Source organism: Helianthus annuus, chromosome 11 (assembly GCF_002127325.2).
Source record: "Helianthus annuus cultivar XRQ/B chromosome 11, HanXRQr2.0-SUNRISE, whole genome shotgun sequence".
NCBI classification, from domain to species: Eukaryota; Viridiplantae; Streptophyta; class Magnoliopsida; order Asterales; family Asteraceae; genus Helianthus; species Helianthus annuus.
The window spans coordinates 167,784,081-167,928,259 of record NC_035443.2 but is presented as its reverse complement, the minus strand read 5'-3'; the positions used below and the strand labels follow the sequence as shown (position 1 = coordinate 167,928,259).

Sequence of the window (144,179 nt, the reverse complement as noted above, 5' to 3'; positions counted from 1 at the left end):
TCAGACTATCCATTTACACACACATATGTGTTTTTTTTTGAAGTTGATCTTTCTGTGGCTTAAGATCTAGAGAGAGGGTTTTTGAATTCTGATTAATTTGAAGATAGAGGTTGGTTGTGGGAAAGAGTGAGTATGAAGGTTAAAGTTTAGTATAACTACTCAGGAGTTTCATCATGTTAGAAGGATCTGCTTAGGAGTTTCATAAATCAGGGAGGATGAAGCGGTGGAGGTGGATGGGAAGAACTGGTATGTGGAGAAAGAGGTGGTGAAAAGAAAAGGATGTGGCAGACCATATTTATATATAAAAATAAAATTGGGAAAGAAGAGGGGGAGTCAAGGTTTCGAACTCATGAGCTGTTGCTTAAATGTTGATGGGCAAACCACTGAAGCAGATAGAGGTTTTGATTTGATTTGTGCAAAACAATACTATATACAAATATAGAAATGGTGGCTGTGATGTCACAACAACTGTTCATTAGCTTTCTTTTTTAATATATATATAATTATATACATATGTAATATGTAGAAACTAGTAGAATTCACCCCCACTTTGTGCGAGGAGTTAAGTCGGTATTGATTATGTTAATTATCATAGAGTCACTCGCTACAGCAATCAAAACAAAGACCCCAAATACCTAAAATAGGCAAACATATATTTGGGATCAAAATATAAATAAGAGAAATAGAAAGAAAGGAAAAATATTTAATTTTAATAATAAGGGCATGTTTGGCTAAGCTTTTTAAACCAACTTATTGGCTTATTGACTTATCAAAAAGCCAATAAGCAGTTTTTAGTGTTTGGCAAATGGAAAAGTGCTTTTTAAAATGACTTTTTTATACAAATGAAAATGAGTTTTTGAAAAGTTAAGAGATTGTGACTTCTTGATCAGCTTATATCTTTTCAAACAACAAATTACCAATATACCCCTTATTTTTTAACATCGAATGCCCCTTTTAGTCATTTTACATCAATAAGCTAAGACAAACACTTTTTAAAAAAACAACTTATTGACTTATTGGCTTTTTTCACCCCATAAGCTAATCCAAACACTTTTTTTAAAAACTCATTTTCAAAAAGTTCTTTTCCCAAAAGTCCTTTTCTCAAAAGTTCTTTTTGACTTAAATAAGCTTAGCCAAACATGCCCTAAGTAGTTAAATAGGCACATAATATTTTTCGTTTGTTTTACAGTATCTAGGCATAAAGCATAACTATGGTTTCACAAATAAATTAACATGGCATGAGAAATATGGTTCAATAAAATGAAAATGCTCCCATGAGTAATCTGGAGAAATTGACAAGGTGAGCAGAGAGCCAGCGAAGCAAGGGCTTGTCTTTGTAGCGGTTCAAGAATAAATAATATTAGTTGCACTGTAGCAACACATGTTAGAATAATAACACTATTCCTAAGCAATACTCTAAATGTTATATAGAATGATACTTAGATATGACTGTAATATTAATAAATTACTCATATAATTTTGCATAGATTCTTAAAGACGTTTATTTAACAATGTTATTTCCTTTTTTTTTTAAATTACAGACCTAAGGGCATGTTTGGCTAAGCTTTGCATTTGCCCTATGAAGAAACACTGGATAAATGGTCGGAATCGAGATATCTAGGGGGTTTGAATCCACATAAAAAGGTAGTTCCCACTCGATTGATTTAGATCTTAACAGACCTTCTTCTCCGGTGATTCTGCAAAAAGAGCACCGTTAGCCTCGCCAAGGGGAGAAGAGGGTTCTCTCCTTGACCCGACTCCGGTGAGAGAATAAGTATTGGTAATGAAGAAGAAGATGTATTTGAGAAGTGTGAGTAACCTGAGTTTCATACCTGAATTGTTCTCATCTTTATAGCCGAGAGTTTTGAGCGGGAAACCCTGTTGGTGAAAGGTTAACGGAAGATGCCAACCCCGTAAGCGGTTACATTTCCTTCCGTTAAGTTTCTTGATCCGACGTGAGTGCACACGGATCGTGATTTAGATCTATGGCTAGGGGCTTGCCACTTGGAAAGTGATCAAGTGGAGGTTTTCTCTACAATTACATGCCATCAGTGTGACAACTGATATGGTGACACGTGTCCTGACGGTTGTAACCGTCTTGGTGGTGCACGATTGAATTATTTCTAGAAGATTACTGCTGTAATCTGGTGTGACACCTTATCGTGTGGAAACAGATGAATAAATCCCAAGTTTGGGCAAATAATATCCAAGTCTGAATATTAAGCGGAATTATTTAGCTCCGGATTCCTATCCTCTGCTTTGTGCAGGAAGGGCGCAAGGTTTTATGATTCCTTTTAGGCGCAGGAGTTGACTGTTATGAGCCTTTTTAACCTTTCTTTTGTGAGACCAGTGCGCGGCCGCGCAAGGTGTCAGGCTGAAAATTAAAGTTGTGGTATGGTCCCAAGCACTTTTTATAAGGTTTTTGGGACCTTACCCCTTCACTCTACAACACGTTCTTGTTCAACACAGCAAACAAACAGCCGCCACTGGAGAATTCACGCCGTTGCATTCAGGCTGCACAGCTCCAACTTCTCCACTGGTTCAACACGAGACGCCGCTGCAATTCCGGCTGCACAGGTCCGACTCCGCCACTGGTTCAACACAGACGCCGCAGATATGTTATTTTTGTTTTCTGCAATTCTGGTTTCTCTTCCGCTCGAACTGAATACTCTTCTTCTTTACATTATTTCCACTACTTTTACAACACTAATATTGACTGACGAGTATGTAATCTAATTATATGTTGAATATGACGATTTGATTGCAAGTTGCAGCTGGATTTAGGCAATTGAGTGAAAAGTGAAAACAATGTGATGATATTAAAAACGGAGTTTTTTTTGCTTAAATTTAACACTAGATTGAGTTTGTAATTTAACTATAAGTTGAATTTGGCGATCTGATTGCAAGTTGTAGTCGGATTTATGCAATTGAGTGAAAAATTTTGCAATGTCAGTGAACATATTGCAGTTTAGTTTGTATACTCTAACCAGTTTTCAAGCTCACTGGGCATCAAATTAGTTCACTGTTTCCACTACATCTAATTAGTTCTTGTTTAATTTGTTATTTGTTTGCACTGCATCAAATTTGTTCAATCTGTTTGTACCATTTATATGAATTTTTTATTTCATACTGATCTGATTTCTAAACATCATACATTTATTTTAAGCTAATTTTATTCATGTTTTAGGACGTGCATTGACTTTATTGGTCATGGAGTGGTATAATAATCGAGCATGGATGTATAAAATGACCAATAGTGATGGATTTACTAATACAGAATACTGTGAAAACTTGAAAAAGTGGTTAGACTTCGTCTATTCTAAAGATTCAGTTGTGGATCGAAGGGTGACTAAGCGTCGTAAGATAGTATATGACATCAGATGTCCTTGTTTAAGATGTCAAAATTTCATCTACTTAGATAGAGAAACTGTTCAATAACACTTGCTTAAAAAGGGTTTCATGCTTGATTACTACACATGGTATGAACATGGTGAAACTTCCACTCGTGAGGTAGGACAATCTTCTACTATGAGGGAAGTTGATGATGACGATGATGGTTGTAGCCGCATGGTGTTGGATAGCATGTGTTCGTTAGCCGATAATTCGACAATAAACTCAAATCTAGATTCAAGATGAGTGGAAATCCCAAATTTACTCTTGTTGGGAGAAGTGCATCAAAGGAAAGTTTCCTGATTTGTTGAAGAGAGCTCGGGAGAAAGCAAAGGCTCTTGCGTGCGAAGAGGGTATAGAAGTTGGAGATGATCTGATACGCATTATTCCGTTTAACCCGTTCATTCTGGATCAATCAAGAGTCTTGGGAGACACTAATTGCAGCTTGGAATACTGATTCGTGGAAGAGAAAGTCTAATCAAAATAGTGACAACAGGGGAAAAGCAGTTGGCGGTAGACATACACTAGGCTCGAAGAGCTATAACACAGTTAGAAAAAACATGGTAAGAAATGTTTTTTTTCATCTTTAACGTACACACACTGTGCAGATTCATATTTCCTGCAAATTCATACATTTAGGGGTGTAAACGAGTCGGGCCGAGCTCGGCTGGTTATGTTTTATGAAGCTCGAGCTCGGCTCGGTTCGAGCCTACTTTTATGAAGCTCGAGCTTGTCTCTAAAAAACATATTTCTCTAAATTGATTTGTAATAAACTAGAACGAATTCGAGTTAGAACCGGTACATCTAAAAATGGTCATTTTAGTTCGAATTACAACGACAAAATCATAAAACTTGACCAAATGAGCATTTATTTGAGCCGGTTTGGCAGTTCCAACGGCAAAAGTATCTATAACTGAACCTTTCCATTGCTTATTAGTTAAGAGATTCTCTTAATCGGTTCAGCAGCTATTTGGAGCGGTTTGACAGCAATAATCGATTATACAAACAAATTAATAAAATAATCGATTAACATCGAACGAGCCGATTTCGAGCTGAAGCTATAAAAAAGTAAGGATAAAAAATTAAACCAATGAAACCTAAAAAGTAAGGATACTGAAACAGTTATTTTAGATCCATTCAATAAAATAGAAATAGGTACTGTAAATTTATACTATCCACTAAGAAGTTGGGATTTCAAATACACCTACAGGTAGGTAAAAATGGCTTAATTGATAGTGTTATACCAAAAAAGACGATATGCTTTAAATTCTATGTATAACCTACTCAGTAGATTGCAGTTCTAAATTTCTAATATCCTTATAAAAGTTAAATTATGAAGTAAAGCAGTTTTACTTGAGCCAAACCAAAAAGCATAATATATTTAGATCTGGGAAACCGATTAATTCACTTACGTGAATAATACGAACTAAGATCTTGATATTTAAGTGAACAAAAAAGTGTATGATGCGCGCATTAAGTGTAGCGATGCGCTAAGACTCCCTGATGCGAGATTGATGCGGCGAAATCGCATCATGCGACACTTCGCATGATGCGCTATGTTGCTTGCAATATGTACTGGGTTGGTTTTTCGACTTGCAAGTAAGATTTTTGCTGTTTTGAAACATCAGGGAGTGATTTAGTTGCAGGTTTCATGGAGTATTTCGTTGAATGTAAGAAATAAAGAAAAAGAGAAGAAAGAGGGTGAGAGACCTAGATCTGTGTTAGAAGTAAATAGATTATAGAATGATGTGTCCCTCTTTAATTGGCTGATAATTAGTGTGTTGCAGTAAGTAAACTTTACTTTTTCTGCAGCAGTGAAACTGTGCACAGCAGTCAAAGAAGTTACTTTTTTTCTTTTTTATTTTCTTTGTTTCCCATCTCATCCTTTTTGCTGATTTTCATTTTGTTTTTTTTTATTTGTTTTCTTTGATTATAAAAAGCTTAATTGTTATATATGAAGTTTGTTTGGTATGTATTTAACTTTTTATGTTTAACTTTAAGTATTCTTTAAAAATGTGTTAGAAGGATGGTTTTATGTTTAAGCATCATCAATTTAAAAATTGTTAAGTACTTAAGTATAATTATTATTTAGTGATTTTTTAATAACAAACGCATCGCATACGTGATGCGCGCGCATCACGCATTGCGCATCACGCATCGGGTTTTGGAGCCAAAACGCATCGGAGCGCATCGCGTATTTTAAAACCAAGCTGCAGAATTAGAACCTGGATGTGAATAATACGAACTGAGATCTTGATATTTAATATGAATACTGCAGAATTCGAACCTGGATGTGAATAATCCGCCCCTGATAACAGCAGCCTGAATAAACAGCCCTTCAGCATTTTGGTCCAAACTATTAACTTTTGCTGGATTTTTAACATCGGCAGCCGCTTTTACCAATATACCCCTACAAACAGGAAGTAAATTCTGCAATAAAACACTTCCCCAGAAACAGGAAGTAAATTCTGCAATAAAACACTTCCCCAGCAAGTTACCAAACAAACCGCCCAATGAAACCAGCAATAAGTTTTACACAACAGCAGCCAAATAACACGAATACGGACCACACTAAGCACCACATTAGTTGTCCCTCTCATGACAGAAGAAAAAGATATTGTTTCTGTTCATTAAATGCTTATTTTGATGTATAGGATAAGAAATTGAAGCGGCGTGCTACATTTGGTGAGTTCTGGTTGCAAACACATGCAAAGAAAGGGTCGAGACCCCTAGATAAATTGGTTGGGAGTAGTAGGTCAATTGAGAATGGTTCGGGAGAAGACGATGAGGTGGAAGACACCATTCAGCAGCAAAATGTGACTTGGGTTGACACGAGGGCGAGTGAAGCTTATGTAAGTCTTATTCTTTTGTAAATATATGTTTTTAGCACTTACTAACATGGTTTTAAAAAACGGCCGAGGCGTACGCCTTGAGGCGGAACGACAAGAAAACGTACTTGATATTAGTTGTAGACTGTTTGTTGAATCATATGCTTAGTATTGAAATTAGAACCTGTTTGCTGCTGTTATGAAATCATATTGCTGCTGACCTGCTGTTAATTAGAATCGGATTAAAATTAAAATCAGTTAATGTGAATCTCTTTGTTGAATCAGATGCTTAGTTCATATTTTAATGTTGTATAGAATCTCTTTGCTGCTGTTAATGGCTCTATTAAGCTGAAATGTTATATAGAATCTGTTTGACTGTTTAATTTGTTTAATGACTGTTATTTAACCCGTTTAAACTGCCGTATTTTTTTATTATAATATATATATATATATATATATATATATATATATATATATATATATATATATATTTTGCTGTTGTTATGAAATCTATATTGCTGCTGACCTGCTGTTAATTAGAATCGGATTAAAATTTAAATCCGTTAATGAGAATCTCTTTGTTGAATCAGATGCTTAGTTAAGATTTTAATGCTTTATAGAATTTGTTTGCTGCTGTTAATGGCTCTATTAAGTTGTAATGTTATATAGAATCTGTTTGACTGTTTAAGTTGTTTAATGACTATTATTTAACCCGTTTAAACTGCTGTATTTTTTATTATAATATATATATGTATATAATTTATATATTTATTTATTAATACCGCCTCGGCCTTATGCCTAGTTTCGCCTCGAGGCTTACGCCTCGTGAGGCGAAGGAAAAACGCCTTGAAACTTGTTTCCGTCCTTTCAAACCTTGCTTACTAATACGATTATAAAATTTAAAGTAGTAATTATTCTATGTTTTTATCGCAGAGCACATATGATAAATATGTTGTTGATAAATATGGAGAGGATACTAGCTTACACCCTGAATTTGATATGGAATTGTGGTCACAAACGGTCGGTGGAAATAAAAAGGGTAGATTGTATGGCATTGGCAACATTGCTGACTCGCATAACGTGATTCCGGGAGCATCGTCAATGCCGATTACCCATAGTTCAAATCCGCAAGAGAGAAGTGACAGTGAAGAGGTTCGTAATACTTTAGTAAAAAAACTACATTTATATGTGATAAAAGACTAATAGTAGGTTATTTAAATGTATCAGCTTATATTGTGTTAAGTTTGTTTGTAATGTGCTATGACATCCCCTATTTAGATGTAATGAACTTCATATAATGTGTCACGTTATAAGGCGTGATAATGGATTTTCATGGGTCATTTTTGCTTTGGATGTTTTAGGTGCAACGTTTGAAGGAAAAAATTGCGGAGTTGGAACAAGATAAGATAGAGAAGCATGCGGTGATGGAGAAAATCGAAGAAAGTGTTAGGTTGTACGCCGAAATGAATGACAGAATTCAATTGCTGTCACAAAACCCGCCACCAACTTAGATATGTTGAACTTTCTTGTATTTCTTTTGGATCTTTATCGTTGCTTTGGGTTAATTTAGGTCTTTATTGTTGCGTTGGGATAACTTGGATCTTTATGATGTTACTTTTGTTATGTTTGAAACTTTGAGTTATTCTATTTGGTTTTGAGTTTTTAATCTTTGGTATAGTTTTTTATGTTTATGGAGATTTGATTATAATGTTTAGTGGCAAAAAGTAGTATACAATTGGAAAATTCAAGACCAAATGTGTAGCTAAATCAGCTTCAAAAACCTTGCAAAACCCATTGCTATACTCATAGAAAAATTGAAACAAAATTTGTAGCTAAATTCGGTAACAAAATGAGTAGCAAAAGATAGCAAATTTCCGTAGCCAATCGCTAGCATATATGTAGCAAATTTCATAGCTAAATTGCAACAAATCCGTGGCAAAAATAGTAGCAAAGTCGTAGCAAATTGTCAGCGCCAAAGCGTAGCTAGCATCCATAGCGAAAACAGCTCCGTAGCTAATAATCCGTAGCCAAGAAATGGTAGCAAAGTTCCGTAACTAAAAAACCGTAGCTAAAATCCATAGCAAAAAGACTCTGTAGCTAATAATCTGTAGCAAAAAATGGTAGCAAAGTTTCGTAGCTAAAAAACCATAGCAAACTTTTTCGTAGCGAATCTGTAGCTAAAATAGCGACGTCACTTTTTGTAGCTAAACCCGTAGCAAATATAATTTTTCGTAGCGAAAGTTCGTAGCAAATAAATTCGCGACGAGACTTGTAGCTACGGACCAAATCCGTAGCAAAATGGGTGTTAGCTACGGATTTGCTACGGATTTGACAGTAGAAAATACCTATTTTTGTAGTAGTGTTCATTGATAATGGTAGTGCATGAATATTTTTTTTACATTCTCTAACACTTTTGCAGGGAAAAAATGCATGTATTACTGGTTTCAGTTGGATACATCAATCCTCTTGGCTCTTGCTTGAGGCGTGTATAGATTTGTCTTGTGGCGTTGGCTTTTTCTATCCTTTTAGAACTAGATGGGTCAAAATAATTGGGTCAATTTTGGATTTAGAAAGTAAAGGGATTGACTTATAGTTAATTGAAGTGACAAAAATTCTCAAGTTTGTGATGATTAATGCTGAGGGTTTCCAGTTTGTTTGAAGTATGTTTCTAACATTAGTTTCAGAATTGATAATTAGTCATTTAAAATCTTAATTCTTCACTTTTATGATTGCTTTTACAATTTTCATATGTACAAGAAATTTAATTTACTAAGAAAGAAGCTATACACAAATGGAGAGAGTAATGGGAGGGTTCACTAGGAAACTTGTCAACTTAATGAAGAAGTTATACCCTAAGCTTCTGGATTTCACTATATGTATTATTAGGGTAAGGATAGTGTAAAAAGGGCCTAAAGTGTAAGAAGTGTATTATAACACTATATATAATACTATATAACACCATATAAACACCGTATAACAATATGTAACACCATATAACACCATATAACACTATGTAACACATATATCATTATATAACAAATATAACACTATAGGTTGTCTGATAGCATGTCTATGATAGATGTATAGTGTTATATTTGTTATATAATGATATATAGTGTTACATAGTGTTATATGGTATTATATGTTGTTACCTATTGTTATACGGTGTTTATATGGTGTTATATAGTATTATATATAGTGTTATAATACACTTCTCACACTTTGAGCACTTTTTACAGGATCCTATACCTGTATTATTAAACTTTTTATTAAATATTTTGGCATTTTAGTTAATATTGTTATGAAATGAGTCATATTTTGATGATTTGCAGATAAAGTGCATGATGGATGGTTGAGAGTATTTGCTCAGCAAGAAGATTTATATGATTTAGTTCTTTGTTTAAGTGTCCGTCAAAAGCTAGATTCTTGGTTTTATTGGTTCCATGTAATTGAATTCAACGATTGATATATCAATGGTTATTCTCAAGTCAATGGTTGGCCAACATCAAAAGTTAGAGCCGTTGCATCCCGAGAAGAAGATGATGTGGAAACGGGAGATGATGTGACAACTCAAACTTTAGACTTATCTTGTAACGTTACGTACAAGTTACGTGCCTATATGATACTTTGAGTTAATGTATGTTATGATGTTATGTGCATTATGTGTGTATGATAAGTTATACAAATGTTTAAGTATTACATAACCCGATCGCACAATACACAAGTTATGATGGATCGCACAAGCCTTTGGATTACACCCTTTTGCATTCGGACCAATAGGGCAGCCCAAGCAAGGGCCGGCCCACTTATCTATTACGTACAACATACACACACACACCTTAGGAAGTCATTCTCTCATTGTTACAATTCTCACAACACACACAAACCCTAGCTTCACACTCTCTCTCTCTACTCGACGGCAACAACACCTTCAACACCGAAGACCTTACCTTGAATCGGATCACCCTCTATCTTACGGTTAGAGTTTTGTTATTATTTTCTTGCTAAACGATTATATAATCCATGCTTAGATCAACCGATTAGGGTTGGATATATGCAGTTCTTGTAAATGGTGTTACATGATGATAAGCTAGAACCGAATTGATGTTATTAGGTTGCTATGTCTTGTTGTCGGATGATTGGTGTGTTGATTTAAGTTCTAAAGGAATGTAATCGGCTATGTGGTGTCGTGTTTGGCTTGCATGTGATGTTAAGAATTAATCATGTAATCGGCTGTGTATTCATGAAATCGGATCGAACAATAGGATTTGATAAGTTGTTGGCCGTGTTGTGACTATGAAACCGGTTAGGGTTCATAGGAAATTCATAATAAAACCTTGTTAGATCGAAATTATGATAATCGAATAATTGGATGTTATGTTGATTGATTGGTGTCTAATATGGAAACTGTTGTATTGATTGGAAAATAATGATTGTAACCGAATTGCTTGAATTACGGAACAATATAACTGTTTGGCATTAATCCGGATTCACAAGTCCAGTCGCACAAGGCATCTTGGTAGCACAAGATGTCCACTCACACAAGGCCCCTTAGTCGCACAAGAGGCCCATTCGTACAAGGGGGATCCATATCGCACAAGTTTACCCAGTCGCACAAAGGGCCTGATTGCACAAATCATATGTTTAGTTGAACTTTTCGGGCCGGGTGATATGTTGGGCTGGGTTAACAGGATCGTACAAGACCACAAGGAATCGCACAAGTGGTGATGTTGGGCCGGGTGTACCATTTGGGCTGGACTAGCTCGATCGCACAACCCAAAACGACCGCACAAGTCTGTCCAAATCGCACAAGACTTGTGTTGTCTCATATGGGCCGGGCAGCCCAACCTTTAATCGCACAAGGTTTAGTTTGGGCCGAGACCTTTATGTTTGACTTTTTATTTGGGCCGTATATGTTGAACTGTTTGTTTATATGTTGGGCCGATTACATTGGGCCAACAATTTAATCGCACATGTATGATTCCATTACACTCTTGACTTTTTACATGCTATGTGTTAACTTGTATGTCTTATACGTGTATTATCTTAGTCAAAACCTGACTCGTATGGTAACCCTGTTAGGACGTGGTTGACCACTGGTAGTACAAGAACCCTCTTCTTTAGTGTATCTGCCGAGCAAACCAAGGTGAGTTCACACAGCCAAGGCATGGGATTCCCGGGTGGGAATTGGGTTGGAATGATGTGATATGGAATGATTACTCGTACTTACGAAATCACTAGACTATAGACCATCGTCCTCAGGATAGTCAGGACACTTACGTAAATCCTGCGTAAACTAGTATCTACCATTGTCTCCCGGGTCGGGAGGACACTTACGTAAATCCTGCGTAACCTAATACCCACCACTGTCTTCCGGGTCGGAAGGACACTTACGTAAATCCTGCGTAAACCCCACACGTACCACTGCCCTCGGGGAAGGGTACTCACGTAAATCCTGCGTGACCTTGTACGTATTCCTGTTCTCGGATTAAGAAGAACACATGGTTGGAAATAGTCTAGTAAGTACCATAATGGGAAGCCCCGTTATAAAGGATAAACGTGAGAATCCCTCACCAATAGAATATACTTGCTTGGGAAGCCTTATTAGATGAACTTACGCATGATTAATACGAACTTACTTTCTGTGAACTCGCTCAACTAGTTGTTGATTACCTGCTGCATGCCTTGCAGGACCGTAGGAACATTATGGAGCTTGCACAGGGAGGAGCAGGTTGTTGTGGGCAAATGGATCGTGATTACCTATTAAACATTTATGACGTTTCAAACATTAATACTTATGATTGGGTTTTACATTAATGCTTCCGCTATACTTAACTATGTTGGTTTTGATGAACACCTTTCGTATTGATGGATATTTATTACTATTTATTACATGTTCAATATGATTGGTGGCTTGATCCTGGTCATGTCACGCCTCCAAGCGGTGGTACTCCGCGAGGTGGATTTTGGGGGTGTGACAGATTGGTATCAGAGCCATTGGTTATAGAGAACTTGGTTTTAATATGGGGAAAACGTTTTTATTAAAACCGGACTATAACCAGAACAGTGCTCTCAACGATCCACAACGACGCTTCGCTCCACGTGCAAGACTCGACATCCTAGGTAATAAGGTTTATGTTTATTGCCTGTATGCTAGAATTATGTAGAACTTTGCTCGCATTACGCTTAGATACACATGATACTATAGCATGAGAACCCCTACGTGCTTGCTCTTTTCTGTCATCGCCCTATTCGCGAACCATTCTTACTTACGCTACTTTTACAATGAAGATCATGTCTGGACGACTTAACATAACTCAAGCCCAGCTAGAGGCTCTCGTTCAAGCTCAAGTTGCTGCGGCAGTTGCAGCTGCTCAAGCAGGTAGTATATCCTGCAGTATAGGCACCCACTAGGATCTTTAGATCCTACATTAACTCTCGTATTTAACTTCGTCCTATTCATACACAATAGGTCAACACGCGCAACAGCCTGTCTGCACTTTCAAGAACTTCATGGACTGTCGTCCAAATTCTTTCAGTGGCACCGAGGGGGCAGTGGGACTCCTCCTTTGGTTCGAGAAGCTAGAGTCAGTATTCGAAATGTGTGAGTGCCCTGAGGCTCGCAAGGTTAAGTATGCCACTGGCACCTTGGAAGGAATAGCACTAACTTGGTGGAACGCCCAAGTTCAGATCTTAGGGTTGGCAGCTTCTAACGCCACACCCTGGAACGATTTTAAGGAACTTATCAAAAGGGAATATTGCACGCGTGAAGATATTCACAAGCTGGAAGACGAGCTGTATAATTTAAAAATGGTTGGGTCAGAGATTGAAGCGTACACTAAACGGTCGAATGAGTTGGCCGTGCTGTGCCCAACTATGGTGGACCCTCCAGTGAAACGTATCGAGATGTATCTCAAAGGGTTGGCACCGGAAATCCAGAGCCATGTCACCTCGGCTAATCTTGACAACATTCAGGCTATTCAGCGCCTCGCTCATCGCATCACCGACCAGGCAGTGGATCAGAATAAGCTGCCTAAGCGTGTCAGCGCTACTGCTACAGTCACTCCTTCAGCTACTCCCGCTACTACTAGTGACAGCAAAAGAAAGTGGGATGGGGATTCTAGTAAGGGTTCAGCATCCGTTCAGTCTCAAGCTCAGCAACAGAAGACTGACCACTACCAGAGTCCTAGCCAGCAATCCTCTGGTGGTCATAGACGGGGAAGATATCAGGGATTTCACCCCAAGTGTCACAACTGCAACAGGCACCATAGTTGCCCATGCAACAAGGGTCGTTGCCAAAGGTGTCTCAAGATGGGGCACGAGGCTAAAGACTGTGGGAGCCCACGTCCTGCAAATCAAAACCAGCAACCTCAACTACCAGCTCCGCAAAACCAGAACCAGCAACAGCAGCCACAGCGTGGAAACCGGGGATGTTTTCAGTGTGGGGCTGAAGGTCACTTCAAGCGTGATTGCCCTCAATTGAACCAGAATCAGAACCGCAACAACAACCAGGGCAACGGGAACAACAATGGGGGAAACAACAACAACGGCAATGAAGCTCGTGGTCGTATGTTCGTGCTGGGTCAAGGCGACGCAAGGAACGATCCCAATGTCGTTATGGGTAAGTTTCTCCTCGACAATATTTATGTTACTGTTTTATTTGATTCGGGTGCGGATACAAGCTATATGTCTGTGAAAATGAGTCAACTGTTAAAACGTGCACCAACACTTTTACCCACCAAACATGTAGTAGAGTTAGCTAACGGTAAAAGTCTAGAAGCCACGCACGTAGTTCAGGGTTGTAATCTTATCCTAGCTGGTCAAGCTTTCTCTATCGATCTCATTCCCATAGTTTTGGGTAGTTTCGACGTTGTGATTGGGATGGATTGGTTATCCCGACACCAGGCAGAAATCTTATGCAGTGAGAAGATAATTCGCATTCCTCGTAACCTCTCGAAGTACAAGGCGACAAGAGTGGTGCAGTGGCTGGCATCATCTCTTTCTTGAAGGCTCAGAAATGCTTACGTAAGGGTCACACAGCCATTTTGGCTCTTGTTTCGGATGCATCGATGAAAGAAAAGAGACTGGAGGATATACCAGTCGTACGTGATTTTCCTCAGGTATTTCCTGAAGACTTACCTGGATTACCGCCTCATCGTCAGGTCGAATTTCAGATCGAGCTCGCTCCAGGAGCAGCACCCATAGCTCGCGCACCATATCGTTTAGCTCCATCAGAATTGGAAGAACTGTCAAAACAGCTGCAAGAGCTCTTGGAAAAGGGCTTCATACGTCCAAGCTCTTCGCCTTGGGGAGCTCCAGTACTTTTCGTGAGAAAGAAAGACGGTACGTTCAGAATGTGCATCGACTACCGTGAACTCAACAAGGTGACGGTGAAGAACCGCTATCCTCTTCCGCGCATCGACGACTTATTCGACCAGTTGCAAGGGTCGAGTTACTATTCCAAGATAGATTTGAGGTCAGGGTACCATCAGCTGAGAGTTCGGGATGAGGACGTCTCCAAGACAGCCTTCAGAACTCGTTACGGTCACTACGAGTTTCTCGTCATGCCATTTGGATTAACGAACGCGCCTGCGGTATTTATGGACCTTATGAACAGGGTGTGCAAACCCTACCTAGACAAGTTCGTCATAGTATTCATCGACGATATTCTGATCTACTCCAAGAGTCAGGAGGAACACGAGCAGCATCTTCGCCTTATTTTGGAACTCCTTCGGAAGGAACAGCTGTACGCCAAGCTTTCTAAATGCGACTTCTGGCTTCGTGAAGTCCACTTCTTAGGCCATGTGGTGAACAGGGATGGGATCCATGTCGATCCATCCAAGGTAGATTCGATCAGAAACTGGCCTGCACCGCGTACACCGACAGAAATACGCCAATTCTTGGGTTTGGCAGGTTATTATCGGCGGTTCATCAAAGACTTCTCCAAGATTGCTCAGCCGCTTACATTACTGACACAGAAGGGTGTCGTTTATCGCTGGGGAGAGCCCCAGGAGACTGCTTTTCAGTACCTAAAGGATAGACTTTGCAGCGCACCTATTCTCTCATTGCCAGAGGGCACGGATGACTTCGTAGTATACTGTGACGCATCAATACAGGGTCTGGGTTGCGTATTGATGCAGCGGGATAAAGTTATTGCCTACGCCTCTCGTCAACTAAAGGTTCATGAACGGAACTACACGACGCACGATTTAGAGCTGGGAGCTGTTGTTTTCGCGCTTAAGATATGGCGACACTACCTGTACGGTACCAAGTGCACGATTTACACCGATCACAGGAGTCTCGAGCATATCTTCAAGCAGAAGGAATTGAATATGAGTCAACGAAGATGGGTCGAGCTGCTTAACGATTACGAATGCGCTATCAAGTACCATCCAGGCAAAGCCAATGTTGTGGCTGACGCACTTAGTCGGAAAGACACCTTACCGAAGCGCGTGCGAGCGCTACAGCTTACCATCCAGTCTAGTCTTCCCTCACAGATACGGAATGCTCAGATAGAAGCACTGAAACCCGAAAACATCAATGCTGAAGCCTTACGCGGCTCAAGGCAACGAATGGAACTAAAGGAAGACGGCGCCTACTATGTAACGGGGCGCATTTGGGTCCCACTTTATGGTGGTCTACGCGAACTTGTGATGGATGAAGCACACAAGTCTCGCTATTCGGTACATCCAGGGTCGGATAAAATGTACCACGATATCAAAACAACATACTGGTGGCCAAGTATGAAAGCTCTCATCGCGACCTACGTCGGCAAGTGCTTGACCTGTGCGAGGGTCAAGGTTGAATATCAGAAACCGGCGGGCCTACTTCAGCAGCCTAGAATACCTCAATGGAAATGGGAAGAAATTTCCATGGATTTCGTTACGGGCTTACCCAGATCTCAGCGTGGGAACGATACCATATGGGTGATCATGGATCGACTCACCAAGTCTGCACACTTCCTAGCGATAAAGGAAACGGATAAGTTCTCCACTCTCGCAGACATCTATCTTAAAGAAGTTGTTTCAAGACACGGGGTGCCCATCTCCATCATTTCGGATCGCGATGCACGATTCACGTCAGAACTATGGCAAGCAATGCATAAATCTTTCGGCTCCCGATTAGACATGAGCACAGCTTATCACCCTCAGACGGATGGGCAGTCTGAGCGAACGATCCAGACTCTTGAAGACATGCTTCGGGCATGTGTTATCGATTTCGGCAACGGCTGGGAAAAGCATCTCCCTTTGGTGGAGTTTTCTTACAACAACAGCTATCACACCAGCATTCAAGCCGCTCCATTCGAGGCATTGTACGGGCGTAAATGTCGGTCACCTCTCTGTTGGGCAGAGGTGGGAGATAGTCAGATTACGGGTCCAGAGATTGTAGTGGACGCCACAGAGAAAATTGCACAAACACGACAACGTATGGCGTCAGCACGCGACCGTCAGAAAGCCTACGCGGATAAGCGTAAAAAGCCTTTGGAATTTCAGGTCGGGGACCGGGTATTGTTGAAAGTTTCACCCTGGAAGGGTGTGGTACGTTTTGGCAAACGGGGTAAACTAAATCCGCGATATGTCGGACCATTTGAGATTATAGAAAGAATAGGCCCAGTAGCCTACAGATTGAACCTACCAGCTGAACTCGGGGCAGTTCACAATGTCTTTCATGTGTCGAACTTAAAGAAGTGCCTGTCAGACGAAACCCTCATCATTCCTTTTAAGGAACTCACTATCGACGAGCGGTTGCAGTTCGTCGAGGAGCCTGTAGAGATCACGGACCGGGATGTGAAGGTCCTCAAACACAAGAGAATCCCTCTTGTTCGAGTTCGTTGGAACTCCCGACGTGGCCCAGAGTACACCTGGGAACGTGAAGATCAGATGACAGAAAAGTACCCCCAGTTATTCGGAACCAATGCAACCACTACTGAGACTGAAGCTACTACTTCGGAATTTCGGGACGAAATTCCAGATCAACGGGGGGAGGATGTGACACCCCAGGAAAATCAGTGAACAATACAGTTTATCTAGCTTCCTCAGTGAGTGCATACAAAATTTCGGGACGAAATTTCCAATTAGTTGGGGATAATGTGACAACTCAAACTTTAGACTTATCTTGTAACGTTACGTACAAGTTACGTGCCTATATGATACTTTGAGTTAATGTATGTTATGATGTTATGTGCATTATGTGTGTATGATAAGTTATACAAATGTTTAAGTATTACATAACCCGATCGCATAATACACAAGTTATGATGGATCGCACAAGCCTTTGGATTACACCCTTTTGCATTCGGACCAATAGGGCAGCCCAAACAAGGGCCGGCCCACTTATCTATTACGTACAACATACACACACACACCTTAGGAAGTCATTCTCTCATTGTTACAATTCTCACAACACACACAAACCCTAGCTTCACACTCTCTCTCTCTACTCGACGGCAACAACACCTTCAACACCGAAGACCTTACCTTGAATCGGATCACCCTCTATCTTACGGTTAGAGTTTTGTTATTATTTTCTTGCTAAACGATTATATAATCCATGCTTAGATCAACCGATTAGGGTTGGATATATGCAGTTCTTGTAAATGGTGTTACATGATGATAAGCTAGAACCGAATTGATGTTATTAGGTTGCTATGTCTTGTTGTCGGATGATTGGTGTGTTGATTTAAGTTCTAAAGGAATGTAATCGGCTATGTGGTGTCGTGTTTGGCTTGCATGTGATGTTAAGAATTAATCATGTAATCGGCTGTGTATTCATGAAATCGGATCGAACAATAGGATTTGATAAGTTGTTGGCCGTGTTGTGACTATGAAACCGGTTAGGGTTCATAGGAAATTCATAATAAAACCTTGTTAGATCGAAATTATGATAATCGAATAATTGGATGTTATGTTGATTGATTGGTGTCTAATATGGAAACTGTTGTATTGATTGGAAAATAATGATTGTAACCGAATTGCTTGAATTACGGAACAATATAACTGTTTGGCATTAATCCGGATTCACAAGTCCAGTCGCACAAGGCATCTTGGTAGCACAAGATGTCCACTCACACAAGGCCCCTTAGTCGCACAAGAGGCCCATTCGTACAAGGGGGATCCATATCGCACAAGTTTACCCAGTCGCACAAAGGGCCTGATTGCACAAATCATATGTTTAGTTGAACTTTTCGGGCCGGGTGATATGTTGGGCTGGGTTAACAGGATCGTACAAGACCACAAGGAATCGCACAAGTGGTGATGTTGGGCCGGGTGTACCATTTGGGCTGGACTAGCTCGATCGCACAACCCAAAACGACCGCACAAGTCTGTCCAAATCGCACAAGACTTGTGTTGTCTCATATGGGCCGGGCAGCCCAACCTTTAATCGCACAAGGTTTAGTTTGGGCCGAGACCTTTATGTTTGACTTTTTATTTGGGCCGTATATGTTGAACTGTTTGTTTATATGTTGGGCCGATTACATTGGGCCAACAATTTAATCGCACATGTATGATTCCATTACACTCTTGACTTTTTACATGCTATGTGTTAACTTGTATGTCTTATACGTGTATTATCTTAGTCAAAACCTGACTCGTATGGTAACCCTGTTAGGACGTGGTTGACCACTGGTAGTACAAGAACCCTCTTCTTTAGTGTATCTGCCGAGCAAACCAAGGTGAGTTCACACAGCCAAGGCATGGGATTCCCGGGTGGGAATTGGGTTGGAATGATGTGATATGGAATGATTACTCGTACTTACGAAATCACTAGACTATAGACCATCGTCCTCAGGATAGTCAGGACACTTACGTAAATCCTGCGTAAACTAGTATCTACCATTGTCTCCCGGGTCGGGAGGACACTTACGTAAATCCTGCGTAACCTAATACCCACCACTGTCTTCCGGGTCGGAAGGACACTTACGTAAATCCTGCGTAAACCCCACACGTACCACTGCCCTCGGGGAAGGGTACTCACGTAAATCCTGCGTGACCTTGTACGTATTCCTGTTCTCGGATTAAGAAGAACACATGGTTGGAAATAGTCTAGTAAGTACCATAATGGGAAGCCCCGTTATAAAGGATAAACGTGAGAATCCCTCACCAATAGAATATACTTGCTTGGGAAGCCTTATTAGATGAACTTACGCATGATTAATACGAACTTACTTTCTGTGAACTCGCTCAACTAGTTGTTGATTATCTGCTGCATGCCTTGCAGGACCGTAGGAACATTATGGAGCTTGCACAGGGAGGAGCAGGTCGTTGTGGGCAAATGGATCGTGATTACCTATTAAACATTTATGACGTTTCAAACATTAATACTTATGATTGGGTTTTACATTAATGCTTCCGCTATACTTAACTATGTTGGTTTTGATGAACACCTTTCGTATTGATGGATATTTATTACTATTTATTACATGTTCAATATGATTGGTGGCTTGATCCTGGTCATGTCACGCCTCCAAGCGGTGGTACTCCGCGAGGTGGATTTTGGGGGTGTGACAGATGAACTGCTTACTCTCGGTTTATGATTACATCATTGAATTTATCCCAATGTCACATAGTTTATAGAACGGAAAAGCCATAGAGATGATGTCTAGCCGACCAAGGTCGGATATTTATATCAACCTTCCAGCGTTAAAGAAGCTCGACGCGTTCCTATTGGTAAGACCAAAACACCCTTTTCCTCTCATCAAGATATGATTCTCTTTAAATTTGTGATTGTTAACAAAATTCAGTTTTTTTCGTTTATTGCAGGAAATATTGGATAGTTTCAAAGAGACAGAATTTTGGTATGTGGAGCAAGGAAGCATGTCGTGGTACATTTACGGGTGAACCAGAAGTAAGCTGAAAAGAATGCAACCATGACAGCTTGGTCATCTTAGAAACTTTGTAAGCAATATCAACATAATGTGTTTTTTGATTGGCTGATTGTTACACATGTTACCAGAATTCGTGATAATAGCACATGTTTATGAAAAACGCAAACAAAAGGACCATACACGAATGAGAACGAAACCCAAATCGGATCGATTTTCTCAATTTAGCGGTTGTTTCCTTCAAGTTAGTGTTTTAAGTGATTCTAGAATATGCACGAAATGAACCTTTTATCTTTTTAGTGGTTCTTCCATCTCTATTAAGATCAATACGGGTCAATCGGACCAGTTAGCTAACAAACGGGTCACCTCTTAAACACTTCTTTTTGTCCAACTATTATTACCAGAATAGTTTTATTGTTTTCTTACAATAATAACTTCAATATTTTAGAAAAAAAAAAGATATGTAGTAGCTAATATGCATTAAAAAATTGGCGACTTTTAACTCATATGACCCATTCTCAATTTAGCTGACCTTTTGCTTTCATTGGACCCGTTTGAGATGAAACACAAACCCATGTATATTCATTTTTCTCTCTAATGTTGATGTATATTTGACGAGAGTACCCTTATGTTGGGCATGATCTATCTGACTCCGGCCCAGCCTGAGTCAGCATTCTACGAATTCATTCCATGCATATTTTTGCAAGCCAAGCTAGAGACCGTGAAAAAGGTTGGCTCTAAATGATGAAATTTCAGTTACCGACTTACCGGGCAATCAAAGTTTGTTTCACTCGACACACCAACTCCAAATTAATAAATGAATAAACTTTATGTTATAGTGTCACTATTATCTTGTTTGTTTATCTGTTTTTTTGTGAATCTTATTCGCAGGATGAGATTGTGAGTGCTTGAGGATGAGTTTGATATCGCTGTGGAATATGAGAGTGCCCATAGCATAGAAAATCGATCAAGATGCAGCCAATCTTTTTGAGACAATCTTATAAAATTATGATTATAACCATGTTGCCGAATATGAGGATACAAAAAATTAAGATCTAAGCTCTACTGGCAAATATTCTTGCTGTAACATAATGTTGTCAAGGTTGTTCTTTTTACCTCCATTTTTTCTTGATTTTTTTGGTTAAATTATGAATTCAATGCAAATGTGGTTGTAAGAATGATCGACTTATTAACTCTTTTTATTCTACTATTTGAATTTTGTATGTACAATTAGTATATTAAATTGGCATATTAGTTGTATTATCAAAGTTGTTAACCGCCTTGAACTCGGTTTCATGTCAATAATGAAAGAAATGGAAATGATATGTGCTGAGAGTAATATTTTTGGGACAAATTGTGTAGGATATATGCATGTAATTGTTTGGTATGAGTTGAATCATAATACTTGGAGTTTTACAGTTTATAGTCGCATCTAGGAAATTTTGTTGCCGAGTGGTAAATCAATTGTCAATAACACAACTCGAACATAGGCGCATAAATTGTAACCCCCTTTCCCGCAACGCGGCAGGGTAAAAATAATATTCGTTTTATTAACGGACCATTTCGGTACTACTATATAAACTCTATATTGATTCAATTATCTTGTGATCTAAGGGAGTGTCTTACGTGGTGGAGGTAGTGTTCCATCCATACAAGCAACCCTTGAGGCATGGGTCAACATGGTTAACGATTTCGAAAAGGGTTCTTTACCAACACGTTTAGGGATATTTTTAAATTTACGGGATTCATGTTGTTCATGGTCATAATAATGCTTAAAAGGCTACAGTCTTTCCTCAAAATGTTGGCCGTGGATTTATTGGTTAGAGTACACATAACCAATGCAAGAAAACAATATAAACTTATGTAGAGTACAACAATTTTATGCACCGCATTTGAACATAGATCCCGTATTAGTTAGGAAGATTGGGGCAGCTACAACACTTGAAGTTAGAGCAACTTGTATACCGTATACAATATGATTTTAATTATGTATTAATTATAAATTGTTTTTTAATATAAGTTAGACCCATTTCTTTGTTTTCTTGTCATTTAACAACTTTTGTGGGTTTCGCATAACAAAACCCTTACCGTCAAGTTTATGCGTTAACAAAAAATAGTAATAATATAAGTAACTTTCTCTAGCCCGGGAAGCAATCCCGGATGATAGCCTAGTTAAAGTATAAACAACAAACAAATTAATAAAGCTAACCTCAGATAGAAGAAATCGATCAAACAACTAGACAAGAACAAAAGCTCATTCATTTATGAGTCGTTTGATTTCCTATGAAGCAAGAAATCAAAGCCCTGGATTTACCCCGCCATTAACTTGGGACGGATTATTGTTGACAAAACTGGTAAATCTTGTCACATATTTTTTTTTAGTAAATTGCCAAGATCGACCATTAGGTTTGTGTATTTCCTCAATTTCATTTAAAATAATTTTTTTTGTACCATATGTCCTTTCATTTTTTAGATTTTTTATCACTTTCATCCAAATGTCTAATTTACGTTTTTTTTTTGTCAAACATTTGGATGAAAATGGCCAAAAATCTCAAATCTTAGAAACGATTTTGTCAAAAAAGTTAAACGTTTGGATGAAAATGATAAAAGATCTCAAAAAAGAAAGGCAGTATAGCAAAAAAAAATTGTTTTTGATGAAACTAATAAACATATCCATACCTCAAAGATGATTTTGACAATTTACTCAATTTTTTTTTCTTTTTCATATTTAAATTTTTTGTATTATTTTCAATTTATTTTTCACATGCTACCCGTTCAGATTTTAAAATCAGTTTTACGTAGAATAATTTAATCATATCTTGTTTATGAAATTTTGTTTTTAAGTTTAGTTCTCTTTTTCAATCTTCTACAATCTCCCACTAACATTAAATCCTTGAATTGGTTTTTATTTTCAATTTGTTTTGCCTTAAATTAAACAAATTATCTGTTTAGCAAACCGTTCTTCAACCCTTTATTTATTTAATAAACAAAAATAACTTAACAATTAATTTAATAATTCATCCAACACATGTCACATTCGTTAATCTAAGTAGAGGTATAAAGAAAACACTTTTAGAACCGAAACCAGAAAGAAAAAAGAACTAAAACCAGTTTTTTTTAAACCTATATTCAACACGAACCATACCCGTGTTTTATAGACTAGTTAGAGCATTCACATCCAATCCTTCAAATTATACATACAATCCACTAAAAAACAACCCCTATATCAATATATTTCCACTAAAAACAAATACTTTTTCTCTCTTTTCAATTAAATAATATTATCATTACATTTTTCTCTAACTTCCACTCACAACCATTTTCAAAATATATTAAAAAATTATAACGGATGAACAGTGTCCCCCCACTTTTTATATTATAAAGGGTATAAAAAACACCGGCGGTAGAAAGAGATAGACAGAGAGTGCACGGTGTTTTTTATACCCATTATAGACTACAGATGAACAGTAACATTTTCTCTCTCCTCTACTCACAACCACTTTTTATACCTTTTATAATATAAAAACCTCTCCTCACATAATTTGATGGTTAAAAACCAAAACCATTTTTTTAGCCCAAACCAATTGTACAAAAACCGGTTAAAAAACAAAAACCAAACCGGATGGGATTTTTAAAAACCAAACCGGTTTTCTTAAACGCTTCTATGATGGATAAAAGAACAAATTCAATAGGTTCAACAATTTAACACCAAATAAAACTACCAAACATCAATCCATTGCTTCCAAATTTCCAATACAACTCATCGAGATAGATGAAACATTAACAACTTAACAAACCTTAACCACTAAACAACCAACCAAACAACCTAAGAGCTAGTAAACTTAGTAACCGCCTTGGTCCCCTCCGAAACCGCATGTTTCGCCAGCTCACCAGGCAACACCAACCTCACAGCAGTCTGAATCTCCCTAGACGTAATCGTCGGCTTCTTATTATACCTCGCAAGCCTCGAACTCTCCTGAGCAAGCTTCTCAAAAATATCATTGATAAAACTGTTCATAATCCCCATCGCCTTGCTCGATATCCCAATATCCGGATGCACCTGCTTCAACACCTTGAATATGTATATCTTGTATGTCTCCACACTCTTCTTGCTCCTCTTCTTCTTCTTGTCAGCCGCTCCCGCACCGGCTTCCTTCGGGAGCTTCTTTCCGGCTTTCGGCTTCTTCTCCGCTGGGGCTTTTTCAGCTGCTGGCTTCTTCTCGGCTGGCTTCTTTTCTGCTGCCTTTGGCGCCATTTTTTGAATCTTTGAAAGTTTGTTTTTTTAGAGAGAGAGTGTTTGTGTGGTTGTAGGATGAGAAGACAAATGGTGGGGTTTGGTTTATATAGTGAGTGAGAGGAAGGATTTGATTGGTGGGTTTTAGGTGTGGTGGATTGTGAATAATGGCCGTTGATTTGGTGGGGGTTCTTTTAATGGTCAGGATTTGATTTATGGAAAAGAGAGGACTGGTGGGATGCTTGTGGGTTTTGACGCGGATCGATGACGTGGCTGATGATTGGTTTGGGCGGATGAGATCAGATTAACAAAAGGGTTTTTTTTTTTTCACTTTTTAAAATAAAGTGAATGTGTGTTTCTTTAATGTTTTGTATTCCATGATTACATGTAGGTGGGATAAACTTATGGGTGTGACACGTTTGAATATTAACTAGATTGTTGTAATAGTCGCGCATTGCGGCAGCGACATCTTAATTGTTTATAGATGACAACATGTTATGTGATGCATTAACCATATAAAGTTTTTCGATGTATCCGATCTAACTCAGTGTAACCTATATAAGCATTGCGGCTACGGTGTACGATGATGACATTAATGTGTGGTGTCTGCACGTGACGTTACGTGTTTTTGACTTTGTCACCCTTGTTACGTTTGTGACATTAACGTAATTAGACATAGATAAAAAGTGTATGTTTCGTTCGTTGCAGTGTAGAGTCGTGAAAGTAATTTAGATAGCAATGTAAAGTCTTAAAAGTAATTTAGGCATTAACGTGATAAGACTTGAATAAAAAAAAGATAATAATCCGTGGGACATTGCGATGTCAAGTTGAAGATGATGTAACTTACATAAAGAATAAAGGGTGTGGGTTTCAATTTAGAAAATGTAAAGACCAACCTTTGTTTTTATGATATATTAAATAAATAAATTTAAAATTATGTGTAATTAATTAGTTTTAGCAAGTCAACTATGAGTATCATTTCGAGAAAAAGCAATGTTTTTAAACCGGGACCGGAGGTCGACCCGGTCGCCTTACAGGGTCAAAGGTCGGACCGTTCGACCGGATTTAAGACCCGGATTACGTCATAAATTATATAAAAATATATATGTAATTTTTATATGTTTTTTTCTAAACTTGTATATATTTACATAAAAAAAATTTATGTAATTTTTTAAACTTGTATATATTTACATAAATATCATAAAATATATAAATGTTTTACGATTTCCCATTTTCATATTAAGTGTACTCGTACTTGAAAATTGATTAATCACATTTGACTTTTTTGTATTTATCATTTCCAATGCATGTATGAGCTGTCAAATTAGGTTGGTTAACGGCTATTGTTTTATAGTGATCTCTATATATTGTGATTCACTTAATCACTGTTCTCTCTAAATTCCTAATTGATACTTTGAATCTTTGAATTTTGATATTGTGCTTGCGACTGAGACGTAAGAAAAAAAGCAGAACCGATATTTTCTTTATACCCATTCAAAGGGCCTTGCCTCTGTAGTTTGGTTAGGGCCTCTAAAAACGTTGGAACGGCCCTGTTACCAACGATAGCCGTCACATATGACCCCTCTAGCAACAGCAGGGACCGAATTAGTGAGAACAATTGTGTTTCAACTTCCCATTATCACAACAATCAACAATTGACTCGCTATTTGATGTACGAAGCATTATCCTACAATTTCTGCAAGAAGTTGTTTCCCAAAGGTAGATCCCATGACCTTAATACCAAGAAGTAGCAACCTTGCTAGCTGCTCCAAGACCCGTTATCTTGCAATTAAAACGTAATGTGCAAACATAACATGCAAGCCATATCCTATCCTACCCGACCAGGCTTCGTATCTGTTACACCCCAACAAACGGCGGAAACCTCGAAGTGAGAAAAAAAAAGAGATTGCTCGAGACTTCATAACTTGCTAATTGCGATAATATTTAGATAATTCGAATTTCATTTCATGCTAAAAGGAATACATTGTTCAAATGGAAATTACAACTAGAACGTAATAATTTAAGCATAAAAACATAATTTTAAACTAAGTGCTTCTGTAGCTATCCTACTAGATTCTTTCAACGCATCATCATCATCATCATGCTCTGCAATATATATTAAAGTAACATGTCAACACAAAAGCATTGGTGATCATACAAGTTTAGTGTACTAGCGTATGTATAAACAAGTTTTAACGAAATCCACATGGCAAAAACTTATACTAAGGCATAACACGTCATGAACTAGCATGCATCACATACGTGTCAACCAAAAGATTCAACTAGCGTAATCTTGTCGGCGTAACGACAAGACCGTAAAGATTGATTACTTAACAATGACCCAACAAGGGTGGTCTGCTACTCCTGTAGCGCTATACATGTTAAGGGAGGCTTGTACGAAGTTAATGACAAAGTATAGTGCAATAATGGCTTTCTAGCATGCATGTATTTCTAGTGTATAAACGTATAAAGCATGTATATCAGATTCTTTTGTACGATCATGTTATTTGCATAAGTGTGTTTGTGTGAGTTTTTATACGAAAATGTATATGGACGCATAAGTGTAAAAACAAAAAGAGGGTCATGTATACTCACGGTTTGCAAAAGCTTCAAAAAACATGAGCGGAAAGTCTTGAGAGTTATGAATGCTGAGTTAAGCTTCAAGAGGAAACGGAGGCGTGTGAGTTTATTTGGATTATGGATTTAGGATTATGTTTAAAGAGACATGGAAGGGTGATTAATATGAATTTACATGAAAAGTTACCTCTGTTAAGGCACTCATTTTGGACACCATAATCGTGTGTGTTTCATGGGCACTAATTCGCCCATTGGAAGTCCAAGTATGAGGAACCTTTATCGAAAGAGAATAGTACTATAATACATCACTTTTAACCATTAGTTTGGTTAAAATGATGATTCGGTTCTGAGTTCATGCATTATAGTTAGTATAGTATTAGTAAGGAGCCATAAGAATGGTCATGGAATGAGGTATGATATAAACATCCATTTAAATCGTTATATGATTCACCAAAGCACAAATTCAACAACAAAGTTGATGATCTCGGTTGGTCATGAATGAATTAAATAATGTACAAATAACTAATCATCTAAATCACCAAGCAACCAGGTGAAACTCAAACTACACTAATGCATTCCAATCATGGCAAATGTTTGGAGACTTAGTGTAGTTTGGACCCTCTGTTACTAGTAAGTATACTTGATGCCTTAGGTTTACTATATTGGAGGTGTTTACACCTCAAACTTTATGGAATGATACCTTAACTTAAGTGTAACACCCCGTGTTTTCAAAAGTCAAAGTCAAAGTTAAGATTGACTTCTTTGACTATAATTAGTCTATTTTTATGTTTTTAGTTTAGTTGTATTATGTGGAGTAAGTGTTATTAATCAAAAGAATCGACGTAATCGAATGTTTAACCAACGCGAACCGCTTAACGACCTTGAATAGCAGGAAGTAACAATGTGATAAAGTCGACTAATAAATAATCAAGCTAATCGAATCATCGTCGAACTCGAAACTCGAATTACGCGAACTTTGGTGTTGTTATACGTGTGTGTGTGCCTTATGTGTTACCTGTGCGTGCTTACTTTATGTTATGTGTGGTGATCAATCGAATCGAAACTCGAAAATCAATCGAACTCAATCACCATCGAATCAAATCAAAGTCGGACATGAAATATAGATGCCTATATGTAGATATAGTGGTTGGGATTAAAAGTAATTTGAATAGGAAACTCTATCGTATCCGTATCGTCCTCAATCGAAATCGAAATATCAGAAATCGTCGCACCGGACGCTCAAAACAGGCTGTGGATCGATCAGGCCTCAGCCGATTGAACAGCCACACCGATCGGACAGATCGTCCGATCGAGCAGGCTGTCCAATCGGGATGCCTGGCCGATCGGCCAGCCCTTTCCTCTTTGGAAGCCTATAAATAGCCCTGTCATTGTCATTCTTTCCACTTTTGGAAACTCTCTGACCGACCAGCTCGTGTTCTTCATGTTTTCTTAGATTTCTCTCAATCCCGGTTAGATTTCATCCTAAATCTTGTACTTTCTTGATCAATGCACACCCCTACACCTTTCTATCTTTCAAATCTTACTTTTTAACCGTGAAATCATCAAGATCTAAGTGTTCTAGGGTGATGTCATCATGGTGTTCTTGAAGAACTTCACGTTTTGGCTTCAATCCACCAAGAATCACTTGGATATAGCCGATTTCCACATAAACAAACAAAGATCTATCTTAGATCTAAACATTTCACGGTGTGAATGATTGAAAGATGGATTTTCCAACTTTCTTTCAACTCTTTTACACTCAAATACCTTCAAACCGGTAGCAACGAAGCTTGAACCAACTCACTAATCATTTTAGTAGTTGCATGGTTCAAGATTCGGGTTCTATCCATGAGGTTCACTGATTTCGGGTTAAACGTTAAACTCCGTTCCGAACAGCTCATCGGCCGAATTTGGGTGATTCCTATCCGAGCAGGTGAAACAAATAAGAACGAAGGTTCTATGGTTCAGCTCGTTTTCAAAATACCTCGATATAACGATAAACAAATCAGAACAGCCACATGTTAGACTATCAGGCCGACCAGGTCAGGATGCTGACCGATCGGACAGGCTGTCCGAACGGACAGACCAGCCGATCGGACCTGGCAGCCGATCGACCAGGCCAGCCGATCGGCTAGCATAGAGACCCACACCTTAACAATTTCATGAATCCTAGTATTGAACGAAGTGTTGTTCGATCGAACTACTGTTTGGTTGAATTACTCTTCGGATCATGAGATACTATGCTTCAACACTTAATCGGTTTTCAACTCGATCGATGCATTGGAGTGCCACCCGATCGAACATACCGTCCGATCAGGTGACACCCTGTTGAGAACCTGTTTACTGAAGCACCTAACCGATCGGTTAAACCGGCCGATCGAACGGTCCGTTCGATCGATCGACCTGAAAGGTAAGGATACTTCAATGTTTTAAAATACTGCAACAAAAACCTCAAAAGTTCAAACCATCATACACAAACACATCCTACTCAAAGGAAGAAACAATCCACTCGAACAGCCCAGCCGATCGAGCCTACCGGCCGACGAAACAGGTTGTCCGAGCGGAATGTCCAACCGAACGAACAAGCCGTCCGATCGAACCTACCGTCCGATCGACCAGGCTGTTCGATCCATCAACACTTGCATTCGTTTTGCGCGTTACTCATCGTTATACTATCGAACTATTCAGGCTAACTCTACTCTCAAGCGCTCCCTTTAATCCATCAATCGCTGTGAGTATACTCGAACCCTTTTTGCTTTTGCATTTTTGGGTGTTACATACGTTACTTATCTAAATCACAATCGAACACACTACACAATTATTTAAACGCTAACTGTCCTGCATGTATTACGTGACTAAATGAATGCTTGTTGTTATGTTTACACGTGGAATGCTGTCTACCTGCCTTAACGGCGTAGTCGTATAGTTTGGACTCAGCACCCGTTCACACGGGGGTTGTTAAGGACAATTACTTGCATGGACTACGGTGGTAATCATGTATTGCGAACTGTCTCAGACAGTCAACCCGCAGTCATTGGTATCGATAGATCCATGTCGATAATTAACATGCTTCGTTTTCCTCTGTGTACGTGCTGGTTATGCGTAAACTATTTCTAACTCTATATGCTATATCAAACTTGTATGCTCACCTTTACATTATATGTATTGACTTTATTTTAACGTATGTGACAGGTGTTTAAGATGCTTACTTGCTAGGGAAGCGAGGCTAGAATAAAGCTCTAAAGACCCCCAACAAATAGTTGTCTGTAGCAGTCAAACTAGGGGTCTTAGAAGTAGAAAAACAATATTTATATTTTATTTTGAATCTGAGTTGTCGGAACAGAACATTTGACTAGACGTTTTTCTGTAATAACTTGTTTTATTATTTGGGATACGGTATGGGACGTGTAATTTAAACTAAATAGTAATGATAGTTGTTGTGGAAACTTCTGGACAATCTGTTTCGCTCAGTGTCATGCCCCGATGATTCCGCCATCGGTTGGGGTGTGACAGATTGGTATCAGAGCCATAACTATAGGGAATTAGGCTAGACACGACCTTGTCCGGGTCGCTGTCCTAGAGACCTAGACTATAGTTAGGAACCAACAGACCAAGCGTATGTGCTATATTCTGCTATTCTTCGCTATCACTGCACTCGAATTTTCAAATAAAGTCAAGCGGTTTTGTCGGGATTAGGTGTGAAAACCGCAAACTCTCGACCAAATTGCTTGGGCAATGCTGATTTTATCAATTTCCTCACTATTTTCAATAGCAAGCGATGAGAATTATATCAAATCAGGAGTGAAATCCATATTTTGATGAATAATCTCCTCTATTTTACTAAAAACAACGAAGAAGTTGCTAAGCTAGGGGTGAAACCCAAACCTTGACAACTTGTTCCGAGTTTTATTTATCTCACCAAAGCCTCGACGGACTCCAACGACCTGAACTCACGAGTATGACCTAGGGAAAACGTGTTGAATGCCCAAGAATCGAGGCAGAAACACAACCCCGAAAGTCGAAATGTGACGACAAGTCTAATGTGAATAGTCGAATCGCTTTGGGTAGTCGATGTCTAATAGCCGCAGATAATCTATCTCTTGGTTTTATGTGTTTCGATTCTGAGCCCGCAACTGCCGACTCTGATAATCTGTTGATTTTATATGTTTTATGTGTATTTATCTGCTTACGTGTTTAAATTTTTGGAGAATTATTCGTTTTTGCTATCACTTCGAACGACACACACGCCTCGCATTGCTCTTCTATCTCAAGACGATAACAAGTCGCTGCAAATCTAGACAATAATATGATATGATATACGCTTATACTATACCCGACATGCTATACGATTATACTATGCTACTCGACATGCTATTCGCGATCGCTATATTCGAATACTCGCAGAACTTAGAGGCAGTCAGGATACTGTATGTGCTACTGTGTGCCGATAGGAGGATTACGTGATATTATCTGCCTCTGTGCTTAAATGCGTATGTGCTTTGTGCTTCTGTGCTTCTATGCTTCTGTGCCCTACGTGCTATTGTGCTTCTGTGGTTATGTGAATCTGTGCTTTCGTGCCCATGTGTTTATATGATTCGTGCTTTATCGGGTTCCTGAGCTTTAGTTAGTCTAGAGGTGTGAGGTGAGATTCGGTTATGTTGTGTTGAGTCCTGTGACGATGTCTATTGCAGACAATGTCGTCTGGATCCCGACACCTACTTTCTCGCCAAGAAAAGAGAGACAAGCGTCTCGCTGCTATCATCGCCAAGCAAGTTGCAAAAGTTGTGAGCGAGGTGTATGAGAACGTCAGCAAATTGTCTGAGGAGTCGAGAACTGAAGCTCCTAAAGATGCCTCTAAGACTGTTTTCAGCTTCAAACAGTTTAAGGCATGCGGACCAAAAGAATTTACCGGGGAAGATGGCCCTACCGCTATGTTCCAATGGTTTGATTCGGTCGAAGTCACTCTGCGTCAAAGCGGCTGTCCAGAAAATCTCCGTACCCTAAATGCGACCGGTGTCTTCTAGTCCCGAGCTCTAGACTGGTGGACGGCCGAATGAAACAAACGCGGGAATGATGCAGCTTATGAGCTGACTTGGGAAGAGCTGAAAGCCATCATGATGGACGAATTCTGCCCTCCCCATGAACGCCAAAAGCTGGAGGACGAGTTTTGGCACATCAAGCAGAAGGACGGAGACAACGCTGCCTTGACTGCTCGCTTCAAGCAGCTCAGCATTATCTGTCTCGATCAAGTCAAGACGCCAGACATGGCAATAAAGAAGTACATTCGAGCTCTACCCGACTGTGTTACCGATTTTGTTCACGCCACAAAGACATCATCAATCGAGGAGACTTACTTCCTTGCCGCCGAGATCAATGACAAGCGGGTAAAATCTGGTTTCTGTGATAAGCCATCCAAGTCTCTGCATCAAGCTACTACTGCACCAATCGCCGACACCACCACTGCTCAACCATCCAAGTCATCACGCCGAAAGAAGAAGCACAACAACAGCAGCTCCAGCAACAAGAACTGTGCTGTCACAACCACTGCTGCTCCTCTGCAAGCCGTACCGGCTCAGCAGCAGATGCACCACCAACCAGCTCCAGTGACCAATGCACCGCCAGCAAAGCGTTCGTACACCGGTCCCCACCCGCTCTGCCCGACATGCTCGTATCATCATCCGGCGGGTCTCGCCTATCGTTTCTGCGCTCATTGCAATTTATATGGTCATTTCACTGCCAACTGCCGTTATAGTCCCCGAAACACCGCAGCTCCTACCACTGCTCATCAAGCTCTACTCCCAGCCCCGCAAGGCCAGCAAGCAGCTCAAGAACCCGCGGTCAATGCTCGAGTCTGCTTTGCATGTGGTGACCCTAACCACTTTGCAAACATGTGCCCGAACCGGGTTGTGAAGCAAGAGCCCCAACAGCAGCAGCAGCCTCAGCAGCAGCAACAAGCAGCCCGTGCCAGAACCTTCAACATCAATGCTCGTCAAGCCCAGGCTGACAACAACATGGTTAATGGTACATTCCTTGTGAATGGTATTTATGCATCGTGTTTGTTTGATACTGGAGCCGATAACTGCTTTGTGTCATTTGAATTCGAGAAGCTCCTTAGTCGTAAGCAATATTGTAGAAGGCGCTAGGCGCTAGTCGGGCGGTGAGGTACAGCCTAGGGATTAATCGGAATGGGATTTTTATATGTATTTTTTCAAAATTATATATATATACCCAATAATATAAAAATAATACTTCAAAATTCACATAAATACTTCAAGTTTCAGATAGTATGGTTCGATTTTGACCAATTTTGACCGCCTAGGACCTCCTAGAACTGACTAGGACCAATTTTTATCGATTTTGACCGACTAATATTGTCCGATTAATCCGATTTTTGACCGCCTAGGACCGATTTTGACCGATTTTTGACCATGACCGATTAATTGACCGCCTAGCTCAAAATTAGGCAGTAGATGACCGCCTAGCGCCTAGGCGCCGATTAATCGGCCGCCTAGGCCGATTTCTGCAACCATGGTCGTAAGCACTCTTATCTCCCCTCGTCATTTGAAGTCGAAGTCTCTACTGGAAGAACTGTCACCGTTAACTCTGTTCTCCGTGATTGTACTCTCGAGCTCAACAATCACATCTTCCCAATCGACCTTATCCCGATGCAACTTGGAAGCTTCGACGTCATAGTAGGCATGGACTTTCTTCGCGAAACCATGCTGAAGTTGTGTGCTTCGATAAAATGATTCGATTTTCACTCGCAAACAGTGACCTACTATGTGTATATGGTGAAACCGCTTCGAAAGGTCTCAAGCTCATATCATGTTTTCAAGCCAGCAAGTATCTCCACAAGGAATACAGAGTGTTCTTGGCCAACATTGTAGTAGCGGAGAAGGAAAAGAAAAAGAAGGCCGAAGTCAAAGACGTTCCAGTGGTCCGTTAATTTCCTCAGGTGTTCCCTGATGATCTTCCTGGACTACCGCCAAGTCGTGATATCGACTTTCGTATTGACCTCATTCATGGAGCTAACCCCATTGCCAAAGCTCCTTATCGACTTGCTCCATCAGAAATGCGGGAACTCTCGAACCAACTCCAGGAATTGCTTGAAAAAGGCTTTATTCGCCCGAGTACCTCTCCTTGGGGCGCGCTAGTCCTTTTCGTTAAAAAGAAGGATGGGTCGTTCAGGATGTGCATCGATTATCGGGATTTGAATAAGCTAACCATCAAGAACCGTTATCCTCTGCCTCGAATCGATGACTTATTTGATCAGCTACAAGGTGCTACGTGTTTCTCGAAGATCGATCTACGTTCAGGCTATCATCAATTCCGGATTCAGGAAGAAGACATCCCCAAAACCGCTTTTCGCACTCGATACGACCACTACGAGTTCGTTGTTATGCCTTTTGGTCTAACCAATGCACCCACGGTTTTCATGGATATGATGAATCGCGTGTGTAAGCCATTTCTAGACCGTTTCGTCATCGTGTTCATCGACGATGTCTTGATCTATTCCAAGTCGAAAACCGAACACGCGCAACATCTACGTTTGGTTCTCGAGTTACTTCAGGGGAATCAACTCTACGCCAAGTTCTCCAAGTGCGAATTCTGGTTAGAGGAGGTTCAGTTTTCTGGGTCACATCGTGAATAATCAAGGTATACATGTCGATCCTGCGAAGATTGAAGCAGCTAAAAGTTGGATTACGCCTAAGAACCCGTCCGAAGTTTGTTCTTTTCTTGGACTAGCGGGCTATTACCGACGATTTATCGAAGGATTCTCTAAGATCGCTGTGCCGCTTACCGCTCTTACTCATAAAGACAAGCCTTTTGTTTGGGGAACCGAACAAGAGTCTGCCTTTCAAACCCTCAAGCATATGCTTTGCAATGCTCCTGTTCTCACGTTGCCTGACGGAAACAATGATTTCATTGTCTATTGTGATGCTTCCAACCTTGGCCTTGGCTTTGTTCTTATGCAACGAGACAATGTGATAGCTTACGCATCTCGTCAGCTCAAAATCCACAAGAAGAACTATACAACCCATGACCTCGAGCTAGGCGCAGTTGTCTTTGCATTGAAGATTTGGCGACACTACCTGTGTGGTACCAAGTATACGATCTTCACCGATCACAGGAGTTTACAACACATCTTTAATCAGAGAGAACTTAACATGCGTCAACGCCAATGGGTAGAACTTCTTAACGATTACGACTGTGAGATTCGTTATCACCCAGGCAAAGCAAATGTTGTTGCCGACGCGCTTAGCAAACGAAGTTATATGCTCAGTATTCGCAATACCCAAGCCCAGCATGATCTTGAAACCCTCATCCGCGAAGCCCAACATGCTTGTTTTAATGAACGCACCTTGAAGAAAGAGAGGATCTGTCACGATGGAGCTCAGCTTGTAAGCAAATCGAATGGGATCTTCTATTATCTAGGCCGAATTTGGATCCCTAAGCGGACCGATTTGCGAAAGATTCTATAACAACCCTCGGTAAAACCGACACCCTCATAATAATTTTGACACCCTAATATATCTTAAAATGTCTCAACATATCTTTATATGCACCCCATATATGAAAACCGAGCCCAAAATAGATTATAATATATAAAATAAATTAAAAAAACAATAAATAATAAGTTGAGGCGGGCCGCGTAGGACCTCACCTCAATTTTACGCGGGCCGTATCAAAGCCCATAGTTGGTTTCGGTGAAACTTAAGTTCAGGCGGGCCGCGTATGATCCCGTCTAAGTTCATGCGGGCCGCGAGCGACCTAGAATGTGGCGCAGCCCTGAGCCGCCACCTGGCCCAACACCCGGCAAGCCTACATAGTGACCCAGCTAAGCTACGCATTGACCGGAGGTCAACGCGGGCCGCGTAGGCCCTGTGCTCATGTTACGCGGGCCGCGAGAAAGTCAGAATCAGGCCCTAAATAGAAGGCAACGGGCCTTCAATCCGATCGTTCATTTCTTTCTTTCAAATCTCAATTTCTGTAGTGGCGTTATTATACCCGGGCATTATACCCCCTAAAATAGCGAGGTTCTGCTACGATGTAAGTATTATAACCCCCGGAGACGTATTAGATACGCTGCCCGATTGATCTAGGGTTCCGTAACGGCTGTCGTGGTTCTGCCCGACGTAGTCGTTGGAATGTCGTCTCGGGGAGGGTATTACTAATGTTAAAATGGGTTATTATACTAACACACGTGCATTTGTGTAAATTATAGATTATTCCCAGGAAATCACTACTGAAAACCCTAAGATAGCAATGTGAGTAATCTCCTTTTTGTAAATTGTTTTTACAAAACCTTAACCTTTTTACAATGCAATTTAGCAGTGATTGAGTCTTTGTAATTCTACGATTACTGCCGGTATGTTGGGGTTTTGTATACAAAATGTGAGTAACTTTACCATTGGACGAAGAGTTAGCCAATGTGTAATATGACCCACAAGTCAGGATTGACAGTACTGAATGAGTAATTGGGTAGATATAAACATTGTAATCGCCCTCAATACTGTTTAAATTAAATTAATAATTCTTGATTAAACTGAGATTCACTCACCAGTATTTTCCACTGACAAAATGTTTTTAAAACGCGTTTCAGGTAACACAATGTGAAAGCCAATAAGAAGCCAGCTGGACAGCACTGAAGGCTTGGAAAAGTGGCTATAAAAGTTACCTAAATAAAAGAAAGCGTTTATTTCAATAAAGTGGGATTTATCCCTGTAAATCAGTTTGTAATGAAAACTTGGGTTTTACCCATGTGTTTAATATTATAAAATGTGGTGGTTTACTCTGATTTAATATGTCCTAACTACGGTCCTGATGAAAATTTCCGCTGCCAAATAAGTAAATGACGTGATACCACGAAACTGGTTCGCGGCCGCCCGTTCCTGAGAACTAGGGATCGGGGGTTGTGACAGATTCTAATGGATGAAGCCCACAAATCCCGATATTCTATTCATCCCGGTGCCAATAAAATGTACCAGGACCTTCGCTACAAGTACTGGTGGCCGGGCATGAAAAGGGATATCGCTCTCTATGTTGGAAGCTGTCTGACTTGTGCAAGAGTTAAGGCTGAACACCAAAGACCTTCTGGCTTACTCGAACAACCGCCGATTCCTATATGGAAGTGGGAGAGTATAGCTATGGATTTCATAACCAAACTTCCGCCCACGCCATCAGGTCACGACAGTATTTGGGTTATAGTCGATCGTCTGACCAAATCAGCCCACTTTTTGCCAATACGGGAAGACTACAAGGTAGAACGATTAGCCCGAATCTACATCGACGAGATCATTTGTAATCATGGTACGCCTCGCGACATCATCTCTGACCATGATGCTCGGTTTACCTCGCGATTGTGGGAAACGTTTCAAGCGGCTCTTGGTACGTCGCTTAACTTAAGTACCGCATTCCATCCTCAAACCGACGGACAGACTGAGAGAACGACCTGTACACTTGAAGACATGCTTCGTGCGTGTGTCATAGACTTTGGTGGTAATTGGAATAAATACTTGTCGTTAGTCGAATCTCGTACAACAACAGTTATCATGCCAGCATCCAAATGGCACCATTCGAGGCCTTATATGGAAGAAGATGTCGATCGCCAATTGTATGGCACGAGATCAGTCATTCGCAACTAACCGGTCCTGAGTTATTACAAGAAACGACTGACAAAATCCTCCAGATTCGAGACAACTTGTCGAAGGCCCGGGATAGACAGAAAAGTTACGCCGATAGAAGACGCAAGCCCCTTGAATTTGAAGTTGGCGACTACGTACTCCTAAAGGTATCACCTTGGAAGGGTGTGGTCAGATTCGGCAAGAAAGGGAAACTAGCGCCTTGATATGTTGGACCTTTTAAGATTCTGGAAAGGATCGGAAAAGTCGCCTACAGACTCGAACTACCGGAGGAACTTAGTAACGTCCGCCTGACTTTCCACGTGTCAAACCTCCGAAAATGCCTAGCTGATCATGATATAATTGTACCTCTCGATGACCTTCAAGTAAACGAGACGTTACACTTCGTGGAGAAGCCTGTCGAAATCATGGATCGCCAAACCAAGCAACTCAGACGCTCGCGTATTCCTATCGTGAAAGTCCGATGGGAAGGCAAACGTGGCGCAGAGTTCACTTGGGAACTCGAAAGCGACATGAAGGCGAAGTACCCGCAGTTGTTTAAATGAAGATTTGAAACGAGAAATTGGTAAGGTAATTCACGGTGTTGTGCAGCTTTCAGCCTAATTTTGGGACGAAATTCCCTAAACAAGGGGAGGCTGTAACACCCCGGGTTTTCAAAAGTCAAAGTCAAAGTCAAGATTGACTTCTTTGACTGTAATTAGTCTATTTTTATGTTTTTATTTTAGTTGTATTATGTGGAGTAAGTGTTATTAATCAAAGGAATCGACGTAATCGAATGTTTAACCAACGCGAACCGCATAACGACCTTGAATAGCAGGAAGTAACAATGTGATAAAGTCGACTAATAAATAATCAAGCTAATCGAATCATCGTCGAACTCGAAACTCGAATTATGCGAACTTTGGTGTTGTTATACGTGTGTGTGTGCCTTATGTGTTACCTGTGCGTGCTTACTTTATGTTATGTGTGGTGATCAATCGAATCGAAACTCGAAAATCAATCGAACTCAATCACCATCGAATCAAATCAAAGTCGGACATGAAATATAGATGCCTATATGTAGATATAGTGGTTGGGATTAAAAGTAATTTGAATAGGAAACTCTATCGTATCCGTATCGTCCTCAATCGAAATCGAAATATCAGAAATCGTCGCACCGAACGCTCAAAACAGGCTGTGGATCGATCAGGCCTCAGCCGATCGAACAGCTACACCGATCGGACAGACCGTCCGATCGAGCAGGCTGTCCAATCGGGATGCCTGGCCGATCGGCCAGCCCTTTCCTCTTTGGGAAGCCTATAAATAGCCCTGTCATTGTCATTCTTTCCACTTTTGGAAACTCTCTGACCGACCAGCTCGTGTTCTTCATGTTTTCTCAGATTTCTCTCAATCCCGGTAAGATTTCATCCTAAATCTTGTACTTTCTTGATCAATGCACACCCCTACACCTTTCTATCTTTCAAATCTTACTTTTTAACCGTGAAATCATCAAGATCTAAGTGTTCTAGGGTGATGTCATCATGGTGTTCTTGAAGAACTTCGCGTTTTGGCTTAAATCCACCAAGAATCACTTGGATATAGCTGATTTCCACATAAACAAACAAAGATCTATCTTAGATCTAAACATTTCACGGTGTGAATGATTGAAAGATGGATTTTCCAACTTTCTTTCAACTCTTTTACACTCAAATACCTTCAAACCGTTAGCAACGGAGCTTGAACCAACTCACTAATCATTTTAGTAGTTGCATGGTTCAAGATTCGGGTTCTATCCACGAGGTTCACTGATTTCGGGTTAAACGTTAAACTCCGTTCCGAACAGCTCATCGGCCGGATTTGGGTGATTCCTATCCGAGCAGGTGAAACAAGTAAGAACGAAGGTTCTATGGTTCAGCTCGTTGTCAAAATACCTCGATATAACGATAAACAAATCAGACCAGCCACATGTTAGACTATCAGGCCGACCAGGTCAGGATGCTGACCGATCGGACAGGCTGTCCGAACGGACAGACCAGCCGATCGGACCTGGCAGCCGATCGACCAGGCCAGCCGATCGGCTAGCATAGGGACCCACACCTTAACAATTTCATGAATCCTAGTATTGAACGAAGTGTTGTTCGATCAAACTACTGTTTGGTTGAATTACTCTTCGGATCATGAGATACTATGCTTCAACACTTAATCGATTTTCAACTCGATCGATGCATTGGAGTGCCACCCGATTGAACATACCGTCCGATCAGGTGACACCCTGTTGAGAACCTGTTTACTGAAGCACCTAACCGATCGGTTAAGCCGGCCGATCGAACGGTCCGTTCTATCGATCGACCTGAAAGGTAAGGATACTTCAATGTTTTAAAATACTGCAACAAAAATCTCAAAAGTTCAAATCATCATACACAAACACATCCTACTCAAAGGAAGAAACAATCCACTCGAACAGCCCAGCCGATCGAGCCTACCGGCCGACCGAACAGGCTGTCCGAGCGGAATGTCCAACCGAACGAACAAGCCGTCCTATCGAACCTACCGTCTGATCGATCAGGCTGTTCGACCCATCAACACTTGCATTCGTTTCGCGCGTTACTCATCGTTATACTATCGAACTATTCAGGCTAACTCTACTCTCAAGCGCTCCCTTCAATCCATCAATCGCTGTGAGTATACTCGAACCCTTTTTGCTTTAGTACTTTTGGGTGTTACATACTTTACTTATCTAAATCACAATCGAACACACTACACAATTATTTAAACGCTACCCGTCCTGCATGTATTACCTGACTAAATGAATGCTTGTTGTTATGTTTACACGTGGAATGCTGTCTACCTGCCTTAATGACGTAGTACTATAGTTTGGACTCAGCACCCGTTCACACGGGGTTGTTAAGGACAATTACTTGCATGGACTACGGTGGTAATCATGTATTGCGAACTGTCTCGGACAGTCAACCCGCAGTCATTGGTATCGATAGATCCATGTCGATAATTAACATGCTTTGTTTTCCTCTGTGTACGTGCTGGTTATGCGTAAACTATTTCGAACTCTATATGTTATATCAAACTTGTATGCTCACCTTTACATTATATGTATTGACTTTATTTTAACGTATGTGACAGGTGTTTAAGATGCTTACTTGCTAGGGAAGCGAGGCTAGAATAAAGCTCTAGAGCCCCCCCAACAAATAGTTGTCTGTAGCAGTCAAACTAGGGGTCTTAGAAGTAGAAAAACAATATTTATATTTTATTTTGAATCTGAGCTGCCCGAACAGAACATTTGACTAGACGTTTTTCTGTAATAACTTGTTTTATTATTTGGGATACGGTATGGGACGTGTTATTTAAACTAAATAGTAATGATAGTTGTTGTGGAAACTTCTGGACAATCTGTTTCGCTCAATGCCATGCCCCGATGATTCCGCCATCGGTTGAGGTGTGACATTAAGTCCCACAACATGTAAGTTAGTTAGGAACAAGTTTTGGTTTATGTTCATCCAAGAAATACAAGCAAAAGTTGTAAGAGTTGAAAGTTTTATAAAAACAAAATTTAAATCCAACTTTCGACCTCAAATGTGGTGATGTTCCAATTTAGTTTACCATGGTAAACTTGTGGTAACATTAATAGAGGTTACCTAAGTGGACTGGAAGAAGAAAACATGAAGAAGAAAGTGAGTTGAAATCTCACTTAAACACTTGCAAGTTTTTGCCCAAACTTAGAGGTTTCTTGATGTTTTTAGAGTGTTTGAGAGTAATTTTGGAGCTGTGGAAAGTGAAAATGTGATAGAGGCTTGGTTTTATAGAGAAGGATTAGGGTTTGGGTTTAAAGGAGGTTAGAAGGTGATTGGAGGAGAAAAGAGGTGGAAAAGGGTGAAGTACGGTTGGCTGAAAATATCTGCTAAAGAATTGGCATCTTAGCGCCACACGACAATGCAACAAGTTAGTGTCGTGTGGCATGAGGGGCCCTGTTTTTCCAACTTTTTCATTTTGTCCATATTTAGCCTCTGAACTTGGTTTTTAGGTTATTTTATGCCGTTTCTTATATTTTAGTTTATTTTTAGGTATTCAAGGTGTAACAAAGTATTATATGAGTGTGATTCATGTACAATTGATATTTCCAAGTTTTCGAGTATCAGTTTTGCATATAAACACGTACTTGAAGATTGATTGCGTATAACACAAGTATGTAACATGTATATGTATAAAAATGAATTCCGTTATGATCAACGTCTCGGATTACAATATTGGAAAAGAAATATGAATACAAGTTTCCAAACATGGAAAGTGCATAAACGCGAAGCGTTAAAGTATTTCCTTAAGAAAAATTAGGTCGAGGCATGCTTCCTAATATTTAACACTTAGTCCATTTTGCAACAAAATGGCGCAAGCCTTTGAAGCGCAAGCTTTTCTGCGTCAACTGAACAATCTTAGTTAGTTCAATTGGCTATTGTTTCAACGGCTCTTTTTTCAAATGGCTATGGGTTTTCAAACGTATTGATATTTAATTTTTCCAACGACTTTTTTTTAAACGACTAGTGTTGAAACAATCTTACTTAAACATATTGATATTTAATTTTTCTAACCGCATCAGCCGAACAATCTTACTTAAACATATTGATATTTAATTTTTCTAACGACTCCTTTTTCAAACGGCTACTGTTCTAACGACTCTTTTTTTCAAACGACTATGGTTTCAACGACTAGTTTCAAATGTCTATTTTTCTAGTCCTTATAGATACAATATTTCGTCTATTGACCCATATTTGCGCTTCTCAATTCACAATTCACTCCAAATAATATACTAATCTGAAGATATGGGTGGTGGTTATCCAAGTGAAGTAGCCTAACCTTTGAACCTTAAACGATCGTCTAGTCGACGTTCAAACCCTACTCCATCAAACCCTCCATCTAGAGCAAGACCTAGAGGATCGCCTCCTTTAAACCCTTCACATGTAGCAGTCTACCGTCCTTCACCTTCAAACTCTTTTCCTTGACTAGTTTACCCCCCCCCCCCCCCAAACCTTTCACATGCACACCCTTTTCCTCATGCAGATGATGATCCAAATCCTTTTACAGACGAGGAGTTGAACTTGGTGTATGACTACACCATGGTTCAACTACAATTTGATCGACTATGAATTGGAATGATTCAAATAAACATCAATACAAACCCGCTTGTCACAAACCTCCGTCTAGTGCTAGTTGGCCTAGCTGCGCTGAAAGGTACAACTGATCTGAATAACTGAATTGCCCTTCACGTTAACAGAAAAAATGGATGAAGTTAACCCAGTTAACTAAAATGACAACACAAAAAATAAAACCTTTGAACTAAACTAAAAAAAAATGGCTGAAACCACTTGGACTAAAATGATATTTAACTAAAATTTTTTTTGTTAGCATAAGACTATAAGGTATGGGGCAGGGATTGGGTACAAACGCCCAAGTCACCACCCTGGGTAGGCTTGGGTTTCAGCGTGGCTCGTTTGGCGTGGGAATCAGCCCGTGCGTTGGGTGGGGCTACCCACATGACATGGCGAAACCTCATTGACCAAGAGCACTAGCCATGGCGGAACCTAATTATGATATGGCTTGGCCACGCCACCCCAACCACACCCCACCATACCCATTTGAAATTAACTTTTGATCTTGAATGCCCTATACTCCATATTTCACACCATGAAACCGTCTAACGCGAGGAAAGGGGACTTCCCCTCCACGCACTTGACAACCCAATTCGAACATAATTCCAAAACTTTCAAACCAACCCCTATACTTTCCTTTCCCAAACAAAACACCCCTCTTATTATTTGTTCCCCAATAACAACACTCCGTACAAACCCCACGCTCCTCAACTCTCCATGACGGCACCCAATCGATCCCCTATGCGCGTCCTAATCCGACCACCATCATCATCACCCACCCCACCACCGTCAACCACCACTCTTCCGCCACCCTTACCCCCACCCCCACTCCCACCTCTCCCTCCACCCACACCATCCCGACAAAACGGCGTCGTTGTAGTCGGCTTCATTGGCCGCCGTAAATCAGACGTGAGTCAATTAATTAACCGGATTGTAGATGACAATGTGTTCGGGTCCGGGAACGCTGACGTGGCACTGGGGTTTGATAAAACAGGGGAGATAAGTGATGAGGTTAAGGATTGGTTAAAAGAAAGGGAAATTAGTTATTATTATGAAGATGCAAAAGGGGTTTTGTATTTGCAGTTGTGTTGTAGTAAGTGTCCGGTTTTCGACCGGTTTTCGGAGGAGGTTTCGAGTGGGTTTGATTCGGTTTTCGAGAAGATGGAGTTTGGGGATCTGAAAGGGATGCTGTTTATGTTCTCTGTGAGTTTGTTTGGATTCAATTTGATTGGTTATTTGCTCTGTTTTGATATGATTTGCATTCATTATTGTCAATTGTGTCTTGCTTTTGTAGTGGTTAAGTGGCTATGTTTGAGCTAAGTTTTAGGGTTTATTTGATCATAAGCAAGAATTTTCTAAAACTTGTTGATTTGTGTGAAAACGGTTGTTCTAGACGGCTAGGACGATAGTTGACAGTGGTTTAAAAAGACGCACGAGGCGTTGAGGAAAACTCGTCAGGGGCAAAAGGGCGCGTGTCATGTGGTTTTGGGTTAAAGTTGGCCAAAGTTAGGGTGCGTAGGAGCTTGGTTTTGAAAAGCGAGAGACGCATAAAAGCGATGAGGTCTAAAAATGAGGCGAGAAGCGCAAAGCGCAAAAGCGATGGGCTTTTCGTACCCGGGGTGCAAGAAGATTATATAAATTTTTGTATATATCCCATAGGTGTTTAGCATCCCTTATCCAAAATATGGTTATAAATAAGGTTTATATTTCATATTACCTACATGTACAAGACAAAAAACCTATTGTACAACACTTTCATGCATAAAAACAACACAAATACACCCAAAATACATAAGGCGCGCGCCTCAGACCTCAAAAAACCCAAAAAAATGCGCTTTTCTTGCGCTTTGTGGAAAAAGCGCGCCTCAAGTGCCCTGAGGCGCTGAAGCCTGCACCTTAGTGCGCCTCGCGCCTAGGCGCGCTTTTTAAAACCCATCGTAGGAGGTTTATATGTAAAAAATCTATGTTGTCAAAATCCAAGGCTCACTGCAGGCGCATAGGTCGAGCTTGGAGCCGGGAGTCTAGACGCTTAACGCGGTTTTTTTTAAGCTAGGCACATAGTATAAACTACCGTTTTTACGGGTTTTAGGCATGTTTTAGGCTGTTTTAGGTTGATTCCATGCTTATTTAGGGATTTTTTTATGTTCTCTGTGAGTTTGTTTGAGACCAATTTGATTGGTTGTTTCGTTTTTTTTGATGTGTTTTTGAGAGATTGAATTTGCATTATTGCATACGTTGTCATGAATTGTTGTGGTGGTTGAGCTATTAGATGTAGATGAATTAGGACATTTTTAGGGTTTTGTTTGCTTATAATCAAGAACTGTCAAGTTAGATGGATTCTAATTGGGCTGGATAAATTGTATAAAAGTTATTGATTTGTGTGAAAACTGTTATTCTAGACAACTAGGTACCCATTTGACCTTGGTTTTAAAAGGCGCGTGAGGTGTTGAGGAAAACGCATCGGTAAAAAGGGCGCGTCTCATGTAGTTTTGGGTTAAAGTTGGTCAAAGTTAGGGTGCGTAGGTGGTTTATATGTAAAAACCTATGTTGTCGAAATTCCAAGGCGCGCTCCAGGCGCATAGCCCGAGCCTAGTCACTTAAAACGCGAGGGCTTTATTAAGCTAGGCGCATAGTATAAAAAACCTTTTTTAGGGGTTTTAGACATGTTTTGGGCTTGTTTAGGGGTAATTTAGACTGTTTTAGGTTCCATGCTTATTTAGATTGATTTCAGTCTTATTTTTTTTCCATTTTGGCCAGAAAATGCCCTGAAGCAGCGCCTGAGAGCCTGAAAGCACGCCTTTCAGGGTGCACCGCATTTGGTGCGCTGGGCTGCGCCTGAGCGCACACCTAGGGGCTTTTGACAACGTAGGTAAAAACAACCTAATGGGAATAAGGAAATTGTGAAAGGTTTAGACTTTAGCATCTGACTTAAATTTCTGTTATACGAGGAACGAGGTTGTATGTTCTTTGAGTTAACTAGTTCGCTAAATTTACGGTAAGAATTATAAGAACAACTGTGGTTGTAGGCAAATTGCTAAATCACACAAATACTATTCTGTTTGTTTTTAACTTTTAAGAATCCTAACTATTTTATTTTATCTTGTGTATGATTGTTGATCGTCACAATTTTATTATGATTATGATTTTTTGAATATATCTGGATTTTGCCATGATTTTCTTGGTTAGTTCAAATTTTGATACAACTTGTAGTCTTGTACTATGCAGTTAATGCGGTAAAATATCGGATATCGGTCAAGGACCGATATTTGAAATATAGGTTATCTCGGTGAGATATCGGTAATTTTAATAAAATGAAGAATTTATATCTTTAGCAATTTAACACTAATAATTCAGTGATATATCGGTTATATCGGTCAATATCACCGATAATATCGGTACCGATATTTTGACCGATATTTGACACCGATATTTTACAAAGGGACCGATATAACCGATATATCACCGATATTAACTGCATAGAACTTGTAGAAAGTTTAGTAGTTCACATTGGATTTTGTTTGATTCTATTTATTTTGTTATTAATTCTTTGTCATTTTAAATGCAGGTCTGCCACGTGGTCATATACATACAAGAGGGCTCACACTTCGATATCCAGATTCTGCAAAAGTTTCGGGTCTTGCAAGGTGCCAAACGCGCAATGTTTCCATTCGTTAAACCACAAACACTTCATCCAACTTCTTCAAGATCCCACACATCACCTTCTTCAAGATCTTCGGGGTCCGGACCTCCTATAAACCGATCTCCCGGTAAAAACGGTCCACCCACATCAGGTTCCGGGTCATACACGTCTTTATTACCCGGACATTGTACTCCGGTTATACTTTTTGTTTTCATCGATGATATTTGCGAACCGGGTTGTAACCCGGATGAGTTAGGAGAGTCCACATCATCAAACCCGTCTTCAAATAGTGTAAAAGGGTCGGGTTCGATAGTCGTGTTATCACGTCCCGTCACGAAACCCGAAGGGGGTTTCAAGAAGAAACTGCAATCGTCTCTCGAGGGGCAGATCCGGTTTTCGATTAAAAAGTGTCGAGTACTTTCGGGTTCTGAAACGGGTCCTCCCGGGTCAAGAGGTGGGTCCGTTTCCATTTCAAATCACGCACCTTTGTTTTCACTTGATGCATCGAAGGCCGTTTCGATTGTTGACCGAAAGTCAAACCAGAAAGGCGAATCGTTGGACTTTGCTACGAGTATTGTCGAAAACGTTTTAAATGGTATATCGACTTCGGATTCTCTGTTACTCGAGAGTCATAGCCAAAGTTCGAATAAAGAGGATATTATTTACATTAAGGAGTTTATTTTCCGACAATGCGATATTTTACGAGGTCGGGGGAGTTCGGTTTCAAACGCGAACAACGTCTCGTCTGGCGGTGTCGGAATGGTGGCGGTTGCAGCTGCTGCGGCTGCCGCCAGTGTAGCTTCCGGAAAGCCTTCGACAACTCCCGAACTTCCTAATCTCGACGTATGGTTGACTTCCAGTCAAACTATTTTGCACCGACTTCTTTCCGCTAAACCCGGGTTGGTATCCGAACCCGAGCCCGATCAAAACAAAAGAAGACCCCGACAAAGAAATATTATTTTACCGACAGTTGACGGTAATCACGATCCGTTAGAACTTGCAGCGACGTATTTAGATAACAGCAGAGGACTCAACACTAAATTTTCGATTTCATGGTGTCAGCGGACCCTACCTGTCGCTAAAGACGTTTACTTAAATGGTTTACCGACATGTTACCCGACTTCGCTGCACGAAACCCACTTGGTCAAAGCGTTGACTTTTTTTAAGTCAATGGTCAAAGGACCAGCCGTGCAACATTATTTGAAAAAACTAGAGGACGAGTGTACATCGATTTGGATATCGGGTCGACAGCTATGTGATGCGGTTAGTTTGACTGGTAAATCGTGCGTTCATCAGCGACATGAATTGACTGATAAACCGCATTCTAGCGGTTTTGTTTTCCTCCACGCGTGTGCTTGTGGTCGGTCAAGGAAATTACGCTTAGACCCTTTTGATTTCGAAACTGCTAACGTGACGTTTAGTTGTTACCCAGAATGCGATAAGCTTCTTCCAAGTCTTAATTTGTTAGAACGTAATACAACCGGGCTGGTTCGATCGGCATCGTGGAGTTTGGTTCGAATCGGCGGGTCGAGATATTATCAACCGTCTAAAGGTCTACTTCAAAGCGGGTTTTCATCTACCGAAAAGTTTCTTCTTAAATGGAAGTTTTATCTCGAAAAGCATAAAGAATCCGCGAGTCTACAATCGAGTCTTCTACACGGTTATTCTACAAACGGGTCAAGTAAAGATTCGCGGGTCGAAGCCGTTTCAGATGAAAAAGTAAAGAAAGCGGAAGATAATAAATTCGATGAAAACAAGAGTAATTCCGCTCAAGCGATTCCGGGTTTCACTATGAAAAAGCCGTTTTCCGAAGTTGTTGCGGGGTCTGCAGCTACAAACTCCGGGTTCCCGCCGCTTCAATCGAAGAAAAAAGTTTTGGAAAACGTTACCGTTGTCAAAATGAGTGACGGTAATGATAGTCAGGAATCTAAAAAGACGGAGAATATTTCTTCCGTTCATGAAGCCGTTAACGGGAATGGTAATGGTAGCCTGTTTTTACAAAAGGGTAGTCCCGGTAATTTAGCGATTATGAACAGTAAGGAAAGTTCGTTAAATCAGGCGGTGGTATATATCGGATTCGAGCACGAATGCCCATGCGGACACCGGTTCATATTGACGCCCGAGCATCTCAAAGGGCTTGGATCAATTTATGCGTTGGATGACGACTCTTACCGTTCGTCCGTTGAAAATCCCGAACGTAAAGGGGTAGATCTGTCAAAAACGGGTGGGAAACATGGTGGTCATGGGAAAGTCAACCGGCAGTCAAATAGATCGGTCAGAAATCCGGGGAAGCCAAAAGAACAAAACGGTGTCGCAAAAAGTGATAGTGCGAAAGAAATTGAAAAAGGCCTTCAGGCTATGACGATTGATGATGACGACAATGGCGTTTTTGCTTTACTTAATAGGAATATACCGTTATACCTAAATTGCCCTCATTGCCAGATTCAGAAGAACAAGACTGACCAACCGAATGTTCAATTTGCCGGCACAATATCACAGCTTCAGAGAATTTTTCTTGTAAGAAATTTTGGAGTATAATGCCGTTTTCGCCCTTGAGGTTTGGCCAGTTTTGCGACTTTCGTCCAAAGGTTTGTTTTTCCACATCGGGTTCCAAAACGTTTGAAATCTTGTCATTTTCATCCAGCTCGTTAACTCCATCCATTTTTACCCGTTAAGTCAGGGGTATTTCCATCTTTTTTGTTAACTTAAAGGGCAATTCGGCCTTTTTCTGGGTCTTCAGTCTATTTACATAAAAGTGAAAAAGACCGAATTGCCCTTTAAGTTAGCAAAAAAAAGATGGAAATACTCCTGACTTCACAGAGAAAATTGGTTGGAGTTGACTAGCCGGATGAAAATGGCAAAGATTTTAAACCTTTTGGATCCAGATGCGGAAAAACAAACCTTTGAACGAAAGTCGCAAAACTGGCCGGACCTTGGGAACGAAAATGGCATTTTACTCTTAATTTTTTTTCAGTGTGATCGGATATAATTTATTTTTGGATATATATGCGGAGTTATATAACTAATTTATTTATGTGCAGGTCACACCTCCATTTCCTGTTGTATTGGCTACATGTCCAGTTATTCAATTTGAGGTACCTCTTAAATGCTTTATGTAATTGTATATATCAAACTATTAATATTATTATGGGTTAGGTTAACGTACATACCCAAAAATTTATATACGAAAACTACATACTCTCCACTACTGAGCGAAAAGTTCAGGGGGTCGGCCGCCCCCTCCCGCCCCCACTATCCTTCGCCCATGCCTATGATTTTGAACTAGTTTAGGTTAAATGACTTGTTATGTTTAGGGGTGTACGAGAGGGCTGCAAACAAACCGAACGAACATGGTCGTTTGTTAAGAAATATTGGTGTTCATGAACATGTGTTCGTTTGTTAATTTTAGGCAACAAATGAAAAACAAACAATGATGAACACAAACTAATGTTCATGAACACAAATGGGAACAAACGAACACAAACATGTGTTTATGAACAGAACATATAATACACTAACACTTATTAAATATTTTGTTTGTCGGAATTTTGAAGTATTTAAATAAAATATAAAAACTAAAGGCACTAATGAACTATCGGACACAACCGAACGTTCACGAACATAAATGAACGAACACGGCCTCTGTTCATGTTCATTTAACTAAACGAACGAAATTTCTTGTTCGTGTTCGTTTGTTTAATAAACGAACGAACACAAATGAACTTCCCCCCAAACGGTTCACGAACTGTTTGCTGAACGTTTGGTTCGTTTTCAGCTCTAGATGTACGTGTACGTGCTAGACTTGAAGTTCAGCTCATGAAAACTATGTATTTTTTTAAAAAAATTAATTAGTTTTTTTTCGCTGATTGAATGCTCAGGTGTCGTGTTTATCTCCATCTGTCCCTGACCGTGAACAGAAACTGCAGTTCAGCATGGGCAGTCTGGTAATTTTGCCACCCGAGAGTTTCCTCTCACTTAGGCTTCCATTTGTTTATGGTGTGAAACTGGAGGATGAAAGTGTGTATCCAATCAGACCTTTTGAAAGTCAACCGGAGTTGACTGCTTGGATCACAAAAGGCACGGCTCTGCAGGTTTTGTCGAAGGGAAACGATCTTGAAGTGATGCAAAATTGCTGATGGTAACGGAAACTTTCTTGCATTAGTTGCTGTAATCTGCATGCTTCTGTGTGCAGTTTCACATTGGTTTCAGGTAATGAGGTTAAATCTTTTGATAATAAATTCGCAGGGCGTTTGGATTTCCGTTCTAAAAGTGTTTGGATAAACGAGTTATGTTTCAAAAATTACCTATTTACATATTTTTTGAACCTACTATGAGAGATTTTCAATTCGATTTTAAGATACGATCTTCCTCTTTTTTTACTATGAGAGATTTTCAATTCGATTTTAAGATACGATCTTCCTCTTTTTTAAAGATGATTTCCTTTTTGGTCATTTTTATCAGCTGATTATGGGATTATGGTGTGCACGGTTCGGTTCGGTTTTTTCAGTTTAAGCAACGGTTCGGTTTTCGGTTTTTGAAACAAAATTACGTAAGATTCAAAAAAAAAGTATACTCCAAGATTTAAAAATCTTTCTTAGATGTTCACATTTAAGTTATTAGGTTTAACCTTTTTAATTAATATTGTTCACATAAACCTAATATTCTAATCTATTTTTATGTTTCTCGAAAGTTTTTGTTGAGGCATTTTCTTTTTATAATACTTTGAAAATCATTTAATTTTTATGTTAAGTTTTGTTATTTCTTGTAGGCATTGGATAAATCATTTCAAAGATAAAAAACATGTTAATATTTTTATTATAAATACTTAACATTCAAGAATATAACTAATAGTTCCTAAATCAATATATAACAAACATAAAAATATTATTTTTATGTTATTCGGCTCGGTTTTTTTTCGGTTTTCAAAAATGCAAAACCGTAACCGAATTGTAAATATTGGTTTGTTTTTTTTGTGCGGTTCAGTTTTTTTCGGTTTGGTTAAATCGGTTTTTTCGGTTTTTGCTCACCCCTACTTTTTACAGTCCGTTTTACTGATTATCGGAACCATACTCTTGTGATATGCAAATGAAATTTTTAAATACTATGCTAATATTTAAAAATAATTTCTTCGGTTTCTTGATAGTTATTGCTGACTGTGCATGAGGATGGGTTGAAAAGTAGCATGTTGTCAGGTGATGCCCTTATCAACTGTAAACTGATTGAATTTTTTTTTTTTTAATAAAAAGTAGTTATGTTATCCAGCTGATTGTTTTTATTCTGTCTATTAAAATAGGTCTCTAGAAATGGCTGGTTTCCTATGGAATTCTTGGACATAATCATGCTAAATTGTGTAAGTACAATCTTTCGCTTGAGCAGGGGCGTAGCATTTAAGGGGCCGGGAGGGGCGCCCGACCCCTGAACTTTTCGCTCAGTAGTGTTGTACATGTAGTTTTCGTATAGAAATTTTTGGGTATATACGTTTTCGACCCCCTGGTTCTATAGAAATTTTTGGGTATATACGGTTTCGACCCCCCCGACGAAAACTTCAAGCTTCGCCACTGCGTTTGAGTCTTTGCTTTTATGCTTTATAGCCATACAAATAACTAATGGTTATAGGGTTTGGTTGGTATAGTCGTATATCGTTTTAGTTTTGTCGATCCAGTTTGTGGGTCCCATGAAGAAGTGAATACGGGATTCGGCATGACTAAGGATAGTTTGTTTGCATGCGTTGAGTACCAATTTTTTGCTCATTACTTATTAATGAGTCAATATGGATCATTTTTATTTCAAATGGGTCAAATAAAATAAGCTAGTATTTTTGATCCATTTACTTATTAATGAGTCAATTTGGGTCATGTTTTATTTCAAACGGCTCAAATAAAAAAAGCTAGTATATTTGACCCATTTACTTATTAACGATTCAATTTGGGGCATGTTTTATTTCAAATGGGTCAAATAGAAAAACTAATATTTTGACTCATTTACTTAGAGTTAATAGCCAAAATGGTCCCTGAAGTTTGCTCACTTTTGCCACTTTAGTCCAAAATCCAAAATTTTTAAATCTGGGTCCTTGAGGTTTGCATTTTGTTGCTATTTTGGTCCAAAAACGAAATCAGGCCAGATTTTCAAAAAAGAACCTGCTATTTTGTCTTTATGCTCAAGGGTATTTTAGTCATCCTGCCTCTCTCTCTTGAATAAAAACCCCTCTGCTATAGGAACCTGCCAGAGTTTAATAGAGAGAGACAGTTCCTATGGCAGAGGGGTTTTTATTCAAGAGAGAGAGGCAGAATGACTAAAATACCCTTGAGCATAAAGACAAAATAGCAGGTTTTTTTTTGGAAAATCTGACCTGATTTCGTTTTTGGACCAAAATGGCAACAAAATGCAAACCTCAGGGACCCAGATTTAAAAGTTTTGGATTTTGGACTAAAGTGGCAAAAGTGAGCAAACCTCAGGGACCATTTTGGCTATTAACTCCATTTACTTATTAACGTGTCTGTTTAGGTCCCATGAAGTGAAACAAGTTTGAGCTTGTTCAAGGAAAGGGCTTTTTTTGTGCATGCTCTGAGGGGCAATTGAGTCATTTACTTGTTAAAAGAATCAATTTGGTCTGAACTGGGTCAAATAAAGTAATTGTTAATATTTTCTATGTTCAATTCATACAATGTTCTAAATCATTTTATCCAAAGATTTGAAACTACAAAATGATTTTTAGTCTATAGTGTTTTTAAAAAGATTTTCTTTTTTGAGTCATCTTGACCCGCCATACTATAACAACCCGTTACCCACGTGTAGATGTTTCGTCAAATTCCTCGACAAGGGATTTATATACTCTTTCTTTTCTTGTATGAAAACAGCAATGTCTACACGACCGGCTTAAGAGTTGCACACGGCCTGTGGAATACTAGAACTACAAGATGGGTTTAAAAGCCATAATGAAAGGAACAAGAAGACCAGAGGCATCTTGAATGGCGTGGAGTAGGAACAAATAATAAAAAGTAACAAGGGTGGGGTTTAATCCTTCAGATTGACTGACTTATGACATTGGAATTATGAATATGTTGTTTAAATTTGGATTTTGTAATTGCAATATTATGTATGTATTATTTACTAAGTTAAAAATCATACATGTAATTTCATGAGTAAACATTCGGAGTCGAAATTCACAATCATGAACAGTAATTGCGGATTTAGTTGGATCCAGTTGAAGTTTTGATTTCTTAATCAAATGAATTTCTAAGAAACAAGTGGGATTTGTTCCCTCTTTTTTGGTTAACTAATGAACCTCAAAATAATATAACTTTTTTCAACTCAAATTATTGATCAAGAAGAAGTTTAGTTGTTCATAGTATGCAAATGATGATAAATCATATTTAACAATGAAGAAGCTGGACCCGAAATGGCTTGACTTAGGACTGGTGTGGTGCTTCCACAAGGTTATGATACCAGTATCAATGAGCGGGAGATGATATTAAGTTGCAAAACAGAAATGTCGTTAGCCTACCCAGAGGAAAGGAAGGGATATCTATCTCTCTGTGACCATCCTCTCCTCTCTGGTGTAAGAATAAAATATAGATTCACGAAAAAATAGATAAGCAAGTAAGAGAGCGAGAATGAGATAGTACAGGTTACCTTTCTTTCTTTCATGACATCACTAGTATTTATTTATACTATGAATGGTTATTTTTGCTTTCATGGTAGACGTGGTTCCTGCAAGGGCATAACTCTCTTAATGTTGACATCTCTTTTCCTATTGGTGGTCATATTATCATGTTATTTTGTGAGAATTTTCCACCTCAGCATGGATCTGGGTACTCTAGCCCTCTGCTCACAACGTGTATCTGACCCACCAATGGTGGGATCGATATCCATTCCTCTTCATGTGACCCATTTTGGGTAGTGCTTCTTCGGATCACCTCTAGAATTGATTGTTAGGTTATATACTGGATTTGCAAACATGAAAACCTCCTAAGGGGAGTGGGGGTGGGAGCGTGATGGCTTCCCATCACTCGTGGAAAACAACCAAACACCGCCGCCACTACCTTTCTTCACGCGTGAACATTTAAACGCGTTATATTTTCCATGCGTTGAACTTTCCAATTGTTCCGTTGCATTTTGACCGTTTGGGGTTTTTTTGAACGTTGGGGGATTTAATTTTTGAAGGTTTTTTTTTATATAAAATCAACCAAACATTCCTCTCACTCAATCCAAAAAATCCAAAAATTCTCCAATTCAATTCAAAAAATTCTCCAACTCAATCTAAATAATTTTACAACAAAGATGGAAGGTTCAAGTAAGAGAGGTTCGGGTATCGTTTCAATCAAACCCGTATCAAAACCAATCGTTAGTTCCACCGTTTCAACCCCAATCGTTTCCACACTTTCAAACCCAATCCCACCAAGTCGACCCACTAGAAGATGACACCCTCATCCGTCAATTTGCACGTGCGTATCGTCAATTTGCTATGTAATTTATGTTTTATTTAAATGAAATTTATAATTTATAATTTTAGTGTTTTATTGTTAATTTCTAAAAAAAAGAAATTAAAAAAATAGTGAGTGATGGAATTCCATCACTAGTGATGACCACCGCCACTAAAAAAAGCTTGTGAGTGATGGAATAATGGTTGATAACATGGCGGAACTTGATTGGATGTTGTGAGTGATAAGTGATGACCACCCCCACTCCCCTAATACCCATAAAGCTTTTGAAATACCATTTCATTTTTATAAGAACTAGTGATTTTTCCCGCGCTTCGCGACGGGAATTCGATCAGTATCTGTTCTATTCATTACGGTACCAACCTTCACTATAGTAATCTAAAGAACACCTTACATCGTTCGAAAACAATAAAAAGAATATCAATACTGTACCTATTGTGCTGTTATCATAGCAAACAAAACCAAAGCCGACTGCACAACATTTGTCTCGGTATCGATATTTATTTTTATTGTTTTTCCTTTCGGTAAACAAAGATCGTACTGCTACCATACCATACCGTACCAAACCGAACATCGATACCGGTATGTATTAAATTTTAGGAATATTGGATTGTAATAATCCCAACTATTCGCCGTTGGCCACCAACAACCCCAACTTTAAAAAAAACCACTGGCAGTCCTAACTACTGACATATTGGCCACCAATGGACCCTGACTAACAGAACCCTAACGCCGTTAGTCTCCGGTCGCCGAAAAACCGTTTTTGTCCAGAAAAAAGGTTTCTAAAGGTCCGATCTAAGGTTACAAAGAAGTTTGGGACGAAAATGTTGAGTTTTCCGGCCAAAAAGTTGAGTTTTCAGGCGAAAAAGAAGTTTTCCGGCGGAAGGAGTTTTCCGGCGACTTTAATAATTGGGGCCTTTATTAGAAAAAAGTTCACAAAGGTCCATAATAAGGTTACAAAGAGGTTCGAGACCAAAATGTTATGTTTTCCGGCAAATATGAGTTTTCCGGCCAAAAAACGTTTTTCCGGCAACCGCAGACTAACGACGTTAGGGTTCTGTTAGTCAGGGTCCATTGGAGGCCAATATGTTAAAAATTAGGATTGCCAGTGGTTATTTTTAAAGTTGGGACTATTGGCGGCCAACGACGAATAGTTGGGATTATTAAAATCCATTATTCCTAAATTTTATGGCTTCTTGTTTGATAACATATATCCTCCCACTACTGTAGTGAACCGAACACACATCGGTTCGGTACCAATATTTATTTTTCTTGTTTTTTTTTTTTGATAAACTAACATCGTGTCGCTAGCGTAGCGTACCGTACCAAACAACATCGGTTCAATATCTGTATTCATTTTTATGGTTTCCGGTTTAAAAAATTGTTCACTTATACAACTATGGGGCTGTTTGTTTAGCTCTTAACGAGGCTCTTAATGGTTCAGACCTCTTACTGGTTCATCACTTAATGGTTCAGACTGTTTGTTTCGCTAGTAGATGTTTGAATGATTCAGACATTTGCCTCTGAATGGTTAAGCATTATATTGAATCTGAATGGTTAAGACTTCTTATCTAAATTAGTCAGGCATTTGTCTCTGAACGATTAAGCATTATACTGGCTCTTAATGGTTCAGACCTCTTATTGGTTCAGCACTTAATGGTTCTGACCTCTTACTGGTTCAACACTTACCCATTCAGAAGTTGCCAAACATCCCCTATGTCTGTGACGATAAATGAATATCGGTACTGGTACCATGACAATTTGAACTGACTGATACCATTTGAACAACATCGGTATCGGTCCCATGTGTATGTTTTTAATGTTTTCGATTGATTGTTACCGTTCGAACAACATCGGTGTCGGTCCAATGTGTTTTTTTTAATGTTTCGATCGATGTAAAACACGTGTTGAAGTGCATGAATTGTACCGAACAGAATTCGATCCGATGTTTGTGGTAATGTACCATCACAATGGGCAGACGAATAACATGAAATGTTAAAAATATAAATAAACATAGATGCCGATTTAGATTTTTTTTTAAAGTTAACAAAAGTAAGTTATTATTGTAAAAAAAAAATTTAAAACAATAGCATGACTATAAGTTTACACTCGGTGGCAAAACTCTAAAATTGAACTGAGGGCAAATTTGTAATTTGGCTAGGAGAAGAAAAAAACAAACCAATGACAAAACTGTAAATTTAAACATGGCAAAATTGTAATTTGGTTGGACAACTGGGGAAGTGTCAGACAACTGCCTGGCGCCATTCTCCTTCACTAAATGGCATTTTAATACTTGAGTTTGCTTTCAATTATTATATCGTAACTTAAAAAAAATAATAATAACGAATAAAAAAAACTAGTTGATTGCCACCACTTTTGACCAATCAAAGAACTTAACTATTCGGATAATGTATATGTAGGATAATATACACATGTCACAACACAGCTCAACAACTTGGAGCATTGGGTATTTTTTTGCAAAACTTACTAAAAACATGTAATCAACTAACATAGCGATAGTCTTATATTAAGTACTATCTTTTACATCTAAGTTTAACTTTCCACATAACATTCTTTCACAACACCACCTCTACTAAACATTCATTGACATGGAAGACCCGGCCCATAACCCCTTAACACCAGGCCCGAATCAGAAGTGGGTTACTTTGGCCCAATTGGATCCACCAGACACTTAGTTGCTGTTGAAGCCCCCCACGTTTTTATTCCACAGTATGTTACTTGTTTATTTTTCTAGTTCCAGGTTTTTTTTTTTTTGAAGTTTTCTAAATTTTATTCTCTACAGCGGGAGGGTAACTTGTTCCATTGCTATTCTAATATTTGGCAGGTTTTAGAAGGTGATATTGGACAGCTAACTCTCGTTCTCGTGGTGTGTCTCTATCGAGAATCTGGGTTAGTTTATTATGTTCAACGAGGTTTGCGAGTGGTGTACTGTATCTCGCCAGAATCGTTGTTATTGTTTTGTAACCGTCAGGTATTTTTTCGATCCGTATTAAGCGAATTTGCCATCATTCATTCTTTCACAATGTCATTACAACTTCCTATGGAAAGTATTGCTACTACCGCAGTCTCCAAAATGGTATCACTCTCTACTGAACACTTTGATGTAGGGATGAGTATAGTGTGGTTCGGTTAGGTTATTGCCTAAAACCGAAATCATAACAGCACACTTCGGTAATAAAAAAATCATAACTATTCGCTTTCCGTTGATGCGGTTTCGGTTAATCGGTTATTTGCGGTTAATGCGGTTTCGGGTCGGTTATAGGTCGGTTTTTTTATCGTTTCTAAAGTTAGGATTTAAATGTATGGGTTATGCAAAATTCATGCTCAAAAAATAAATATACACGGTTAAAGCTTGTAGAATTATCAATTATATTTCACTACAACGTGCATACTGAATTCCAAAAACAAAAGTAACACGTGTAGACATGTGTTATGTGGAAGCATACATACGAACACAAAGTGGTAAGAGTTTTAAATTCAATAAAGTTGGGTCATGGTTAAAAGACTTAAACACTTTACCAAAAAAACATATGGATTGAGTCATGGTTAAACACCAACTTAAAAACCTATGGTCCCATGGATTCGGCCATGTTTAAAACATTCGGTTATTTTTTGGTTAAAAAATAAGCATAACCATAACTGAACCGCAACATGCGGTTATCAAAAATATAAATAACCGACCCTTCGGTTACTTCAGTTACAGTTCGGTTAATTTGGTTTTATGCTCACCCCTATTCTGACGTGTTCAGTCACACACTATACATGTCCATTCTCTAATGCGCGAAGGCAATTAGCCACTTTAACAAAGGCAAATGTAATAGGCACCACTGATGACCGCCGCGTATCACCATTGTTGTGCCTGTCCTTTATAGTTGTGCACCACTGACCACCTCATTTTTTTCTGCGGTCTCTCTCCTTTTCTCTTTATTATTATTATTATTATTATTATTATTGTTCTTATTATTAATTTTACTTTTTTCCCACGGGTCTCTCTCCTTTTCTATTATTATTATTATTATTATTATTATTATTATTATTTTTTTTTTTTTTTGATTGGTATTGAAGTCACTTATGCATGGTCATGAAAGTTAGTTGGGACAACAATTAAAGGAAATTCAAAAGGTTGTTTGAGCAAGAAACATGTCAGGATTGATCTTTGAAATGACATGTAAAATGATCATGGGATAAACACATGATCTACATCAATGTATACGGTTGCTTGATTATCACACAATAATGACAGAGAAATTCTACAAGTACTTTCCCAAAAATTCTTAGGGTGAAGGGAGTGGGGCGGCAAAGGCATCGGCAAAGCCGATTGCCGAGCGGCAACACCGCCGCCATCCCTTTTTCCCGTGCGGCAAACTAAAGAACTCGGCAAAGCCACACCGATCGACAAAGAGGGAGGGGGACAAGACTGTTATGTTATGTTTGACTTTAACACATATATATATATATTTTTTTTAAATGAAAAAAAAAAGTTTACCACTTTCAAGCGTTTAACCAATGCCAACACTTTTCACCAAAGTTTAAACTCTTTAGACGTGTTGACATGGTACCCTCTTATTGGTTGATTTTAAAGTTTGCCACTTTCAAGTGTCTAACCACTCCCTTCACCCTATACTTTGTTTTTTGTATTAAAAACAACACATCAAAAACAACCGAAGGGACATAGCAAAAATTTTTCCCAATATTTTTTACTTTAACCTAACTTAACTCCACCTAAGAGACATATCAACTTTTTTTCCTCATTTCACTTTGTCTCACTCTAAGGAAATGGTTTAACATGTTAACACATAACTCATTTAATGTACTTTAATATTGGGTTTTGTCTAAAAAAAGAAAATAATAATTAATTCAATCTTTTAACATTGGGTTAACATGTTAACACATAACTCATTTAATGCACTTTAACACATGAAGAAAGTGGTTTGCAATGTTAGCTAACATGCCATGTCATTGTTAACACTCTAGATGTTAGAGTACACCCTATGTGATGTGGGCCCAAGTGTGGAGGAACGGGCTATTATGTACTTGGAGGCCTAAGACCGCGTAAGAAAAGGGCCTTCACTAAAATGGCCCTAACTTGGGCTACGGAGGTCCGTTTGGGGCGTGTGACCAGTCAAAACGAACGGGAGAACGAGCTCTATCTTGCTGCAAACGCCTACGGCGGTTTGGGTCATCGTCCGGGCCGAAAAAACGCTTATTTCTATTAGTTTTTTCCATTTTTATGTTTTTTCAAGTATTTTGGGCATTTTGTTTTTGGGCTTGTGTTTGACTCGTTGTCTTTTTTAGGCCCGTTTCGAATTTCTGTCATTATTTATATGTCCCTTTAGTGAATGAAACATTCAGACTTGAATTTTGAGAAAAGTTATTTTTCACTTCAAATTCCGTGGCCTTTGGGTTGCAATTTGGGGGTTGGGGAAGAGACACACGGGTATTCGTAGAATAAACGTGTTGATCTTCGTTTATCATTTCACACGCTGCATCACTATGGCCTTAAATGCTGTACATCTTCTAAATAAAAGAATACATTCAATCGTAACATTATCTATATTACATTTTGCAAAGGCGTAGATCCTCCCTCTACAACACCCCTTTAATAATTATTTTAAACAAATTAATTTATTATTATAAATCCACCTTATCTAAAACTTTACAACTTTATTATTTATGAGATTTATTTACTTGATTTGGTTGTTGTCGTTTTTGTTTTAAAGTTGGGGGAATCAACATCTTTTCCTTCATGAATAAATGTAAGGTTTACCTACATCTTACTCTCTTTGGATTATATTTTTATTTGTATTTCAATAAAGGTTTTTTCAAATTGAACGGGTTGAGTTTTTTTTTTCTTTATTCTTTAATTCCGTTTTTCTTTTTTAGTTTTTTTTTTTATATTTTATAAAGTTCAAATATAGCCTACGATTTGATACGTCTTTAACCCATTTTTTGGAACGGCAAGAAAAGATGCACCAACCACCGTGACACCGGGTGCTATGGCCAAGGTCGACTACTCGACCGCCGCCAGCCCCTTGGCTCTTCCCAGATGCGTGAAAACCCGACCTCTACCCGCCCGAAGGCACGACAGTGGAATAATCGGTAAAATCTCGCCTCTCATCCAAGTCAAATCGGCGACGCCCGTATTCGCTCTTCACTTGGATGCCGCAGAAAATAATGAGGAGAGTGAGAATCGAACCTATGTCATAAGGAACACCAATTCTTTTCCCAACCACTCCACCGCTACTTCATTGGCACGTCTTTAACCCATTTAATTTGATTTTATAGTAGTATGTCGCATTCACCTTTTTGAAAATAGCTTAATACGCAGTTGTATTCAAATATAAATTTTATTCAAAAGGGGCTTACATTCAAGTTTGATATCATAAACTACATCAAGTACCAAACTGTAACGTCGTCATTACAAATCAAACCATAATCGAGCGAAACTGAAACCCTGCCACATCGTACAGGGAATCTCGCTATTTACTTCTACAACTATATATATAAAAGTGGAAAGTGAATATGGTGCTGTTAGGCGTCTAAGCTTACTGACGAAACCAATCAAAACTACGTCGTTTTGATTATATTTAAATAAATTATTTACTCTATTTTTTTCTCTAGTAGTAGTAGTTCGGCATGTATATATTGTTCATTTATGTGTGTTTCGATCAAAATAGTGAAAATACCCTAAACTGAGTTCATGTTTGATTATTACGAACAAATTAATTTTAATGCTTTGTATTTGCCATTGATTATTACGAGCAGATTAATTTCAATGTTTTATATTTGCCAAGAACAAAAAGAGGTTTTGTGAATAACGAATTGATGAAAAGTTTTGAATCCTTGCAGTTTCATGATTTTCAAATTTGTTGAATGATTACGACGAATTACTAGAAGTTGAAAATAATTTAAAAATAATAACTGATTTGGTCCCATCTATAGTTTTAATCATGAAGTTTCTGTTAAAGAAAATTATACATGAATTCATCGATTAAGAAGAAAGTATCGAAGAAAGTATCAGAAGTTACATTAATCTGGAAGAAAGATGAGTGGCTTAAATGGTGTAGAAATACTAGTTAAATTATTATTTAGAGAAAAATGCCCGGATAGTCCCTGTGGTTTCACCTTTTTTCACCTATAGTCCCTATCTTTTTAAAACTACTTGAATAGTCCCCAAGGTTTTCCGTTTTGTTCTCGGATAGTCCCTGGGTCTAACTTCAGTTACTTTTCTCTGTTAAAATGATGTGAAATGACAAAAATACCCTTTCCTTTAAAAGGCCAAACCACAGGGACTATCCGAGCATCTTCTTCATCACCCTCCTCCACCCTTCATCTTCAACCTCCACCCACCATCACCCTCCTCCACCCTCCACCATCACCGCCACAGTCGTACTTCAGGGAACTGATTGGGTTGCAGTTTGTGAAGCCATCAATAAAACTTCTTCACCGCCGCTTCAACCGCCTGCAAGCTCTGCAACCGATGAATCTTCACGGCGGCGTTCTTCCTCCGGTACAGCTTCATCGCCGCCTCCTGAATCCTCGGTCCTCCGTTCGGATCCACCTCCACACCGAGTATGTACGGTACCTTATGCCTTAAATTCTTCGAACGTTTCGTCATCTCTATCAACGCTTTTGATCGGAAACAAAATGATTCTGATTCCGATTCTGTTTTAACATCTAACTGGTTCTTCAACCGGAGAAAATCGTCTGGATCCATTAACAAACGTAGATTTTCAATCTCCGTCAACAGTTTCTAGATCTGTTCTAGAATGTAACCGTTATTCGAAGCGGATTCAAACCTATCAGAATCGATTTCCGATTCGATCCGGTTTATCCGCGCAAAACAGAAATCAGTTCATTTGCTGCATTCGTTGTACTGTTTACAGATCAAGAATTAATCACGGCTTGGAAATCTGATTTCGAACAGTCTTATTTGCTGAGAACAGATTTATCTGCAGATAACAGGTTCATTCGCTGCAGTTTCAGTGTAGAATTAAAAGTGCATTGGAGAATTCGAAGTGTTTGATCGCTGAAACAAGCTGGTTCAGTTTATCCACTGCAGAAATGTTTTTCACAGAAATTTGTACATGCGAAGAATTGTCCATTTGCTGTTAATTTGCCCAGAAAGCTGTCCATTTGCATTACAAAATCTATTCATTGTTAATATTGCCCAAAACAGGCCCAGTCACTTGAAAAAGTTCATTCACTATTGAACAGATTCATCCGCTGCTGAACAGAATCTTTGTTCATTAGCAGAAACTGTTGAAATCTGTCCATCCGCTGGTTGTAAGTTCATTCGCAGATTTGACTACATTCACTGAATCTGATCAAAAGTCTGCGTAAATATATAGTCAGGACTCCAAATTTAAGCAAGAATAAATGATAAGTTGAAAAAAAGAGAAGTTATATGAGCCGCCGTCGTGTGATGGTGGGTGGAGGGTGGAGGAGGGTGATGGTGGGTGGAGGTTGAAGATGAAGTGTGGTGGTTTGGGTTTTGTTTCGGGCTCGGTCAATAGCCGTCAACGAGGAGTTCGGGTCAAACAAAGTCAAACCAGTCAACGACGGTGGTTCTGCGCGGCGGAGACCGGCGGCGGCACGGTGGAGGGTGGAGGAGGGTGTGGTGGTGGGGTTTTATAAATAAAAATGAAGAAGATGCTCGGATAGTCCCTGTGGTTTGGCCTTTTAAAGGAAAGGGTATTTTTGTCATTTCACATCATTTTAACAGAGAAAAGTAACTGAAGTTAGACCCAGGGACTATCCGAGAACAAAACGGAAAACCTTGGGGACTATTCAAGTAGTTTTAGAAAGATAGGGACTATAGGTGAAAAAAGGTGAAACCACAGGGACTATCCGGGCATTTTTCTCTATTATTTAATTAAATATTAGTTGAATATAATCAAAACGACGTAGTTTTGATTGGTTTCGCATGTAAGCTTAGACGTCTAAAAACACCACCGTATTCACTTTCCCCTCTGTATAAAATATATAAATTACTATTGCTCCTCCTCAAACTACTTGATTATAGGCTAACATAAAAAACTTCAAACCAAGCCATACGAAGAGCAATTGAAAACACAATGATGAATGACACCAATGATTCATCAACTTTGACCTGATATCAAATTCATAGTACCAAAATTAGATAACACACAAATAAAACACCAATTTTAATTCATAAAATTAAATTAAATTAAATTAAATTAAATTAAAGTAACTTACAATTAGTAACTTAACAAAGCATAAGTTGATTCCTCATTTAGTCTTTCATTGAATCCTCTTTCTGAATGCCAATAAGATTTTTCATGAGAAAATTCAAAAATCACTTGATAAAAGAAATTTAGTGTACACAAACAATGTTAAAAGTTTATGTTTCTTATAATATATTTTATAGATCTAATAATGTAATGTTTTTTTAACAATATATATGTCATATTCGACATGGATTATAATGTGAAACAAACTGGATAGAAAAAAAGAAAAAATTACCTTCCATAATTCCGAGACTACCAATTCCAACAATGAACGCTAGATAATCTATGTTGATAACGCTTTTTACAGGTTTCCGAATAGAAAAAAATATGTATAAACAAATAGAGCTCTTCCATCTTCCATCGCGTAAATTCACATGTTGGAAGATCAATCCAAACATGTTAACTATAAAAAAGTTTGAACATCAGAATTGAAAAAAAAAACCCAACTTTAACACGATGCAATTCAAATACAATATGAATATACACATTCAATCGATGAGTGGACAATGGTTGTTTATGTAGAGTGTAGACAAAGGTAGATATCACTTATGAGGAGCGAGGAAGGGTGCAAATGAAGATGGTTGGACGGTGGTTATAGGTAAACACCATTAATATTACCTTTATTATTACCGTGAAATTAAGTTTTTTGGATGGACCTTAAACAAATATTGAAATTAAGCAAACAGTTTTTTTGAACTACAAATTTGGATCACTAGAGTATCATCGTGAACCTCCTGATTATATCCATCTTCACAAAGCAAACAATTAAAACACAAAAACCTAAATATACATCTGAATTGTTTATTCATAGTTGAAAAAAAAAAAACCTTATTTTCTCAAAAAAGACAAACAAGATTAAGAACATTTTAAGTTATTAACAAATGGATAGTCAACCTCAAAACATAACTTATCATTAGGCTGGAGGGTATGGTTAGAGCCCCATTATGATACATCATCGACACATCATCGTCACGTCATCTAAGGTGTTCTATTGCATCTCCTCAACAATACCCATAATATGGGATAGAGCCCTTCAATCATTACCTAATCAATTATTTTTAAATTTTGTTTTTATTAATTTTATCATTTAAAGAAATAAATATATAAAACATAACATATTAACTAAACCTACATTACAAAAAAAAAAAAGAAAAATCAAATTCTTGAAAAAAAAGACAGCATTTAAAAAAAAAGGACATAACATGTAAAAAAACATAAGTTTAAGACATAATGAAGGTCTATTTATTTAGATATTTTGCGCGAATGGCTTGCTTCTTCACTTTGAGGATCATCCGACCCTCCTTGTATAATTGAGGTGGAATTGGTTCTCTGAGGAACTGAATGTCGGCCGCCTTTTGCCTAGCTACTCTTTCGCAACTCGATCTCTTATTCCTTTAGCGATAAAATTCGAGCAAGTTTCTCGTCTAATTTGGATGAGCGACTGGATCCACCTTCGATATTTGTTGATGTTGTAGAAGTGGATTTGCCTCCTGGATATTAAATACAATTTGATAATCATTAGTTATAGAGTCAATAAACAAAGTTAGTACCAGAACTAAGATTACACCACCAATACCAATAGATAACTTGTTAATATCTATCAACATATAATTTATAGCAAATGAAGACAAAAATTAAACAACAAAGTTTAAGGTAAATATACCTTTGAGGTTGTGACAAGTAATTAAAAGGAACAAGGGTTTAATCTTTTATTTTGACTTTTGACATTAGAATTCTTATTCTTATTTAACTTCCAAATTTGAAGTACTTCTACAGTGACTATCATTTGGACCAATCACACGTTTTAGCTATTTTTTAAATATTTTGTTTGAAGTGAATTGGTATAATGGTGTTTATCAATTTTTTTTTGTTTTTTCTATTTCTTATAATTATTTTTTAATATAATTGCTATAATATCTTATTGTTATGCCTCCTTTTGGGTAGATTTGGTTTTTCGCTTATAACTTAAAAATTACGATATTTATAAAATTCCGAGTAAGCTATTATGATGTGCTTATTTTTATCTATATTTAGATATAATTTTTATATAAAACCGAGTTGTACATAGTGATGTAAAGTCATTATGTTTACCCTTTTCATTTTAAGCAATTATTGTTATGTACGTTTAAACATATATTTTATATAAAACCGCATAGTAGTGTAAAGTCATGATGCTTACCCTTTTCGTTTTAAGCAATATAATATAACGTTTTATAAGTCGTTTACCCTATTCTTCATTTAAATACTACAGTATGGCGTTTAATAAAATCTTGAATATACCATTGCGACGAATTTACTTTTATCTACGATTCGATAAAAAAATTAATTCGAACAAACATCAATACCGGTATTTTATAAAAATTAATTCGAACAAACATATTGTTATTCCAACTTCAAAATTTATATTTGGATTTTATAATTGCAATAAATGTATGTTAGTTACTTACTAACTTAAAAATTATACACACATGAACCCTCTACCTTTGAGTGGTTTCACCCATCCCATGAGGAATGATCTTATGGCATAAATAAACAATATTCAAATTCAATCTCAAATGTGATTCATAAGGTGTCTAAACCAACAGAGATTTTGGAATCCATAGAACTTGCACCAGAGCTAGTAACGAAAAACAAGGTGGTGATCCGAGTATCAATTAATGTCGATAGCCGTGCCACAGGAAGGGATTTCTTCTTTTAACTACCTTGCAGCGTGAGAGTAAGTATAGATTCACGAAAAAATAGATAAGCAAGTAAGAGAGAGCAAGAATGAAAGAGTACAAGTCACTAGTCTTTCATGACATCACTATCACTTGTATTGATACTAGGAATGGTTACATGTCGCTTTCATGGTAGACATAGTCCCTGCTAGGGTATAACTTCCTTATGTTGACATCTCATCTGCTATTGGTGGTCATATTCTCATGTTAATTTGTAAGAATTTTCTACCTCAACATGGATCAGGGTTCATGAGCCCTCTGGTCATGGCGCGTACCTAACTTACCAATGGTGGGGTCCGAATTCATACCTCTTCATGTCCCCCATATCAGGAATTGCTTCTTCAAACCACCTCTCGAATTGGTTATTAGGTTATACTAGACCTACAAACATGCAAACCTCCCAATAAGTAATCCATAAAGCTTTTTAAATACCATTTCATTGTTATAAAACTATGCATGCATTTCGGCCCTAGTCAATGAAAAGGTGTAGAAAATATGAAGTCACTTTAACCTTTCTTTAACGCTAACAATTGTTATACGGTCACAAATTCTCATTCCTTCAATGTCTTATAACCATGACGTACATCAAAACACCGTTACACTCATGGACATTATTCTATGCCACTTCATGCGGTCGTGTGTGCTTGACTATGTGCTTCTTGCACTATTATGCACCTTTCTTGCACGATTATGCACTTGTTCTAACATACAATCAAAATTTTAACCTAATTTCATTAAACCATAACCTACTAAGGTTATAAGTTTTTTATACCCACATTGAAGGTAATTCATGTACGCGAATCCAAACTGATGACCGCCGCGTATCACCATTGTTGTGCCTGTCCTTTATAGTTGTGCACCACTGAACACCTCATATTTTCTTACGGGTCTCTCTCCTTTTCTCTTTATTATTATTATTATTATTATTATTATTATTATTATTATTATTATTATTTTGGATTGGTATTGAAGTCACATATGCATGGTCATGCAAGTTAGTTGGACAACAATTTGCAAGGAAATTGTTCTCGGTTTCTTCGATGAAAAGTATATTCTCGGTTGCTTCGATGAAAAGTCTTTTAATCAAGTCTTCTAAGATTCCAAATAGTTTCTCATGGAAATGGAATGGATGGGTTCCAAAGAAAATAAATACTTTCATGTGGAAGGTTGTGAACAATAACATCCCTACAATGCTAGCTCTTAAAGGAAGACAAGTGAATGTGGGCGATACTTTATGTAAACTATGCGGAGAAGCAGATGAAGATGCAGATCATCTCTTGACCTCTTGCTTGATAACTACAATTGTGTGGCAGTTTATTAGTGAATGCTGCAACACCTCAAGTCTGTTTGCCTTCTCAACAAAAGACTTGATCAATATTCACAGCCATGTGAAGGCTAGCAAGAACAAGAGGAAGGGTATACAAGCAGTGATCTTCACGACTGCATGGTGTATCTGGAACGCTAGGAACGAGGCAGTTTTTCAAAACAAGGTGATAGGTATTAATAAGATGTTGGAAAACATTAAAGCACTAGGCTATCTTTGGGTTAAGAATGGATCCCCATGCTCAAATTTAGAATGGAAATAATGGTGTAATTTTGCGTTGTAGTGTTTGTTTTGTTGTGGGCGCTAGCGATTTGCTAGATGCGCTTTGGTTGAATGAAAGTTGCCGTTCAAAAAATAAAAAGTTGGACAACAATTAAAGGAAAGTAAAGGTTGTTTGAGCAAGAAACATGTCAGGATTGGTCTTTGAAATGACATGTAAAATGATCATGCGATAAGCACATGATCAACATCAATGTATACGGTTGCTTGATTATCACATAATGACAACAAAGATGAATAGGACTAAACATCAATAAGCAATGAGTTAAAGCACTTGAGCAAAACAACTACTAGCTTTCCCAAAAGTTCTATAAATACATTCATTTTTGTATTAAGAACAACACATCAAAAGCAACTAAATACATTAAACATAAGTAATGAGAATGAACAATACACATGTACAATTAAAACCTGTAGTAACATATTCAACTCAAGTGAATTCTTACGATATCAAAACATCACTCATGCTCAAACTTAATATAAACTAAAAAGCATGTAGACTACTATTAATCTATTATCTATATTACATTTAGCAAATAGGTAGATCCTCTACAACACCCTTTTAATAAATATTTTAAATAATTTATTTTATTATTATAAATCTATATTCTATAAAACTTTACTACTTGTGAAATTTACTTGGTTTTGTTGTATAATAGAATAAATTATTTAAATATAATTACACCTTCTCCAAAACTTTACTATTTATGAGATTTACTTGGTTTTGTTGTTGTTGACGTCTTTGTTTTGAAGTTGAGGTCTCCCTGGAATCATCAACTTTACCCTTAGAAATAAATGTAAGGTTTACCAACATCTTACTCATTCTGGATCATTTTTTTTTTCTGTATATAAATAAGGTTTTTTTTTTTTTTTTTTTTTTTTTCAAACCGAACGTGTCAAGTTTATTTATTTATTTTTGTCTTTTGTTATACAATTTCGTTTTTCCTTTGCAGGTTCTCATATATAAGTTCAAATATAGTCTACGTTTTAATACGTCTTTAACCTTTTTAATTTGATTTTTCAACCTTTTTAATTTGATTTTTTTTGTAGTATGTTGCGTTCAACTTTTTAAAATAGCTTAGAGTTAATTAAATAAATGGGTCCTGTGGTTTATACCTAATTTCGCCTTTGGGTACTAACTTTTTATTTTAACAGATTTAGGTTCTATGGTTTCAATTTTGTAACATCTTTGGGTACTAACACCAAAATTAGTTAATTAATGACTAAAATACCCTTGCATTTTTTTTTAAGTTTATCAATGTAACACATTTGGGTACTAACACCTAATTTTATTTAAGTTTAAATCAATTTTACAAAATCTATTTATTTTTTTTCATCTTTTTATTATATCTCTTAATTAATATAAAGTCTATTTTTTCATATTTTTATTTAACATAAAATCTACTTGTTACACCAGTATTTTTTTAAATATATTTTTTAAATAAAATCTACTAGCTATATAGTTTTATGTAAATTAAATTTCTTACTAGTTTTAAATAATGTAAACCTTACTCGTTTTGAATTTTGGATATATATGATTGATAATAATAATAATAATAATAATAATAATAACAAAATATCTTTCATGTAAAAAAAATTAAGCCATTTTTAACTCGTTTTTTGTTAATTTACATTTTACTATTTTAGAAAGATATTTAATTTACATAAAACCTACTAGTTGCACCAGTAAAATCTACTAGCTATATAGTTTTATGTAAATTAAATATCTATTTAAAAAAAACGAGTTAAAAAAGGCTTAAATTTTTTTAGTTTTATCTATAATACCTAGCTATATAGTTTTATCTAAAATACCTAGCTATATAGTCTTATGTAAATTAAATATCTTTCTAAAATAGTAAAATGTAAATGAACAAAAAAACGAGTTAAAAAAAGGCTTAAATTTTTTTACATGAAATATATTTATTATTATCAATCATTTCAATCCAAAATTTAAAACGGAAATTTAATTTACATAAAAGTATATAGCTAGTAGATTTTATTTAAAAATCTATTTAAAAAAATACTGGTGTAACAAGTAGATTTTATGTTAAATAAGAAATTAATAAAAATATGAAAATAAAAAAATAAATAGAGTTTATGTTAATTAAGAGATATAATAAAATAATGAAATTAAAAAAATAAATATATTTTGTAAAATTGATTTAAACTTAAATAAAATTAGGTGTTAGTACCCAAATGTGTTACATTGATAAACTTAAAAAAAAATGCAAGGGTATTTTAGTCATTAAGTAACTAATTTTGGTGTTAGTACCCAAATGTGTTACAAAATTGAAACCATAGAACTTAAACATGTTAAAAAAATAAGTTAGTACCCAAAGACGAAATTATGTATAAAACACAGGACCCATTTGTGTAATTAACTCAATAGCTTAATACACAATTGTATTCGGATATAAATTTTTATTGAAAACAGGCTTACATTCAAGTTTAATATCATAAACTACATCAAGTACCAAATTGTAACGATGTTGTTACAAACCAAACTGTAACTGATCGAAAGTGAATACCGCCACATCACGCAGGGAATCTCACTAGTTACTTCTAATACACAGTTTTATTCGAATACACAATTGTATTCGAATATAATTTTTTTTATTGAAAATGGGCTTACAGTCAAGTTTAATATCATAAACTACATCAACTACCAAATCATAACGATGTTGTTACAAACCAAACTGTAACCGACCAAAATTGAAATATCGTAGGGAATCTCACTAGTTACTTCTACTACAACTATATATAAAAGAAATCTCAACTATATTGCTCCTACTCAAACTTGATTATAGGTTAACGTATAAAACTTCAGACCAAACCATATACACAACAACTGGAAACACAAGGTTGTTTTCTATGTTTCTTGATAAATCAACGAGCTCATAAATGATGAATGACACCAATGATTCACTAGCTTTGACCTGACATCAAATTCATAGTACCAAAATTAGATAATATACAAATTAAACACCAATTTTAACTCATAAAATTAAAGTAACTTACAATGAATAAATTAACAAAGCATCAGTTGATTTCTCATTCAGTCATTCATTGAATCATCTTCCTAAATGGAAATAAGATTTGTCCTGAGAAAAATTCAAAATTCAATTGCTATACAAGAATTTAGTGTCCACTAACAATGTTAAAAGTGTATTTTTTTATTAGGGGTGCTAAATGGGTCGTGTTCGCGGGTTGGCGGGTTCAACCCGACCCGAACTCGAAAATTTTACATGAACCCTAACCCGACCGAACCCGAAAATCGTATTATACATACGAACCTGGACACGACCCGAAGTTTTGTGGGTTGACCCGAACACGACCCATTCAACTCAATTTTTTTTTTCTGATTTTAATACATTAAAATTAAAATTTAGTAAAAAAACACAAATGCATATAACACAATTATATTTAAGTTGTAAAATCTTATGTTAATATCTCTTTTAAATTATAATTATGGCATAAAATAAATACCTTATTTAATTTCTAACATAAAATACATTGTAAAAAATATAATATAATACAAATGTGTTAAACGGGTTAACCCGCTAACCTGACCGGGTTGACCCGAACCCGACCCGTTAACCTAAATGGGTTCGCGGGTTCAACCCGAAAGTCACTTGAACGCGTTTAAACTAAACCTAAACCGGCGAATTTCGTGTTAGATTCGTGTCTTGTTTTCGGGTCGTGTCAGAAATTCACACCCCTAGTTTTTATACTATATTTTATAGATCTAACAATGCAATATTGTTTTGTTAACGATAGATATGTCATATTCGACATGGATCATAATGTAACACCTCAACCCGGTTTGGGTTGATGTGTCATAGTACATCGGAGCTTAAAACATCATTTCATAAATTTGTAAAACTTTACATTATTTTAAATGAGTCAAAATACTGTACAACATTTTAAAATTTTATGAAAATCCATGTGCGTCTTTAATCTCTCGAACCATCCATCCAAGTCTTCTCGAATATCCTTGAAACCTAACGTACATAAGAAGGCAAATGTATGCCTGAACTCAGTGGGACAACAATGATGCAATATATTTTCTTAACAATATTTATATATCAGACAATATATATAACACATATTCAGTCAGTCACCTTCAGTGCGTCACATTCAGTAGTTCAATGCGTAGTCAGTTTACATTCAGTGTGTCACATAGTCACATTCAGTTTTTTAGCGCGTCACCTTTCGGTGTGACACAATCAGTAATTTAGTGAGTCATAATTAATATTTTCTAAAACAATATAACTATATATTTAAATTTAAATATAATAATACAAAATCTTGAAGATCGCAAAAGCATACAATAGTGAATCTAAATTATCAACTACGAGGTAGTGGAAACCCAAATTCGTACACATAAGGTTATTTAAGAGTCCATACCTTTTAATGTTCCAAAGCGATGTCAACTCATTTGCGAACGTTTGTAAATATCCTTTAATAGTTGTTGGTAGTTTATTTGTGGTTGACCAACTTGATGGTTGTGAACAGGCTTGACCAGAGGTTCAAAAGTTGAAGTGGTAAAATATTTATATTGGCTATGAGGCATTAGATATATATTAGGCAACGTTTTCAGACACGGACCGGATCGGTCGGGTAAGGTTCCGGAAACTTTACCGGGCCGGTTCAGCATGTTAGACCGTTTCAACATTGAGCCGGTGGTCGAGCCAGGGACCGGGCTGTTGGGCCGGCGGTTCATCACGAGAGGTCGGCCCGGATTGTTTGTTTTTTCTTTATTTTTTAATTGGTTCAATCTCCTAACAAAAGGAGGGTGTCTGTTAATGTCGCTAACTAGATCTGAACAAATTAGGGGTGAATCTCGTTGACAGAGCTCAGATCTAGACAAACGAAATGTTAGAAGTCAAGATCTGGACATACGCTGCCAAGCTGGAAGGATGGCCGGAGGCAGTAGAGCTCGCGGGGAGGGAAGAAAGCGAGAGTATTGTCACCAGATTTTTTTCCGGCTAGACTCTTCAACAACAACAATGGATATTGGTTAAATGTGAGAGAGATGGAAGGAACTGTATCTTATTTAAAAAAATTGAGACTATAGCCAACTAGCCCAACTTTTTATTCCAAGTCTACAGAGACTTGACAACACTTTATTTGTACTTTACTACAGTAATGAAACTAAACTACATAATAAAAACGAAAATATTTTGTTTAGTTTTTTACTTGTTTATTAATTCAATATGTATGATATAATATTTATAACGTTTTCGGTTCTTAAATGTGGTCGGACCGGTTGGACTAGTCCAACCAGTGGACCACTAAGGTGACCGGTTTAATATTCGATCCGATCCTAAAAACATTGATGTGAGGTTTGAAAGGTTTCTGAGTCTTGGATATTTTTAATTGGGATTTATTTTTTTTTATCTTGTTTTTCTTACTAACTAAGGTAAAAGAATTTTCTTATCATCATGTGTTCCAAGTTTGAGTGACTCACTAACTCCTTGATGTATCCTCAAATCTTGGGGCTCAAGGTACTGTATTCTTATCCTTTATTTTTATTTTATTTTATTCATGTTAACTAAATTTATTTAACTATTATTATTATTTTCCATAAACCGTATGTATCTTTATATATATATTCATAGGGAAGGGTTATCTTGAGAACGCTAAACATTGCGAGGACCGTGAGAACGAATGAAAAAAACCAATCAAAACGGATTTTTTTTAATACATACTTCATTGTAATTAAAATAAACATCAAAAAAGAATTTACAACATCATTTAATTCATTTCTTCTCTCAAAATCACTCTTACTAGATTTTTTACGCATGTGTAAATATAACAAATTTACACATGTGTAAATGACAAACTTACATATGTGTAAATTTTCTTTATTTACGAATTCACGTAAATTTTAACGTGTAAATTTAATTTCTAAGATTGTATTCGAACAATAATGATAAGTGTAATAAGAAATTTTGAATTTGACTTGTTTTTGACAAAGTTCTCGTGGTTTTTAATTCGTTATCACGGTTCTCACAATATTTAGCGTTCTCATTTAAACCCTCCCCTATATTCATATTACTTTATAACTTAAGTTTGTAATTTAATTTTTTCTTATGTTTACTATAACATATTTCAACGCAATGTTTTTATTTTTTTTAGAGAAAAATGCCCGGATAGTCCCTGTGGTTTCGCTTTTTTTCACCTATAGTCCCCAACTTTCTAAAACTACCTGAATAGTCCCCAAGTTTTCATTTTTTGTTCCCGGATAGTCCCTGGGTCTAACTTCAGTTATTTTTCTCTGTTAAAATGATGTGAAATGACAAAAATACCCTTTTCTTAAAAGGCCAAACCACAGGGACTATCCAGGTATTTTTCTCTTTTTATTTATAAAACCCCACCACCACACTTCATCTTCAACCTCCACACACCATCACCCTCCTCCACCCTCCACCATCACCCTCTCTCTCTCCCTCTCCAATTCCGGCGAAAGTCCGGCGACTCACGGTGGAACCAGGGTTTTCCGGCCGTTTTTCATGGTGGAACCAGGGTGTACCCCCTTAAACCGCACCTCCCGAGACCTTTTCCAGCGTCGGTTTTCCGATTCGAGCTGCAGGGATGACACTTTCAGCTCCGGCAGCCGCGTTTCAACAGGTTCACTCCGGTAACATCTGAACTCGTCATCTTCTTCATCTCGTTTTTCATTAGATCCTTTTGGATCCACCCCTTTTCTGGTTCCTTACGTGATTTACAGGTGGTGTCGATAGTGGTGGTCGATGGAGACGACGATGGTAGACGGTGGTGGCGTTCCGGAAACAGCAGCGCCGCTCGCAGCGGCTTTGGTTCATACGGACTTCAACTTTTGGTTTCATCTAGTTCAACTCAGGGTCTCGTCGGTCCAGGTTTGGAGTCTCGGCTCGTGTCTCGGTTTGATACTAGGTTCAGTTTCTACTCGGATCAGATTCAATGTTCGGTTCCAGTTCGAGTCTCGGTTCAGTTTCTGACAAGTGATTCCGGTGCAGGTTAGTCTTGGTTCAGGTTTTAGTTTTGAGTTTACTCGGTTCAGTCTCCGGTCAGTTTCATTTTAGTCATTTTTGTTCGATTCGTTGCAATGGTGGTGACTCCGGCTCGAGTGGTGATTCGGTTCAGTTTAGGTCTTGGTGTAACTCGGTTCGGTTCCGGCTCGGGTTGATATTGGAGGGTGGAGGAGGGTGATGGTGGGTGGAGGTTGAAGATGAAGTGTGGTGGTGGGGTTTTATAAATAAAAATGAATAAGATGCCCGGATAGTCCCTATGGTTTGGCCTTTTAAGGAAAGGGTATTTTTGTCATTTCACATCATTTTAACAGAGAAAAGTAACTGAAGTTAGACCCAGGGACTATCCGGGAACAAAAAATGAAAACTTGGGGACTATCCAGGTAGTTTTAGAAAGTTGGGGACTATAGGTGAAAAAAGGCGAAACCACAGGGACTATCCGGGTATTTTTCTCTTTTTTTTACTATCGCTATGATTTTATAATTTATAAATTTTGTCGGGTGTTTCACATAATGTGAAACAAACTTGATGAAACATGGGTTAACCGGGGGGGGGGGTAACTCACTGGTCTCGTCAAGAAGGGTTAATCCCTTTCTCTCGATGATCGCTGGCTGGATCGTCCGCCGGTTGATCTCCTGCACAAGGAAACAAGCCGTGACTCGTAACAAGGAGGATGGGGTGGGGGGGTGCTCCTTGTTACCACTCTCCGGTGTAAGAATCAGTAATTTGCTTGGGAAGCAAAGTGTGATAGTAGTAGTAGTGAGAGAGTTGTGGAGAGATACCTCAAACCTGATTTGGGGTTGGTATTTATAGCCGAGGAGTGAAGGAGGGGTTGAAGGGACGGACTGACGACGTGTTGCCCCTTTGCAGGGGTGTCAGACTTGTCGGTTGTGGAGTTGAAGCCACGCCCTACTGCGGTATCAGTCCGTTGCTTACGTATGGCCTGACAGGCGACTGCTAGTGATGCCACTTGCTCTGTGGTGTCAGTCCCACTTGCCTTATGGGTAGGATGCGGTGCAGGCCGCATCGCTGCCTGCGGTAACCTTTGACGTTCCCGCGTTTCATGTTTTGACAAAGACATATGCGGGATGCGGTGCCGAGCCGCATCTCCGTCTGTGGTGACTGTTGCTGTTGCCCAGATCCCTTGTCGTGACGAAAATGTCCACATGATGCGGTGCCAGCCGCATCGTTATGTATATCCGTTTTCATACACAAGGTAAGGCTTCTTCTTATCCTCAGACCGATTGGATTCGAAGGATGCGTTCGTGCATGCCCGCACGGACGCAGATAAGTTCCTTGCTGGTGGGGGTATTTTGATACGGGTAATGGTCACTCGCGGTCAGTTGACGCGAGATTTAGGACCATACCCCTTCAAAATTGGATAAAAGAATAGAAAAATTACCTTTTATAATTCCGAGACCACCAATTCCAACAATGAGCGGTAGACTATCTATGTTGATAATGCGTTTTACAGGTTCGGAAAAAAGTTCTATATACACAAAGGGAGTTCTTCCATGGCGTAAATTCATATGTTGGAAGATCAATCCAAACATATTCACAGTAAAAAAAGTATGCACATAGGAAAAAAAACAACTTTAACACGATGATGCAATACAAATACAAATACAAATACAATATCAATATACAACCATCATCAATGAATGGACAATGGTTGTTTATATAGTGTAGTAGACAAAGCTAGACATGACTTACGAAGAGGGAGGAATGGTGCAAATTAAATGAAGATGGCTGGACGGTTAGTTATAGGTAAACAACATTAATATTTCCTTTGTTATTCCCTTGAAATTAAGGGAACAATCAAAACACAAAAACCTTAATATTCATCTTAATCATTTTTTCATAGTCGATAAGGGAACAATCAAAACACAAAAACCTTAATATATTCATGTTAATCATTTTTTCATAGTCGAAAATCAAAAACCTTAACTTTCGCGAAAAGACAAACAAGAGTCATGCGTCTCAAACTTGTTGGGGGCGAAAGTGGATAACGTATACGGGCCTTTTCGGAAAAAAAAATTGCTTTGTTCCTATAGTTCAAGCATCAGGGTGAAGGGAGTGGTTACCTATTTGGAATAGGTAAACTCCTCATTCACCCAATCAGACAGTGTCACGTCAATTCACCTAAATTGTTTACCTAATGCTAACAAACGTTGGCGATGGCTTACCTAATGGGGTTTAGGTAAACTATTTAAAAAAAGGAAAACTGTGTGATTGGTTGAGAAGAAATGGACCCCACCACACACCCTCTCTCTCCCCCTTTCCCTCCCTCTCACCGTGTCAGTAAAGGTTCACCGATCATCCATGTTCACCGAGCGGTAAACACAGACGACGGCAGTGTTAGCCCTCGGTAAACCGCTTTGCCGCTGTGTTTACCGCACCACTTCGTTCACCCTCATCTTTGTATTTGTGTATACATATAATTTTTTTTCTTCTAGAATTTCGGGCCTGAAGAAGGCCCTTGCTTTATTTTACTCCTCTTGAGTCACCCTGACACATCTTTGATCACACTAAGTTTATTTTAAAGACACTTTTATAATCATCAGTAATCACACAGTCAAGAACCAAGTTAATACCAAAACTAAGATCATAGTACACCATTAAACCACACAAGTTAATAACTTTTTGGTTGCAGGAGTTGTTTGTTATTGTGTGCTAGATAAGATTTGTATTTTGTATTAGTGTTGGGCCTTACTTACTCGCCCATTGAAACAACATTAAGCCTAAAATCTTGGGCTTTCGTATATGGTTTGGGGCCTTATTTATTTCTGGGCCGGCTCTAGCATCGTCCTGATCTAGGCCTAAGATGGTATTTACATCAATTCGTGTGACTTTATTTTTTCATTTTTGAACAAGTTGTTTATTAATAAAGTGACCCATCTTAAGATTTGTTACTACCGGATAATTTAGTAAAATGAAAGAAAATTTTGAACTTAAAAAGGAATAATGTAGGAGATACCAAAAGGATTAGACCTATTTCTAATCCATAAAGCATTAAACCCTTCTTAATCAGTTTATTAAAATAAATATTTATCGTAGGGAATCTCACTAGTTACTTCTACTACAACTATATATAAAAGAAATCTCAACTATATTGCTCCTACTCAAACTTGATTATAGGTTAACGTATAAAACTTCAGACCAAACCATATACACAACAACTGGAAACACAAGGTTGTTTTCTATGTTTCTTGATAAATCAACGAGCTCATAAATGATGAATGACACCAATGATTCACTAGCTTTGACCTGACATCAAATTCATAGTACCAAAATTAGATAATATACAAATTAAACACCAATTTTAACTCATAAAATTAAAGTAACTTACAATGAATAAATTAACAAAGCATCAGTTGATTTCTCATTCAGTCATTCATTGAATCATCTTCCTAAATGGAAATAAGATTTGTCCTGAGAAAAATTCAAAATTCAATTGCTATACAAGAATTTAGTGTCCACTAACAATGTTAAAAGTGTATTTTTTTATTAGGGGTGCTAAATGGGTCGTGTTCGCGGGTTGGCGGGTTCAACCCGACCCGAACTCGAAAATTTTACATGAACCCTAACCCGACCGAACCCGAAAATCGTATTATACATACGAACCTGGACACGACCCGAAGTTTTGTGGGTTGACCCGAACACGACCCATTCAACTCAATTTTTTTTTTCTGATTTTAATACATTAAAATTAAAATTTAGTAAAAAAACACAAATGCATATAACACAATTATATTTAAGTTGTAAAATCTTATGTTAATATCTCTTTTAAATTATAATTATGGCATAAAATAAATACCTTATTTAATTTCTAACATAAAATACATTGTAAAAAATATAATATAATACAAATGTGTTAAACGGGTTAACCCGCTAACCTGACCGGGTTGACCCGAACCCGACCCGTTAACCTAAATGGGTTCGCGGGTTCAACCCGAAAGTCACTTGAACGCGTTTAAACTAAACCTAAACCGGCGAATTTCGTGTTAGATTCGTGTCTTGTTTTCGGGTCGTGTCAGAAATTCACACCCCTAGTTTTTATACTATATTTTATAGATCTAACAATGCAATATTGTTTTGTTAACGATAGATATGTCATATTCGACATGGATCATAATGTAACACCTCAACCCGGTTTGGGTTGATGTGTCATAGTACATCGGAGCTTAAAACATCATTTCATAAATTTGTAAAACTTTACATTATTTTAAATGAGTCAAAATACTGTACAACATTTTAAAATTTTATGAAAATCCATGTGCGTCTTTAATCTCTCGAACCATCCATCCAAGTCTTCTCGAATATCCTTGAAACCTAACGTACATAAGAAGGCAAATGTATGCCTGAACTCAGTGGGACAACAATGATGCAATATATTTTCTTAACAATATTTATATATCAGACAATATATATAACACATATTCAGTCAGTCACCTTCAGTGCGTCACATTCAGTAGTTCAATGCGTAGTCAGTTTACATTCAGTGTGTCACATAGTCACATTCAGTTTTTTAGCGCGTCACCTTTCGGTGTGACACAATCAGTAATTTAGTGAGTCATAATTAATATTTTCTAAAACAATATAACTATATATTTAAATTTAAATATAATAATACAAAATCTTGAAGATCGCAAAAGCATACAATAGTGAATCTAAATTATCAACTACGAGGTAGTGGAAACCCAAATTCGTACACATAAGGTTATTTAAGAGTCCATACCTTTTAATGTTCCAAAGCGATGTCAACTCATTTGCGAACGTTTGTAAATATCCTTTAATAGTTGTTGGTAGTTTATTTGTGGTTGACCAACTTGATGGTTGTGAACAGGCTTGACCAGAGGTTCAAAAGTTGAAGTGGTAAAATATTTATATTGGCTATGAGGCATTAGATATATATTAGGCAACGTTTTCAGACACGGACCGGATCGGTCGGGTAAGGTTCCGGAAACTTTACCGGGCCGGTTCAGCATGTTAGACCGTTTCAACATTGAGCCGGTGGTCGAGCCAGGGACCGGGCTGTTGGGCCGGCGGTTCATCACGAGAGGTCGGCCCGGATTGTTTGTTTTTTCTTTATTTTTTAATTGGTTCAATCTCCTAACAAAAGGAGGGTGTCTGTTAATGTCGCTAACTAGATCTGAACAAATTAGGGGTGAATCTCGTTGACAGAGCTCAGATCTAGACAAACGAAATGTTAGAAGTCAAGATCTGGACATACGCTGCCAAGCTGGAAGGATGGCCGGAGGCAGTAGAGCTCGCGGGGAGGGAAGAAAGCGAGAGTATTGTCACCAGATTTTTTTCCGGCTAGACTCTTCAACAACAACAATGGATATTGGTTAAATGTGAGAGAGATGGAAGGAACTGTATCTTATTTAAAAAAATTGAGACTATAGCCAACTAGCCCAACTTTTTATTCCAAGTCTACAGAGACTTGACAACACTTTATTTGTACTTTACTACAGTAATGAAACTAAACTACATAATAAAAACGAAAATATTTTGTTTAGTTTTTTACTTGTTTATTAATTCAATATGTATGATATAATATTTATAACGTTTTCGGTTCTTAAATGTGGTCGGACCGGTTGGACTAGTCCAACCAGTGGACCACTAAGGTGACCGGTTTAATATTCGATCCGATCCTAAAAACATTGATGTGAGGTTTGAAAGGTTTCTGAGTCTTGGATATTTTTAATTGGGATTTATTTTTTTTTATCTTGTTTTTCTTACTAACTAAGGTAAAAGAATTTTCTTATCATCATGTGTTCCAAGTTTGAGTGACTCACTAACTCCTTGATGTATCCTCAAATCTTGGGGCTCAAGGTACTGTATTCTTATCCTTTATTTTTATTTTATTTTATTCATGTTAACTAAATTTATTTAACTATTATTATTATTTTCCATAAACCGTATGTATCTTTATATATATATTCATAGGGAAGGGTTATCTTGAGAACGCTAAACATTGCGAGGACCGTGAGAACGAATGAAAAAAACCAATCAAAACGGATTTTTTTTAATACATACTTCATTGTAATTAAAATAAACATCAAAAAAGAATTTACAACATCATTTAATTCATTTCTTCTCTCAAAATCACTCTTACTAGATTTTTTACGCATGTGTAAATATAACAAATTTACACATGTGTAAATGACAAACTTACATATGTGTAAATTTTCTTTATTTACGAATTCACGTAAATTTTAACGTGTAAATTTAATTTCTAAGATTGTATTCGAACAATAATGATAAGTGTAATAAGAAATTTTGAATTTGACTTGTTTTTGACAAAGTTCTCGTGGTTTTTAATTCGTTATCACGGTTCTCACAATATTTAGCGTTCTCATTTAAACCCTCCCCTATATTCATATTACTTTATAACTTAAGTTTGTAATTTAATTTTTTCTTATGTTTACTATAACATATTTCAACGCAATGTTTTTATTTTTTTTAGAGAAAAATGCCCGGATAGTCCCTGTGGTTTCGCTTTTTTTCACCTATAGTCCCCAACTTTCTAAAACTACCTGAATAGTCCCCAAGTTTTCATTTTTTGTTCCCGGATAGTCCCTGGGTCTAACTTCAGTTATTTTTCTCTGTTAAAATGATGTGAAATGACAAAAATACCCTTTTCTTAAAAGGCCAAACCACAGGGACTATCCAGGTATTTTTCTCTTTTTATTTATAAAACCCCACCACCACACTTCATCTTCAACCTCCACACACCATCACCCTCCTCCACCCTCCACCATCACCCTCTCTCTCTCCCTCTCCAATTCCGGCGAAAGTCCGGCGACTCACGGTGGAACCAGGGTTTTCCGGCCGTTTTTCATGGTGGAACCAGGGTGTACCCCCTTAAACCGCACCTCCCGAGACCTTTTCCAGCGTCGGTTTTCCGATTCGAGCTGCAGGGATGACACTTTCAGCTCCGGCAGCCGCGTTTCAACAGGTTCACTCCGGTAACATCTGAACTCGTCATCTTCTTCATCTCGTTTTTCATTAGATCCTTTTGGATCCACCCCTTTTCTGGTTCCTTACGTGATTTACAGGTGGTGTCGATAGTGGTGGTCGATGGAGACGACGATGGTAGACGGTGGTGGCGTTCCGGAAACAGCAGCGCCGCTCGCAGCGGCTTTGGTTCATACGGACTTCAACTTTTGGTTTCATCTAGTTCAACTCAGGGTCTCGTCGGTCCAGGTTTGGAGTCTCGGCTCGTGTCTCGGTTTGATACTAGGTTCAGTTTCTACTCGGATCAGATTCAATGTTCGGTTCCAGTTCGAGTCTCGGTTCAGTTTCTGACAAGTGATTCCGGTGCAGGTTAGTCTTGGTTCAGGTTTTAGTTTTGAGTTTACTCGGTTCAGTCTCCGGTCAGTTTCATTTTAGTCATTTTTGTTCGATTCGTTGCAATGGTGGTGACTCCGGCTCGAGTGGTGATTCGGTTCAGTTTAGGTCTTGGTGTAACTCGGTTCGGTTCCGGCTCGGGTTGATATTGGAGGGTGGAGGAGGGTGATGGTGGGTGGAGGTTGAAGATGAAGTGTGGTGGTGGGGTTTTATAAATAAAAATGAATAAGATGCCCGGATAGTCCCTATGGTTTGGCCTTTTAAGGAAAGGGTATTTTTGTCATTTCACATCATTTTAACAGAGAAAAGTAACTGAAGTTAGACCCAGGGACTATCCGGGAACAAAAAATGAAAACTTGGGGACTATCCAGGTAGTTTTAGAAAGTTGGGGACTATAGGTGAAAAAAGGCGAAACCACAGGGACTATCCGGGTATTTTTCTCTTTTTTTTACTATCGCTATGATTTTATAATTTATAAATTTTGTCGGGTGTTTCACATAATGTGAAACAAACTTGATGAAACATGGGTTAACCGGGGGGGGGGGGGGGGGTAACTCACTGGTCTCGTCAAGAAGGGTTAATCCCTTTCTCTCGATGATCGCTGGCTGGATCGTCCGCCGGTTGATCTCCTGCACAAGGAAACAAGCCGTGACTCGTAACAAGGAGGATGGGGTGGGGGGGTGCTCCTTGTTACCACTCTCCGGTGTAAGAATCAGTAATTTGCTTGGGAAGCAAAGTGTGATAGTAGTAGTAGTGAGAGAGTTGTGGAGAGATACCTCAAACCTGATTTGGGGTTGGTATTTATAGCCGAGGAGTGAAGGAGGGGTTGAAGGGACGGACTGACGACGTGTTGCCCCTTTGCAGGGGTGTCAGACTTGTCGGTTGTGGAGTTGAAGCCACGCCCTACTGCGGTATCAGTCCGTTGCTTACGTATGGCCTGACAGGCGACTGCTAGTGATGCCACTTGCTCTGTGGTGTCAGTCCCACTTGCCTTATGGGTAGGATGCGGTGCAGGCCGCATCGCTGCCTGCGGTAACCTTTGACGTTCCCGCGTTTCATGTTTTGACAAAGACATATGCGGGATGCGGTGCCGAGCCGCATCTCCGTCTGTGGTGACTGTTGCTGTTGCCCAGATCCCTTGTCGTGACGAAAATGTCCACATGATGCGGTGCCAGCCGCATCGTTATGTATATCCGTTTTCATACACAAGGTAAGGCTTCTTCTTATCCTCAGACCGATTGGATTCGAAGGATGCGTTCGTGCATGCCCGCACGGACGCAGATAAGTTCCTTGCTGGTGGGGGTATTTTGATACGGGTAATGGTCACTCGCGGTCAGTTGACGCGAGATTTAGGACCATACCCCTTCAAAATTGGATAAAAGAATAGAAAAATTACCTTTTATAATTCCGAGACCACCAATTCCAACAATGAGCGGTAGACTATCTATGTTGATAATGCGTTTTACAGGTTCGGAAAAAAGTTCTATATACACAAAGGGAGTTCTTCCATGGCGTAAATTCATATGTTGGAAGATCAATCCAAACATATTCACAGTAAAAAAAGTATGCACATAGGAAAAAAAACAACTTTAACACGATGATGCAATACAAATACAAATACAAATACAATATCAATATACAACCATCATCAATGAATGGACAATGGTTGTTTATATAGTGTAGTAGACAAAGCTAGACATGACTTACGAAGAGGGAGGAATGGTGCAAATTAAATGAAGATGGCTGGACGGTTAGTTATAGGTAAACAACATTAATATTTCCTTTGTTATTCCCTTGAAATTAAGGGAACAATCAAAACACAAAAACCTTAATATTCATCTTAATCATTTTTTCATAGTCGATAAGGGAACAATCAAAACACAAAAACCTTAATATATTCATGTTAATCATTTTTTCATAGTCGAAAATCAAAAACCTTAACTTTCGCGAAAAGACAAACAAGAGTCATGCGTCTCAAACTTGTTGGGGGCGAAAGTGGATAACGTATACGGGCCTTTTCGGAAAAAAAAATTGCTTTGTTCCTATAGTTCAAGCATCAGGGTGAAGGGAGTGGTTACCTATTTGGAATAGGTAAACTCCTCATTCACCCAATCAGACAGTGTCACGTCAATTCACCTAAATTGTTTACCTAATGCTAACAAACGTTGGCGATGGCTTACCTAATGGGGTTTAGGTAAACTATTTAAAAAAAGGAAAACTGTGTGATTGGTTGAGAAGAAATGGACCCCACCACACACCCTCTCTCTCCCCCTTTCCCTCCCTCTCACCGTGTCAGTAAAGGTTCACCGATCATCCATGTTCACCGAGCGGTAAACACAGACGACGGCAGTGTTAGCCCTCGGTAAACCGCTTTGCCGCTGTGTTTACCGCACCACTTCGTTCACCCTCATCTTTGTATTTGTGTATACATATAATTTTTTTTCTTCTAGAATTTCGGGCCTGAAGAAGGCCCTTGCTTTATTTTACTCCTCTTGAGTCACCCTGACACATCTTTGATCACACTAAGTTTATTTTAAAGACACTTTTATAATCATCAGTAATCACACAGTCAAGAACCAAGTTAATACCAAAACTAAGATCATAGTACACCATTAAACCACACAAGTTAATAACTTTTTGGTTGCAGGAGTTGTTTGTTATTGTGTGCTAGATAAGATTTGTATTTTGTATTAGTGTTGGGCCTTACTTACTCGCCCATTGAAACAACATTAAGCCTAAAATCTTGGGCTTTCGTATATGGTTTGGGGCCTTATTTATTTCTGGGCCGGCTCTAGCATCGTCCTGATCTAGGCCTAAGATGGTATTTACATCAATTCGTGTGACTTTATTTTTTCATTTTTGAACAAGTTGTTTATTAATAAAGTGACCCATCTTAAGATTTGTTACTACCGGATAATTTAGTAAAATGAAAGAAAATTTTGAACTTAAAAAGGAATAATGTAGGAGATACCAAAAGGATTAGACCTATTTCTAATCCATAAAGCATTAAACCCTTCTTAATCAGTTTATTAAAATAAATATTTATCAAAATACTAGTGGGAAACCCGCGCGTTGCGGCGGAGTCGACAATATGGGCCGAGAACATAATTCAAACCTATAAATGTTAAAAAAATCATATATACATTGTGTGTGTATATATGTAAAATTAGTTTGAAAAGATAATGCTTTCGGGCGTTTTGACCGGTCCATGGTTAAACTATCATGAAAAATGTCATCAAATGTTGTGTTGTGTGAAGTGGTTAAAACACAAAGCTAATACATAAGAATTACCGTAAAAAAAATTCTTAAGTGAAACCAAAATGTCCAATTCCGATTACAAAAATTCTAAGACTTGGTGTAAATGCCACATCAAATGTGGTGTTGTTTGAAGCAGCATTTTCTATAATACTTTTATAATATTGTCTAAATGGAGTATTCAAAGTGCCTTTTTCAAACTCCACAAGAAAACAAAATTTAGAAAGTTGTTTAATCAGCTTAAAAATTATAAGAACAAAACTAAACTGCTAAAAAAAATAAGAACCTGCAAAAATTGATCAACAGGTGAAAATGCCACATCATCCCTTTTCTTCTGCACAAACCCAAAATTCGGTTCCACCTGCAATAAAGAAAGAAGATTTAGTAAATAGTAACGGGTCAAAACTGGTTAAGTTGAAAAAATTAATTTTGTGACAGTCAACACGAACCGGGTAAGGTCAGATTGAGCGCAAACACTTCTTTGTCCATTTTGTTTTACAAATCCTTAATATAACTAATGCATTATTTATGATTAATAAAATATTACTATAACAATCATCCAAATCTTTGAATAACCGCTATCGAATCAACTTTTCGTATAGTGGATAACCAATGCGCAACCACAACGATTGTCTTTCCAACCATTAACCGGTCAAGTTAAATCTTTGAATATGCCACATCGAGTTGAACCTGGCTTAGAATATACCAATTAAACCACTCAAGTTAAATAAAAAAAAAACTAACCATCTTCAAATTAATAAAAAAAACGTATTGATGAAATCAACTTTATCATATCTTTACTCTTTAAACATTGTTGTCATAGACCAAATCACTTTCTAAAAGCTTTTATTTTTTTGAGAAAAAGGCGATTTTATACGAAACAAGAGTAGGCCTGAGGAAGATGCTCAGGCATATAGCAGTACAATACAAAAAATAAATAAAGATAAGAATTACATCGGGAAGTTGCTGAAATTAAAACTTGTCCGTTTATCCCATTCCAGATTTGCATATCCTGCCCTTGTTTTGATCCAGAGAAAATAATCGCCTTTATGACTCCCATAATCTTTGTTGCCTGCCAACACTCAACAGTCACTTGCATAATTTGTATTTCATATGTAAGCACAAAATCTCATACAACAAAGAGAGAAGCCAAGAAAACAATATGGCGGGTAGAAATATGGCAAGAAATTATGAAGACAACTCCTTTTTTAGTGGAACGATCCAAGAATTAACCAACTTATATGGGTCAATGCATTAAATTAGTGGATCAAGTGTTATACCAGTTGGATCCGACAATCCCCAATTGGATCAAACCCTTGCCAAGTGGAGCATTTGCGGTTTCCGACTGGTCGAAAACTCTACTGCGTACCTGTTCACGTAATTGTTAGTTGCACATAATATTAAATGGTATTATGAGAATCTCAATTATCCAAATGTGTAGTGCAAGATAATACAGTATCAATAATGCACAAAACCATTACTATTAGTATCCGCTTTCTGTATCAATGCATCCAGTTGATCAGGGCTCGGTGTAAGGCCAACGAACCCAGTTCGAGTTGCGTGAGGCTGCCGAAATCTAAACAGTAAAATCACCACAGACTATTAGAAAAAGCAACATTAAATGGCTTAGTTACCTTTATATCGCGATGAACTCTGCATCCTCCAGTGTATGTGTCAAGAAACCACAGTCGATCAACATATTAAATCCAAAACTTTATGAAGCCATTTATACTTCCATATTCGTTTAGTTATCGAGCCTGAAATACAAAGCTTGTTTAAGGATTTAATGGCACCTCTTTTGCTACTTCAACAACAGCTATCCTTTTTTCTTCGACTGTTGACTTCTTTAGGGCCTTCACAACAGGAGGTGGTGGATACATGTTGAAGGAAAAATATTGTAACATCACATAAAGAATATGTTTCAATTTAAGCATACTTGAATTTAGAAGAACAGGCAGTTCGAAGCGAGATTTTCAAATCATTATGTTAATAGCATATATAAATTGTACCAGAGAGGGTTCATCTTCATCTTCCCATGAATCTTTTATACCATCTTCATCATTTCACATGCCTTCAGGGTCCTTTTTTATATCAAGTGCGGTTGGCTCATCCTTTGGCATTCAATTTAAATAGTTGAAACATGTGAATCAATATCTCTTCTTCCGTTTTACCAGCTTTTCAGCTTTTCTACTGCCTCCACCTCAAGCCTTTTGTTTTCAAGCAGTGTCTCTTCAGAATCATCACTTTTCTTTATTTCCTGAGCAAGAACAAAACTTTACACCAATCTAACACATACATAGTTCATACTGTTATCATACTTCCACAATATTAATACAATAGCCCAATGTGAACACTAAATCAAGAACATCTCCTTTTAAAATATAGGTATTGTTTCATCATACTACTAAGGTTGCTCATGGTCCACTTCAGCCGGTTATAACGAAAAACTCTAGGCTAGACTACTAACTATTGTTTCGAAAAACAAGTAAACAAGTTTCGACAATTTGGATGAGTGTTTTCTTTTCAATATCCTTGGTTTGTATCAAAAAGTTAAATTGATAAAGATGATCAATAATTAAGATACATACACATAACCACAAGCTTAAAAGTGAAAAAAAAAAAGATAAATAATAAGTTTCAAACCGGTCGACTTGCTTCGGTTTAGTCGGCTCAGCCGGTTACAAAGAGCTTTTTAACACCCCTACATACATGCTACTACATTTCTCAAGCTCTAAATAAAAGAGAAACTAACCAGAACCACGTTCTTGGTTGCATCGGCCTGAAACAAATCAAAGCATAACAATTAAATTTAAAAATGAAGATGTACACAACTAAGAACATCAGACAACCCAATTGAGAGGCACGATTATAACCCTGAACGAATGACTTCTAACATTTACGGGTTTTGATTCTCGAACCCTAAACGATTGACGATGATCCCAAATGATGTCGAACCCTAACATGATAAAATTCCCCAAATAATGGGTTGACCATTGGATTCAACCAGGCCTCAATTGAAAGGGGCTTATTAAATTAAACTTACAATAAAAGAATAGAATCTTGTCTTTATTGTGTATTTTGAATTGAAGAAGCAGAACAACCACCATCATCACCTCCCTTGCAGACCACCGAGACCTGGTCGTTCACATGCTTAACCTTTCCTCCTGCAACAAACAAAACAACCTAGATCGAGTTTAGTATCTGGGGAGCATGAAAGGAAAATGAAAACTCAAAGACGCTGGAACACAACTTAACAGGGGTGGGATGGAAAATGAAAAATAATGAGGAACATCTTTGGAATTCCTTATTGAATGTGGGGTTTGATTATGAGGACGTCTGTTCTGTTGGGCAGGTAAGAAAATGATTTTGTGTGTGTGAGTAGGGGCAAAAAAGGAAGAAAATTGTAAAAATATAGGAATTTGTTCTACCTTTTGGTATGCCATCTTAAAAATATGATAGGAAATTACATTTGTAGACATAGGAGATACTTTATATAGTTATATAGAAGATATCTGAATATTCATTTATTTAGGACACCTGATTACTCGATACATGTTGAATATCAGGTGTATCTGTCAAAAGTTAATTCAAACTTGTTTTGCCCGTGTTGAGTTCATGCTGGCTTCGTCAAATATGCCGTTTTAGGTCGTTCCTACTTTTGTGCTTTATTTTGAAAAAGGCTTATGGCCAAGTCTGTTATGATAGTCCGGGTTTAGTGGTTTTAGCCGTTTGAATCTTGCTATTTAATGTTGCTTTTTTACTTTTCATTATGTACGTACAATCTTGAGATTTTAGTGAATAAGAAGCCTCTAGTGCTATCTTGTGTTAAAATAGCAACACAAGTGGTATCAGAGCCTCTAGTGCTCTCTTGTGTACTTCGACTCTGGATCATCTTCATGGCTATTCAAGTTAATGCTCTTTCAATGACTCCTACCCATATTCCTATCTTTAAGGGAGAGGGTTATGAGTATTGGAGTATAAGAGTGAAGATAATACTAAGATTTCGTGATCTTTGGGACCTGATCCAGAATGGTGTGACTGAATCAGAGACGGATCAAACCAAATTGAAGGCCTTTAAGTTGCAGGGGTTATGGACAGATTTTGAAAACTTGAGCATGACAGAACGCGAGTCCGTTGATGATTACTTCTCCAGGGTCATGGCCATTGAAAGAAAACAACAGTCATATGGTGAGAAGATTGGAGACCAAACTGTTGTAGAGAATATACTAAGGAACTTGATTCCTAAATTCAATTATGTTGTACCTTCAATTGAAGTGTCCAATGATTTGTTGTAACACCCCGTGTTGAAACGGTACGGGTCGAAACGGTTCGCGTCGAAACGGTTCAGCTCGAAACGGTACGGGTCGAAACGGTACGGGTCGAAACGGTACGGGTCGAAACGGTTCGCGTCGAATCGGTACGGGTCGAAACGGTAATTAACTCTTTAATTTTTTATATTTACTCTATAAAATATAATAAACAATTATTTTAGAGAACTTTTTAAAAAATTAAATTAAACAATTGTATTTTATAGAGTAAATATAAAAAATTAAATTAAAAAAATTCTCATTTAACAGAACTTTTTAACTAGGTTAGAGATTTGGATGAAAATGCCAAAAATGGCCAAACGTGAGGGGCAAAATGGTACCAAACTGTCATTTTGGACGAAAATGGCAAATGTGCTCAAACCTCAGGGGCGAAAATGGCAATTAACTCTTACATGTATGTAAATCAAAATTTTGCATTTCGTCTAAAAAAATTACGCATATCGACTCATTCGTAAGACACGCTACGCATAACTCGTGAAACAAGCCGCACGTTCATCTTCTGGTCCCTCGGCATCATTCACACATCGAGACCATGTCATCTCACCAACTAACTCGTCCAACTTGTCATAAATCTCGTTGCATCTCGGGTGCGCTTTATCCGCAATAACAAACATATGCAGCTCGGATTTCACCTCAATCCAGCTGCAACCGGGTTCTTTCTTCAACCCAACACGTCTCATACTCTTTCTAATCTTCGAGACCTTTTCCCACATCCCTGCATCAGCGTAAATATTCGCCAACAGTACATACGTGCTTGAATCTTGTGGGTCCAGCTGAATAAGCCGACTTGCAGCCGTCTCAGCCACCTCCACATTCTTCTGTAACTTGCATATACCAAGTAAGGTTCTCCATATAACATCATCGGGTTCGATCGCCATGTCGTTAATAAGATTTAACGCCTTGTTGACTTGACCCGACCGGCCTAATATATCCACCATGCACGAGTAATGTTCTAATTGAGGGTTTAGCTTGTAATTGTTCCACATCGAGTTGAAGTATTCTAACCCTCTTTCCACTTGGCCCATATGCGCACACGCTCTTAGGACCGACACAAAAGTCGCATGGTTCGGTTTCACATTGTTTAGTTTCATGGACTCGAAAATACTTATCGCATCGTTTGCATGTCCGTGGTTAGCGTATCCGCAAATCATCGCGTTCCATGTGACGAAATCTTTATTAGTTGACTTGTCAAACATTAATCGTGAATCGTGCATGTTGCCGCACTTTGAATACATATCAACAAGTGTGCTGCAAATGAACACATCGGTTTGCATTTCTTGTTTAATGATTTGACCGTGTATCTGTCTTCCTAAACTGATGGTTGCGAGATTCGCACACGTGTCAAGAACCGTTGCAAATGTGAAGTTGTCGGGTTTTGTTCCGGATTGTAACATCCGGGAAAAGAATTTTTGCGCTTCTTCACTTTGTTCTTGATCCGAGAATCCCGAAATGATCGCATTCCATGCCACCATTGTTTGTTCCGACATTCGTTCATGAAGCTTTTCGGCATCTTCGATTCTCGCGCATTTGCAATACATATCTACAAGCGCGCTTCCGACAAAAGATTCCAAACCCATCCCCGATTTAACTATTCTACCGTGAATTTCCGTTCCGTAGTTTAAAGCTTTCAGACCCGCACACGCTTTTAACACACTACCGAAAGTGAACTCGTCGGGTTCTAGACCCGAACCCAGCATCGAAACAAGAAGTTCAAGTGTTTCATCTACGTTACCGTTTTGCTCATAAGCAGCAATAATCGCATTCCAAGAAACCGCATCTCTTATCCGCATGTCGTCAAACACGCGGCGTGCTTCCGTCAGAGCTCCACATTTTCCGTACATATCAAGCATGGCATTTTCAACGCACACGTTGGACTGCAACATACTCTTGATTGTCAACCCGTGTAATCCCACCCCAAAGGTATACGCTTTAATCACCGCACACGCGCTAAACGCACCTGATAAACTAATCTCATCAAAACCAAGATCGGTGCACATTAGATTACGAAACAGCTGCAATGCTTCAAAAGCTTCACCAACACGCGTGCAACCTATAATAATCGCGTTGTATGACTGTCGATTACGAACTGATAACGTGCGAAACAGTTTTTTTGCGTCGCTTAACCTGTCACATTTCGCGTACATATCCAAAGTTGCGGTTCCTACTATCAAATCAGAACCGAAATTCATCTTTAGAGAATGACCGTGTAATTGAGACCCGAAATTTAGTGCGGTCAAGCCTGCACATGACCGAAAAAGACTAGCGTATGTTGATTGGCTAACTCCTAACCCTTCTTTTTGCATATTTTTGAATAGTTCCAAACCGCATAAAAGCTCATCATTTTGTACGCAACCAGCGATCAACGCGCTCCATGACACCCAATTCTTCACAGGCATTTCATTGAAAAAGGTTATTGATTCCTTCAGTTTCTTGCATTTTGCGTACATATCAACCGTTGCGCTCCCTGCCACCACATCGTAAACAAACCCAGTTTGAATAAGAAGTCCGTGAACTTGAACCCCTAAACCATAATCCTCCAAACCTAAACATGCCTTCAAAACCACAGCAAATGTGGTGGCATCCAACGCCGCACCCTCTCTTAGGATTCGCGTAAAAATATCAACCGATTCCGCACAATTACCGTTCTGTAAGTATCCTGAAATCAAAGAGTTCCACGAAACCACATCTCTCTCAGGCATTGAATCAAACATGTTCTGAGCAATACCCATGTTTCCAATCCCGGCATACCCGAAAACCATAGCGTTCCAAGAAATTGTGTCTCTTTGAGGCATTTCGTCGAAAACCTTGTGGGCATAATACATATTCGAACATTTGATGTACATTTGGATCAAACAATTTGTCACGAAGATAGTGGGTACAAACCCGGATGCAATCATGTGAGCATGTGCTTGTTTTCCTTGATCGAGGGTCTTTTGATATGAACATTGTTGGTATATGTGGGAGAATGTTCTTTTGACAAAAGTGGTCAAGGGTTTTGAAACTTTTGGGTTGTGGAAGTTGTCAAATGTATGTGTTTGTGTAGAGTAATGTTTGGGGCAAAATGGGATGATTGTTTTGAAACAGGTACGGGTGTGAGAGATGACGAGTGACTTAAACATCTGTGGCGCAGTTTAGCCCCTTAGGCATTCCTCTGCGTATGCTATCGGTTGAGAGTAACTGGGCAATCTGTATAAACCAAATAATGACTTTGATTAAATAATAAAAACTATATCCGACTTTATAAACATATCAGTAGTGTTAGTATGTATACTCAAATGAACCAGTTGATGACTATTGTAAACGAAAAAGAAGCCATTGTAAATTACAACCAAACCAAACCAAACCACTACTAACGGTTGGCTTCGGTTTGGTTTCACGGTTTGAGCTTATCGAACCTTCATAGTGATAAATGCATAAAATACGATCAAAATATAGGATATTCTTCCAACAGCTAGAACTTAAAAGACTGACTCCGTACAAATTATACGTTAAGGCTTAAGCAATGCAATCTCATGTGTTGATACCTGCCCAACTAGTCAATACTCTATCCACCCACACTACACTCACCCATGTAGCCCTAACATAAGTATGCGTCGTCATATGCATACTCTATGCTGCAACTTATATGTTTCATGTTAGTTATTTTCTACATTGTTTGGTGGTCACTAACTTCCTTTCGGTTATTTTAATTGTAAGCCTATAAAAGGCATTGCAAATTTATAGTTAAAATTTATTGTCTTGTTCTTGTCTAAATTCTTGGGAGATTATCCATCTCGAACCAGTTTCTAGCACACGTAAATTCCAACTAAAAATTCCAAGTAAAATATAAAAAGTAATATAACCTAAGGTGGTGTTTGTTTTTCTAATAAAGATCTGCGCAAGCTCTTCTATCTGCGCCGCACAGACATCCACTGTTTGTTTTTCCGAAGACGTTTCATTAAAAAACATATGTGCGAGCTCTTCTTGGTGCAGACTTGGCCCAGCCACTTCTAAGATATGCAGATGGTTAAACACCACCACCCACCATCACCGTCCACTGTCCACCACCCACCACCGTCCATCACCACCGCCAACGTCTACCACCAACGTCCACCACCACCACCGTCCGTACACCACCACCAGTTTATTCTAGAAGTCTACATACGTTAAAAAGACAAACAGTCTACATACGTTAAACAAACAGTCTGCATGGGTTTGGTCCACCTCGTCTTCTACAGATGTCACTTAAAAACAAACAGCACCTAAATCTTACAGCACTTAAAATCTTTCTCTTTCCCTTTTTCAAAATTTATTACTAAAAAAAAATTTAGCGTCCATTAACAGTGTTAAAAGTTTATGGCATTTATAATATATTTTATAGATCTAACAATGCACTATTGTTTTCTAAAGATATATACATGGATCATAGTGTGAAACAAAGTGAATAAAGCATAGAAAAAATACCTTTCATAATTCCGAGACCACCAATTCCAACAATGAGGGCTAGAAAATCTATGTTGATAATGCTTTTTACAAGTTTCCGAACTGAAAAAAAAAGTGTGAACACGATGCAATAAAAAAAGTGTGTGAACATCGAAAAAACAACTTTAACAGGATGCAATACAAATACAACTAGTATTAACGACCCCCGCGTTGCGGCGGGGACGAACGCCAATGCCACACTACTATCAGCGACCACCAACAATGAAGTTGCAGCGTGTTAATACGAATAAATTAAAACAAAACGTAAAACATATAAAAAAATAAATAAGTCGGTCTAGGATCCGAGCGTTACGATCAACCTGTCAAACGGAAAAAATAAACGACGTAAAATCGATTAACCACACACGCACGTTGCGCCGTGTTAACTCACAAAGTTATTTATAGTATTTAAATGAAATACAAATTTTTCTTTAGTTGATACAACCCACTAAGAATTATGTGACAAATCATAATGCATAAATATGTTGCAAATTATATACCCCCATGTTGTGGTGGAGGCGTAAAACCGTGCTAAGTAGCTCCAATATTATATCACCGTGAACGACGATCAACACCAAAAAGGTTCGTGTAAAAAATGAAATAAAAAATGAAATATAAAACCAAACGAAAAGTAGACGATGAAACAATGTTGAACCAATCACTCTAAATGTAAAACATAGAAAACAATAACTAAGTTGTTCTAGAATCACGCGTTGTGACGGCTTTTTGTATAGGAAAACTACGCGTAAAAACATTGAATCATACACGCACGTTGTAGCATGTTAACTCGCAAAATTAAATTTGACCAAAACATAATACAAAAATTTTTTATGGGTTAAAAGTGATTGTAACCAATCACTTTATATGTTTTGCATTTTAAAGATAAAAGAACAAAAATAAAAGTACAACTCATCAAACTTATGGTACAACCCTTGATGCCAATATATGTTAAGTACAACCCATAAAACATGTAATACAACCCTTGATGCCAACATATGTTTCAAATTGATATTATATAAATATCAATATACAGCTTCCATTAATGAATGGGCAATGGTTGTTTATGTAGAGTGGAGCCAAAGCTAGATATGACTTATGAAGAGGGAGGAATGGTGCAAGTTAAATGAATATTACCTTTTATTATTTTATTTATTCCCTTGAAATTAAGTGTTAGCATTATTGACTTAAACTAATAATGAAATTAACCAAACAATCAAAAACACAAAAACCTAAATATTCATCTTAATCATTTTTTCATTAGTTAAAAATCAAAAAAAAAAAAAAAAACTGTGAGAAGACAAACAAGAGTAAAAACATTTTAAGTGATTAAAAAACGGATGGAAACATAACTTTAACATTATCACTATAAGGATGTGATTTTCGAATTTCGATAACAATTAGTTTATTTTAAAGACAATTTGATAATCATTATGCATCACAGAGTCAATAATTTTTTTTTCTTGAACAACAACAATCAAACTTTTATTCATCCAAGCTAAAAGGTTAAAAACGACATATAGCAAGATGCTAGATATCGCAACCCGCATTTAAGAATACAACCGAGAGAAACTACAAAATACATCAAGGATCACAGAGTCAATAAATAAACAGTTAATAATAACAAAACTAAGATTACACCACCAAATCATACATACAATATATTTTATAGCAACTGAACTGAAACAATAATTAAACAACGAAGAAGTTTAAGATAAATATATACCTGTGACAGATGATGGTATTTTAGCCCGGATCTAATATCCTTGCTGCTGCTGCCGTCTCAATCGGAGGGTTCTTTCTTTGTTGTTGTGCCCTAATGGCAATATTATTATTATATTTATTATATAGATATAGACTAGGATTTTGACCCGCCGCGCGTTGCGGCGGCGTCAAAAGTTAAAGTAACCCGTATATATACTGTATATTTGACCCGACTTTTTACTTAAAAAAATTACATCCCCATCGACTGAAAACGTAGTATACTTATGCTTGACATCTTAAAACACGACTAAAATTAGCATAACAGGAAGCACGATAATAGTATTAGTGTCTAACATGTATGCATATCCAGACGGAAAGTTAAGAAAAATTTTAGTAAACCACAAAAGAAACAAAGAAAACTTCAATAAGGCGTAAAACATAAGTTCTTAACACCTACCTTAAAAGTACAGTAACGAACTTTAGAGAATCTTCAAACGATCCAAGCTACCTAAAAAAGGAAAAGGTTAAAAAGTTGTCCCAATCCCAGAACTTAGAATTTCAAAAACTGTTTATTATTGCAAAAATTTGGACATCAAAATAAAGTTATGATTCAACATCGTAGATGGTTCACAAACATGATCATATGATACATTAAGAGATGATATAAAAGAGGTACCCCAAATGTGTATTCAGTTCGGTTGCTGAACAATGAACAGTTCTTACTTTTTTTAACCGTTGGGCAATTTCTTATTTACAAAATCAGATAAATAACCAAAGATTACTTTGTTTTTCTCAAAACTTTAAGGATGCATTCGTTATCCAGCCTGTTATTTGGTATAAAAAACCAGATACATATTTGGGTGGTAGTTCCAGTAATTTGGTTAAATGATACAGTAATAAAAATGTGGCCTAGAAGTTACCTGGGTTAACTGTGTTGTTTTTCCAGAACCTATTTTGCAAAATAAATGAGAAAAAGAAGAAAAGGTCAGATCAATAAAAGACAATACAACCATTCCAAATTACTACAAAGGAAGAGAATTCAAAACTCTAGATACATTACTATTAAAAACCCACATTCATTGGCCCAAATACGTAGTCTATTCTTCATATAATATTGAATATAGTAATTTAACTCAAACCAATTATTACTAATTAATAATACATGGTTAACTAATAATTAAGTAATATGCATAACAGTATTCTTTTAACGTTTGGAAAAGAACAACAAAGTTTGGTACTTTAACACATTCCAAAATCATACATACCACAAATTTAAGCATAGACATAAAATTTTAATCTTCTGCACATAACTTTAAACGCTTTAAGCAACCTCAGAAGTAAAAATCTCTATCTTCTAAACGGAAAAAAATATGTACTTTATACCTACAAAGTTTGTTAATTTTGCACATTCAAAAACTATAAGGTACAAATTTTTCAGTTTAGGAAACCCACATTAGAAACCTGCCGTTTTTTTGTTTAGAAAACCCAGTTTTGTATATGTATTTTACACCTGCCGTTTTTTTACCCATTTACGAATTTTCTCTCAAATCTTTGACTCCAGCCTATCTTCTTTCTAAAAGCAAGCTCCCTCCTTAGAAAACCCTCATTAATATTGCTAAAGACTAACCGGTTTTTACCCGAACAAATAACCAAAGACATCAGAAAGTAATATCATTACCCTCTTAACAGGGCCGGCCCTGGGGGTGGACGGGAGGACCACCGGCTAGGGCCCGATATTTCGGAGGGCACACTATTTAAGATACAAACACCAGCATAGGCTCACTTACAAAACTATTCTTATGCGTTAGATTAGTTATTAGCCCATTTGCATTAGGTTTAGACCTTTATTGAGCTCAATACCCAATTTCGTTAAGGCCTAAGGGCACGTTTTTTGGAGCTCTCGAACAGGTTCTTAGAGGGCCGGCCCTGCCTCTTAAATCACCATAAGGTAACAATTTTTGTTAAAAATTAGAAAGTAATATAAAATTATAATTGAAGTAAGAAAATTGGGGGAATTCCATATAAAGTTCAAAATCACTCACTGTTATAAGTTCGAAGGTAAATATTGATCTATAAACTTCAAATTCATGTAGATCTTATAGTTTTTCACTCAAATTATGAAAGCAAAATCACTGTTATAAGTTCGTAATCTCTATGAAGATGAAGTATTTGTACGATTAAGCTCTGATTATTAATAGAATTATATTCAGTTGCTGTTTTACTACTGAAATTAGCATACATGTGAAAAATGGCAACAGAAATCAAACCTTGAATGCGATCTTGAGTCGCTTGTCAGCTGCGAAAGCAAATTCGAAACCTAGGGTTTTCAGAAACACAAAAGAGAAGAAATTGATGAAAGATTTGAGGAAAAATAAAACACAAAAGAGAAGAAATTCGTACAAACCTATGGCAGCAACAGCAACAATGGTCGCAGTAGAAAGATCTGGTATACAATACAGAAGTATTAAAAGGAAAAGGGTGGACACACTTGTGTTAAGAGATTATAAATAGGTGTTGGGTCATACTTTTTTGCTGGGCCGAATGATGGACCACAGTCTCCACTCACACAGGGCTTCAAAGATTCACTCCAGGGATAAATGGATAATCAATCATTTTGGGCTTCACCAAAATTTCTTTCCATAATTTATTTGAAGGCAAGTAAATATTTGAGGTGCACATTAATTAATCGTAACCGGTTATTATTGATTGAAACCGTAGCCGGTTGGTTAATAATCGATTGAGAAATAACCGGTTAGTGGTTATTTTTAACCGTATGTTAGTATACGGTTATTGATATTCAGTATGGGAACCGGTTAAAGTCATCATCATCATACTCAGTAAATCCCACCAATAGCAAAGCTAAGGTAGGGTCTGAGGAGGGTAAGATGTAGACAGTCTTACCTCTACCCCGTAAGAATAAAGAGGCTGCTTCCAGTGAGACTGTCGACCTCATAGTAGTTTTGCATCAAGTGTTGGACATAAGCTTCCAATGAGACTCTCGACTTCATAGTAGTTTTGCATCAAGTGTTGGACATAAGGCACATAACACTTAGCAATCGGGACAAAAGCCGAGTAGTGCATGTAACCCCTTTTCTTTCGGCTATCAACTCCACCACATGATGCATGATTAACCGTCCGCCGCTTTTAACATTATTTTCATGAAATTAATAAAATAACGTTAAAATTGGTGCAATTTCAATTTTGCCCCCGAGGGCCCACACATATATACATTATATGCGCATACCTCAACCTAGGCGTCCTTAACCGGTTAAAGTAAAAAAGTCAAATTAACCGGTTGACCGAACCTATTATTAAAATTAACTGGTTTGTGCACCTCTAAGTAAAATTGAGGGGAAAGGTTAAGAATAGAGGTGTTTAAAAAAACCGGTTAACAAACCAAAACTGAATATTAACTGGTACAGGAAAAACCGATATCGGTTATAGATTGCCCGTCAATTTGTAACCGATTTGTATATTCCAAATGAAAAAACCGGATAACCGGTCCAATTAAGCCCAAAAAAATGCCCAGCTCCACATAATGTATTTTTACCGTTGGCAACCAAAAAGAACGATCATATGATCGTTATATAGCGGTTTGGCTCGGTTTGTAGTGGGTTTTTGACCCACACATGTATAAATAATACTTGGATGTATTGTTTTAGTCCCACTCTTTTCTAGCTAAAAACCCACTTACAAATTAAAAAACGCACAAATTGTAAATGTTTCAAATAGCAAGTTCGAGTGCTCATGGTTTGGTTGGTGTTGGTGCTGCTTCTAGTGAGTTGGTTGTGAAGAGGATCTTGAGCACGAATAGGGATCCGACTTTTTAGATGAATTTTGACTATGCGAGACGTCGAATGATAAATAAAATGCGCGGTGCAAAAATTGCGGGACGTTTCTTGCAGCCTCATCAAATTCTACTTTGAGAGCACATTTGGCGTCACATTGCAAGGCGTTGAAAAAGAATCCCGCTAGTGATCAAACGCAAATATCACGGGGTTTGGGTACTTGGAGTTTCGATCTGGAGGCGGTTCGTCAAAAGATGGCTCAATTTGTTATTCAAGAATTATGTCGTTTGATCACTTGACAATCAACGTTTGACTAAGTTGATTCAAGAGAGACTTCAACCACGTTACACTCACGTACGTCGTTTGAGCCTTAGATGCGATTGTTTAAAAATGTGGGTAAAAGCTAAATAAAAAATGATTTTACGTTTTGAAAAATTAAATACCGGTGTTAATTTAACTACCGACGTGTGGTCAGCTCCATTTGGTTTACAGGATTCTTATATTTGTGTTACCACGCATTGGATTGATCCCAATCCGTGTAAAATGATGAAACGTACAATCGCGTTCGATTTATTTTGTTATCCACATATGGGGGAAATATATATTATGTTTTATAATGCGTCGATAACACGTCGAACAACACAACAATGGTGCAAATGAAAATAAATTGCTTTCTATTGCTTTTGATAACGTGTCGAACAACACAACCGCAGTGCAAATGTTAAAAATAAGATATAATCCGATTTGTAACGGAGATTTTATCATAGTCGATGTGTTACGCACATTTTGCCATGCCCATTGGTTGGTTGGAACTCTACATGAAAAATGTTTGATTGAGCGATTTTACAAAAAGAAATCTTAAAACCATTTCATGAAAGTCTTGCAACGGTCGGTTTGGTGGAACCATTTGACGAACTTGGTTAGAGTTGTATTGAAACGTTAACACAATTACTTGAAGTTTGTAAAACCGCCACAACGATTTTATCGGGAGTTTATTAACCCACAAGTAGTTTGGTACTTAAAACAACTATTTTTCATGTGTCGAAAAGTAAATGTTTTTGAATTTAAAGGTGACGTTTATGAAACAATGATTGTTCTGATGAAAGAAAAGTTTAGAAAATACTTTCAGAAATGCCACCAGTTTTTACGTGTACTGCCACTTTGAATTGAACCCGTCTATAAATGTTCAAGGTGTTGTGTTGATGATTATAAAGATTTCTTCGGATTTTGATTTAGACGATGAAGACCCAAATTTACAAGAAATGCATTAAATCGTTTTGACAATTCTTTAAACAATCTTTTTGATCATTATGTCCAAAAATATGGTAATGTATCATCCATACATCAAACCATGGCGGCGAGCTCAAAAAGCTGGAGAAAGAATGTGGAGTTGAATTTATATAATATGTTAAGAATGAGAATAGAACACGTTCTTGAGGTGATACCTCTAATAGTGAACTTGGGAGGAATAAATTAACCGTTTTTTTAGCCACCATGCCACCCGATGAGTTTCACAACTTTGATATTTTGGCTTGGTTATAATTACAAGAACCACATTATCCCGTTTTAGCCGCCATGGCACGTGATCTACTAAGCTCCCAAGCTTCTACGGTAGTTTCGGAGTCGGTCTTTTCTCTTAGTAAAAGGGTACTATCCGTTCGATAAACAAAACTCACATCTTGAAGACGAAATTGCGGTGGAAGAACAAATAGATGAAGTTGAAGTATTTCAATGCGGTGGAAGAACAAATACACGAAGTTGAAGTATTTCAATGACGGGCGCAACCACTATCGGATGATGAACTCGCGTACAATGAATCGGTACGCTTAACTAGCCCCCAAGCGAGTAAACGACTAGCGAAAAAAATATATTGGACGAATGTGAATAAACAGCTAAATGACACGACTCGGCGACGAAACAACTAGACAACGAAACGAAGAAACTACTAGAAGACGGGCACAACCACTATACGAGTAAACGACACGACGACGAAGTTTATTGAAGACTAGTTAAAAAAATTGTATTGGATACTTTTATGTGTTTTTAGTTTAAATATGTAACGTTGGTTTAAAAGTATTAAAATTTATAAAAAATATTAAATTTTATTTGGTTGGTTTGTGTGTTTTATATTTTATTTTATTTTATTTTTTTGCATTATTTTAAAAAACTAAAAAAAACGGTTATTTTTAACCGTTTTGCAGTTAACTGATTAGCCAATTAATAATAAATTATTCGGTTATAACTAGTTATACATTTAAGCCTTGATTAACTGGTTATTAATCGAAACCGATTATTTTTGGCAAAAAAACAACCCAACCGGTTTCAGTTATAAAAAAAAACCGATATGTGCACCTGTACTAAAGAATAGTGATGAACAAAAAAAAAAAAACGGACATAAAGCCGTACCAGACCCAAAAAACGGGGGTTTTTTACACTTGGTTAGACCCTGCCCTTATTCTGAGTCTAGAATACTCACCTCCCCCTCCCACATAATCGTTCGACCCCCATCCATTTTCAAGGACATAGCACCCAGAAACTCCAACCGTAATTTATTCGGTTACCTTGAGGCGTTCTTCGAAGTGTAGGCGGAGGAGACACTACTAAAAACTGAAAAGTAGGGGTGTGCAAAAAAATCCGAATCCGGAACCGAATCCGAATTATTCGAAATTCTGAATCTGAATTATCCGAAATTTCAGATATTTGATGTCACACCCCGATTTACGGTGGGCCCAGGCGGGTTTAGTCGTGACCGTTGGTCAATCAGTTTATCACGATTAATTAATAATGCAACGGAAGTATTAGGAGTAAAAATATTCATTCAAAGCATAAAAAAGTGTTTAATATTCAAATACAATAGTTCAAGTATTCAGATAATAGTCCATAGGCGGATCGAAGTAAACAAAGCTTAGACAACATAGGCCTTTGATCGGAGTGTCGCGCCCCGGTCAAAGATAATATTTATCAGCCCAAATTACCCTTAACAATGTGTTGGTGGTTGTAAGGGGTCGAACCACAAAGAGTTTATGGTTTGTGTGCAGACTTGATTGATTTTTAATTGTTTTGTTGTCACTTTATGAAGCTTGCTAAAAAATTAAGTAATTTGTTTGTTTGAAAGAGTGTCAGAATGAACCGACAAGTTTGTTTTGATCATTTAACTACTAAAAACTTGAACAATTACACGAAAACTTGATGAATGGTTTAAAACAATATTTTGGAAAACAAGGTTCACACCCACTTCAACAATTGCAAAGCCTAGGGTTACTAAATGGTTTAACTCGGTTTAGATGAATTAGATCATTAACGGTTTTAGGATCACGAGATTTAGGTGTCAGTTGCTATCAACGTTCAAGAAGGACCACAATGCACTTCGTTACATCGGACAATTAAATCCTAACACAAGACAAGGCATAAATATGCATATTCATTTCACAAAGTCAAATTTCATAACTCATTCGACAATTTGTAAATTCAATACAAACGTAAGACAATTATCTAGTTTTTCAAATGCAATTCAAATTGTCACAAACCAAGTATCAAACAAATAGTAAACCCTAAACCTTACAAAAGTCTACACCGGGGTGAAACCCGCGAGAATTAGCCGCTCGTGGTTGAATGAACGCGATCACCGGATGATTGGAACTTGAACATAAACATCTTGAAGCCTTGAAGTAGTGAAAATAGTGATTAGGGTTTAGGATGAATGATGGTGATAAACGGTTAGAAGATGGATGGTGATTAGGGTTGTGGAGTGAGATTAGATGGTGGAATCAGTTGATTCGCTGATGATTGGATGGATTGAGGATGAAGGGTTTTGAGTTCTTGGCTCCAAGATATGATTTCAAACTCCAAAAGTGTGTAACTCCTCGAAAATGGTCAAAAGAATCCCTATAACCCAAACAACCCACAACAAAAATGATCGTTAAGATGGATTAGTTTGGCCTGGTTATTTTTGGGGTTTTTGTCGTGAATGGTCAGTGTTACCTAGAACAGTTAAACTGGGTTACTTTGGGTTAATCAATTTTTTGGGTATGTGGGATTGGTGATCAGGGTAACCCATGGTTTGGTATGTAACAATGTTGTATGGCAGAACAATATTGTATAACGGATGATATTTAAAAATGATGAATGACTGATCTAATTTAACTGTGCTTATTGTTGTTTTAATTGAACGATACTTATTGAATGGTATTTAGTTAGACAATTTAATAGTATTTAGATGTGAAACCTGTGTTTGAGCTTGAATTGGAAGGTTTGGCTAGATACCCCATGTATCATGAATTGGATGTTTGTGTTTAGATAACATGTGTTTTAACATGAATTTGATGTTTCTTTTATTTGACAGTTTTTGGTTCAACAAATTGGAATGAACAAGTATTGGATGTTCAAAAAATTGTGCATCTAAATGAACACTGGTTTTTAGAGATTGGAATGAACACGTATTTGACAATAGATAACCTATGCATTTAACTCTAACGAACAGATTGATGTTCATACATGTTTGACTAAACAGGGGTCTTTTGATGTTTAAACATGTTCAACTACCTTGTTCCACTATCTCCCTAGTTCAAACTTTTAGTTAAATTCATACACTAAATCTCAAAACAATTTCCAACAAAGGGACAATGCTATATCACGTCCCCAAACACTCTCAATGTTTGGGATGCACCCATCTAGCTTACTCACTTGGTTGTTTTAAGACTTAGTAGTTCATGTATTTTTCACTTTAGTCTACATTCATGACCAACCGAAATCATTAATAAAGTTGATGATTTTGTGCTTTAGTGAAACATATAATGAGGTTAAATGGATGTTCACCATACTACCTCCTTGCATGACCACATTCTTGGCTCCTTATTAATTCAAGTTATACCCCCTAATATCCAAATCTAATCCATTATCAAATCCGTAACTCACACCCTCCGTTTCCGTTTAGGGTAACTTCGGTGTTCCATACTCAAGAACTCTTCGAACTCACTTACATGGAATCTCTACGCAAATCGTGGGTATACATGACCCTCTTTCCGTTTTCACACTTTTGGGTGCAATATGTATTCCGTATTAAAACTCACACAATCACACTTATGAAAATACATTATTCGTACAAGCAAATCTGATATACATGCTTTATACATTTATACTTTAGGAATACATGCATGCTAGAAGCCATTCTTGCACTATACTTTGTCACTAATTTCGTACGAGCCTACCTTAACATATATAGCGCTATCGGAGTAGCACACTGCCCTTGTTGGTTCCATGTTAAGTAATACAATCATACAACGGTCATTTCGTTGCGACGAAATGATTACGCTAGTGGAATCTTTGGGTTGACAAGTATGTGATGCTTGCTAGTTCATGATATGTTACACCTTAGTATACGTTTTTGCCATGTGGATTTCGTTAAAACTCTTTCATATATATGCTAGTACACTAAACTTGTTTGCTCACCAATACTTTTGTGTTGACATGTTACTTTAATATATATTGTAGGAGCTTGATGATGATGTGTTGAAAAGAAATATAGCGGGAAGGACTAGAAACACATTTAGTTTAAATTTGTGTTTGTTTGTTGTTTAATTGTCATGTTCTAAATGTTTTATTTTCCTTTGAAACAATGTATTCTCCTTTATCATGAAATGAAAAAAATCGTTATCTTAAATACTTGTCACAATTAGCCGTTATGAAGTCTCTTGCAATCTCGTTTTCGTCTCACTCCTATGTTTCCGCCATCGAGTGGGGTGTGACACCACCAGCCACCCCTTTCCTCACTATCGCCGCCCACTTGCCACCCCCTTCCTGCCACCACTAGCCACCCCTTTCCCCCACAATCACCGCCCACTTGCCACCTCCTTCTTGCCCCCACCACCGCCCACTTACCACCCCCTTCCTGCCCCCACCACCGCCCACTTGCCACCCCCTCCTGCCACCAACAACAACCCCCTTTCTGCCCCACCAACCACCATTAAAACCACGAAATCTAACAAACCATCTGACACCCCACCACTAAATACGACAACCATCGCACAACTCCAACTTCCATCCACTTCCCGACAACCACCACTGCAACCTGCTACCTGCCGTCAAGCCTCAACCGTCGTAATCCGACACCGGATTTGATTTTTGTGATTTGACTGAATCCTAACAGATTAGAAAAGGGAGATGGGGAATCAGGGATGACAAAGGGTTGTTGCGATGGGTTTTTCTTATAGGGAATTTCTTACGAGTTTATAGATGACGAAGAGGGTGGATTTGATGGGATCTCGTGGTGGTTGTCGGATTGCTGTTGTGATGGGTTCTTGCGATGGTTGTCTGATTCAGTGGTGGTGTTGATGGTGCTGGAGGGTCTGGTGGGAGTGGTGTGATGGTTGTCGGAATTGGTTGCGGTGGGGGTTAGGTGGTCGTCGGAGTTGGTGGTAATTGCAGGAGGTGTTGATGGCGGCTGGTGGGGGCAAAAGTTAGAGAGAGAGAAAGGTTTTGTTTTGAGTAAATAGGGTAAAATGATCAAAATACCCTTATGTAGGGTCCACTAGGTCATATTTATCCATAAAAATTAACTGACTTAGGGCTAAATGACATAACATGCAAGGGTTTGCAAACATCGAGTACACTTTTTAAAAACAAATGATACACTTTGCAATATAGTATGAAAATAAAAAAGACGATTTTTGTAATTTACTTAAAAAAAAAAAAAAAAAGCCCCTACCACCTTCTTGAAATGAATGTTCGTTTTTGTTTTAGTGGGTAACCATTTGATTGTTAAAGGTGGAAGCATGGGTTCGACCCCCACTACTTCCATGTTGTTTCTTTTTTACCATAGGTCGGTTAATTAAGTTTTTCCACACCCCTATCAACGCTACTTCCTACTGAATACTCACCTCTTGGATTACATATATTAAATGCACAGCAACTAACAACAATTCCTTACTAAACATGCGTAGCAGCGAGTTGAAAACATTTCCGCTCAACCCGTATCAGCGCGCAGCAGCTACTCCAACTGGTTAACGTATAAAGAAGGTCCAGCGAAAGAAAAAGGGAAATGTGTTCGATGGCAATGGGGTTTTCAATAGCAGCAGCAGCAACCGCCACCAACAGTCGCTTTTTTACCCCTCCCCCTATCCGTCTCCGACACACTACCCCCCTGATTTCCCCTCTGCACACATCACCGCTGTCGTTATTTCACTGGAAAAAGCTTCCACCCCGTGTGGTCTCCACCACCAATGTGGAAACCGAACAATTCGATGCACAGAGAGATTTTTGGTACACTGTTGCCCTGATCAAAGACCTGGACCCAAATATCCGAACCTCTTTTACCATAGCTCTCTACGGTCGCATCACGGTTATCCAGCTACTCAAAGAGAACGACCAATGGATTGCTTTCAAGGAAAATTCTGTACACGTAAGTAGACACCCCGATATACGCTTTTTATTTAGGGTTCGCGTTAATTAATGTTTACTGATGAAGATTGGCATCTACAGTGTCCTTTTGGATGGCCGGTTCAGGGGTGCAGCCGGTGCTCGAGTGGATCATCAAATGAACGAGCTGCTCAATCGCCGAGAGCTTGTGGTACCAGGTTCCCGACAATGGAGTCTGAAGGTGTGCTGTATGTTCGGCAACGGGTGAGTTTCACCCAGCCTCCAAGGTAATCATTTATATCTTTTAAAATGCATTTAGGATTTAGTGTTTGATTCATTAGTTGGTTCATTGATATGCATGTATGTTATAATATACAAGGGTTAAGGACTTCTAGAGGATATTGCAGTAAGGTCTTTGTTAAAAGAATGATAGTTTATATCATTTTATTCATTCAAATATTCTGTTATACATTTCTAACCGATTGATAAAGTGGTTGTGACAGGTTGTTGTTCTTGAAGGGCCTTGTTGTAACTATTCTTATGTTTCGGTATGTTGGAAGATAGTTCAAGGGTGCAGAATGTAACTTCAGATATTTTTGATATATATTGAGAGTTTCTCGCTCATAGTTCCAGATTCATCTACAATCATCTTCCACATTCGCTCTGATCTATTTCGCCCTTTGTATTTCTTGTTGTTGTATTGTACCGATCTGCTGATGTTGTTGGTGAGATCTCAACTGTGAGATCAAGCTTTGTAGATCAGGTTGTTTCTTTCTGTATTGTTCTTATTTGTCTTGTATTCATATAGATCAACTGATTAAATCAGTTGATCTGGACATCTGTTCATATAGATCTTACATTTAGTAAGATCATTGGGTATTGGGGGGTGTTTTCTGGTTTGGGTGAATAATAAGATTTTGGTCACCGTTTTGTCGCTATTGCTTTGTTCTTGTTCTGTGTGTTTGATACCATAAATTTCTACATGGTATCAGAGCTTTTTTGGCTCTTGATTGATAGTTCTTCCGCTGTTTCATATCTCTTGTTGTGTTTTCTTGTAGGTTGTCTTAGGGTTTCTGATCTTAAGAAACCCTAGTTGGTTGATCTTGGGCGTGATATCGAATTAGGGTTTGTGAAACCCTAATCGGAGGTTTTGCTTGGTTCTATTCTTGGAGTCTGTGAGAAGACTGCGTTGGTCTCTGAAACCCTAGAAGGATTCAGAGCAAACCAACCAGTGTTTGTTCATTGCTGCTGGTGATTGACTTGTAACCCTAGAAGGTTACAGTCTTCATCTTGTGTGAAGACTTTGCACCCTCTGTGAGATCTTTCCCTTACTGTAGTTAGTTTACTGCTTTTATTGGTTGATTAGTTGAAGTCGGGGTAGTGAGGACCGGCACCTTGTCTGTTGTTTGATTGCTATTTCTTGTTTGATTGTGCTCCTGTGATACGCTTGTCCAGGCACCTTTTGAGTGACGAACCTGGAATCTGGCCTCTGTCACAGTTAGCCTTTTTTGGTTGATTGTTTTGTGTCTTTCTTGTTATTGATTGGTTGTTGCTGTTTGTTGTGTATTGTTTGTTGATCATGGGAGATACTAGTACTTCTGCTACCTTGATTAGTAAGCTTGATATTGGAGACCCTTTGTACCTTCACCCTAGTGACTCTAGTACCCTAACCATTGTTAGTATAAAGTTAAAAGGAACTGAAAATTACCCTGTCTGGTCTAATGCTATGAGACTTGCTTTAGAAGCAAAAAATAAATATGGGTTTATTGATGGTAAATGTATAAAACCAAAAGATGATCAGGTCTTAGCAAATCAGTGGGATAGGTGTAATTCAGTTGTGATTACTTGGTTATTAAACTCTATTTCTGAGGAGTTATTTCTGGGGCAAGTTTTTTCTAAACTTGCCTCAGAAGTCTGGACTGATTTGAAAGAGTCATTTGATAAGGTGGATGGTTCTGTTGTGTATGATTTGTATAAAAGAATAAATGGTATTTCTCAAAATGGAAGCACTGTTGCTGAATACTATAACAGGCTGACAACCATGTGGAAGCAGTTTGATGCAATGGTGCAGCTTCCTACATGTTCTTGTCAGGCTGCTAAAAATTACAATGATTTTTCCACTCTTATTAAACTAATGCAGTTTCTTATGGGGCTTGATGATGTTTATCAGCCTGTAAGAACAAACTTGTTAACAAGAGAACCATTCCCTTCAGTTAAGGTTGCATTTTCTATTGTGTCCAGAGAGGAGTCTCATAGGCTGTCCTCAAATGGATCTAAAGGTCAAAATGTATCATTTGTAACTAAGTCAAATCAGTCATTTGATTCTAGGAAGAAGAATACTAGAGGTCCTAATCCTAACCTAAAATGTTCTCATTGTAATATGCTTGGTCATACGGTTGACCGGTGTTATGAGGTTATTGGATATCCACCTGGTTTTAGAAAAAGACCAGGTGGGCAGTCTTATAGATCTAATGTGTCTAATAATAATAATAAAAGTAATTCTACTGTTGGGTCTTCAAATTCTGTTGGTACTGCTATGCCTTTCACTTCTGAGTAGATTTCTAAGTTGTTGAGTCTTGTTGGAGAAAGTTCTGGTGGTGAACAGGCTAAATCTAATATGGGAGGTGAGTCTTCTGTAACTTGTAGCTTTGCTACAGGTTTTGTTAGTTGTTCAAGTTTTGCTATGTTTGAGTTTGAGTATAATTGGATTGTTGATTCTGGTGCTAATCAACACATGGTCAAGTCTGATAAAGGCATGTTTGATTGGGTTGATGTGTCTGATTATAATCTGAAAGTAAGTCATCCAAATGGAACTAATGTTAAAGTGTGTAAAATTGGTAAAATAAAACTTGTTAATAATGTCATTCTTGAAGATGTGTTTTATGTTCCTGGTTATAGTGTGAATTTGCTGTCTGTCTTTAAATTAGCTAAAGATAATAAGATAGGAGTCTTGTTTGATGAAAATCGTTGTTTGCTTCAGGATTTGAGATCCAAGAAGGTCCTGGTGACTGGTAGTCAGGACAATGGTTTATACTTTGTTGGGAAACATGGTAATTCTGTTAATGTCTGTTTGAATAGTGTGTTTAAGTCAAGTTTGTGGCATAGTAGGCTAGGCCACCCGTCTGATCAGGTTCTAGCTGTTTTAAAAGGGTGTCTAGATATTAAAACTTTAGACCATGGTCCATGTGAAGTTTGCCATAAGGCAAAACAAGTGAGGGTTCCATTTCCTTTAAGTGATCATAAAACAAAAGAAATAGGTGATTTAGTTCACTTAGATGTATGGGGTCCATACAGAGTGTCTAGTAATGAAGGGTTTAAATATTTTCTAACTGTGGTTGATGATTATTCACGAACTGTATGGTGTTATTTACTGAAAAATAAAATGGAAGTCTTTGAAAATATAACTGATTTTTATGAATTACTCTTAACCCAATTTAAAAAAAGAGTAAAGATTTTCAGAAGTGATAATGGAACCGAGTTTGTAAATAATCAAATGAGTAGTTTTTTAAGAAGGAAAGGTGTTTTACATCAAACAACTTGTGCTTACACACCACAGCAAAATGGTGTGGTTGAGCGTAAGCATAGGCACCTATTAAATATAGCTAGAGCCTTGATGTTTCAGGGTGGTCTACCTCTGAGTTTTTGGTCTGATTGTGTTCTGACTGCTGTTTACCTGATTAACAGGTTACCCTCTTCTGTGTTGTTAGGTAAAAGTCCGTATGAGATAGTCTTTGGTTTTAAACCCTCTTTAACGCATCTTAGAAACTTCGGGTGTTTGTGTTTTAGCACTGTGTTAAATGAATCAGACAAGTTTACTTATCATGCTGATAAGTGTGTATTGATTGGGTATTCTAATGTTAAGAAGGGGTATAAATTGTGGAGTCTAGATAATAAGAAGGTCTTATTTTCTAGAGATGTTAAGTTTTATGAGGATGTTTACCCTTTCAAGAATAAACATGTTGGTAATTCAGAATTTATTGACAAAAACTTAAATCATATAACCTTTTTTGATTGCTATGATACTGAAACACCTGAAGTTTCACAAATGCCCGATGATGAAGAGGGTAATAATGGCTCTCATGGTGGTTCCAGTGATGATCAGCAGCCATTAGGACCCTCCACATCTACCATAACCAGTATTGCTGATCAACCTCAGCAAGTTCCAACTGGTTATGAAGGAAGTAGTGAAACTGGGTTTTATGGCGAGGCAGAGGACAGTGGAACACCAAGTGATGAGACCAACCTATCTGAGGGTGCTGGTCTAGGTCTTAGAAAGTCCACTAGGACTTCAGTTGTTCCAAAAAGGTTTGAGGACTATGTGTTAAGTGGAACTGCTAAGTATAGTATAGATAAAACTGTGAATTATACTTGTTTGTCTAAAGAAAATTTTAGCTTTGTTAGTTTGTTGAATAAAACACTTGAGCCTACTTGTTATAATGAGGCTGCTAAAGACCCTAGGTGGGTCGAGGCAATGAATAAGGAAATGGAGGCCTTATTCAGAAATAATACCTGGACACTTGTTGATTTACCCCCTGGTAGAAAACCCATTGGCTGTAAATGGGTTTATAAGGTCAAGTACAAGTCTAGTGGAGAAATAGAAAGGTTCAAGGCTAGACTTGTGGCCAAGGGGTTTAATCAAAGGGAAGGTTTGGATTTTGGGGAAACATTTTCACCCGTAGTGAAAATGGTAACTGTGAGATGTATAATTGCCCTTGCTGTTCAAAATGATTGGCCTATGTTTCAGCTTGACATTAATAATGCCTTCTTGTATGGCACTATTAATGAAGATGTGTATATGTGTTTGCCTGAGGGTTATTATTCTCCTGATGAGACTAGAGTTTGTAAACTAGTTAAGTCGTTGTATGGGCTGAAACAGGCCCCTAGGAAATGGAATGAAAGGCTAAATGGTGTGCTTGTTGACTATGGATTTGTGCAAAGCAAATGTGATCACTCTATGTATGTTTTGGCTAAACAAGAAGTATTTGTTATTCTTTTAGTTTATGTGGACGACATTGTTGTTACTGGAAACAGTGTTGATGAAGTTAGTAAAATTAAGGGTATTCTGAATTCAAACTTCCAAATTAAAGATTTAGGTAAACTGAAATATTTCTTAGGCATTGAGGTTTTATATAATGAGTCTGGTGTGTGTTTGAATCAGAGGAAATATTGCTTGGAACTTTTGAGTGAATTTGGTTATTTGGCATGCAAACCTATTAACACACCAATTGAACAAAGCTATGTGGTAACTGCTAAGGTGTCTAAAAGTCAAAGTGCTTTGAAAAATGTCACTGGTTTTCAAAAATTAATAGGAAAACTAATATATCTCTCCTTGACTCGTCCGGATATCAGTTATGCTGTGCAGTTTCTGAGTCAGTTTATGCACAGTCCAACTGATGTACATTTGCAAATTGCCTTAAGATTGTTAAGGTATCTCAAATCTGGTCCTGGTTGTGGTTTGTTGTTCAAAAGAAGTGATAGACTGGATCTTGTTGGTTATGTGGACTCGGACTGGGCAAAATGTTTGTCTACTAGAAAGTCTGTGACTGGTTATTGTGTCTATCTTGGCAGTTCTCTAGTTTCTTGGAAAAGCAAGAAACAGAGCACTGTTTCTAGGTCTACAGGTGAGGCCGAGTATCGAGCTATGTGCTCGGCAACTTGTGAAATAATGTGGTTGCTGAATTTGTTGAGGGAAGTGGGTGTTAATTGTGGTTTGCCAGTTAAATTATATTGTGATAGTAAGGCTGCTATGTCTATAGCAGCCAACCCTGTTTTTCATGAAAAAACTAAACACTTTGAGATTGATCTTCACTTTCTGAGAGAAAAGGTAAGTTCAGGGGTTATTGAAACTGTCAAAGTTGACTCTGAGAGTCAACCAGCAGATGGTTTTACCAAAGGGTTAAGTGTTGTGCAACATAAGAAGTTTTGTGAAAAGTTAGGGATGGTTAATTGGTTTTCATATTTGAATGAAGAGGGGATGTTAAAAGAATGATAGTTTATATCATTTTATTCATTCAAATATTCTGTTATACATTTCTAACCGATTGATAAAGTGGTTGTGACAGGTTGTTGTTCTTGAAGGGCCTTGTTGTAACTATTCTTATGTTTCGGTATGTTGGAAGATAGTTCAAGGGTGCAGAATGTAACTTCAGATATTTTTGATATATATTGAGAGTTTCTCGCTCATAGTTCCAGATTCATCTACAATCATCTTCCACATTCGCTCTGATCTATTTCGCCCTTTGTATTTCTTGTTGTTGTATTGTACCGATCTGCTGATGTTGTTGGTGAGATCTCAACTGTGAGATCAAGCTTTGTAGATCAGGTTGTTTCTTTCTGTATTGTTCTTATTTGTCTTGTATTCATATAGATCAACTGATTAAATCAGTTGATCTGGACATCTGTTCATATAGATCTTACATTTACTAAGATCATTGGGTATTGGGGGGTGTTTTCTGGTTTGGGTGAATAATAAGATTTTGGTCACCGTTTTGTCGCTATTGCTTTGTTCTTGTTCTGTGTGTTTGATACCATAAATTTCTACAGTCTTAGGTGTTTTTCTTATTCTTTAAGTGACTTTAACGGTGATTGACCTCTTGTGTTTATGCCCAAATGATGTTGTATGCCATTATACATGATTTACATTATACTGTGTCACTCTGATCACTTTCTTGGTATAGGTGACTTCTTTTTTCTATATTCTTTGACTCGATGTGTTGGTATGCTGTTCGTTTTGGAGCCGAGGGTCTCTCTGGAAGTAGTCTTTTTATCCCTAGGGATAGAGGAAAGGTCTGTCTACATCCCACCCTCCCCAGACCCTCTAAGTAGCTTTGTTATTTGTGGGATTTACTGGGTATGGTTGATTGATTATAATATACAAGGGCTTTAGAGATTGCAATCTTTAATTTTTTAGAATGTTTGAGATGATTAATCTTATTTAGATTACGTCACATTTATTGTATGTTTTAAAATTTTGTAAAAAATGAAAAACAAAAAGTTAGCTATGAAGCGGTTATTCTTTTTTATTTGAATTCATTGTTACATTAAATTTGTGTTTAATTACAGCGACAAGCCGATAGATACCATGCCAGAAGTTCCGGCCAATGATCATGTAAGCTCTTCTTCTTTTCTTTCTTCATTTAACCACCTTTTTTTCTTGCATGTGCATAATACTCCCACTGAGAATCAAAATCACAAATGAGTTAGTTAATATCTCATCTCATGTGTTATTAATATTTTCTTGTTTTATGGTGGTTCTTTTTGTGTGAAAATTTGCCTTCTAACTAAAATCAATTGTAAGAGCCATATCGAAACATATTTGACTTCTTCAATCATTTTTCCTATTTTTCTTTCTATTATTTCAATTTTTCATTGTAATTTGCAACTCATGTTCCCAACTCTTTGTTGTCTTCTGATTTGAAATCAACTGTAAGATTTAAACGTATTCGATTTCTTAGATCGTTCTTCCTTTTTCTGTTGTTTTAGTTTTTCATTGTCATTGTCATTGGTTTGTTCGTGTAGAGAGAGGATTCACCGAATGAGAAATCAACAACGCCTTGCTCCCCTTGTCGGACGACGTCTTCTGATCTGAAATCAACTGTAAGATCCAAGCATATTCTTCCCTTATTCTGCTATTTCAAAATTTTATTATAATTTGCTTGTTCGTGTAGAAAGAGGATTCAATGAATGAAAAATTAACCAATGCTGTTGTTCCAAGACAATTTGTGTCCCCCATTGTAAGCCATCTTAGGGGGTGTTTGGGGTTGAGTTTTGAAAATAGATTATGCGTTTTGAATAATCAGAATCAGATAATTAGCTGTAACAAAACGTGCTGCAGAAAGATAGTGTTTGGATTTGATTATGTTGTTTGATATCACAATAATCAGATAATCAACATTGTTTGGATTTGATTATGTTGTTTGATAGCACAATAATCAGATAATCAACCATTTGAGTGTTTGGCAAGTATATATATTTTAAAAAAATAAATAAGTGAAAATGTAAAAAATCAGTTTTTGAATTATCACGTTTTCCTGCAGCAAGGGGTGACCTACTTATGGATTATCACGTTTTGAACCCTACAAAACGTAAAAAATCACTTTTTATTATTTTTTTACCAAACACTCAAAATAGATTTTTTGCGATTTCAAAACACAATAATCAAATAATCAGGTTGAAAACGCAATCCCAAACACCCCCTTAGTTTTGATTTTATGACTTCTGTTGGGTGTTTTATATTTTTATCCTATTAAATTTTTGTTGAGAAAAATGCCCGGATAGTCCCTGTGGTTTGCCCTTTTTTCACCTTTAGTCCCTAACTTTTTAAAGTTACAGCTATAGTCTCCAACTATTGCAATTTCGTTCCCGGATAGTCCCTAGGCCTAACATCAGTTAGTTTTCCCAGTTAAGTGGATGTGAAATAACAAAAACACCCTTACTATAAAACAAAATAAGTTAACCTATTATAGATTTATTTATTTTGTTTTATAGTAAGGGTATTTTTGTTATTTCAGACCTACTTAACTGAGAAAACTAACTGATGTTAGGCCTAGGGACTATCCGGGAACGAAATTGCAAAAGTTGGGGACTATAGCTGTAACTTTAGAAAGTTAGTGACTAAAGGTGAAAAAAGGGCAAACCACATGAACTATCCGAGCATTTTTCTCATTTTTGTTTTATGACTTTGATGTCAGGTCAAAGGCGCTCTACAAATTTTTGTTGAAAACATGGCAGAATTTTAGTAACAGGATTTGATTAATGAGAAATCAACATTTGAGTTCCCCGTTGTAAGCCATTTAAAATTTTAATTTTGACGAATTCAATTCGGTGTTTTATTCGTTTACTTGATTTTGTTTTTTGTGTCAAATTTTAATTGTATCCGCTTGTTCATTCAGAAAGCGGATCCTGTGAACGAGAAATCAACTATCGATGCTCCAAAACCTCTTGTAAGCCATATTTCCGTTTTGATTTTATGACTTCTGTCGGTCGGTTTTTATTTATACTATGCTTTATGAATTTGATATCAGGTGATAGGTGGTCTACAATTTCTATGTCTTGGTGCTCTACATTTGCTCTTTCGGAACAAAGAGATGATCATACCCTTGTTTCAGGAACTCTGCAAAAAGATCATACATCTCTTTGCAGATTTTCTAAAAGAGTATTTAAAAAAAACATTAAAATCATGGAGTGAAAATATTTTATCAAGGTTAATTAAAAAGTACCTAGTGAAGCCAATCTTGGTGGCTTTATTTCTTTTTGCTGTGAAGGAAATGTCTAAGAAGAATGACTATGAAACTACAACCAAGTAGTTGGGTTGCGGTCGAGGTCATGCGGAAAAGTTTTTTTTTGAAAGGTGTGAATTATTTGCAAATGTCGGGAGGTCTAGCATGATACTTAGGGGGTTCGGGGCGTCTTCGGGGACTTCAAACGGGGAGGGATTTTGCCGATTAGGGGGGTACCGCCATTAAGGCGGGGGATGAAATCGGGGAAGCAAATGGGGGTGGAGGCACCGAAGAGAGGGGGAGGAGAGAGAGAGGAGAGAGGGAGAGGGGACCAATCAATGCTTTTTTTTTTTTTTTTTTTTTTTTAAAAAAAAAAACCAATTCACCTAAGAGGGGAGTGCCGCCATCAATTTAGGGTGTTAGGGGAGTTTAAGAGGGGAGTTGACGTGGCACACGAGGATTTGTTTCGCGTAAGAGAGGGGACTCACCTATTAGGTGAGCACCCCCTTCACCCTTAGAAATTAATTTACTATCTGTTTGTAAAACTTCCTAGAAGAAACAATTGGAGTTGTCATCTTGATTTGCACAGATTTATTGAATTCAATAAAGCTCATTGATTGGTGTTTGTTTATTTATGGACACAGTTTATGTTTTTATTTGTACAAGTTGACGAAACCCGTATGTTGCGGCGGGATGTTAACAATAAATATATTTAGCATTACTATATCAGATAGAAAAAATTATTAAATTTATGCAAAACATTCTTTTTATTTTTTTATTTGCCTAATTTCTTGCCTACAACACCACAATTAATCAATGATCACATAATTTTTATTTGCCATTATAAAAACATATACAATGCACAGTAATACAAATTTATAAATAAGGTTCAAATTTGATTAATAAATTAGCTCTTCAATATATTATTATTTAATAATTTTTCAAATGCTCTTAAATTACTCGTTTTACTTTTTAGAGTTAAATGCGATTTTATTCTCTGTGGTTTGGGTTATTTTGTCAGTTTAGTCTAAATGTTTCATGTTTCGCCTATGAGTTCAAAAAGGTTTCACCATTGCCATTTTAGTCCACTGAGTTAATTTCATTCATTTTTTCTGTTAACGAGAAGGACAATTCGGTCATATATGTAATTCTGTTAACTAGAAGAGCAATTCTGCCATATAAAATGACCGATTTGCTTTTCTCGTTAACAAAAATAATGGATGAAGTTAACCCAGTGGACTAAAATGGCAACGGTGAAACCTTTTTGGACACATAGCCGAAAAATGAAACTTTTGGACTAAACTGACAGAATAGCCTAAACCACAGGGACTAAAATGACATTTAACAATACTTTTTAATATGTCAACACACAGATAACTATTGAATACCAAAATTCATATCCCAAAAGGAAAGAACTATATGGTATAAAAAAGTTGTTTTAGATGAAAATGCTCAAACCTCAACCTCAGGAACGGTTTTGACAATTTACTCAAATTCAAAATACCCATAAATATAATTAGGTTATACTATAATAAAAAAAATGAAAATACATATACATATGCATATACTCTATTCGATGGATTAATTAATTAAATATTAAATATAAAAAATAAATGCATAATGATAAACCAATAAATGCTCTGCATTCTATTCATTATCTCCCCACTTGTGACCTTGTGGTAGGAGAGGTTTTTACATGGAAACTCAAGTTCAATTCTCACTTTTGTCATATTAGGGTTGATATTGGGTAATGATGGTGACAAACCACCGAGGGGGGTTCGATCCTGAGCCGCACCCCGGTTTTCATCTGACTGTTACTTCAGCAAGGCATCTCGTATGGAGGCAGTACGGTTTCCGAAGGAACGCCGTAACCAAGTCTAACCAACCCAACGCGGTCCCGGTTAAGACAACGTAGTCTGGGCAGATCTTGACTAGGGCCGTCGTTTAAACGGTGTAACATTGAGTCACTCAAAAGAAAGTCACTGTTAAAAAAAAAGACTAATAACAAATTTGGAAACTTGACCCACTACCCACCAAGTAAGCGACCGCCAAAGAGCCTGTAGCCACCAACGAACATAAAACAAACCAGAATCACCCGACCATTAGAACCAGAATTTTCGTTCAATCCTCGCAAACCAACACAAAATTTTCATTTAAACCTGACAAAATTTCAGCTTCTTTTCATCTCTCTGTATGTTCAATCAAAGATTGGCTCTTCTCCAAGGATTGATGTTCCTGGCCCAACTGTAACATTTTCAAAATTTTTATTTATAAAAATTTAAAATAATGTATATAAAAGTTTATGTTATTAAACGAATAGATCATGAGTAAGTTGACCGCTAGAATATGAGATATTTTGGCAAACGTAGGAACCGTTTAATAATTATAATAATAAAAATACATTATATTTGAACCTACTCCATTTTAATGAAACTTAGGCCAAAATGTAGATAAAAATATTCTCATTCTAATGACATATTCATCAACATTTTATAAAACGCCATATTTTAGAAGTTATAAACACCAAATAAGTAGAGCAGTTAAATTAATTATAATATATATAATATAAATTTCAAACTACTTTCAATGACTTGAAAGTGCACGTGTAGACACTATGTTTGTCTATGTATTGGCAGAGCTTGACCAATAGTTTTGAGGGGGCGGAAAGTAATGGGACCCAATTTATATATTGTATAAATATTTAGGCAAAATAATTGGGGAGGGGGGCAATCCTATATAATATTAAAATTTTCAGATGAAAAATAGGAAAATTTACACTTCTAACCGAAACATTCGGGTGACGGGTGCACCCCCACTTTACACTAACCTCCGCCCTTGTGTCTACATGCATGGCAAAATTGAGAATATGGCATTTCAATTGCTTAACCTTCAAGCTATAGCAACTATAAAAGGGCATTCAGCCTTTCAAAATCAATTATCCATTCCTTCTTGCTATCTCTATCTCTCAGCCCTTCCAGTCCCTCTTTAAATTCCATTTTATTTTTAACCTATAATAATAAAGCCTTCCCCCGTTTTAAGTGTTTTAACCCCTGATCACTGATACCCTGTCCGATTGATCCAGGGCCCTGTAACGTATGTCAAGGCTCTGCCCGACTAAGTTCGTTGGGGTTCTGTCTCGTGACGTAGGGATAAAGTTGAATTGGGTTACTACACTTAATGCGAGTGTATTATATATTTTATTAAATAGTTCAGGAGTTATAACCAAGATATACCAACCCTCGAAAACGACCCTAAACGGTCCCAGTTACATCCCATATGTGAGAAAGGAACCCGAATAACCTTTATATTAATAAATAACAAATAAAACAAGAAACCTGGGTCGCTCGCGGGCCGTGACCCAGTTAATTGAATCTTTCGCGGGGCGCAGGCCCCATTGCTTGTCGGGCACACAAACAAGCCACGTATCGGACACGTGTAGACACTATGCTATGACTCAGCAACCATACCGCCGCCCTTAAGGCTCTCGCGGGCCGCGAAGGAAGAAGAAGCTCTCGCGGGGCGCGAAAGACTTCTGTTTCAGCTATAAAAGGGCCAAGAAGCAGCCACTTCAATCGTTCAACTTTCTTTGTTTTCCCTCAACTTCTATAGGCTAAAGTTATAGCCTAATACCCCCTAAAGCAAAGCTCTGCCTCGTTGTAAGTATTATAACCCCCGGTTACGTATTAGATACGCTGCCCGATTGATCTAATGCTCCGTAACGCCTGTCGAGGTTCTACCCGACGTAGTCGTTGGAGTTCTGTCTCGGGGAGGGTATAACAAATGTAATTGCGAGATCGCCCTCAATACTGTAAAATGATAAAACTTGTTTTGATTAAACTGAGATTCACTCACCAGTATTTCTTGCTGATAAAATGTTTTAAACACGTGTTTCAGGTAACTTAGTGTGAAGCCAATAAAAGCCAGCTGTAGAGCACTGAATGCTTAGAAAAGTGGCTATAAAAGTTACCTAAATAAAGAAGAAGTTTTATTTGAATAGAAGAGGGTTTATCCCTATAAAAATATTATGAATGGAAACTTGGGTTTTACCCATGTATTTATTATTATAAAAATGTGGTGTTTTACTCTGATAAACTATTTCCTAACTACGGTCCCGATGAAACTTTCCGCTTCCAAAATTAATAAACACCGATACTATCTGACTGGCTCGCGGCCGCCCGCTCCCAGGGTGGGGTTGGGGTTTGTGACACCAACCGCTTATCGCATGGATTTTCCAGTTGGGTTGTTTTTTTGTGTTCAGCGGTGGTTTACGGTTTGGTAGAGTTAATATCGGATAATGCCGGTGATTTTGTGTTAGTGATGGTTATATAAGGTGGTGAAAAGGTGGCAATTGACGGTGAAACGGTGGTGGGAGGAGACGCGACGGAAATGGTCTCGTCCATTTAGCATTGGTTAATAGATAGAATTGGTGTACGCGACTGTGGGTTGGATATTATAATTAAATGGCAGCGGTGGATTAGAATTTGAAGAACGGTGGACGGTTAATAAGTAATGTAAAGCGACGACGGTATTTTAAAGTTTTTGTGGGTTCCGATTTAATTGAAAAGTAGTAATGTGACGAAGATTAAATTTGTAAATAATTGCAACCATGAAATGGTGTCATTAGAACTTCACTTCTTTTGTTATCTTGAAACGTCACTTCGTCAGACGCCAATTGCACAAAAATGTCAATCAGTGTGATTTTTAAACCTTGGAGGAAGTGAAACGACATGTTTTTTTTTGAACGGCCGACAGAAAAATTTTATTCATTGTAGCAAGGCGCTACCACCATAATTACATCCAACGAAACACATACACCAAAAAAAAAAAAAATCGCTTACACCAAACGACAATACAAATTACAATACTTTATCCAAAGCAACTAAATCGACACCATTCTTCCCATGTTAAATGCATCTCCTTTGAGCGATTTTAACCCATAAATACGCCATTGCCTTTACTTCCTCCAAGACTTTTATAGTATTCGGTGATCCTTGTCTGAAAATGATCTCATTTATCATCCTCCAAATGCCCCAAAAAGTAACCAAAACGATAGCATTTATAGCTTTTTTCTTTTTCTTCGAACCTGGGCTGAATCCGTGCAACTCTAGCAAATCTTTAACATCAAAGGCAATGATCGGAGAATTAGCGCTCACATCACAATGCTGACGTTACAATCAGATAGGCTGTCCAACAACGCCTATCTGATGTTATTATTGCATCATAAATCTTCATTTAAAATTTTTTAAAATATAAAAATCAGATTTTGCCCTCTTTATTTGAACTTCGAATTTCAAATTCACATCCCTCCAAACCCTCACATTATAACATTCAATTTCAAATTTCAAATTCACATCCCTCCAAATCCTCACATTATTACATCCTCCAAACCATCAGATTTCAAACTCACATCACATTTTCTCTCTCCACATCCTCACTCTACTACTGGATCTATATCACTTTCTCTCTTTACATCCTCTCTCTACTCAATTTTTTTAAAAGATTGTTCGATTAAATTAGATGAGTAGCAATAAAAATTTTAGAATTTTGTTTCTGAGTTTGGACATCAAATAGGATTGGAAAAGGTGAATCTTAATGAGATATAGATGAGAGAGAGATAAAAAGTTTTAAGTTTAAGGTGAATCTGATCTCATTTTCTTCATTACATTTCATTAGTGGTGGCAAGGTGGGCAAGTTGGATGTATTTGTGTAATGGGTCAAGATGAGTTTGAGTTAGGATGAGTATAAGTCAGGATAAATATTTAAAAAAAAAGGGTTGGATGGGTAATGAGTCTAGATGGGTTTGGGTTAGTACGAGTTTAGGTTAATATAAGTTTGGGTAAAGATGAGATGAAAAAATAATTAAAAAATTAAAAAACATAAAATAAAAAATACAAAATTTCTAAAAAATAAAAAAAAATCTGAAGAATATAAAAAATTCTAAAAAATCTTAAAAATTCAAAAAAATTTAAAAAACTCCTAAAAAATAAAACAAATCAAAAAAATTGTAAAAAATTAAACAAACAATAAAAAGTCAAAAAAATCCTAAAAAATCCTAAAATATCAAAAATTCTATAAAATTCAAAAAAAAAATCTAAAAATAAAAAAAAAATCATAAAAAATTAAAAAATTGAGAAAAATAAAAAAAATCAAAAAACATTCTAAAAAATATAAAATTCTAAAAAATCCTAAAAAATAACACAAATCAAAGAAATTGTAAAAAAGTCAAAAAATTCTAAAAACTCAAAAAAATTCTAAAAAAATTATAAACATCAATAAATTCTAATTTTTTTTTTATAAAAGTCAAAAAAATTCTAAAAAATAAAAAAATTCTAAAAAAAATAAAAAAGCATAAAATATCTAAAAAATCAAAAAAAATAAAAAAAAATTAAAATATCCAAAATAAGTTCTAATAATTCAAAAAAATGCTAAAAATTTAAAAAAAGTCTAAAAAATCATAAAAGTTCTAAAAAATCTAAAAAAAATCTAAAAATAAAAAAACTCCGAAAAAGAAAAAAACTCTAAAAATCAAAAGAATTCTAAAAAATACTATTTTTTATTTTTTAGAATTTTTAATATATTTAGATTGTTTTTTGGATTTTTTAGAATTGTTATGATTTTTTTTATTTTTAGATTTTTTTGAGTTTTTAGATTTTTTAGAATTTTTTTAATTTATAATTTTTTTTTGAATTTTTAGTATTTTTTAATTTTATGAATTTTTTGGATTTTTTAGAATTTTTATGATTTTTAGGATTTTTTAGAGTTTTTCGATTTTTTGGATTTTTAAAATTTTTATGATTTTTTAGAATTTTTCTGATTTCTTAGAATATTTATGATTTCCAAGTGAATTTCAAGTTTTGTCCTTTATCTTTAGGCCACTTTGCAAGTTTTGTCCTTTATGTTTAAATTTGACGAGTTTTGTCCTTTATGTTTAAAAATCAAGCACGTTTTACCCTTTATGTTTAAAAATCAAACACGTTTTGTCCTTTATGTTTAAAAAATCAAGCACGTTTTGTCCTTAAAAATCAAGCATAAAGGACAAAACGTGCTTGATTTTTAAACATAAAGGACAAAACTCGTCAAATTTAAACATAAAGGACAAAACTTGCAAAGTGGCCTAAAGATAAAGGACAAAACTTGAAATTCACTCTTTTCTTATTTTTTAGAATTTTTAGAACTTTTTTGATTTTTTATAAAGTTTTTGATTTTTAGAATATTTTGGATTTTTTAGAATATTTTGGGTTTTTTTATAATTTTTATGATTTTTATATATTTTTTATTTTTTAGTTTTTTTTATTTCTTTTGATTTTTTAAAATCTTTTGGATTTTTTTTAGAATTTTTTGATTTTTTTAGAATTTTTTGGAAATTTTAGAAATTTTTTGATCTTTTAGAAATTTTTTTTGATTTTTCTAGAAATTTTTTGATTTTTTAGAATTATTGATTTTTTAGAATTTTTTGATTATTTAGAATTATTTAGATTTTTTTTATTATTTAGAATTATTTAGATTTTTTTTATTTTTTAGATTTTTTTTTATTTTTAATTCTTTATTGTTTTTTAAATTTTTTATTATTTTTAAAAGAAGAACGACGGGAGAGGACTATGACGACGATTGGTGAAGTCACAATTGTGAATAGATATATGCGAGTAGTAAAGTTTAGTGATTTTATCTCATACTTATCCTGACCCGCTTAGGTTTTATCTCATACCCATTTTGAACTACTCTTTTTTTATCCACCACTTCATAACCCATCCTAGCTTAGTGACTAATTTTGTTTGGCCAATCTTAACTCATCTTAAAATTTAAAATACCCATATCAATCCAAAATGAAATGGATGAGCTTATTTTGCCAGGTCTACATTTCATATTCTGAAACTCAACAACTCGATTTTGCTGCATCACATTCTGATCAAATTAAATTAACGATAGGATGAAAAAAGTCTTTTCGTTAAAAAAATTATAATTTGATAATTAAACTAACATATGGGAAAGTTACAATGCCATACAATTTATATAATTCCAACATTCTCTCGCTTGGCTAGTTGACTATCAAGTTAAAATAAGTCGTCCATATGTTAGTTAAATTGATATGTTTAAGCATTATAATAATGCCGAAGTATAAAACAAAATGTTGTGTTCAAGCATGCTGCTTTCCATGACATCCATACCAATCATACATTCGCCAACTTATGATGCTAATGATAAAATAAATGACTATAGTGTCTCTAGTTACATAATTGGGCACAGCTATTACTATATACATAGACAAATTATCAGTATAGTCATAATCACATATTATAATACCCATAAAGTGACAGTTACAATACAAGCAGTGACAGATGCAGGATTTCATTTTAATGGACTTCTTTTGATAAATTATCTTTAGTTTTCACTATTTTTTTTCTAAATTCTACAAATTTCTTACTAATTTTTTCTGTTTTTTTTTCCCAAATGCACTGGGTTCTTGGAAACCCACAAATGTGGGCCAGATCCGCCCCTGAATACAAATTGAGCTAACTCGAGCAAGCATGTCCAATATTCTAAGCTCGCTGTTCAACTTGTATTTAACTCGTGGCTTGGTAAGTTAGTTTTTTTCTTTCTAATTCTGATGATTTTATATGTTTAAGTTGTACACTCCTTATATAATAGGTTAAGAGTAGTATTAGATTATATAACTTTCAGCCTTTTATAATAGAAAGTAAACAAGCAACATTTGGCCTCTTGTTAGCTTGGATTTTTTTTAATTGGCAAATTTCTTTTAATATATGTCGTCTGTGTGACTTAAATGCAAGACCTTCTCCCAAACTAAGGTGTTTAAAGGCTTTGCTTTTGCCAATATTAGTTTGGAAACCTATTGAGCTAATTAGTTTGTACTAAATTTACTTGTATTTTTTAACTAATGGACAAATGAGTTAGGCTATGTGGCGTGGTCATGACCCAAATGACCACCACCACCCTCCATGATAGCGCCATTCCACCTCACCCCATCCACCAACCTACTCTACCACTCTATATGGTTTGAACCATGACCCTCACTATCATCCACTATCGTCCCCTACCAATCAAAATCCTCTAATTAATTGAAAGAGGGTTATGGTTGCAATGGATTAAACCATGCGAACCACCATGATTTGCATAGGGGGGTGGTATAACGATGGTTCCATAGTCCTATGTGGCAATCCATAACCCAAACCACCTTCCCCATACCCGATAGCATTACAAGCAAGTTATAAGTAGTCTAACTTTTACAAAGACAACACAAGATTTATTTTATGTTTTTGAAACAATATGAACCGTGATCCTTTCATTGATACCCTTCACAATATATAATACAAAGATATAGGCTAAATATGGACATAGGATATTTACAATAAACACAATATAATCATGCCTAATATACGAATGCTATTACACCCCCGCAGTCGAAGCGGGAGGTGACCGAATGCTGAGACTGGACCTGAAATCTTCAAACAAAACCCGTGGTAGGCCTTTGGTAAAAATATCTGCAATCTGGTATCGAGACGGCACGTGAAGGATACGAACAGTTCCGCGCTGAACCTGCTCTCGTACAAAGTGAATATCCAACTCGATGTGTTTGGTTCGTTGATGCTGAACAGGATTGCCGGAAAGATAAATGGCACTGACGTTATCGCAATATACCATAGTCGCTCGTGTAAGCGGTAATGAGAGCTCGAGAAGCAGGTTCCGGAGCCAACAAATCTCAGCAACAACATTAGCCACCCCTCTATATTCGGCCTCAGCACTGGAGCGAGAGACAGTGGCTTGTCGTTTGGAAGACCAGGAGATTAGATTGTCACCAAGGTAGACGCAGTAGCCACTAGTAGAACGCCTAGTGTCGGGGCATCCAGCCCAATCTGCGTCAGTGTAAGCTACTAGAGATGTGGCACGAGAAGGACCGAGAGTAATACCATATGAGGAAGAGCCCTTCACATATCTCAGAATTCGCTTGAGTGCATGCCAGTGATCAAGACATGAGCGTGCATATGCATGCATACCTGTTGAACCGCATAGGTGATGTCAGGTCGGGTAAAGGTGAGATATTGGAGAGCCCCGGCTAAGCTGCGGTATAAAGTAGGATCATGAAATGGTTCACTAGGCGTGGCGCTGAGTTTGGTGTGCGTGTCAACCGGAGTGGCAACCGGGTTGCACGATTGCATCCCTGCACGAGCAATAATATCTGTAGCATAGGCCTGCTGAGATAAGAACATGGAGTTTGCATGTCGAGTAACAGAGATACCCAAAAAGTAACTGAGAGGGCCGAGATCTTTCATGGCGAACTCAGCTGCAAGACTAGTCAAGAGACGATGGCGGAGGGCATCGGAAGAAGTGATAAGCAGAATATCATCGACATATAATAGTAAATAGGCTGTGTCACGACCATGAGTGTACGTAAATAACGATGCATCGCACTTGCTATGATGAAATCCCATGCTGAGAACGTAATCTGTGAAACGTTCGTACCAGGCTCTAGGTGCCTGCTTAAGCCCATATAGAGACTTGCGTAAGAGACAAACATGGTCGGGAAAATTTCTGTCACGAAACCCCATAGGCTGATACATGTAGACTGTTTCGTTTAAATTCCCGTGCAAGAATGCATTGGTTACATCAAGCTGATGAACCGCCCAACCCTTAGATAATGCAAGTGACAGAACAGTCCGAATAGTGGCGGGTTTAACAACCGGACTGAAAGTCTCACCACAATCGATGCCCACCTGTTGTGACCGCCCATCGCAAACTAAACGGGCTTTGTACCGTTCCAATGTGCCGTCCGACCTGTATTTATGTTTAAACAACCACATACACCTGACAATATTCATGTTAGCCGAACGAGGTACTAACTCCCATGTACCGTTTCTAATTAATGCATTAAACTCAGTAGTCATGGCAGACAACCATATCGGGTCTCGCAAGGCATCAGTTGGGTTCTTAGGGATGGGTCGAATAGGAGATTTGGAGGAGGAAGTGGTTAAGTTGAAGTGGTGCTTCGGCTTGGATATCCCGCTCATGGAGCGGGTGTGAATGGTGCGAACGGGTTGGCCGGTGGGTTGGGATGGTCGGGCAGGAGGTATGGGTGGTATGGTAGTGGGCGGACTAGTAAGGGGTTGGGCTGTAGGGTGGGTACGGTTTGCGGTGTGGGCTGGAATGGGAGTGGAGGGAGTCGGCTGGGCTGAGGTAATAGGAGAGGTAGGCGGTTGGGCTGGAGTGGTGGGTTGATGGTTGGGCTGGGCCAAATGTTGGTGAATAGGGGATGGGCCATTAGGTGGGTTGGGATTGGTAGTAGGGGACCGATATGAGATGGAAGTTGGGGCGATGTGTGGACAGAGGTGGTGAGGGAAAGGTGTTTCAAGGAAATCATATGTGGGAACGGGGGCAATGGATTGTCGGAAGGGAAAGGTGGTCTCGTCAAACGCAACATGACGAGAGATGAAAATTTGGCTAGTGGTAAGGTCGAGGCAACGGTAGCCTCGGTGGGTAGGTGGATAGCCTAGGAAAACGCATGGGGTAGAGCGGTTTTCAAGTTTGTGAATGGTGGTGGACGGTGTTAGCGGGTAACAAAGGCACCCGAAAACACGAAGGTGGTCGTAGGTGGGTGTGGTGTTGTAAAGTAATTCAGTGGGAGTGTTATTTTTGGTTTGTTGTGAGGGTAATATATTTAGTAAATAAGTGGCGGTTTCGAGTGCGAAGTGCCAAAAATGAGAGGGGATCGAGGCATGGGCGAGTAAGGTCCGAATCATATTATTGATTGTGCGTATTTTTCGTTCGGCCTTGCCGTTTTGAGAAGATGTATAAGGGCAAGAGAGGCGGTATAAAATGCCGTTGGTGGTGAAAAAATTTTGGAAAGTGGAATTGACATATTCACGACCATTATCACATTGGAAGGTTTTGATGGTCGATTCAAATTGTGTTTTAATGATAGACGCAAAATGAGAGAAAGAGGAGAAGACGTGAGATTTATTAGGGAGGGGATATGTCCACACGAAATTTTCGATAGCCCGAGATGCCTTGTTGTCCGGGTATTAGCGAACTTTTGCATGAGGTAAATAGCCCGAGATGCCTTGTTGTCATGGAACAAATTCTCGATAGCCACCCACGCGTCATTAGCAGTGGACGTTTTGTCGATTATGGTGTGGAGAAGGTCATTGGAGATCGTACTATAGAGCCATTGCAGCACGATGGCATCTAAGCGATTCCAAGTAGCCAAGGCGGAGGATGACTCGGGTGTGGTTGTTTCAGGTTTGGCTTTGAGGTGGTCTTCGACAAGATGAGCCCGGCAGTGAAGGGTGAACAAAGTTGCCCAGGAGGAGTATTGACTGGATTCAATTTCTAAGGTGAAGGGGATATGGGTTTTGATATTTGTGACGGTGGTTGCGGGGTGGATTTCAGATTTGAGGGTGATGGGGGCGGTGTTTGAAGAAGTAAGGGCATCGTCCCCCATGATGAGGTTACAGAGAAGGAGGAGAAATCGGTTAGGCAGGGGAGGAAGGGGGGGCGGCGAGTAGGGTTTAGAGGAGAGAGACCCAGACTCTTGATACCATGAAACAATATGAACCGTAATCCTTTCATTGATACCCTTCACAATATATAATACAAAGATATAGGCTAAATATGGACATAGGATATTTACAATAAACACAATATAATCATGCCTAATATACGAATGCTATTAGTTTTATTACAACATCCGTAAACCATCACTAGTAAACAAAAGTTACATGTCGTTAGTGAGACATAAATACATTTTTATTGCAACATATGCTCAAAAAGAACTCATGATGCTTATGCGTGTGAGTGTTTAAAAATGTCACATCAACGTGCCTTGAATGGATTCAGGGTGATTGAAATGTGTTGAATTCGAAACCTTGGTTGATGAAAACACTTGAAAGCCATAGCTTCAAATTTGGCAAGTTTATGTCAAATCCGCATGCCATAACCTACAAATTCATACACGTAAACACTAATTAATACTTTGGTAGGTTGACATGTCGACGCTATTCAAGGGTATTCAACCAGACCAGTGGTGTAGAGTTGTGTAGGTGTATCCTGACCTACTAATCCGATTTGTTTATGAAAACATCTAATTACTTATAAAGTTTAACCTAAAAAGGTTTTATAACAAGATACAAGTTAAACTTACATTTAACGTGAATGCCAAGACAAAATCGTCATCAACAGTAGATAAATTCGAACTTTGGACCTGAAAGCTCGTGATTGACTCGAGTGCTCGATGAAGTGAAGCCGCAACACCTCGTCCTTTGTTGCAAACGAGTCTTACATAGTATCCTTTCTCCTCAACTTGAAACATGTCCAACTAAATCACGTAAAAACAAACACAAATTTAGGGTTGAACGATCCAAAAAAACAAACAAACCTAGTAACTTTAGGGTTGGATGCATATGATTAATTTCTTACTTAATACACAATGTTTTCCTTGTAATTACCTTTGATATCTTCTTCAATGTCGGAAAATGGTTTGAAACATGAACCTTATTCGGATTCTGGGATGATGTCGCTTTTAGGGTTTTAGTTGCTTCAATTGTTGCAATCTCAGCCCTTAAGTTTCTCGATTGTGTTTGAAGATCTTGAATGTATCGTGCTGCATCTCCAACAATCGAAGCTTTATCCATCTGCGATTGAAATATTTAAGAACTTGAACGTTACAATAAACTTAAACTAATATATTATATCTAATAGTAATTACCAGATAATTACAATAAACCCTAACTAATATATATTATATCTGACAGTAAATACCTTGGTGATATTGGGTACTAACGAACGTAACGCATAGAGCTTCTCCTTCATTCCGCTTCTCCTCTTCCGCTCAGAAATCAAAGTCCTTGTCCGATCACCCTTTGCGCTACCACTGGTTCGTTTTGTGGTTTCTGGTTTACCAGTTGTCGCAGTCTCAGACGAATCATCATCATCGCCAAAAACCTTCATATCCTCCATTTCCTGGTTCCAAATCAGACCATCCATCATATGATCATAACCACCAAAGTCAGCACCCGCAGCAATCACAACATCATCATTGTGGCTATACGGCGGCTGCACGTGTGGCAGCTCCATACAAGAGCTGGTAAAGTGATTGCCTTCATAGGCTAAACAGAAACTTTGAATTGGATCTGTAGTTTCGCCACGAATGGCCGAAATGAGGCTTTCTAAATCGGTTTCGGGTATGAAATCGGATTGGAACATGTTGAAGTTGTTGCCTGCATTGAAATGGCTATCATCCATTTTTGTAAGCTTGATAAGATAATGGTGGTGGGGGTGAACTAAAATACATGCACTAACATTTTAAGAAAGATGTATGTATATATAATAGAGATTGTTGTGTAAATGGAATCAAGGAGAAAGCATCTGCTGTCGGTCTTGTTATAAAGAATTAAGAGCTGATCGATGCATTGACATTGACATCTTTGATTGAGGAATATGTCTTATTTTATAATACACTATAAGATCATAGTTTGGATAAGATCTATCTTCGGTTATTATGCCCTTATTACTGTTAAGTAAGTTTTAGGAGGTTAAAGGGGATTCTAAATCAGTGTTTTTTTTTTTTTTTTAAATAAAAGTCATTATTTTTTTATTAGAATCTTAACACATGGAAATGATGACAGTATTTTTTTTATACAATTTCTAAAAGCGACATAATCACATATGTTAGGTATGTAATAAGTTTTAGTGATGCTTATATATGTATATTTTAAATACTTAATGAAATAAAACAAGCCGACTTCGAGTTAGGAAAACAACTCATAAGCCAAGTTTGAGATTCAGAAATCAAATTTGAAACGAGCCTAGCTTAAACTTTATAAATTAAACAAGTTAAGCTAGAGTTTAGACGGGATAAACTATCCACGTGACCACGTCTCATTTATACTCCTTGCCAATCTTTGAACATCTTTCTGCTCCTCATTTGTGAAACTCTAATACTTTACATTTTACATAATATATTTTATGACTTAAATTGCATGTAAGAAGTAAATTCGAGCCTATGGTTTACTTTTATTAATTAAAACATATGTACTGAAATATCACTTAAATTAATACCCTCATATCTGTTGATATCTTAGAATGGAAAGTTAGAAGATTAAGATTATAATTATTTTTATTAATTTCTAGACACAGTACCATTGACTAATAACGAATCTAAAAGTATATTGTTTCATATTTTCAACACCAGTATATAATGTTAAATTAATGATACTATCTGTAGAAGTAGTATTGGTTTATATTTATTATAGTATTGATACAAAATATCGATCACAGATTTTGACATAATAATTGATGTAGAACCCGATCTTGTTAATTAAAAATAAAGATATGAATATATATATAATATATTTTTAATTCAGTCATATTAATAATAATAATGTATTTACGAATAAATGAAGGTGAACACAAAGAAGTCAAGAAGATACAAAAACACATCCCTAAACTAAGATTAAAGAAAATGGAATAGACTTTTAAATTGGTTTTATTTATATAAGAATAAGATTACTATCTAAGAAAATCGTATTGGGTATGGGGAGCATGGGTTGGGTCATTAATGGCACATAGGACCATCAATGGATTGCTACACCATCCCCTTGCTTCATCCACCATGGTTGGCATGCATTAAACCATGACAACCATGAGCCTACTTTCTTTTTTCAATATTTCATTTTCCTTTTCCACAAAAGTAAACTAAAATAAGAAAATAGTGGTTTGGGTCATGACCACACCCCTAGGGTAGTGGTTTTGGATGATGGATTATAAGTGAGTGACATGGCGCCGATGTGGAGGATCATGGTGACCATGAGGGTCATGACCACACCCTATAGCCTTAGTGATCTAGCTTGAACATTATTTAAATGAAGTCACTTACATTTTCTAGTTGTAATAATCACAGATCAATATGAGTTGTTTGATTGTTATGAAATCTTTCAGAATTATTTACATTGATAATATAAAAATTTGCAACAACACTTTCCTCTCACGTACTTTTATTATTCTAAATTTCCTACTTTCTATGTTTAAGGTCCTTACCAACAATGTGCATCTCATCTTCCTTTACTTATCCCAATTTAATATTTAATATTTATACCTTTTTTAGATAACAACATAATATAATCACCACTTATTTTGACTTTTCAACAATACACTTGGTCTCCATTTTCTTTTTCTACTTTTAGTTTTAAGAATGAATTTTATATAGGTTAGGGTTCAAGAAGCAAAAAAAGAATGAATTTTATAAGGGGTGGGGGTGAGGTGGTCATCACTTATCACTCACAACACACAATCAAATTTCGCCATTTCATCAACCATTTTCTTTTTCTACTTTTAGTTTTAAGTACTATTGTGGTTGTGGTGTGGTGGCATAGGCGTTGGTGTTTATCAATATAGGTTAGGCCGTTAGGGTTCAAGAGGCAAAAAAAAAGAATGAATTTTATAAGGGAAGGGGGGTGGTCATCACTCATCACTCACAACACACAATCAAGTTCCGTCATGTCGTCAATCATTTTTCCATCATTCACAACCTTTTTTAGTAGCAATGGTCATTACTCACAACACCCACAATAAACCCTCACACCCCCTCACATGTTCCATCACTCACAATCCATAACATGTGAATTCTTTCACGGAAATTGTTCTTCACGCGTGAAACATTCATGGTGGCGGTGAAAAAATTGAAATATCACGCGTGGAACTTTGTCCCATCACGGAGCAAAAGTCACCGCCCCCAGTCCCCTAAATAATACAGGAAGTAGAAGTAAGAATTAGCCATTAAAAAATTACTAAAGTTTATTATAATAATTAAAACTACTATTATTGTTGTTGTTGTTGCTGCTGGTGGGCTGTTTCTTTTGAGAAATATATGAAAACTTTTTGAATGACAATGTGATGTAATCAAGGGAGTGACAATTTGTTGGAACTCTTACTCGACTAAAAAGTTAAATTTGATACGGCGTTTAATGAATGTAAGGGTTATTTTTCTCCAAAATATAATTTCATATATACGAAATGGAGGATTTGAAAAAAGATAAATCATTGTAAAAAAAGTTTGAAGACAACCTCTAAGGTATATAATAGTCTAATTACCCTTACATTTAACTGCAAAAAAGTAACAAAGTTAATGTCAGGGGCCAAAACCATTATAAAATGCAACCTCAGGGTTTGATATGTCAAAAGATTCATTTTTTTGGCTGAAAGAGTTAAACTGACTAAACCACAGGGTCAAAAATAGTAATTTAGTCTAGAAGAAATTTGTGAATCCCGTTTGTATTCATCTCTCAGATCTCGTACTCAAATTTAACAAGTGGTATCAAACCTTGATGGTTGCTGTTTTAAGAATCACTTACCGAGAGGAGGGAGCAGCCCCGCGACGGTAAAACGACATGAAGGTTCCCTAAGATCGGTAATTAAAGTTGACGAAAAAGGGATTCAGTATTGTTGATCATATTTCTTTTCAATTAATTGAAATCGGAGGAGAAAAACTAAATAGTCGATAATATTTATGGGCTTCGTCAAACTTTTTTTTTAAGTTATTTAATTTATTTTAACGAATTTGCAAATGGATGTAAAGGAGCGCACATTAAACGGACCTAAATAAACAAGCATATATGGATGAACATCGGTGTTTTATTTGTGCGTTTAGTTAATTTTTTTTTTTTATACATTTAACGAACATAAATGAACTTCCCATTAAATAATTCATGGGTGTTTCATTTAACATTCGGTTAGTTAATATCCGGTCATAATAATATACTAAACTAGTCCTACATCCTCTTGACATGTAGCCTACAATACATGGCCAAACAATCTACCAACTAGGGATGAGCATTTGGTACTGGTACCGTACTGGTCCCGTACCGGTACTAGTACCGAATTTCCCGTACCGAATTTTTTCGGTACAGGTATCCATTTTTTTGGCATTTTCGGTATCGGTACAGCTTCGGTACGGTACCGGTAAAATAGGAAATTTTTCCTTCTAATACCAGTACCGTACCGATACCGGTACCGTACTGTACCGAATATTTCGATACCAGTAACTAGTTTTGGCGAATTTCAGTATCGGTATTTTCGATACCGGTACCACGCTCATCCTACTACCAACCGTATGGCATGCAGTGGCCATAGGCCCATATCTCTTATGAGTTATGAAAGTCACCAATGGGTCCCTATTCCGACCCAAAATCTTCAAAAGTGAAACTCGAAAGTCGAAAGCGATGCACATGGCTCATGATTTGGATTTGGGCTCATTTGGCCCAAACCATTTCATGATGGCACAAGCCTTTCCGTTTGGTCCAACAAACAACAAACATGACTCGAATATATTTGTTCCATTTTTACTTTCTTATTTTAAATACTCGTGGAAATCCTTGACGAAATAAATACAGGTAGTTAACAAGAGGTAAAAAGTAAAATTGTTGTATAATGGGTTTCAATATTATAAAATAAAACCCAATAGCTATATACAGTGGTGGATTCAAAACTTTTAGGTTGCAGTTTTTCAATCTTTCTATGTTAATCAAGAGATTTTTATTGGATCAAATAACCATATTTTAATGGATTGAGTTGAATTGCCGGAATATTATAAGTTTTTAAATGTAAATATACAGTTTCATTTGATTTGGTTATCATGACTTTGTCACGGTGATTTGAATTTTAGCTTGAGTTTTCACTTAAAAAAAGTTGCTTATGACGACTATAAAACTCTGTTCGAAAAGAATTTTATGCATTTAACTAATTATTGACTGCTAATTTAACCCAATATATTGATTATTAGTTGTTACTCCAGTTACCAAAGTTTTTGTAGCCTAGAGGTTTCGTCGTGTGTACATTTGTAAATGCTAGTGGAAATTGTTGTTGACGTAAAATGGAAGTAAATAGTAAATACAAGTATTTAACATAAGATAAAATAAAGAGTAAACTTTTATTTTGCTCCCTGTGATTTGGTCATTTTAACGGTTTTGCCCCAATAGTTTAAAAATAGCAATTTTCCTCCCTGATTTTTCTAACTTATCGTCATTTTGCTCCCCGCCTCTAACTCCATCCGGGAGGAAACTGGCGACAAACTCGAAAGATTAGAGAGCAAACTGGCGACAAACTCGAAAGATCAAGGAGGAAAATGGTTATTTTTAAACTATTGGAGCAAAACCGTTAAAATGATCAAACCACAGGGAGCAAAACGAAAGTTAACTCTAAAAGAAATATTAAGATTATAAATTAGATACTACATAAAAGATAACTATATATGCATTTGACTGGTTCGGCCACAAACTGCAAACTCGAAATAAACCTAAATAACTATAAACTACTTATGAAGATAAAGTAATTAGTAAGCAGAGCATTCACAATAGCTTTTTCATTTAACCTTTCATCTCAAAGTTATGGAGAAAAAAAATAGAGTTTTCATTCATTTAATATCTACTTTAGTTTTCTATTTTACCGTTTATCTAAAAAGAGTCTCTATATTTGATATTTTACTATTCATCTCTAAACAGTGGCGAAACTTGATATTTTCGATCGGGGGTCGAAAATGTATATACCCAAAAATTTATATAAAACCAGGGGGTCGTGTTAAAAACATTATTGGGCTTACATTTTATCTATCATTCATCTGGTTGAGTTTATATTGGGCTTATACATGTGGGCTTATGTTGGTTGTTACAGGCTGTTATTGTTGTTACAAGTTGTTATTTAAAGCCTAATAATAACAAAATATCTCGAGGGTGTTTTGTGTAAATACAGGGTCTATTCTGTTCGTTTGCTTAAAGATGTGGACTGATCTGGAAGTTCTAAAGTTTCATCATATATATAGCTTTGTTACTTCATTATTGGAATTAGTTGAAGTCATCTTCTCTCTCTCTCAGTTCATCTGCTCCGATTAGGGTTTCTTGTAGTTTGGTTGTGAATGTCTCTCACCTGTATCTGAGAGATCATTCCTTTGGTTGATTTGTATTTTCTTGTTGATGATCATCTGTTGATGATCATCTTTGTACAGTTTGTATCTTGTACTGTTGATCTTACCTTTGTAAGATCTACTGGGTATTTGGGGGCAAACTTCTTTGGGTTGGTTAAATAAGATTTTGTCACCGTTTTTTGTCGCTATTACTTGTGTTATCTTTGTTATTGTTGATTCATAAAACTTTACATGGTATCAGAGCTTTGAGCTCTTGATCCTTTCTTGTTTCCGCTGTTATATCTGACTTGAGGTGTTTGTGTGTAGGTCTGCTATTAGTTGCAGATCTGGTTCTGGTTTGCTTAGATCTTCTGGATCTTGGAGTTTGTGTAAAAAGGATAAAACCCTAGCTAGGGTTTCTGTCGTTGGATTGAAGAACTGCGTTGGTCTCTAAATCCTTGAAGATTTAGGGCAAACTAACCAGTTTATTGTTCATATATTGGTTCTGATATCAGATCTGTTAGATCTGGTGTTGTTTGGAGTGCTTGCACCCACTGTGAGATCTTTCTATCTCCTCTCTTTTTTTTTTGTTGTTGGTTGATATAGTTGAAGTCGGGGTAGTGAGGACCGGCACTTGTGTGTTTCTTGGTATTGTGTGATTGTTATTTGTTTTTTTTGGTTTTTTGTCTGTTCTTAGTTTTGTTGTTGTTCCGGCTCCTATATTAAGACCTGTCCAGGCACCTTTGAGTGATGAACCTGGAATCTGGACACTGATATAGCTTCGCCTTTGGTTTGTTTGTATTGGTTATTTCTTGTTATTTCTGTAGTTGTTGTTTCTTGTTGATTGTTGATTATGACTGGTAAGGATGATAGTTCTGGGTCTTCCCAGACCTTGATTAGTAAGTTGGATATAGGTGATCCTTTGTTTTTACATCCTAGTGATTCAAGTTCTTTAACTATTGTTGGTATAAAGTTAAAAGGAACTGAAAATTATAAGGTGTGGTCTAGTGCTATGAAACTTGCTTTAGAAGCCAAAAATAAATTTGGCTTCATTGATGGTAAATGTAAAAAGAATACTGAAGATGAAGTATTAAGTAGTCAATGGGACAGATGTAATTCTGTTGTTCTAAGTTGGTTGTTAAATTCTGTTTCAGAGGAGTTGTATTTAGGACAAGTGTTTTCTAAATTAGCCTCAGATGTTTGGACAGATTTAAAAGAAACTTATGACAAGGTTGATGGCTCAATAGTGTATGATTTGTACAAAAAAATAAATTGCATTACTCAAAATGGTAGCTCAGTTTCTGAATACTATCATAAACTGAACACAATGTGGAAGCAGTTTGATGCTGTGCTTCAACTGCCTTCATGTTCATGTCAAGCAGCTAAAGACTACAATGATTTTTCTACTTTAATCAAACTTATGCAGTTTCTAATGGGCTTAGATGATGTATATCATCCTGTTAGAACTAATTTGTTAACAAGAGAGCCATTACCTTCAGTCAAAGTTGCTTTTTCAATTGTGTCCAGAGAGGAGTCTCATAGAAATTCTAGTGTAGGAACTAAACCTCAAAATGTTTCTTTTGTCACTAAAACTGGTCAAAACTTTGAACAAAAAAGAAAAGAATTTAGAGGTCCAAATCCAAATTTTAAGTGTACTCATTGTAATAAAATGGGTCATACTGTTGATAGGTGTTATGAATTAGTTGGTTTTCCTTCAGGGTCTAAGAAGAAATCTGGGGGTCAAAGTGGAAAGAATGTGTCTAATAATAGAACAAATATGTCATCTGTGCCTTCTGTTTCTCCTTTTTCTCCTGAACAGGTGGCTAAGCTTTTGAGTCTTGTTAATGAAAAAACCAATTCTGATTCACAGCCTTCCAACATAGGAGGTGAGTCTGGTTGTAGTTTTAATTCTTTAGGAGAGTTTGTTTGTTGTTCAAGTCTTGTTAATTTTGGGTTTGATTGTAACTGGATCTGTGATTCAGGTGCCAATCAACACATGGTTAAAACTGATATAGATATGTTTGATAGTGTTGATGTGTCTGAGTTTGATTTGTTTGTGTCTCATCCAAATGGCACTAAGGCTAAAGTTTCTAAAATTGGTAGTATAAAACTTGCTGAAAATGTTGTTTTAAATGATGTCTTTTATGTTCCCACTTATAGTGTTAACCTTCTTTCTGTCTATAAGTTGTCTAGAGATAACCAGATCACTGTAGTTTTTAATCAGAATACTTGTACTCTTCAGGATTCGAAATCAGGGAGAGTCCTGGTGACTGGTAAACAGGACAATGGGTTATATTTTTTAAACAAAGGTAGTAATTCTGTTAATTTTTGCTTTAATAGTTTGAACAACAGTAATCTGTGGCACTGCAGGCTTGGTCATCCTGCTGACCAAGTCTTGTCAATTTTAAAAAATGATATAGGTATTGTTGATGTTAAAAAACACACATGTGAGGTTTGTCATAGAGCCAAACAAGTAAGAAGTCCTTTTCCTTTGAGTGAACATAAGTCAAAGAGTGTAGGAGATGTTATTCATCTGGATGTCTGGGGTCCATATAAGATTACTAGTAAAGATGGGTTCAAATATTTCTTAACTGTGGTTGATGATTTTTCAAGAACTGTTTGGTGTTATTTGTTAAGAAATAAAATGGAAGTTTTTGAAAATATTGAAGGTTTTTATGAATTACTTCTTACTCAGTTTAAGAAAAAGGTCAAAGTATTTAGAAGTGATAATGGAACTGAATTTGTTAATCATAAAATGGACAGTTTTTGTAAAACAAAAGGTATTTTACATCAAACTACCTGCTCTTACACCCCACAGCAAAATGGGGTGGCTGAGAGAAAACATCGTCATCTTTTAAATTTGGCAAGGTCACTGTTGTTTCAAAGTGGTGTTCCTTTAAAGTTTTGGTCTGATTGTTTGTTAACTGCTGTGTATATAATTAACAGGTTACCTTCATCTGTGCTATTAGGAAAAAGTCCATATGAGTTAGTTTTTGGTTTTAAACCCTCTCTTGCACATTTTAGAGTTTTTGGCTGTTTGTGTTTCAGCACAGTTTTAAATGATTCAGATAAGTTGTCTTTTAATGCTGAAAAGTGTGTTTTAATTGGATATTCAAATGTAAAAAAGGGTTACAAGTTGTGGAGTTTAGATAATAAAAGAGAGTTTTTTTCTAGAGATGTTAAGTTTTATGAAACTGTCTTTCCTTTTAAATCTGAACATCTAAGTAATCTTGATAAAGTTTCAACTGAGCTGAATCATTTAAATTTCTTTGATATTGCTGATTCATTAACAGTCATTCCTGCTGTTCCCAATGATGAAGAGGGGAGTCATGAACCTTATGAGGTTTCTGGTGGTGATCAGCAACCAGTCCCCTCTACATCTGCCATTCCAGAAGGTGATAATGTTGACCTCCAACATACTGTTTCTGGAACTGAAAGTAGTAGTAGAGAAGGATGTGGTAGGGCAGAGGGCACTAGTGTCTCAAATGATGAGGTCAACCCATCTGAGGGAACAAGTCCTTCTTTTAGAAGGTCAAGTAGGAAGTCTGTAATGCCAAAAAAGTTTGAAAATTTTGTGTTAAACAGTAAAACTAAGTATAGTATAGATAAAGTTGTTAGTTATTCGTGCTTGTCGTTTGAAAATAAGTGTTTTACTGCTACTCTCAATAAGACTTTTGAGCCTACAACTTATGAGGAAGCTGCTAGTGATCCCAGATGGGTAGAAGCCATGAACAAAGAGATGGATGCTTTGTTCAGGAATAATACCTGGGTACTAGCTGATCTTCCTCAAGGTCGAAAGGCTATTGGTTGTAAATGGGTATATCGGGTAAAATATAGGTCAAATGGAGAGGTTGAAAGGTTTAAAGCCAGGCTTGTTGCCAAAGGCTTTAATCAAAGAGAAGGTCTTGACTTTGGTGAAACTTTTTCACCTGTTGTTAAAATGGTCACTGTTAGAACTGTTATTACTCTTGCTGTGTTTTATGGTTGGTCTTTATATCAATTAGATGTAGATAATGCTTTTTTACATGGGACAATTAGTGAGGATGTTTATATGAAACTGCCTCAAGGTTATTATTCTAAGAATGAAACCAAGGTATGCAAGCTTGTTAAGTCCTTGTATGGACTTAAACAAGCTCCTAGGAAATGGAATGAGAGGCTTACAAATGTTTTGATTGAAAATGGTTATGTGCAAAGTAAGTGTGACCATTCATTGTTTATGATGTCTAAACCTGACATCACTGTTTTTTTACTTGTTTATGTGGATGATGTTGTGATAACTGGTAATTCTGAAGTTGAAATTAAACGCATTAAACATATTCTGCATGAAACATTTAGAATTAAGGATTTAGGGGTTTTAAAATATTTTCTTGGTATAGAAGTTTTGTATGATAACAAAACTGTATGTCTCAATCAAAGGAAGTATTGTCTTGAACTTTTAAGTGAGTTTGGTTACCTTGGCTGTAAACCGGTTAATGTTCCAATTGAACAAAGTCATTTAATCTCATCTAAACTTGAAAAAAATCAGCAAGATCTTAGGAATATAACTGGGTTTCAAAAATTGATAGGCAAACTAATCTATCTGTCTTTAACAAGACCAGATATTAGTTATACAGTTCAGTTTCTCAGCCAGTTTATGCACAAACCAAAAGAAGTGCATTTAAACTTAGCTTTGAGGCTTTTAAGATACTTAAAACGAAATCCTGGTAAAGGATTGACTTTTAAGAAGTCAAATGAGTTAAAATTATATGGGTTTGCTGATTCAGATTGGGCTAAGTGCTTGTCCACTCGCAAATCAGTAACTGGGTTTTGTATTTTCTTGGGTGAATGCCTTGTTTCTTGGAAAAGTAAGAAGCAAAGCACTGTATCACGATCTACAGCTGAAGCTGAGTATCGTGCTATGTGTTCTGCAACATGTGAGTTAATGTGGTTAAGAAATTTGTTGTCTGAGTTGCATGTTGACTGTCAACTTCCTATGTTGTTAAACTGTGATAGTCAAGCTGCTTTGTCTATAGCAGCTAACCCTGTTTTCCACGAAAGAACTAAGCACTTTGAGTTAGATCTGCATTTTTTGCGAGAAAAGGTTGCTTATGGTATTATTAGTCCAGTCAAAGTTGATTCAGAAAATCAACTAGCAGATATATTTACCAAAGGTTTGAATGTTAATCAACATGAGATATTTTGTGACAGACTGGGTCTTGTTGATCTGTTTAAACCAGTTGAATGAAGGGGGGATGTTAAAAACATTATTGGGCTTACATTTTATCTATCATTCATCTGGTTGAGTTTATATTGGGCTTATACATGTGGGCTTATGTTGGTTGTTACAGGCTGTTATTGTTGTTACAAGTTGTTATTTAAAGCCTAATAATAACAAAATATCTCGAGGGTGTTTTGTGTAAATACAGGGTCTATTCTGTTCGTTTGCTTAAAGATGTGGACTGATCTGGAAGTTCTAAAGTTTCATCATATATATAGCTTTGTTACTTCATTATTGGAATTAGTTGAAGTCATCTTCTCTCTCTCTCAGTTCATCTGCTCCGATTAGGGTTTCTTGTAGTTTGGTTGTGAATGTCTCTCACCTGTATCTGAGAGATCATTCCTTTGGTTGATTTGTATTTTCTTGTTGATAATCATCTGTTGATGATCATCTTTGTACAGTTTGTATCTTGTACTGTTGATCTTACCTTTGTAAGATCTACTGGGTATTTGGGGGCAAACTTCTTTGGGTTGGTTAAATAAGATTTTGTCACCGTTTTTTGTCGCTATTACTTGTGTTATCTTTGTTATTGTTGATTCATAAAACTTTACAGGTCGAAAACGTATATACCCAAAAATTTCTATACGAAAATTACATACTCTCCACCACTGAGCGAAAAATTTGGGGGGTCGGCCGCCCCCTCCCGCCCCTACAAAGCTACGCCCTTGTCTCTAAATCAAATGTTCCGAGTGTATAAAGCGAGGAAAAAGTATTAATGAATAAGATGGAGATAAAAATGACGTATGAGATACAGAGAGCTTTTAGAAGATGAACAAAAGTTTGAGAAAAATTAGGTTTTATTTAAATTATAGAGAGTAATAGAAGTGCTGATGCGAATGCTCTTAATCTTCAATTTCAGGAGATTCATATCTTGTGTTCCAAGTTGATCATATCAACATAAAAATAAGATTAAAGAACATAAGAAAACTTACTAATTGAAAGATTTGATTTATATGTTTGATGATGATGTCATAAGATAGTATTCTTGATCCTCTTTAGTGTCCAAGTTATGATGGAGATATCATAAATATGCACCTTTTCCTTCTATCAAACTTATATAAGAGAATAATCATGTATGTGCATTGTTATTTGTTAATTGGATAGCTTTCCACTTAACTAGTTAATTACCGATTTAGAATAAGTTGGTCACTTTAATTGCTATGCTAAAACCTCATAAGAATGTCAAACTGAAAAAGGTGCTCAATCATATGTTAATTTCAACATTAAACCCATACCAATTATACATTTGGCACTCTTATAAAACTTATGATTATGATTATATCATTCGTAATGGTTAATTTCTTTAAGAAACATTTTCTGTCACATAAGCATCATAACACCTCTTAAAAATGTATAATGGTTAACGCTCCTTAATGTCATTTCAATCATTACTTTCCATTTTTCCTCATTTGGCGTTATACTAGAAACGTCCATCTTTCTACTTGCCCCTATAATGTCCACGGGGTGGTGTTGGGGATATTATCAAGCCCCTTTATACCCATATATGCCAATTATGCATAACCTTATCCAAATCCAGTTAGCCATAAATTGTGGACTTACATTTGTAATCTAAGCTCATGGTTCAACTTGCATTCAACTCGTGGCTCGATATGTTAGCCTTTTTTTATCCATCTTTCTAGTTTTGATGTAATCTAAGCTCATAGTTCACCTTGTATTCAACTCGTGGCTCGATGTGTTAGCCGTTTTTATCCATCTTTCTAGTTTTGATGATTTTACATAGTTATGTTTAGATATACATTTCTTAGATAATAGGTTAACAGTAGTATTAAATTAGACAAGTTCTATTAAAACTTTATATATACTACAAATATGAGAATGGACTTGTGCACTTTAAGTTGCAGTTTGTGCCATTTATTTATTTAATAAATAATAATGTCTTATTCGAGCAACATTAGGCTCTTTCTTACCTTGAAAACTTAATGTATTTTTTAATCTATTTTTCAACTAACTAACTAATTGATAAATGAGTTACAAGCCGGTAGTACTGTAGTTTTCATAAGACAAAATAAGCTTTATTTTATTTTTTTATTACCGCATTCACAGTCCCTCACAAGTAAACAAAAGGTACGTGTCGGTAGTGAGACATATACAAAAAATCTCATAAACAACTCATGATGCATGTGAGTGTGAGAGTTTAAAAATGCCACACAAGTGCATGCATATCAACGTTCCTCAAATATGGATTCAATTCGTTTGGGACTAGGGAAACGTGTTGAACTCAAA

General features: G+C 37.2%; 8 protein-coding genes and 3 long non-coding RNA genes across 34 annotated transcripts in view; 5 read left to right on the top strand and 6 right to left on the bottom strand.

Annotated features, from left to right (window-relative positions):
* The window catches only part of LOC110891001, a 3,141-nt gene extending 2,786 nt beyond the window's left edge, over window positions 1-355 (bottom strand). For 2 of the 4 annotated variants that reach the window (XR_002564940.2, XR_002564939.2), the window contains exon 1: window positions 1-328. This exon is cut by the window's left edge and continues 150 nt beyond it. This is a non-coding gene — a long non-coding RNA (uncharacterized LOC110891001). The other 2 variants (XR_002564938.2, XR_002564937.2) reach the window with 2 other exon arrangements.
* A 23,400-nt stretch (window positions 356-23,755) lies between these two features.
* LOC110891002 (histone H2B.3) lies at window positions 23,756-24,365 on the bottom strand. The gene has a single exon (XM_022138661.2). The coding sequence runs from the start codon at window positions 24,293-24,295 to the stop codon at window positions 23,867-23,869; it is 429 nt and encodes a 142-aa protein (XP_021994353.1). The 5' UTR covers window positions 24,296-24,365; the 3' UTR covers window positions 23,756-23,866.
* Window positions 24,366-43,291: 18,926 nt separating this feature from the next.
* Window positions 43,292-53,416, top strand: LOC110891003. Its single transcript, XM_022138662.2, has 7 exons — window positions 43,292-43,832; window positions 46,195-48,786; window positions 49,311-49,364; window positions 50,148-50,478; window positions 51,413-51,461; window positions 51,563-51,619; window positions 53,127-53,416. Exons 1-4 carry the CDS (start codon window positions 43,347-43,349, stop codon window positions 50,403-50,405), a joined length of 3,390 nt encoding a protein of 1,129 aa, XP_021994354.1. The 5' UTR covers window positions 43,292-43,346; the 3' UTR covers window positions 50,406-50,478; window positions 51,413-51,461; window positions 51,563-51,619; window positions 53,127-53,416.
* A 14,323-nt stretch (window positions 53,417-67,739) lies between these two features.
* On the top strand, window positions 67,740-68,285 carry LOC110888728. Its single transcript, XM_022136239.1, has one exon. The coding sequence runs from the start codon at window positions 67,740-67,742 to the stop codon at window positions 68,283-68,285; it is 546 nt and encodes a 181-aa protein (XP_021991931.1).
* A 3,867-nt stretch (window positions 68,286-72,152) lies between these two features.
* LOC110887291 lies at window positions 72,153-72,861 on the bottom strand. The gene is made up of 2 exons (XR_002563211.2): window positions 72,710-72,861; window positions 72,153-72,303 (listed from the first exon to the last, which is right to left on the bottom strand). It is a non-coding gene; the product is annotated as an uncharacterized LOC110887291 (long non-coding RNA).
* Window positions 72,862-79,496: 6,635 nt separating this feature from the next.
* Window positions 79,497-98,984, bottom strand: LOC110891004 (pentatricopeptide repeat-containing protein At3g02330, mitochondrial). 21 transcript variants are annotated; one of them, XR_004872807.1, is made up of 14 exons: window positions 98,821-98,984; window positions 98,684-98,733; window positions 97,337-97,365; window positions 96,874-96,924; window positions 96,439-96,528; window positions 94,698-94,778; window positions 88,970-89,090; window positions 88,800-88,882; window positions 88,679-88,705; window positions 87,936-88,183; window positions 87,408-87,779; window positions 87,207-87,295; window positions 86,881-86,998; window positions 86,068-86,287 (listed from the first exon to the last, which is right to left on the bottom strand). XR_004872807.1 is itself a non-coding variant. In XM_022138663.2 (7 exons), the coding sequence occupies exon 7, from the start codon at window positions 93,371-93,373 to the stop codon at window positions 90,716-90,718; it is 2,658 nt and encodes an 885-aa protein (XP_021994355.1). In that variant the 5' UTR covers window positions 93,374-93,440; window positions 94,698-94,778; window positions 96,439-96,528; window positions 96,874-96,924; window positions 97,337-97,365; window positions 98,684-98,733; window positions 98,821-98,984; the 3' UTR covers window positions 90,476-90,715. The 21 variants fall into 21 exon arrangements, 3 of the variants coding, with proteins under 3 accessions (XP_021994355.1, XP_035835943.1, XP_035835944.1); XR_002564942.2 differs by lacking the exon at window positions 88,800-88,882 and having other exon boundaries at window positions 88,970-89,109; XR_004872804.1 differs by having other exon boundaries at window positions 88,800-89,090.
* Window positions 98,985-107,223: 8,239 nt separating this feature from the next.
* LOC110887293 (pheophorbide a oxygenase, chloroplastic-like) lies at window positions 107,224-107,848 on the top strand. The gene is made up of 2 exons (XM_022135013.2): window positions 107,224-107,600; window positions 107,681-107,848. The coding sequence occupies exons 1-2, from the start codon at window positions 107,241-107,243 to the stop codon at window positions 107,846-107,848; spliced, it is 528 nt and encodes a 175-aa protein (XP_021990705.1). The 5' UTR covers window positions 107,224-107,240.
* A 1,288-nt stretch (window positions 107,849-109,136) lies between these two features.
* LOC118484177 lies at window positions 109,137-110,599 on the top strand. Its single transcript, XM_035980155.1, has 2 exons — window positions 109,137-110,181; window positions 110,538-110,599. Exon 1 carries the CDS (start codon window positions 109,137-109,139, stop codon window positions 110,112-110,114), a length of 978 nt encoding a protein of 325 aa, XP_035836048.1. The 3' UTR covers window positions 110,115-110,181; window positions 110,538-110,599.
* Window positions 110,600-114,617: 4,018 nt separating this feature from the next.
* Window positions 114,618-116,890, top strand: LOC110887294. The gene is made up of 6 exons (XR_002563213.2): window positions 114,618-114,665; window positions 115,076-115,153; window positions 115,225-115,290; window positions 116,248-116,340; window positions 116,449-116,499; window positions 116,581-116,890. It is a non-coding gene; the product is annotated as an uncharacterized LOC110887294 (long non-coding RNA).
* Window positions 116,891-129,333: 12,443 nt separating this feature from the next.
* LOC110891006 (transcription factor FER-LIKE IRON DEFICIENCY-INDUCED TRANSCRIPTION FACTOR) lies at window positions 129,334-131,046 on the bottom strand. Its single transcript, XM_022138668.2, has 4 exons — window positions 130,546-131,046; window positions 130,233-130,418; window positions 129,929-130,102; window positions 129,334-129,725 (listed from the first exon to the last, which is right to left on the bottom strand). Exons 1-4 carry the CDS (start codon window positions 131,026-131,028, stop codon window positions 129,621-129,623), a joined length of 948 nt encoding a protein of 315 aa, XP_021994360.1. The 5' UTR covers window positions 131,029-131,046; the 3' UTR covers window positions 129,334-129,620.
* A 12,906-nt stretch (window positions 131,047-143,952) lies between these two features.
* Window positions 143,953-144,179, bottom strand: part of LOC110891007 (transcription factor FER-LIKE IRON DEFICIENCY-INDUCED TRANSCRIPTION FACTOR) — a 1,740-nt gene continuing 1,513 nt past the window's right edge. Inside the window, exon 4 of the mRNA XM_022138669.2 lies at window positions 143,953-144,179. This exon is cut by the window's right edge and continues 75 nt beyond it. Coding sequence (XP_021994361.1) covers window positions 144,156-144,179 — 24 coding nt within the window. The 3' untranslated portion in view covers window positions 143,953-144,155.

Excerpts from the sequence above, each read along its gene's own strand:
- LOC110891002 (XM_022138661.2), bottom strand. The coding sequence starts at position 24,295 with ATGGCGCCAAAGGCAGCAGAAAAGAAGCCAGCCGAGAAGAAGCCAGCA.
- LOC110891003 (XM_022138662.2), top strand. The coding sequence starts at position 43,347 with ATGACGGCACCCAATCGATCCCCTATGCGCGTCCTAATCCGACCACCA. Across the intron at positions 43,833-46,194 it reads GGATGCTGTTTATGTTCTCT|GTCTGCCACGTGGTCATATA; the intron begins GTGAGTTTGTTT and ends TTTTAAATGCAG. Across the intron at positions 48,787-49,310 it reads AGCTTCAGAGAATTTTTCTT|GTCACACCTCCATTTCCTGT; the intron begins GTAAGAAATTTT and ends ATTTATGTGCAG.
- LOC110888728 (XM_022136239.1), top strand. The coding sequence starts at position 67,740 with ATGAAAAGTATATTCTCGGTTGCTTCGATGAAAAGTCTTTTAATCAAG.
- LOC110891004 (XM_022138663.2), bottom strand. The coding sequence starts at position 93,373 with ATGTTTAAGTCACTCGTCATCTCTCACACCCGTACCTGTTTCAAAACA.
- LOC110887293 (XM_022135013.2), top strand. The coding sequence starts at position 107,241 with ATGTGTTCGATGGCAATGGGGTTTTCAATAGCAGCAGCAGCAACCGCC. Across the intron at positions 107,601-107,680 it reads TCAAGGAAAATTCTGTACAC|TGTCCTTTTGGATGGCCGGT; the intron begins GTAAGTAGACAC and ends TGGCATCTACAG.
- LOC118484177 (XM_035980155.1), top strand. The coding sequence starts at position 109,137 with ATGGGAGATACTAGTACTTCTGCTACCTTGATTAGTAAGCTTGATATT.
- LOC110891006 (XM_022138668.2), bottom strand. The coding sequence starts at position 131,028 with ATGGATGATAGCCATTTCAATGCAGGCAACAACTTCAACATGTTCCAA. Across the intron at positions 130,103-130,232 it reads CATTGAAGAAGATATCAAAG|TTGGACATGTTTCAAGTTGA; the intron begins GTAATTACAAGG and ends TACGTGATTTAG. Across the intron at positions 129,726-129,928 it reads TCTTGGCATTCACGTTAAAT|GTTATGGCATGCGGATTTGA; the intron begins GTAAGTTTAACT and ends ATGAATTTGTAG.